At 37.6% G+C, this 144,179-nt stretch overlaps 1 protein-coding gene and 1 long non-coding RNA gene across 4 annotated transcripts; one reads left to right on the forward strand and one right to left on the reverse strand.

The window, feature by feature from the left end:
* Window positions 1-43,921: 43,921 nt before the first annotated feature.
* LOC143408211 (peroxisomal bifunctional enzyme-like) lies at window positions 43,922-75,083 on the reverse strand. Of its 3 annotated transcripts, none has more exons than XM_076867683.2 (7): window positions 75,000-75,083; window positions 70,031-70,134; window positions 66,081-66,253; window positions 63,502-63,613; window positions 58,600-58,704; window positions 47,920-48,261; window positions 43,922-47,155 (listed from the first exon to the last, which is right to left on the reverse strand). In XM_076867683.2, the coding sequence occupies exons 1-7, from the start codon at window positions 75,071-75,073 to the stop codon at window positions 45,894-45,896; spliced, it is 2,172 nt and encodes a 723-aa protein (XP_076723798.2). In that variant the 5' UTR covers window positions 75,074-75,083; the 3' UTR covers window positions 43,922-45,893. The 3 variants fall into 3 exon arrangements, with proteins under 3 accessions (XP_076723798.2, XP_076723801.2, XP_076723800.2); XM_076867686.2 differs by lacking the exon at window positions 75,000-75,083 and adding an exon at window positions 70,559-70,576; XM_076867685.2 differs by lacking the exon at window positions 70,031-70,134 and having other exon boundaries at window positions 75,000-75,080.
* Window positions 75,084-89,001: 13,918 nt separating this feature from the next.
* LOC143408572 (uncharacterized) lies at window positions 89,002-97,058 on the forward strand. The gene is made up of 3 exons (XR_013092500.2): window positions 89,002-89,083; window positions 90,777-90,904; window positions 95,935-97,058. It is a non-coding gene; the product is annotated as an uncharacterized LOC143408572 (long non-coding RNA).
* Window positions 97,059-144,179: the final 47,121 nt, after the last annotated feature.

Consider the following 144,179-nt stretch of genomic DNA (forward strand, 5'->3'; position numbering starts at 1 on the left):
AACTTCCTGGCCCAGAAGCGTTAGCTTTTCGGTCATGTTCTAGATTACTGGGGTCAGGCAAGCTGTTCGCATCCCTGTATTCATTGACCTTACGATCTTTAGGTACAGAAGCAAGTACCTGGCGCCTTGACAATTATGTGAAATGATACACGCCTGGAATAGAAGTACTACATATATCATTCATGCCACTCAAATGAGGATGGTACTAATGTCAACCAATTATTTACAAGAGTCATCTCTAACTTACAGAGCAACCCTGCAACTCTATGAGGTCCTCATCTGCCCAATCCTTCGTTTTCTGCTGCTCTTCGAAGGGCTGGGATTTCTAATACTTCATCTGTTCGTCTGGGAACTGAGCACCTCTCACTCATGTTCTGGACCTAGGCTTAAGACTAAAGATAACAATACCCAATCCCTTCCCTCCAAAAGTCCCAGGTGGAACAAGGTTCTTCTAAATGTGCTTTCCTCTCCTGATCACCGTAATCCATCAAGTAGTCAGGAGGCAGTCTGGAAGTTTCAAGGAAAAAAATATATGTGAAAATTTTCTTCACTGATGTTTTACAAATTTTAACAACGACTAAGGATTATTTTTATTCGTATTCTTTTATAGCTGAAAATAAAAGCAGTTTCCCACAACTAGAGAATTACTGACTTCCCTAAAGTCCTGGTCACAAATAGCAGTCACAACCCATTCAGCCCAGCAAGGACAACTATCTCCACCATCAAAGCCAACATACAAAATCACTAAAAGCACAGTGCATGTGCCTCTGAATGCAAACAACCAACCACAGCTTCTTGGGAAACAATCAGCTTTTACAGGTGATATCAATCTTGATCTAATGCCTCTGAAAATGACTAATCCCTAATTCTACCTTGCCAAAAACAAAACAAGATCAAAGGTCTGTTCTGCTTGCAAAAACACTGCATGACCAGCCTAGTTCTCCCTGAAGTATGAAGCAATAAATTGAGCTTTATCTTCATGGAGCTGCCAGTCTGTAGGGGAACAATTCTGCCATGGCATCCTACCAACTGAAACATCTCCACAAGGGCCAAATAGGTAAAGCTTAACAGCTCTGAATGGCCTGAAATTCCTCTGCAGCAGGAGGAGAGAATCAGCATGGTGTGGAGCCATCTTGAGGCAATTACTCATCTCTGCCTTGTAGGAGTCAATGATGGGCCGGCATTCCTCCTCTATCTCCCTTGGCTCATTTGAAGGCAGACCTTTTTGTCTTGCACCCCCACCTTAGCATACATCTGCAAACTTCCATGCAAATCCATAAAACTGCCCATGGTTGTTTTGAGTTGCCTCCTTAACAGGCAGGGGCTTGGGTGAGACCAAGGAGACCCCTGAGGGACAATGTGTAAAGGGGACACTTGCTCTCAGTTGTCCCAGTGCTGACCTTGTCCTGATCCTCAACAACAAAGCAACTCATCCACCACTCTATTTGCTGCCACACTGTGGAAATGGATATACAGGGAGCTGGGACCATGATGATGATAATATTTATCTGCCTGTGTGAGTAATGAAGTGTCTCTCTCTCTCTCTCTCTCTCTCTCTCTCTCTCTCTCTCTCTCTCTCTCTCGGTTCCTTACTTGCAGAGTCCAAGGAAGTGTGACAAGCTAATTCAGTAGGAGCCCCCATGCTATTGTTTTTTAGACTGCCTGACCATTCAAAGGTCTCTTGATTATTGGTATGAACTGTTATATTCTTAAAATTTCTTCTCATTTAATTTGTATCAATGAACACTTCTCAACGAGATGTCATTCCTTCTGACTAAGCATCTGCACACCATGTTATGTGGCTGCTTTTGCTTGTTAAGCATGTTGTTTTCACAGTTGTCATTCAGTGTTTCATGAAGTGGTTCATAAAAGCTTGAGACAAAGATAAAAGAATGTAAAACTATAACTAAGCACAAAGTCCAAAGGGTAAATTGTGAACTGGATTCCAATGCAAATACAGAACCTCTGCAAGTTAGAATGTGCAAATCTGTACTAGTAGTAAGAACAGAAATGTCTGTGTAAAGCTGCATTGGTGATCTGTTAGCCCTGGAACTCAGAGTGTTGTGTGTGAAACTTCATTCAATTGTGACCTGAAGTCCTTGAAGCTGACTTCTCTAGTAAGCCACTCAGGTTTTTGTTTTGTTTTATTTTTGTTTGTTTGTTTTTGAAACAAAGTAATGCTTTCTTGCTATGGTGATAAAATCTCTCACACACTGTCTCCCTTGATCTTTCCTATTTCACTATGGGATAGAGAGAGACACAAGGCTCAGAGGAGGGCAGCCACAGATAAAAGAATCCCAATTGGTTTGTGAAAGAGGGATATCCATTAATTGGAACTAGTATAGACTGTTACAGAAGCAAGACATAAATTTGCATCTGTGTGTAAAAGATGTTTACTCTGTACTAACTCCAACAATGAAGAAAAAGGCCATGCATACAGTTTTCCACAGTGAAGCTGGCTGACATTTGAACAGAAAAAGTGTTCAGAGAAGTGTTTGAAATGAGAGATGGGATTAAAAAAGAAATTCTTCTCTATACCAATAATATCAGAAATGCTTATTTATTATAATTTTCAGTGACTTGTTCAAATGTCAAGGGTTAACCCTTGTGGGAGAAGAGGGTGAGTTTGTGTGTTCAGTATTCAATGATAAAGATATGCTATCAAGATACCCAAAGACCAACTGTGGCAAAAATGACTCAATAACATGTTGATTACCTTCACCAGCTGAAATGCATCAACAATATTTTACTAAGCATGTTCAAGGATCATACCTATGTGCTACACATCAGAGCTAAACACAGCCAAAAATTGAGATGAGAATGCATTGAGATTTGCTATTGAGTGAGCTTTTCTTGTCACCTCAGGTTTGTAGGTAGTTTTCCTTGATGTTCTCTCTCTCAGATTCTGAACTAAAAATCATGCAAGAACAAGAAACTTCTTCACTGAACAAGCAACTTTCCTGGCATCTTGGCGTTCTCATGATTCCAATTTCATTTTGTTTAGAAAATGCCATTCAGTTGTTAGTCACAGTGACACATACCCATGTTCCTGTGACTTGGGAGGCAGGATTGCAAGTTGGAGTCCCTGTTTCAAAATCAAAGTAGCTCAATGGTATAACATCCCTGAGTTCAATCCCCAGTACTGGAAAGGAAGGAAGGAAGGAAGGGTGCCACATTAGGCTCTCTCTACCAATGTTCCACCATGTATTTTACTAGAAATAATATTTCATTCTAATGATAATCCCTTTCACCTTTTCCAAAAATTGACACTATTTGGAAAGACATTATAGATAGACATAAGTTTGAGAGATACCCAGGTAATTTATCCTAACATACATCCTTCCTTCCTTCCTTCCTTCCTGTCTTGTTTGTACCAGGGATTGAACCCAGAGTGTTTAACCACTGAGCCATATCCCAGTTCAGTTTTTATATTTTATTTAGTGACAGGGCCTCACTAAGTTGCTGAGTCTGGCTTTGAATTTGTAATCTTCCTGCCTCAGGCTGCCAAGCTGCTGGGATAATGGGCATTATGGGCACCAAACCCAATTAGCTGGTATGCCTTCTAAAATAAGAAGTCCTCAACAACATTCCTAGACCAAGATTGTTTGCCCACCCCTCTATGAGTGATTTTAGTGATGAAGACCCCAAAACTCTACATAGTAGTTATTTCTGCTCAATAAGATAAATGGTCTTGAGACTGGAAGTGTAGATCAACGCCTATTTAGCAAGTACAAGTCCCTGACTTCAATCCTCAGCAGAGGGGGGAAAAAGTTCTGTCCCCCAGAATGTTCCACTCACCAATTCTACTTATATGTCAGAAATTATATACTAACTCTTCTTTTATTAGAATGGTCTTTCGTCAAATATTTAAGGATGCTACCAAGTCCATCCTAAGCGGCCCTTTTAAGGCTCTTTCTCATGTACTAATATATCACATATGATTCTCTACAGCACAATGACTATAGTTAATAATAATATATTCTTGAAATCTGCTAAGAGTGTAGATTTACTATCCCATGCATACACATAAAAAAGTAACATCACATTGTACACCTTGAATATGTACAATTTTTATCAATTATACTCAAGAAACCTGAACAAAGTTAATGATCAAGAGACTGCCCATTTTTGTACATTACAACTTTGAAGTATCATAAAATGAAAACTCAAAGGGAAAGAGTGGGCGACAGAGGGTAGAGACCAAAAGCGGAACATGGATTTAGAGAGGCTGCTTTTCCTAAAAGCAGAAATTTTTTTTTTTAGGTCTGCCAATAGCTCCTGGGTAATCAAAAGCAGAATAAAGCCTGGCATCCCTGTCTTTATTTTATGTCTGTCTAATTTATTATTTTAAACTCTGACATGCTCAGCTCTTCAGGAGCCATGTTAACAATTTAAGGTATGTTTATCTGAAAATTAGCAATCTAAGGTTTATTAGCCCTAATTTTATCTAACTTTTCTCATCCCCTTTTAAGACTGATAAAAGATGTGCAGGGGCATTCTACTATCAGCTTTTACAGCATCAGATCCCTGGAGCAGTGCCTAGAAGTCTTCAGTCATTGTCTGACTCCTTCCAGGAACAGCAGAAGGCAGGCACAGCACCCCATGATGACAGCACCCCTAAATAGGAGCAATCATCTCATGGCAACTGATCCCCGTCTAGGATCACAGGTCTGATAGATAAAACATCCTGAGCAACAAGTGGAGATCACCCCTCAAGGGATAAAGATTTTTCTGGAGTTATCTTGAAGAACCAGAACTGAAATAATAGGCAAACAAGACCATCATTTTTAATTATTTATGCACATCTCTTGCCTCCTGTCCCAGTTCTTCCTCTACTTTAACCTAGGCTCATGTCAACAGTTTGAAGACAAGGCTGAGATGCTAGATCTCACTTTCCCTTCCCCAAAATGAATCTATTGATTAAAGTTTCCTTCTCTATTTTTCACCATTACCTTCTCTGCTTGGTTTTTGGAGCGATGGCTGGACTTCATTTGTTGGGACTCCCAGAGTCAGGCCTCCAGTAGTAAAAGATGAGTAATAACACATTGACCTTTGATCAAATCTAAATAGATAACTAATAGGCAGATCATTTGTTTTATTTTATAACAAAAACTGGATTATCCCCCCCCCCCCGCCCTAGAAGCCATCTATGAGCCGGGTGTGAACTGAGCCAGCCATTAGGCAGGGAAGACCAGTTTTGGGAACTCCCAGGCAGAACCCCTGATGTGAGAATGCCCATTTCACCTTGACACCCTGTTCTAGCTCCCACTCAAGTTCAAGCACAGCCTCCCAGAGATGGGTGTAGCCTGCCAAATGCCAATCAAGCTGTTTAGCACAAGACCACCACCACACCAAGAAGCAAGCACCCAAACAAGACTCCTTCTACTGAAACCTTATCCCTGCCTTTGATGTGCTCCTCCTTAAATAAAGAATTGGGCCTTTTTCAATTGTTCAGTTCCAGTTCCTACCAGGACTAGAAGACCCATCAGTTATTCTGCTTTTTAAATCTAATATTTGGCTTTGTCTTATTTCTTACTGATTTAATTTCAGACTTTTTCCCAGGCAGCTCATACCTCCTGAGCAGGAACTACTCTGTCAGGGTGCTGGTCACCCCATCATAATTTTTATCTAGCAATTCTTTTTCCTGCATATGATCTGATTCCTGAAGTGAAAGTACTCCAGAAACCTGCCTTTTTTCAGGATTTATGTCTGCTGCCATGATCTCAACTCTCAGCCCTGGTCAATAGTTCATCCAGTTCCTATCTCATGGATCCCCAGACTTTAACTTCCTATCTCTCATTTTCCTTTGGCACCCAGAGATTGGCCTTTTCTGCCTTCAAGAGTGCTACATGTGAGGGCTGGAGTTGTGGCTTAGTGGCAGAAGATTCACATAGCACATGTGAAGCACTGGGTTCAACTCTCAGCACCACATAAAAAAACAAATAAATAAAATGATATTGTGTCCATCTATAACTTAAAAAAAAAGTTCTACACATGAAAAGTAATTCTAGTTGAATTGAACCCAAGAGTGTTTTACCACTGTGCTACATCCACCACTCTTTTTATTTCTTATTCTGAGACAGTGTCTTGCTAAATTGCTGAGGCTAGCCTATAGCTTGAGAAGCTACTCCCTCAGCCTCTCAAATCACTGGGATTACAAGTGTGTGCCACTGTACCCAGCTAGTTGTTGCTATATTTCATGCAAAATTTACTTGGGTTTGCAGGAGGAGGAAGATATTACTTTATCTTATGGAAAATTCCTTATTCACTTGGAAATTCCTTATTCTCATAAATTACTCTTTAAAATGTTATTTTAACATACATTCTTCACAAATTTTCTTTGAAAATAAAAGTATTAATTACTTTCCAAATAGACTTATTCTTCCTACCATCAAAGTTTGTTGATCCTAATGATTAACTGAAGATAAACAGATTCTGAGTTCTCATTACTGATTTACTACCATTTTATAGAGCTTCACATTACTTGTCAAATGTCACATCTAAACACAGTATACCACATCTCATTACATATGCAAACATGAAAAGGAACTAAAAAGGCATTTGTAAGTGTTTATAAAGTTTTGAATTAGACTTTTAGCTGTACTAATTCTGAATTTGTCAGAAAAGCACACCATTAATCTATTTTCAGTGTAGGGTCTGCTGGGGTTATATGTGTATTGAGAATTTTGATTGCTTTTAGAAAAATGAAGATAAGCTTTATAAAATGTCTTACAAAGATCCTTTATTGGTTATATAATAATACTAACATGGATTATTTGGGTCATGTAAATGATTCCAAATGGCTACAGGATAATTTAGCAAATATAAATACATTTTTGCCTAATGGTCAATGCATATAAGTTTGTGAGGTTCTGTAACTCCTAGTAAGAAGCAAGTTTTGAAAATTATTGATTTATACACTAATAAATACATACTATATACCATACATTGTACTACTGAATATTATTATTCAAGGAAAACAAGATGGGTAAGCTCCTTTTACCTGTAAAACCTTGTCATTCTAGAAAGGTAGATATATAGTAAATATGCAGACATAAAAGCAGATAAACAATACCAGACTGTGGTTATGGTTAGGAGGAAAGATTCTATTACAAAGAATAGGTTGGACCTACTCCAGAGAGGGTGGGCAGGAAAGGCACCTGTGAACAGGTCATATTGTGGCTAAGTGCGGATTTGAAGGATAAAAAGGAGGTTTATTAGAAGCTTACAGCATGAGAACCCAGAAGGCGTTCAATGATAGGATGCTCTGGGGTATGAGAATGTCATGGCAGAAACACCAGCAAGAACAAGACTCTTTTACAAGAAAGAATTTTGCAAGTTCTACAAGCTGAATTAAGGCTATTATTAGGGTAGATTAGTGCAGAGGAGGGAGCGTGAAATAAGATTCTAGAGGTTGGGGGAGAAGGTCAGGTCATGCAGGACATTCAAAGAAAGCCATGTTAAATGTATTAAAAAGCAGGCACAATAGTATGCTATCTACAAGAAATCCACTTTAAACACAAAGATATAAATTGCTTAAAAATAAAAGTATAAAGGAGGTATACTTCAAAAGAAAACTGCAGTCATTATAATTGTATCAAAGTAGATTTCAGAATAAGAACTGTTCCCAAGGATAAGTAGGAATATTACCTAACAAGAAGAGGGTTTGTTGACCATAAAATAAACAATCTTAAATACTAAAAACATAAACACAGAGCTTCAAAATATACAAAAGAAAGTCAAATCTCCCTAAATTGATATACAGATTCAGTGCCAATCCAATTTAAATCCTGTATTTGTTTTGTCTTACAAATCCAAAAGCTGACTCTTAAATATACATGGAAAGGCAAAGAAACTATAATAGTTAAAACTTTGGAAAAGAATAGTAAAGTTTGAGGGCTCATACTGACTAATTTCAAGACTACTAATAAGGCTCTAAATTAAGTGTGGGACTGGTGAAAGGGTAAACATACAGATCAGTGCAGCATAATAAAGGACCTCTGCACATTTATAGTCAATAACTTTTAAATAAGAGCCAAGGGAGGGGCTGGGGTTGTGGCTCAGCGGTAGAGCCCCTGCCTAGCATGTGTGGGACACTGGGTTTGATCCTTAGCACCATATAAGGATAAATAAATAAAATAAAGATATTGTGTCCCAACTACAACTAAAAAAATATTTTAAAAAAAGAGCCAATGTAATTCCATAGAGCAAGTCTTTTAAACCAAGGGTGCTCCCACAATTGAATATCCATATGCAACAAAAGAAATTCCAACTAATATCTAACTGTATACAAAAGTAACAAAATCTATTTTGTATTTTGCAAAATATTATCTAAAAATGCAAGAGTCACATAATTAAATGTGAAACATAAAATTTCTAGAACACAAAGGAAGAAATCTTAGTGACTGTGGATCAAAGAATTCTTAAACAGAACATAGATAGCACAAATCAAAATAGGAAAAAAATGTTTAATTGGGCCTCATTGACATTGAAACTCATCTCTGGATATATTTAGAAAAAAAGAAAAGAATCCTGTCACTGAGGGAAAATATTTACAAACACATGTCTCTAAGAACTAATATCCAGAATTTACAAAGAACTCTCTCTACCATATAGTTTAAAAAACAAACAAATTAAGCCAGATGTGATGGTGCATGCCTGTAATCCCAGTAGCAAGGGAGGCTGAGGCAGTAGGATCACGAGTTCAAAGTCAGCCTCAGCAAGTTATTGAGGCACTAAGCAATTCAGTGAGAGCCCGTCTCTAATAAAATATGAAAAAGGGTCGAGGATGTGGCTCAATGGATAAGTGCCCCTGAATTCAGACCCCAGTACAAAAAAAAACAAATAAGCGAGTCTATAATTTGAACAGATATTCCACCAAAAATTATACAAACGACAAGTAAGCACATGAAATCAACATCATTAGTTATCAAAGAAATCACATTAAAACTACAATGAGATACCACTACACATACATATTTAAATAGATAATATGGGAGGGAACAAAACTGACACTAGGGGTCTGGAGTTGTGGCTCAGTGGCAAAGCACTTGCCTACCATGTGTAAGGCACTTGGTTCGATCCTCAGCACCACATAAAGATGAATAAATAAATAAAGATATTGTGTCCAGTTACAACCAAAAACTAAATATATATTTTTAAAAAACTGACGCTAGGAACTGACAAGAATGTGGAGCAACAGGCATTCATTCCTTTGCTGATAAGAATGCAAAATAGCACAGCTGCTTTGGAAAGCAGTTTGGCAGTCTCTTAAAAATAAAACACACATTAATATAAACCAGCAATCTCATTAGGAGGTATTTCCCCAAAAGAAATGAAGACATATGTCTCCACGAAAACATGCATGCAAATGTTTATAGCTGCTTTACTCTTAATTGGCAAAAACTAGAAACAACACAAACGTCCAACAACAGTGACTGGATAAATAAACTGCAATGCATTCACACATTGACATAGTAAACCACAAAAGAAAGGAATGACCAGTGATACACTCAACTGTAGGGATGAATCCAAGGGTACCCACAGTGAGTGGATGAAGCTACATCTGCCATGATTCCATTTATATAACATTCTGAAATACTACAAGAAGTACAAAAAAGGGTTGCATATTGCATGATTCTACTAGAAAACATTCTGGAAAAGACAAAACTAGAGAGCACAAAAACAGATCAGTAGTTGCCAAAGCTAATGAGGTTGTCCAGGGGACATCAATATAAGGCCCAATCCACCAATGTTCTATACCATTTTCCTGTCTTCTTAGGCAAATATTGCCAAAATCCTGTCAGATCTGATTAACCTTGAAGGATAGTAAGTCTAGAAAAAACAAAATGTTCTCTCTTTTATGAAACATTGATGATTTTTAAAAGTGTTTTGTTTCTTTTTTTAAAATTTTATTTTATTTATTTTTATGTGGTGCTGAGGATCAAACCCAGGGCCTCACACGTGCTAAGCGAGCACTCTACCACTGAGCCACAACCCCAGCCCAATATTGGTGATTCATCCAGTATTTCCATATATATAGGCACCTGGTAGAAGTATGAATTTCCAAGGCACTTCCATCAAGCTCTACCTTACGGCATAACCTGAAAAGCTCTGAAACACAGCTTTGATCTCTAGCTACTTTCTTTTCTAATGTCTAGACATCTTGGTGTGATTTCTATCACATACATTATTAGAATGTATGAGTCAGTTGCATTTGGTATTAAAAATATGGTAAGTTTAGATTTTTTAAAGTTTTACTCTAGGCAGAAATATTTTACTTATGTCATAAAACAGAATGCCATTATTCATACACTGTCTTTATTAAGGATGGCCACATTGAACAAGAAGAATCAAATGCTGGGACAGATCTGAATGTATGGTATTTAATCCAGTACTTAAAAGTAATGTCTGAGATTAATCATTTAACAAATAATCATTGTGTGCCCACCATATGGATCACAATTTTTAAATTCAATTATATACTTCTCATTAATAGAAAGTCTCCAAGTATATAAACATGACATTTGAGTTATTTTATTTTAAAGGGATGCAATGATTGAATAAGATTAGCAATAAAATATCACTTTTACACTCTCTTCAAGGTGAAGAGCTATCGAAATAACTGTGTATAAAAATGGAAAACTTTTCACATAAGCTCATCTGTGAATCTGTGATCCTATTTAAAGTGAATATCAAGTTAAATACATAAATTCAACAGGCTGACTGTAGCTCCTAAATAAAATACTTTTAAAAGCATCACAACTTTGGTCACATTTTAACAAGCTCGGCATAAAACGTATATCACTATAATGCATAGCTTCACAAACTGCTAAAAATTGTTAGCAATAATTCTTTGTTATTCAAATGACATATTACTAGATGAAGTTTATAAAACAGTAAAACCACTTTACTGATAGATTCATTTTAGTGAAAATAAAATTTTGCAAATTTGTAATAAAGGAAATAGCTCCTAAATTTAAATTTTATGCATAATATTTTTGAAAGCAAGTGGCAAGACTAAGACAAAACTACATTTATGCTAACAGTTCTAATACACTCATCAGTTTTTGAACAAAAAACAATATAAACAACATCAGGGAATTCCCCTGCTGGCTACTAGTGTCAGAGACAGAGAATCACTAACATCATTCATAATTTTTTTTTAAAGTTACTCTAACACTTTGAATAGAATAATAGTCTACAATTTGTGTTGTTCTCAGACTGAAAATTGAGAGATTATAATTCTATAATCACTTGAAACAATCTGCAAAATGTTTGACTTTCTCAAAAAGTAAGTTTACCAAATTGTATATTCCCTGAGTTTAATATCAGACAAGTCCAAATTGAGGAGCATCATATAAAATAACTGGTCAGTTCTCTTTTAAAGGATCAAGGTCACGAAATGAACAATCAAAAAAGGCTGAGGATTCTTCAGTCTTACAGATCACAGAAGATTACAGAAGACTGAAGAAACATAATAACTAATTGCAACATGACATCTGGATCTGATTCTGAACAACAAGAAACAAACACAGAGACAGATCTGTAATTAAAAATAATGGTATGCAAGTTTGACCATTTAACAAATATTCAGAAAGCACATAAGTGGAACAAATGGGGAAATTTCAGTAAAGTGTATGGGTTAGATCACTGATGTACAAACTTTTTTGTATAAAGTACATACCAGTAAATATTTAAGATTTATTGACCATATGAGATTTCTATAGTATGTTCTTCTATTCTATTTTTAAAGACCCTTAAAAAATGAAAAATTAAGTCAGCAAAATGGTGCACACTTGTAATCCCAGGTATTCAGGGGGCTGAAGCAGGAGGATTACAAGTTCAAGACCAGCCTGGGCAATTTAGAGAAACCCTAACTCAAAATGAAAACAAAATAGGGCTGAGGATGTAAGTCAATGATGCCTAAGATGAGTGAGACCCTAAATTCAATCCCCAGCATGGTACAGGAAAAAATAGTAAAACATCTATTTTTAACTCGAAGGTCTTACCAAAGATGCAATAGGCCTGATTTTGATATTGAACTGGAATAATAATAGGGAATTTGAATGAAGGGTGTATAAGAAGTTGTAAAAATACTGTACTATCTTATAATTTTTAAAGTATGTAATTATTTCAAAATGAAGAGCTGCGAGTTAAATAAATAAATAAAATGAAAATTATGATCAAACTACTCACATGTCCAACTAACTAGCTCATACATAACAAATACAACAATAAAAATACACACAATACTCTTTTTACTTCCTGGAACCACTGCCTAATACTCTTCCTCTGCATGGACTGCTCTCACCTCCTCACTCATCCCAGAGTCCTTCACAGGCAGATCCTCCCTACACTTCAATCCAAGGTCACTTCCTCAAACAAACCTTCCCCACTGTCACCTTCCCCACCTTATCCCACGCTCCAAGTTTCTATACCTCCTTTCTTAACAGAAATGGCAGTGGTAATCAAGTGCTTATTGGTGTAACCAGTTATTTCATGTCTGTCCAAGTTTCCAGGCGCGCCCACGCAGCCGCCGAACGCGGTGGGTGGGGGTGGATGGGGTGGGGGGGCTATACGGACTGTCCTGAGAAGTGGGTTGCAGTGATGTGGGAAAGAAGTGGGGGCCCAGAAGTTGGGACTCTTGGACTGGGAGGAATTGGTGCCTTGAACTTGGGAGGGGTGCTATGGTCTGGGCACCTGGCCAGATCTGATGCGGTGGTTCTAGCCATGAGAGGGGTCTTCAATTGAGGGAGCAGTGGAGCTTGGGGGGAACTCACGGGGTCTCAAGGCTCTTCCCGGTTTTATTCTGTCCTCATTGCTTCTCGGCTCGCAGGAAGCCCGACATCCCAGTGCCCTACCCCTACTTCGACATGGGGGCAGCCTTGCTGTGTGCTAGCTTCATGTCCTTCGGAGTGAAGCGGCGCTGGTTCGCGCTGGGGACAGCACTCCACCTGGCTATTAGCGCCTACGTCTGAGGCTACATCCAACGATGAGGGGGACTGGCTGAAGGTGAGCGTATTGGCCCCAGAAGGGGGAGCTTCAGACCGACTCCCAGGGCACTTAGTGGGCTTGCGTGGTGTGCTCGTCAGATGTGAATCCTGGGAGGACAGAGTCCTTAGACTTGTGTAAAAGGGCAGAAACGGAAGATCCTTAAGCGAGCACACAAACCTCCCCTTCAGTGTGTGGAAACTGAGGTCCAGAGATGAGAAAGACTTTTTACTGAGATCATATTACATCATTCTTTGGTAGGATCAGAACCCAGATCACGTATGCTAAGAATCCTCTAAACTATTAGTTTAGTAATCCCAGATTTATACATCAACAAGGACCTTGGTGAGTATCTGGTTCAACCATCTAATTTTATGAAATGTAATTAATCTTAGTACAGCATTTAAACCTGTAAATGTCCAAACCTATGCCGAGCACTACAGGTTTAAAGGTAAGGTTGGAAAAGGACTGATTTCGCAGAAGGGACTGTCAGTCCAATAGGGCAGGCAAATATGTGTACAGTTACAGGAGGGTGAGTTCAGCCCTTCTTCCCTCCCTCTCTCCCTCTCTTCCTTTTTCTAACTCTGTTCTATATACTGTATAGGGGAAAGAACACTGGCTGAGTCTCCAGACCTGCCTGATGGGGAAAGGGGCAATGTGTGGTGTCTGAGTTCTGTCACTTACTTACAGTAAGACTGTGGACAATTTTCTGAACCCCTTTGGGCCTCAGTTTTCACTTCTGTAAAAATGAAATATCTATCTCTGCTGTATCTGCCGACCACACTTAGAAATAAGAGGGATTATCAGTTGGAATCAGATGTGTAGAGATGGGCAGTTCTATACTCTGGGAAGCCAGGAAAAATGTGGTGGCTGCAGTTCCTGACTGGAGTCTCCTTGGCCTGGCCTTAGGTTCATATGTATTCAGGTACAGTTGCCATTATCGGTGGCTTTCTGGTGCTAGCCAGCGGTGCTGGGGATCTATACCGTCAGAAACCCTGCAGCCGCTCTCTTCAGTCTACCGGCCAGGTGTTCCTGGGCATCTACCTCATCTGCGCAGCAGGTTGGGTTTCTAATATTTGGAGGTGCCTGACTGGGAATGAAATGTGAGCCCAGGCCTGACAGAACCCAGGAAGATAGTCAGAACAAGGGCTTGCTGATGGCCTGGCTGGCAGTGGTTGCCCTGGACAGTTTCTGGGCCTCACCAGCCCTCCAGGCACCTTAGAACTAGCTGAGAGCCCTTCTTCCAACATTAAACCCACCAGGTAGAGAAGTTGGATTGACCATTCAGTTCCAACCCTGAAAGGCAGGAGAACAGATGGGGTGGTTTTCTCTTATGGGTTCAGCCTCTAGAGGACTGGGAAAGTGGAAAGAGGAGAGGTTTGATGGGATTGAGCTAGGACTCTGCCACCTAGAGCTGACGGGGAGTACCTTGGGTAGTCAGTCATGATTCTCCTTGGTGCTAGGGGAGGCCAGTGTGGAAGAGTACAGGAACAGGCCCCAGGTACTTGGCCTCATCTTAGTTGCCAGGTATCAAACCCTTGTGCAGGACTCCATGTGGGATTCCATGGTATATTCAGAGGTGGCCCCCCAGTGTGACTGTGGATATATATACTTCCTTCCTTCAGAAGACCCAGGGGGCCAGGCACAGTGCTGCACACTGGTAGTCACAGTTTCTCAGGAGACTAAGACAGGAGAATCACAAGTTTGAGGCCAGCCTTAGCAACTTAGGGAGGCACTGTCTCAAAAAATATAAAAGGGCTAGGGGTATAGCTCAGGGGCAGACTGTTTGCCTAGTAATTCCATTCCCAGCAGGGGCGGGGGGGAGCCCTTGGGGAAGGGCTCTGTGGTGCTTTTCAGACTGTGTTGACACATATGGCTCAGGCCCTGGAGGAGCAGAAGAGTTGGCAGTACAGAAGTCACACAGTTCTTAGGGCGTGCTGGGGACAGAAACAGTACCAGCTCTCTGTCATGTACCTTGAGAACTTCTGGGATATGCAGGGGTGGAGCAGGCAGCAGCCAGCTTCCCATCCCTGCTGTCTGTTTCCAGCTGTATGGTTGGCCTGGTGGGAGTAGAGTGCCCTCCCAAACACCAGACCACACAGTCCTCCAAAAGTAAACACTTTATATAGACGACAAAAAAAAAAAAAAAACTAAGAATCATTGGCATACATAAAGGAATGCACAACCTTTTCAACGAAATGATACTAGAAAAGCTTCCAAACCTTAGAAATAAGATGGAAATTCAAATATAGGATGGATTTAGAGCCCCCCACCAAAAAACAATATCAAAACAGCTTCTCTTCAAGGCACATTATAATTAAAATCCCTAATGTACAGAACAAGGACAGAATTCTAAAAGTCACAAAATAAAAACAAAAAGTCACATTTAGATGAAAGTCAGTTAGAACTTGTACTGATTTCTTAGCCCAACCCTAAAAGCCAGGAGAGCATGGAATAATACATACCAAGCCCTGAAAGATAACCGGTTTTAATCAAGACTGCCATATCCAGCAAAACTATCATTAAGAATTGAAGATGAGGGCTGGAGTTGTGGCTCAGTGGTAGAGCGCTCGTCTAATGTGTACAAGGCACTGTGTTTGGTTCTCAGTACCACATAAAAAAATAAAATACATATATTGTGTCTATCTACAGCTAAAAATACTTTTAAAAAATAATTAAAGGTGAAATAAAAACTTTGCATGATAAGTAGAAAATAAAAGAATTCATGACTACTAAGCCAGCACTTCAAAACATACCCCATAAGAGATTTCATGAAGAAAAAATGAAAAATAAATATCAGAGCTTGTAAATGAATAAATCTAACTAGAAAAAGGTCAGTTAAAGAAGAATCAAATCTGGCTTAAACATCAGAAATAAATCAAAATAGTAGAAAATAAAAATCATCTCTCTATAACAACCCTGAATGTTAATGTTCTAAATTCTCTAATCAAAAGACATTGATTGGCAGAATAAGGATAAGACATCCAGAGGCTAAAGGTAAAATTATGGGAAAAGATATACTAGGCAAATAGAGAACAAAAATAAGCAAGAGTATCTACTCTCATTAATTAGCATCCCTAAAAAGATGTTTATTTTGTAGTCTTTAACAGCAAAATACTTACCCCTCAAATAAGAACTTCACTGGGAATAGCAAATCTCGTAGCATAGGTATATCTTGATTTTTAAGGCAAAGTTTTCATGGGACTTTAATTTTCACTTGATTCCATTTGCCTATTTTGTTGTCAGTCTTCCATTTTGTTATGTTATTTCTTTCAGAAAATTTTGCTACTAGGGAGCCAGTATTAACTAATATGTTCTGGTAAGAAACAGATTTGTTACTCAGATAAGCTGATTGTAAATTAGATTCAGTTTTCAATCTCCACGTAGATATGTTAAAGGTCATTTACGTTATTTGTTTGTTTTGGGGTGATATCAGGACATCATTTCCTCTTCTCTTTGCTAGAACCATTTTTATAAAAATAAGTGCATGATATTTTATCCCTTATAATCTATAATTTGTGTGTCATCACTTAATGTTTATTCCAGAATAGATGATGTTTATTCCAGAATATCATGCTTTAGTTTTGTATAGTTCTCTAGTTATCTTATGCATAATTAAAACATTATTTTAAAAAATCATATTCTTTTTATTATTTTATTTTTGCATTACAATTCTTAATACACCTTTATACCACAGTTTGTCATATTTCTGATTGTATATAAGGTATGTTGACGCCAAATTCACATTTTCATACATGTATTTTGTATAATGATGAGGTCTCCTTCCACCATCCATGCTATTTCCCTTCTCCCTCCCTTTCCCTCCCACCCCTATTCCCTAACTGAGTGATCTCCCTTCCTTGCTCTCCCTCCCAACCCCTTTTTGAGTCATTTTGAGCCAGAGAAGACATTCAACAAGAAATCATATTCTTATTTCCTAATTGTAGTTTCTCATTAGTAATAAAAGTTGGTTGTTTTGACTAACTAGCCATAGTTTTTATAGCAATCATTTAATGCATAATACCACCAACACTTAAATAAGGCTATTTTCAAACAGTGATATTTGAAAGCTTACAATGCTTTCCTCTGAAAAATAGAATACTTGCTCTTCTGTCCTTTTTATTAACATTTTATTTTGAGGTAACTGTATATTCACATGCAATGATAAGAAATAATGCAGAGAAGATATCATTCAATCAGATTTTCCTAGTGGTAACTTATTGTGTAACTACAATGCAATAATAGTAGGAATTTGATATTGATACAATCTACCAATATTATTCGGTTTTCATCAGTTTTATATACATGTAAATGTGTGTTTGTGTTTCGTTCTGTGCAGTTTTATAATACCTATATGCTTTTTGACCATCACCACAATAAAAACAACACACAGTTACATCACAAGGATCTCCTGTGCTATCCTTCTACAGAAACATTCACTTCCCACCCTCCAATCTCCCTAAACCCTGGCATCCATTAAACTATTCCCCATTTCTATAGTTTTTGTCATTTTAATAATGTTGTATAAATGGAATAATATTGTATGGAAATTTTTGAAATTGGTCTTCTTCACTCAACATAAGTCTATTAAATTGCTTTTACATCTTTCTCAAATTTGGGATATGCATGTGGGTCTATTTCTGAGTTTTCTATTCTATTCCATTGATCTATGTACTTTCACCAATACCACATTGCCTTTATAAATATGGCTATATAAAAAGCCTTATCAAGTAGAATCATTCCTTTTACTCCATTCCTCACATTCAAAATTGTTTTCAAAATTGTATTTGTGCTTTTTCATGTAAAATTTAGAATAAACTTGCCTATGCCACCAAAAAAAAAAAAAAAGAAGAAGAAGAAGAAGAGTTGCTACTCTCATATCTGATAAAGAAGACTTCAAGCCAAAATTAATCAAAAAAGACAAAGAAGCTCACTTCATACTGGATAAGGGAATCATCCAACAACAAAATATAATGATTGTAAACATTTAAGCCACTATGTTGGTACACATATGTTCATAAAACAATTCTACTCAATATAGAGAATCTAATAGATCCCAGTACAATAATACTGAGTGATTTCAACATACCTTTCTCACTAATAGATCATCCAGAAATAAACTAAGACTATTCAGAACTAAAAAAAATATTATTAATCAAATGAACATAACAGGCATCTATAGAATATTTTATCCACCAAAAACTGAATTCTCTCTTTTCAACTGTCCATGAAATATTCTCTAAAATAGACCATATTTTAGGAAACAAAGCAAATCTTAGCAAATTAAAAAAAAATAGAGATAATTCCTTGAATCCTGCCAGATCATAATAGAATAAAATTAGAAATCAATCAACAAGACTAAAAAACAAATCATTTTAACACCTGGAGATTAAATAATACACTTTTGAATGAGGAATAGGTCATAAAAGAAATCATGGAGCCAGATGCAGGGGCACACACCTGAGAAAGGCTCTGCAATGAAAACTATAGAACACTGAAGAAAGAAATTGAATAAGACCTTCCATGTTCTTGGATAGGCAGAATTAATATTGTCAAAATGGCCAAACTACCAAAAGCAATATACATATTCAATGCAATCTCCATCAAAATACCAATGACATTCTTTACAAAACTAGGAAAAAACTGTCCTAAAATTTATTTAGAAGAATGAAAAACTCTGAATAGCTAAAGTAATCCTAAGCAAGAGTCATGCCAAAGACATCACAATATTTGATCTCAACTGACACTACAGAGCTATAGTAACAAAAACAGCATGGTATTAGCATCAAAACAGACATGAAGACAAATGGAAGAGATTTGAGATTTCATTTCATTAAGTTAAAATGACAATCATCAATAACAGGAATAATAAATGCTGGTGAGGATGTGGGGAAAAGGTACATGCGTTCATTGTCAGTGAGACTGTAAATGAATACAACCACTTTGGAAAAGCAGTAGGGAGATTCCTCAAAAGACTAGGAATGAAACCACCAAACAACCCAGTTATCCTACTCCTTGGTATTTATCTGAAAGAACTAAAATCAGCATACTATAATGACATAAGCACACCAATATTTGTAGCAGCACAATTCATAATATCCAAGATATGGAACCAGCCCAAACGCCCATCAACAGATGAATGGATAAAGAAAATAGAGTGTATATACACAGTGTACTTTAATTCAGCTATAAAGAAAACAAAATTATATCATTTGCAGGAATATGGATGGAGCTGGAGAACATTATGTTGAGTGAAACAAGCCAAACTCATATGTGGAAGCTAGAGAGAAGAAAGGAAAAAAGGTAGGGAGGGGAAATTTCATGAAAATTGAAGAGACATCAGTAGAGTAGAGAAAAAAGACCAGGCCAAGACAGACAGAAGAAGAGAAAAAAAAGGGGGGAAATACTGGGAAAAGATATTGGCCCAATTATATTGTTATATTATGTGCATGTATGAATATGTAACAACAAATCCCACGACTATGTATAACTGTAATGTACCAACAAAAAATAGGGGAAAAAAAGAAAAGAAAATATGGCTTTTGCCTGTAGATGGTTGGAACTGGAAAACATCATGCTAAGTGAAATAAGCCAGACTCAGAAAATCAAAGGTTGAATGTTTTCTTTCAAATGCAGAAACTAGAGCAAAATAAGGGGAGGAAAAGCACGAGAGACACCATGAAAATGGGGGGGGGTGATCAGTGGGTTGAGGAAGGGAGAGGAATGGGAAAGCGGAAGAACGGCAGAATGAGTTTGATCAGATTATGCTGTGTACATGTGCGAGTGTACCATGTTGAATTCCACTCATATGTATACCTATAAAGTACCAATTTATTTTTTAAAAAATTGGGGAATACCAGTGGAGTAGAGGAGAGGGAACAAGTTGGGGGAGAAAGGGAGTGAGAGAAGAGGTAATGGGGACACAAATGAAGCAAATTATATGTGATTATGTGGAAATTAGTAGATATGTGTAGCTACAATGTACTAATAAAAACATTAAAAACCCACAAAGTTCAAATCTCTAAATTCAATAAACTTAGAAGTCACTAGTAAAAATGGTACATATGGAAGTTTAACCAAAAAAAGACTTGTATCCGTTAGAAATTAGGTGAGGATAAGACATGTCTAAGGTTTCATGTCATACAAATACATTTTTGCTTTTTACAATCTTTTTTTTGAGCTGGGTAAAGTGGTGCACACCTGAAATTCCAGCTATTTGGGCAGTGAGGTAGGAGGGGTACATGTCCCAGGTCAGCCTGGGTATCCTAGCAAGTTTCTGTCTCTGAATAGAATCTTTTTTAAAAGGGCTGAGAATGTAGTTCAGAGGCAGAATGTTCCTGAATTCAATTCCCAGTACCAAGGAAAAAAAAGGAAGAAGGGGAGAAGGAAGGAAGGAAACCAGCCAGCCAGCCAGGAAGGACTGGTGGCGCATGCCTGTATATTTGGGAGGCTGAGGCAAGAGGATCACAAAGTTTAAGTCCAGCCTGGGCTTCTTAGTAAGACCCTATCTCAATTTAAAAAAAAAAAAAAAATTGTGTTTTTCTTTTAAGGGCTGAGGGTATAGCTCAGTGGCTTGCCTAGCACCCATGAGGCCCTGGATTTAATCCCCAGCACTGAAAAAATAAAATAAATGTGTTATTAAAACAATTATTTTTATTAAAACCAGTTTTATATAGCTCAAAACTACTCTGAAAATGTTCACATTACATATAATTGCTCTTCTCTTAAAACCAGAAGCCATTCTCATTTATATATTAATTTCTGCTTGTTCCAAAAAAATTTAAAACAGCTGAACTCACCCTCACAGTACCTTCAGTAGAACCAAGAAACCAGCTGCCCTGTTGCCAGTTGATCTGTCACATTCTGATGTGCAGCCACACACACTGCCACACATATTTATATATGACCTTGGGCAAGTTTCTTAATTGAAAAATAAGGATAGTAGGAGCATCTACCTCATAAGACTGTGAGGATTAAATGAATTAATTCATGGGGGAAAAAATCTGTGCCAGCACATAAGCACCACGTGCAGTTATTGCTGAAGCAGATGCATCAATGACGAAGCAGCAGTCAGATGGAAAGATGCTTTCAACTTATCTATCCCTGGAAGAAACTCACCCAGAATCTGATTCCACACCTGAAAAAAAATGGGTTAACTCAAATAGGATTTAAAATAGGGGAAAATGCCTAAGGGATCTATCACCTGTATCCAAAAATATACCTATAACTTTAAGATGACAAGCTGAAGTTTAATTATCACATTTTTTTTTAAACATGCTAGGTGCAGTGGCCCACATCTGTAATCCCAGTGACTTGGAAGGCTGAGGCAGGAGGATCACAAGTTCAAGGCCCACCTGGGCAATTTAGTGAGACCTTGTCTCAAAAAAACAGAAAGGGCTGATGATATAGCTCCAGGGATAGAGGATGGCTGGGTTCATTCCCTAGTACCACAAAGCAATCATAATCATTATAGTAAATAAGTAAAACAAATAGAAATTTAAAAATACAAAAGCCATTTAGTGGCTTAAGTGGTATCTTGTCCATAGTGTAATTGTGCCAGGTGAGTGGGATAGGTTGCAGACAAGTCAAAGAAAGTACCCAGAGACAGCATCGGAGGCATGATTTATCAGGAAAAGTTTACAAGAGATCAGTGACTGCTCCAAGAACAGTTCAGTAGTAAAAGGCTGATGGCCCTCTGTCCCTCACAGTGATTTGTCAAGCAGTGCCTCCTCTCTCTTTGTCCAGTGACATTCAGCTGGACGGATGACAGGTATCATGTCCACAGCGCTCTCAGTTCCGCCTGTCTCCCCTCGGAGAGGGATTTCATATCTTGTACTGCAGAAACAGTGACATCATCAGCATTAGCTTGCTAAGTTTGTTTGTATGACCAGCATTCCAAGCAGCAACTGTCTAAGTGTACTTGCCGGAAAGTAACTTTCTACAGATAACGCTAACTTGTTCCGCTTCCTGGTGTACCTGAGAGACAGCCAGTGTCCTTCAGGATAATATGTATCTGGACTTTCTGGCCCATGCTTGCTCTTTGTTTCCTTAACTTGGCTAGGTTTGGGGTACAAGGACTTGACATTCTGTCTCCCCTTTCCTTTAGGGAGTATACAAGTGGGTAGCAAGCTTATTCAATATGACAATAGTAGGCTCAGAATGATGACATGTGGATATCAGGAGATTAATGTGACTCTAGATACAGCAATAGAAGTATCTCAGAGATGGGAGGTAACAGCCTTGCTCAACTGTGAACAGATCAGTCCACAACTGGGATACTGCCTACAATTCTGGGGGTCATGGTCTTCATGGGATTATAACTACATTAACATATATTCAGAACAGAACCACCAGGATGTTTAAGAACCTGGATACTGCTCTAAAAAAAGGACAGGCAGAGGGAAAAGGAAAATGCTAACTTCATTTAGTCACTTAATGAACATGAATTCCATACCACATCCAGGAAAGACTGAGAAACCCTAGTTCATTCTGAGAATGACCCAGACATACAAAGACAAGATAGGCTGTCACCGCAAGAAATTCCTATTATATATTCAGATATATTTATTGGAAGGGTCAAACAGCCATGATCAGAAAAAGAATTAGATGGTTCTCCATCATTTCATGTGATACAAATAGGACCAGTGGAAAGAAGTTCGAAAGTAACTAAGTTCAGCTCACTATAATGAAGAGTATTTTGAAAAATCAAGACTAATAAAGGAAGAGCCTGTCTATTAGATTGTAATGGTTCACTGGTTACTGGCAACCAAGCCAGGGTACACACTGAGATCCCAGCTGGCTGGATTCTGTTGCCTGCCTGCAGAAGAAATAAAAAATGTAAAAAAGAAAAGAAAAAAAAAAAGACTTTAGGCAGTTTGGCCAAAACTTGGAGAAGCAGCAAATTTGCTTTTCCCCTAGTCCTATAGAAGTGATTACAATTTATAGGAAATTTTCAGGAAATAAATATATGTAGATTTAGATAGGCTGTGCCAGCCAGAGAATGTGTTACAATTCCTTTCCTTGGTGCTAGGGCATGCCAACCTCTCAGTTTCCATTGTCAGGTAGAAACTCCAGAAGCAGAAAAGCAGTTTTCTGTAAGTTGCTTTTAATTTTGAAGAAGCTGCTTCATATTTACCAAGGATACTGCTGAGATGAAGCAGGTACTGACTTTGACTATATTTAACCATCCTCACATTCCACACTGATCTGTACTCTCCCAGGAAATGCACTCATCTACTTGTGTACTTCAGCATTCCAGGCTTCCCATAGTTTCTACTTCCAATTCTGTAACCTCCCCTCTGAAGCTTTTTAATTTGGAACATTTCTGAGCACAAATAACTATAATGAGAGAAAGGAAGAAAGGACCCATCAAGCAGATGGGACACAAAAATAGCAATACTGTTCCATGTGGCTTAAATTTGTAAAAAAGGGAAAAAAATTCAAGGATTCTCCATCCTTTACTTCATGAATCCAATTAGCAGTATTCAACCATGTTCAATTAATGTAAATAAGAATTTGTTACACACTGCACCTCCAGTTGGGAGCTATTTTCTTCTAACCAACAAGAAAAAAAAAAATTTTTTTTTTCACTTAAGTTAACTTGGAAAAATTTGTGTCCTAAATAAAAGCACATGAAAGAGAATACAAAAGGAAAAAGAAACTGGGGGAAGACCTCAGCACCGAGGGGTACATCTTACGGGTAGGGGGAATGGCAGTGGGCCATCATGAGGGACTAGGTTTTATAGGGCCTTAGCAGAGCCAGGTAATGGGAGCAGTTATTTTTGCTGGCCCTTAGGGCCAGGTCAGGGGAGGAGTTTTGACGGTGGATTCATTTAGAGAGGGGCTGGGCAGGTGGGGGAACTGTACCTGAAGTTCCCGCCCTGGGGCTTATTGTCCATATCCTTCACTAAATAAGCATACCAAAACCCTCTATTCTAAGATGATGTGAAAACTGACCTTGGAATATATTTAAAAAGAAATGAGAGACAGCTCCAGCCATCCCGCTCTTGCTCTGCAAACAGCCACCCCGCCCGCCTGGTTCTTAGCCACGAGGCTGCAGCCGCCCGGCTTTACGAGCGCCCCCGGCGGCCCTGCTCGTCGAGAAGGGTCCCTGCCTGGCCGACAGACAGTTTCCGCCATCCCGGCTACCCTGGCGGCCCCGCTCTTGCCCTGCAAACAGCCACCCCGCCCGCCTGGGTCTTAGCCACGTGGCTGCAGCCACCCGGCTTTACAAGCGCCCCGGCGGCCCTGCTCAGCGAGAAGGGTCCCCGCCCAGCCGGCAGACAGCTCCCGCCATTCCGCTCTTGCTCTGCAAACAGCCACCCCGCCCGCCTGGTTCTTAGCCACGAGGCTGCAGCCGCCCGGCTTTACAAGCGCCCCCGGCGGCCCTGTTCAGTGAGAAGGGTCCTTGCCCGGCCGACAGACAGTTTCCGCCATCCCGGCTACCCTGGCGGCCCCGCTCTTGCCCTGCAAACAGCCACCCCGCCCGCCTGGGTCTTAGCCACGCGGCTGCAGCCACCCGGCTTTACAAGCGCCCCCGGCGGCCCTGCTCGGCGAGAAGGGTCCCCGCCAGGACGGCAGACAGCTCCAGCCATCCCGCTCTTGCTCTGCAAACAGCCACCCCGCCCGCCTGGTTCTTAGCCACGAGGCTGCAGCCGCCCGGCTTTACAAGCGCCCCCGGCGGCCCTGCTTGTCGAGAAGGGTCCCTGCCCGGCCGGCAGACAGCTCCCACCATCCCGGCACTCCTGGCGGCCCGCCCGCTCTGCGAAGGGTCACCCCGCCCGGCTCTTAGCCACGCAGGCGCCGTCTGCCTGGCTCTGTGGGCGCCCCCGGCGGCCCAGCGCAGCCTGAAGGGTCCCCGCCTGGCCCGACAGAAGGCCCGTGCCCTTCCGGCTCTGCTAACGGCCCTGCCCACCCGGGAAAGGGCTCCCCCCCTTGAGAGGACGGGAAGGAAATCTAACCAAGCTTCTATGAATTAGCGAACTGGGATCTAAAACCAGAGATTGTGTCAGACAAGAGACAAGCCAGTTCCACCTCTCCCTTCGGTCACTCCTGCATGGAGCCAGGGGCCCGCCATAGCAGAGAGGGGAAGTCACCAAAGATCGGCCAAAGAGATTCCTTCGCAGCGGATTCTAAATTAGCAGGAGCGGCGCGGGAGCCGGCCGGAGCTGGCGGGAACCGCGGCAGCGGCACGGGAACCGGCGGGAGCCGAGGCGGTGCTGACGCAGGAGCCGGCCGGAGCCGCGCGGCGCGGGTCTCCCAGCTACCGCTCCCACCAGTGCTGACAACTGAGGTCTCTTGCACCAGATACGGGGGCGTGGCTACCAGAAGGTAAGCAAATTTGCTGGGGGTTCTCAGCCCCAAGCTCTACAAACTTAGGGCCTGAGGGAGGCAAACAAGGAGAGTGTGCCCAGGCACTAATGAAACAGCTGCTCCACGCGTGTGCAAGGTAGGCGGAACTGTGACCACCGACAAAACAGGCCCAGTGGACCGCCAGACACATCGCTCCAGTTGGGGGAGGGGCAGAGCCGCCGGGCGCCTGCAAGGTAGGCGGACCCACTACCCACCAGCAGAACAGGCACAGCAATACACAGAGCGGCAGAGCCACCCCCCCGAGCCTACAAGGTAGGCAGACCTGCGACCCACCGGCAGGTCAGGCCCAAAAACCTGCGGAGGGGCACAGCTGCCCCACATGCCTGCTAGGTAGGCTGAACTGTGACCACCAACAGAACAGGCCCAGCGGCCGGCCAGACACATCGCCCCGCCCCGGTTGGGGGAGGGGCAGAGCCACCGGGCGCCTGCAAGGTAGGCAGACCTGCGAGTCACCAGCAGATCAGGCCCAGTGACCCGCGGAACGGCAGAGCCACCCCCGCGCCTGCAAGGTAGGCGCACTTGCCACCCACCGGCAGGTCAGACCCAGCAACTCTCAGAGGGACACAGCTGCTCCACGCGCGTGCAAGGCAGGCGGAACCGTGACCACCGACAAAACAGGCCCAGTGGCCCGCCAGATACATCGCCCCGGTCGGGGGAGGGGCAGAGCCGCCACCAGTGCCTTTTAGGTAGACAGACCTGCAACCGACAGACAGAACAGGCCTAGTGGCCAGCGGAGGGGCAAAGCCGCTGCTCACGCCTGCAAGATAGGCGGACCTGTGACCACCGAAAGAACAGGCCCATCGAAAGTACAGGTACAGCGGCCTCCTGGCGTGGTAGGCACATTGCCTCAATTGGAGGAGGGGCAGAGCCACCGCCAAAGCCTGCGAGGGAGACTTTGCAGCTATACAAGAGCAATATAAATATATAGGGGGAAAAATCAATAACACAACAGTTTCACCAAGCAGAAAGAAACGCGATCAGTATGAAAAGACAAGGAAAGAAAGGACCACAAGCAATGCAGGTCAACTCAACTTTAGAAGAGGTAATATCTGCAGCAGATGGAATGTCAGATAAAGAATTCAGGATATACATGCTTCAGATGATCTGGAGTCTCAAGGAAGACATTAGACAGCAAAATCAGACAATGAAAGACCACTTCGACCACTTTGACAATCAATTACATAAACAAATCCAAGAAGCTAAAGATCAATTATACAGGGAGATAGAGGTTATAAAAAACAAACAAACAGAAATCCTGGAAATGCAGGAAACAATAAACCAACTTAAAAACTCAATTGAGAATACTACCAGCAGAGTAGAACACTTAGAAGATAGAACATCAGACAATGAAGACAAAGTATTTCAACTGGAGAAGAACATAGACAGCTCAGCAAAGCTGTTAAGAAACCATGAGCAGAACATTCAAGAAATATGGGATAACATAAAGAGACCCAACTTAAGAGTCATGGGGATACAGGAAGGTATTGAGGTCCAAACCAAAGGAATGAGCAATCTATTCAACGAAATAATACGAGAAAACTTCCCAGACTTGAAGAATGAGACAGAATCCCAAATCCTAGAAGCCTACAGGACGCCGAATGTGCAAAATCATAAGAGATCCACACCTAGACACATTATAATGAAGATGCCCAACATACAGAATAAGGAGAGAATTTTAAAAGCTACAAGAGAAAGGAAGCAGATTACATTTAGGGGTAAACCAATCAGGATAACAGCTGATCTTTCAACACAGACTCTGAAAGCTAGAAGATCCTGGAATAACATATTTCAAACACTGAAAGAAAATGGGTTTCAACCAAGAATTGTGTATCCCGCGAAATTAAGCTTCAGGATGGAAGATGAAATTAAAACCTTCCATGATAAACAAAAGTTAAAAGAATTTGCAGCTAGAAAACCATCTCTTCAAAACATCCTCGGCAAAATATTACAGGAAGAGGAAATGGAAAATATCAATGAAAACCAACAGCGGGAGGTAGTACAGTAAAGGTGGGGGGGAATAATCAAAGAGGAAAACAAACCATGTTTAGTAACATAAATAAACAAATATGGCTGGAAGAACAACCCATATCTCAATAATAACTCTGAATGTTAATGGCTTAAACTCACCAATTAAGAGACACAGGCTAGCAGAATGGATCACTAAACAAGACCCAACAATATGCTGCCTTCAGGAGACGCATTTGATAGGAAAAGACATACATAGACTGAAGGTGAAAGGTTGGGAAAAATCATATCACTCATATGGACTTCGGAAACAAGCAGGAGTGTCCATACTCATATCAAATAAAATAGATTTCAAGCCAAAGTTAATCAAAAGGGATGAAGAGGGACACTACATACTTCTCAAGGGAACCATACACCAACAAGACATAACAATCATAAATATATATGCCCCAAACAATGGTGCAGCTATGTTCATCAAACAAACTCTTCTCAAGTTCAAGAGTCTAATAGACCACCATACAATAATCATGGGAGACTTCAACACACCTCTCTCACCACTGGACAGATCTTCCAAACAAAAGTTGAATAAGGAAACTATAGAGCTCAATAACACAATTAATAACCTAGACTTAATTGACATATATAGAATATACCACCCAACATCAAGCAGTTACACTTTTTTCTCAGCAGCACATGGATCCTTCTCAAAAACAGATCATATATTATGTCACAGGGCAACTCTTAGACAATATAAAGGAGTAGAGATAATACCATGCATCTTATCTGATCATAATGGAATGAAATTGAAAATTAATGATAAAAGAAGTAAAAAAGCATCACTTGGAGAATGAACAATAGGTTACTGAATGATCAATGGGTTATAGAAGACATCAAGGAGGAAATTAAAAAATTCTTAGAGATAAATGAAAACACAGACACAACATATCGGAATCTATGGGACACATTGAAAGCAGTTCTAAGAGGAAAATTTATTGCTTGGAGTTCATTCCTTAAAAAAAGAAAAAACCAACAAATAAATGATCTAATACTTCAACTCAAAATCCTAGAAAAAGAGAGCAAAACAACAGCAAAAGAAGTAGAAGACAAGAAATAATTAAAATCAGAGCTGAAATTAATGAAATCGAAACGAAAGAAACAATTGAAAAAATTGACAAAACTAAAAGTTGGTTCTTTGAAAAAATAAATAAAATCGACAGACCCTTAGCCACGCTAACAAAGAGAAGAAGAGAGAGAACTCAAATTACCAGCATACGGGATGAAAAAGGCAATATCACAACAGACACTTCAGAAATACAGAAGATTATCAGAAATTATTTTGAATCCTTATACTCCAATAAAATAGAAGATAGTGAAGGCATCGATAAATTTCTTAAGTCATATGATTGGCCCAGATTGAGTCAGGAAGATATTGACAACCTAAACAGACCAATATCAATTGAGGAAATAGAAGATACCATCAAAAGACTACCAACTAAGAAAAGCCCAGGACCGGATGGGTATACAGCAGAGTTTTTCAAAACCTTTAAAGAGGAACTAATACCAATACTTTTCAAGCTATTTCAGGAAATAGAAAAAGAGGGAGAACTTCCAAATTCATTCTATGAGGCCAACATCACCCTGATTCCTAAACCAGACAAAGACACTTCAAAGAAAGAAAACTACAGACCAATATCTCTAATGAACCTAGATGCAAAAATCCTCAATAAACTTCTGGCGAACCGGATACAAAAACATATCAAAAAAATTGTGCACCATGATCAGGTAGGATTTATCCCTGGGATGCAAGGTTGGTTCAATATACAGAAATCAATAAATGTTATTCACCACATCAACAGGCTTAAAAATAAGAACCATATGGTCATCTCGATAGATGCGGAAAAAGCATTCGACAAAGTACAGCATCCCTTTATGTTCAAAACTCTAGAAAAACTAGGGATAACAGGAACATACCTCAACATTGTAAAAGCAATCTATGCTAAGCCTCAGGCTAGCATCATTCTGAAGGGAGAAAAACTGAAGGCATTCCCTCTAAAATCTGGAACAAGACAGGGATGCCCTCTCTCACCACTTCTGTTCAACATAGTTCTCGAATCACTGGCCAGAGCAATTAGACAGACGAAAGAAATTCAAGGCATAAAAATAGGAAAAGAAGAACTCAAATTATCACTATTTGCAGATGACACGATTCTATACCTAGCAGACCCAAAAGGGTCTACAAAGAAACTATTAGAGCTAATAAATGAATTCAGCAAAGTGGCAGGCTATAAAATCAACACGCATAAATCAAAGGCATTCCTGTATATCAGCGACAAATTCTCTGAAATGGAAATGAGGACAACCACCCCATTCACAATATCCTCAAAGAAAATAAAATACTTGGGAATCAACCTAACAAAAGAGGTGAAAGACTTATACAATGAAAACTACAGAACCCTAAAGAGAGAAATAGAAGAAGATCTTAGAAGATGGAAAAATATACCCTATTCATGGATAGGTAGAAGTAACATCATCAAAATGGCGATATTACCAAAAGTTCTCTATAGGTTTAATGCAATGCCAATCAAAATCCCAACGGCATTTCTTGTAGAAATAGAGAAAGCAATCATGAAATTCATATGGAAAAATAAAAGACCCAGAATAGCAAAAACAATTCTAAGCAGGAAATGTGAATCAGGCGGTATAGCTATACCAGACTTCAAACTATACTACAGAGCAATAGTAACAAAAACAGCATGGTACTGGTACCAAAACAGGCAGGTGGACCAATGGTACAGAATAGAGGACACAGAAACCAATCCACAAAACTACAACTATCTTATATTTGATAAAGGGGCTAAAAGCATGCAATGGAAGAAGGATAGCATCTTCAACAAATGGTGTTGGGAAAACTGGAAATCCATATGCAACAAAATGAAACTGAATCCCTTTCTCTCGCCATGCACAAAAGTTAACTCAAAGTGGATCAAGGAACTTGATATCAAATCAGAGACATGGCGTCTGATAGAAGAAAAAGTTGGCTATGATCTACATACTGTGGGGTCGGGCTCCAAATTCCTCAATAGGACACCCATAGCACAACAGTTAATAACTAGAATCAACAAATGGGACTTACTCAAACTAAAAAGTTTTTTCTCAGCAAAAGAAACAATAAGAGAGGTAAATAGGGAGCCTACGTCCTGGGAACAAATCTTTACTCCTCACACTTCAGACAGAGCCCTAATATCCAGAATATACAAAGAACTAAAAAAATTAGACAATGAGATAACGAATAACCCAATCAACAAATGGGCCAAGGACCTGAACAGAAATTTCTCAGAGGAGGACATACAATCAATCAACAAGTTTATGAAAAAATGCTCACCATCTCTAGCAGTCAGAGAAATGCAAATCAAAACCACCCTAAGATACCATCTCACTCCAGTAAGATTGGCAGCCATTAGGAAGTCAAACAGCAACAAGTGCTGGCGAGGATGTGGGGAAAAGGGTACTCTTGTACATTGCTGGTGGGACTGCAAATTGGTGCGGCCAATTTGGAAAGCAGTATGGAGATTTCTTGGAAAGCTCGGAATGGAACCACCATTTGATCCAGCTATTCCACTACTCGGTCTATTCCCCAAAGACCTAAAAAGAGCACACTATAGGGACACTGCTACATCCATGTTCATAGCAGCACAATTCACAATAGCAAGACTGTGGAACCAACCTAGATGCCCTTCAATAGACGAATGGATAAAAAAAATGTGGCATTTATACACAATGGAGTATTACTCTGCATTAAGAAATGACAAAATCATAGAATTTGGAGGGAAATGGATGGCATTAGAGCAGATTATGCTAAGTGAAGCTAGCCAATCCCTTAAAAACAAATGCCAAATGTCTTCTTTGATATAAGGAGAGTAACTAAGAACAGAGTAGGGACGAAGAGCATGAGAAGAAGATTAACATTAAACAGGGATGAGGGGTGGGAGGGAAAGGGAGAGAGAAGGGAAATTGCATGTAAATGGAAGGAGACCCTCAGGGGTATACAAAATTACATACAAGAGGAAGTGAGGGGAAAGGAGGGAAATTATAAGGGGGAGAAATGAATTACAGTAGAGGGGGTAGAGAGAGAAGAGGGGAGGGGAGGGGGGAGGGGGGATAGTAGAGGATAGGAAAGGCACAGAATACAACAGACTCCAGAATGGCAATATGTAAATCAATGGTTGTGCAACTGAAGTGATTCTGCAATCTGTATATGGGGTAAAAATGGGAGCTCATATCCCACTTGAATCAAAGTGTGAAATATGATATATCAAGAACTATGTAATGTTTTGAACAACCTACAATAAAAATTAATTAAAAAAAAAAGAAAAGAACAAAAAAAAAATAAAAAAATAAAATGAAAGTCAAAAGAATTTTCCCAGCAAACTAGGTTAAAATCTATGCTATAAATTAACTCCATATGGGAAATCCTACAAAGTGCAAAGTCTATTTGTCTGCTTTGCTTCAATAAACACAGAATTTGAAATCTAAAATAAATAAATAAATAAATAAATAAATAAAAAGAAATGATTCACCAGATATAGCAGGCCAAATATCGTGGACTAATCAAATTGTGGAATTCTGATTAAATGGCTACTTAAGTTTAATCTTCTTAAAAACGAAAAGCAAGAAAAATACAGAGAAAGAGCCTAGGTCATTTACTTCTGGCTTTCATACTTTGGTTTAAGATCCTTTAAGTGTATCTTAATTTGCTTTATTTTGTAATTCTTAGACACTATATTGGCTCTAAATGCTGTAAGTAGGTATCTAAAGAGTGTGCCCTCCAAAATGGTTCCTTTAAACTTCCCGGAAGCAATTCCTCACCCTTCAGCTGAAAAACTTGTCAATGGGACAAGTTCAATTTCCAAGACTCTTAAACAGCAGAAGCCAAGTGAGGAAGAAAGTGAGGCGCTTCTTGTTTTTTTAACAGAGGAACTGAATTTTATTTATTTATTTATTTATTTATTTTAAATTTTTTTATTGGTTATTCAAAACATTACAAAGATTGCAGAATCACATCGGTTACACATCCACATTTTTACATAATACCATAATAGTAACTGTTGTATTCTGCTACCTTTCCTATCCTCTACTATCCCCCCTCCCCTCCCCTCCCATCTTCTCTCTCTACCCCATCTACTGTAATTCATTTCTCTCCTTATTTTTTTCCCATTCCCCTCACAACCTCTTATATATAATTTTGTATAACAGTGAGGCGCTTCTTGCACCACTGACCCCGCAATGGAGGCTTCCCCTCCGCTGGCCATCAACTCCGCCGTCGCTCTGCCACTTCTCAGCACCCGGCCTGGGCGTTTCCAGTACCAAAGAAAAAGGGAGTCCGATCTTGCCGGGACCAGGGCATCCCCTTTCCCGCCAGTGTCCAGAGGTAGCTTCCACCCCCGGGAATCCTCTAGATGCCAAGGCAGCGCCAACCCAGGCGTCGCGCTCCAGGGCAGTTCTAAAGACCCCGAACCCAGCGCTGCCCCAGCCGGCGGGGCGGCACCGCCCGGAGAGAGCGGAACCACCGGCGCAGCGCGCGGGCAGCAATCTGAACAGCCCCGCGGGAGACCCCAGGACCGTGGCTCCACTTACAGTGACACCATCCTAGGTGACATCAGCACTGCAACTTGAAGCACTGGAGAGCCCGTCGCATGGTTGGAGGACAGGTGTGCAGGCGGCTCCGGCTCCAGGGCGCATCTCTTCTCTCTCCACCCCACCCTGCCCCAGCCTCACCGTCTCTGGACAGGTCTCATATAGCCCTCCTAACACCCCTTCCAGAATCAAGTAGAGTCCCTGGAGGGCGCACACCCTCCACGACCAGCTTCCCTTGCGTTCCAAAGCTACCGCTCTGGTGGGCACATCTCAGGGACCAGCGACTCCCTTGGCCCCCAAGTTCACTAGATCCTTCCCGAGCCCACCCAGATCAAACTTGTCTAGTTCTGCAATGAGCTAGCTGAGTGCGAGAGCAATGAGCTGCGTGCAGACTCTGTGTGTGTGTGTGTGTGTGTGTGTGTGTGTGTGTGTGTGGTGCGTGGGTGGGGGTGGGGACGGCGTGTTCTTCTCCTTCCAGGAAATGGGAAAGGGTAAAAAAGTCCAGGGCCCAGTCGCCACCTCCTCCCTTCAGGACCCATTGTGGTTGGGAAAGGATGAATGGGGGAGATGCTGGGGATGAGCTCCTGAAGGGGTGAATGTTTGCTTTTTCCTTTGGGGCCCATTGTTACTGGAAAAGGATTTACTGGGAAAAGATTAATAGTTGGCTAATTTCCCTCCTTCCTCCTGAGCCACACCATCTTTCTATTTTTCCCTGTGGCTATCTTGTAGAATTATCATTTTCCATAACCCTTCATCTCCAACCCTCCCAGGGGTGCTTGGTCTCTTGCAGAGACAACATAGCTCTAGCGCTTCCAGTGATGTTAACTGGATTGAGGCCTTTATTAGTACTACATTGCAGCTAAAATTCTCCCTCTTCTATTTTTATTTTAGGCTGGGAACTCAACACAGGGCATCCGGCATGCTAAGTATTTTCTTCTGCCTGCACTTCTATGCATCATCTTTTACACCTCCTTGGGTTGGGATCCCATTTTAGAGATCTGTGATTTAGTTGGTTCCCCCAAATTTGGTATGTCCCCTTTGGTCCTTGCTGAGAGGTACTGCTTTTCCAATTGCTCTTCTTTCCCATTGTGACATTGTTGACCATCTCTCTGATAATGCACTTTCACTGTGAGTGCTTTTCTCTCTCAGTAGGTAGTGGGCAAGTTGAGGTTCAAGTATGCCTCTGAGACTTTCCTACTAAATCTACTAAATGTTGATGTAGAGTTTTACTCTCAGGTTCATAGTGGACAGCTCCACAAACTGCTTACAACAATTATATGCTGAGTATGATATAAAAATGTGCATTCAACATAAAATTGAAAAACAGGTTGGCAAAAAAAAATTAAAGGAAGAAATTGTTTTCTCAGAATAGATTCTCAAAATTGCCAGTGCATCAGAATTACCTATGGCGCCAAGAAAAAAAAAAAAAAAAAGCAAAATGAAAACAAACAAAAAAAACCCTACTTCTCAAACCCACCTGCATTAGTTTAGATTCGACTTAACTGTGAGTAAAGACTTACAGTAATACTGACCCACCCATGATAGGAGCTAGATTTCTCTCTCATTAATGACTGTGAGGGAAGGTATTTGTAGTGGCAACTATGCTCCCTGAGGTCTTTGGTGATTCATTCTTGCTGCCCTCCATTCTATGGAGTGGCCTTTGTCTTCACATTCAGTACAGTGGATAGAGCTTCAACCATCACATTTATGTTCCAGGCATCAAAGGAACAAAAAAGAAAAAGAATGCACATCTTCATTAGAGCAGATTATGCTAAGTGAAGCTAGCCAATCCCTTAAAAACAAATGCCAAATGTCTTCTTTGATATAAGGAGAGTAACTAAGAACAGAGTAGGGACGAAGAGCATGAGAAGAAGATTAACATTAAACAGGGATGAGAGGTGGGAGGGAAAGGGAGAGAGAAGGGAAATTGCATGTAAATGGAAGGAGACCCTCAGGGGTATACAAAATTACATACAAGAGGAAGTGAGGGGAAAGGAGGGAAATTATAAGGGGGAGAAATGAATTACAGTAGAGGGGGTAGAGAGAGAAGAGGGGAGGGGAGGGAGGAGGGGGTATAGTAGAGGATAGGAAAGGCAGCAGAATACAACAGACACCAGAATGGCAATATGTAAATCAATGGTTGTGCAACTGATGTGATTCTGCAATCTGTATATGGGGTAAAAATGGGAGCTCATATCCCACTTGAATCAAAGTGTGAAATATGATATATCAAGAACTATGTAATGTTTTGAACAACCAACAATAAAAATTAATTTTAAAAAATAAATAAATAAACAAAATTTTTAAAAAATGAATATACCACAGTGAATCTCACCATCATGTACATCCACAAGAAATGGATTTTAAAAAAGGTAACTACGGGTAAATGGCAGGAAGATCAATAGAGGGAAGAGGGAGCACAGGGAGGTGAAAAAGATGGGGAAGAAGAGGTATTGGGGTCTGAATTAGAATAAGATATAACCCATGCTTTTATAATTATGTCAAAATGGATTCTACTGTTACATATAACTAAAAAGAAACAATAAAAATATTTTAAAAATTGGAAAAAAAAAGAATGCACATCTTTTTTTTTTTTTTTTTTTTTTTTTTTTTTTGCTAAGAGAGAGTCCTGAAGCTGCCACAGGAGACCCCCCCATTCTAACAGGTTATCTTACACTGGGTAAAAGACAGCAGATAAATACTGCAATGGAGAAAACTTAAGAATTCTAGGGAGAAGAATGAAAAGCCCTGAATGCCAGGTTTTGTTCATGACTAAAGCACTCAGGGGTCACTCCAGGGGAACTGGGCTAACTGGGCTATGCGAAATAACTACACAAGAAACAGAAATACCTTTTTCTTTGGGGGTGCTGTGATGGCTCCTCTGACCTTAAGGAAGAAAGAGAGAGAGCACGTGCTGACCCCTTTTATTGAGGAGAAGCTACTCAAATGAGACAAAGGGTCAGGTTTCAAGGGGCTGAGTCTAGCTTCATGATGTCTGATGTCAGCAGGTTGACTGACATCTAAGAAGGCCACACCCAAAGGCACAGTAAGAGAAAGGGACACACAAAGAGTGTTTCCATGGAATATTCTATCCCAAACAGGGCAAGGGGTAATATTATAAAGGAACAGGTGAGCATAGCTCCACCCATGGGATGTAGGAAGGCACACCCATGCATGAAGACACAGTTGCTCGCACCCTAAAGATTGGGGCTATCATCTGGGTTGACCCACGATGTCACACCAATCAGAAGGGGAGACAGATTCACGTGCTAGTCTGACTCCCACACCTAATCATCTCTCTCACATTCTTTCTTAGGGTGCTTTGGTTGGGGAAGCTATTAAAAAGAACAAACAAGATGTAAGTTCTTCCCAAATATTTGGTACCATTGGAAACCCACTTCAAATGGAGATTTTCCCACCACATTGTCAATGAACATTCTTTTAGAATGATATTTACAGTAATCAACAGAAGACTTTTGGTCATGAAGAGAGAGCCCTGGACAACACTGGGTATTCCACAATGCTGAGTGGCGTCTTCACATTTTTCTATCTGAATGACAACCCATTGGTATACTATATGAATGGTGTCCCTCAGAGTGGTGTGATGTGTAACTTATCTGTTAAACTCAAAATATACATAAACTGGCAAGAAGAGCCGATGGTACCAATTTTCCCAAGAACAATCTGTTGTCTTGTGTGTTTTTTCTTTTTATTAAGAATCAGTTTTTTAAAAATATTTCAAACGTTGAAAGATAATGGGTTTCAACCAAGAATCTTGTATCCAGCAAAATTAAGCTCAGGTTTGAAGATGAAATAAAAACCTTCCACGATAAACAAAAGTTAAAAGAATTTGCAGCTAAGAAACTGACACTTCAAAACATCCTTGGCAAAACATTACATGAAGAGGAAATGAAAAATAACAATGAAAACCAACAGTGGGAGGTAATACAGTAAAGGAAAAACTAATCAAAGAGGAAAAACAAATCAAGTTAAATAACAAAAATAAACAAGTATGGCTGAAAATACAAACCATATCTCAATAGTAACCCTAAGTGTGAATGGCTTAAACTCATCAATCAAAAGACATAGGCTGATAGAGTGGATTAATTTAAAAAAAAAAAAAGATCCAACAATATGCTGCCTACAGGAGACTCATCTGATAAGAAAAGACATACACAGAATGAAGGTGAAAGGTTGGGAAAAATCATACCACTAACATGGACCTCAGAAGCAAAGGGGTGTCCATACTCATATCAAATAAAATAGACTTCAAGCCAAAGTTAATCAAAAGAGATAAAGAAGAACACTACATACTGCTCAAGGGAACCATACACCAACAAGACATAACAATCATTAATATATATGCCCCAAACAATGGTGCAGCTACGTTCATCAATCAAACTCTTCTCAAGTTCAAGAGTCAAATAGACCACAACACAATAATAATGGGTGATTTTAACACACCTCTCTCACCACTGGACAGATCTTCCAAACAAAAGTTGAATAAAGAAACTATAGAACTCAATAACACAATTAATAACTTAGACTTAATTGACATATATAGAATATATCAACCAACATCAAGCGGATACACGTTTTTCTCAGCAGCACACGGATCCTTCTCAAAAATAGACTATATTATGCCATTGGACAACTCTTAGCAAATACAAAGGAGTAGAGATACTACCATGCATTTTATCCGATTAAAATGAAATGAAATTTGGAAATCAATGATAAAATAAGGAAGAAAAATTCCTACATCACATGGAGATTGAACAATATGCTACTGAATGAACAATGGGTTATTGAAGACATCAAAGAGGAATTTTAAAAATTCTTAGAGGTAAATGAAAACTCAGACACAACATATCGAAATCTCTGGGACACTATGAAAGCAGTACTAAGAGGAAAATTCATTGCATGGAGTTCATTCCCCCTTAAAAGAAGAAAAGGCTAACAAATAAATGACCTCACACTACATCTCAAAACCCTAGAAAAAGAAGAACAAATCAACAGCAAATGCAGTATAAGGCAAAAAATAATTAAAATCAGAGCTGAAATCAATGAAATTGAAACAAAAGAAACAATTGAAAAAATTGATAAAACTAAAAGTTGGTTCTCTGAAAAAATAAATAAGATTGATAGACCCTTAGCCATGCTAATGAAGAGAAGAAGAGAGAGAACCCAAATTACTAGCATACGGCATGAAAAAGGCAATATCACAACAGACACTACAGAAATACAGAAGATAATTAGAAATTATTTTAAAACCTTATACTCCAATAAAATAGAAGATAGTGAAGGCATCGATAAATTCTTTAAGTCATATGATCTGCCCAGATTGAGTCAGGAGGATATACACAACTTAAACAGGCCAATATCAAGTGAGGAAATAGAAGAAGCCATCAAAAGACTACCAATCAAGAAAAGCCCAGGACCGGACGGATATACAGCCGAGTTTTACAAGACCTTTAAAGAAGAACTAATTCCAATACTCTACAACCTATTTCAGGAAATAGAAAAAGAGGGAGTGCTTCCAAGTTCATTCTATGAGGCCAATATCACCCTGATTCCAAAACCAGACAAAGACATATCAAAGAAAGAAAACTTCAGACCAATATATCTAATGAATATGGATGCAAAAATTCTCAATAAAATTCTGGCAAGTAGGATACAAAAACATATAAAAAAAGATCGTACACCATGATCAAGTGGAATTCATCCCCAGGATGCCAGGTTGGTTCAATATATGGAAATCAATAAATGTAATTCATCACATCAATAGACTTAAAGATAAGAACTATATGATCATCTCAACAGATGCAGAAAAAAGCATTTGACAAAAACATAGCACCCCTTTATGTTCAAAACACTAGAAAAACTAGGGATAACAGGAACTTACCTCAACATTGTAAAAGCTCTATGCTAAGCCTCAGGCCAGCATCATTCTAAATGGAGAAAAACTGAAGGCATTCCCTGTAAAATTTGGAACAAGACAGGGATCCCTCTCTCACCACTTCTATTCAACATAATTCTTGAAACACTGGCCACAGCAATTAGACAGACAAAAGAAATTAAAGGAATAACTATAGGAAAAGAAGAAGTTAAACTAGCACTATTTGCTGACAATATGATTCTATACCTAGAAGACCCAAAAAATTCTACCAAGAAACTTCTAGAACTAGTAAATGAATTTATCAAAGTGGCAGGATATAAAATCAACACCCATAAATCAAAGGCATTCCTGTATATTAGTGACAAATCCTCTGAAAAGGAAATGAGGAAGACTACCCCATTCACAATATCCTCAAAAAAATAAAATACTTGGGAATCAACCTAACAAAAGAGGTGAAAGATCTTTACAATGAAAACTATAGAACCCTAAAGAAAGAAATAGAAGAAGACCTTAGAAGATGGAAAGATCTACCTTGCTCATGGATAGGCAGAATTAATATTATTAAAATGACCATACTACCAAAAGCACTATATAGGTTCAATGCAATTCCGATCAAAATCCCAATGGCATTCCTCCTAGAAATAGAAAAAGAAATCATGAAATTCACCTGGAAAAATAAGAGACCCAGAATATCTAAAACAATTCTAAGCAGGAAGAGTGAAACAGGTGGTATCGCTATACCAGAACTTAAACCATACTACAGAGCAATAGTAACAAAAACAATATGGTACTGGCACCAAAAAAGGCTAGTAGACCAATGGTACAGAATATAGAACACAGAGATTAACCCACAAAATTACAACTACTTTATATTAGACAAAGGTGCCAAAACCATGCACTGGAGAAAGGATAGCATCTTCAACAAATGGTGCTGGGAAAACTGGAAATCCATATGCAACAAAATGAAATTTAATCCCTATCTCTTACCATGCACAAAAGTTAACTCAAAATGGATCAAGGATCTAGGGATTAAACCAGAGATTCTGTGTCTAACAGAAGAAAAAGTAGGCCCTAATCTCCATCACGTGGGACTAGGCCCCAAATTCCTTAATAAGATGCCTATAGCACAAGAATTAAAACCAAGAATTAACAAATAGGATGGATTCAAACTAAAAAGTTTTTCTCACAAGAGAAATAATATGTGAGGTGAATAGGGAGCCTACATTCTGGGAAAAAATTTTTACCCCTCACACATCAGATAGAGCCCTAATCTCTAGGTTATACAAAGAACTCAAAAAGCTAAACACCAAAAAAACAAATAACCCAATCAACAAATGGGCCAAGGACTTGAACAGATACTTCTCAGAAGAGGATATACAATCAATCAACAAATATATGAAAAAATTCTCATCATCTCTAGCAGTCAGAGAAATGCAAATTAAAACTACTCTATGATACCATCTAACTCCAGTAAGAATGGCAGCCATGATGAAGACAAACAACAAGTGCTGGTGAGGATGTGGGGGAAAAGGTACACTCATACACTGCTGGTGGGACTGCAAATTGATGCAGCCAATTTGGAAAGCAGTATGGAGATTCCTTGGAAAGCTGGGAATGGAACCATCATTTGACCCAGCTATCCCTCTTCTCGGACTATAACCAAAGGACTTAAAAACAGCATACTACAGGGACACAGCCACATCAATGTTTATAGCAGCACAATTCACAATAGCTAGAATGTGGAGCCAACCAAATGCCCTTCAATGGATGAATGGTAAAAAAAAATATGTGGCATATATACACAATGCAATATAACTCAGCACTAAAGAATAATAAGATCATGGCATTTGCAGGGAAATGGATGGCATTAGAGCAGATTATACTAAGTGAAGTTAGCCAATCCCAAAAAAACAAATGCAGAATGTCTTCTCTGATATAAGTGGGGTGACTCAAAATGGGGTAGGGAGGAAAAGCAGGGGAAGAAGATTACCTCTACATAGGGAAGAGGGGTGGGAAAGAAAGGGAGAGAGAAGGGGAATTGCATGGATGGTGGAAGGAGACCCTCATCATTATACAAAACACATATATGAAGATGTGAGAAAAAAAGAAAAAAAAAGAATAGCGTTATCTTAGATTAGGTAGAGAGAAGTGATGGGAGGGGAGGGGAGGGGCTGGGAGGATAGGAAGGATAGTAGAATGAAATTATTATTCTGTGTATATATATGTGACTGCATGACCAATATGATTCTGCAATCTGTACACTCAGAAAAATGAGAAATTATATCCCATCTGATTCAATGTATGATATGTCAAGGTCATTGTACTGTCATGTGTAACCAATTTAAAAAAATTAATATTAAAACAAATTGGAGAAAAAAAGAATCATTTTTTTAAAAAACACTTATTAGTTATCAATGGACCTTTATTATATATATTTATATGCGGTGCTGAGAATCGAACCCAATGCCTCACACATGCTAGGCAAGCACTCTACCACTGATCTACCACCCCAGCCCAATGTGTTTTCTTCTTGCAGAAAATTCTAGACATAGTCCAGAGAGCTTGACTTCTATTAATCTCATTGATGGCCTCCAAAAGGGTTCAGATTATCTAGTGAGACTGCAACATTTCTGATTTCTAACTGCCTATTTTAAAGACAAGTGTAAGACCTACAAATTTCAGATTTATATCCTAAAAATTGTAGATTCTTCTTTATACTTTCATGGACATCTGTTCCCACTGGAAATGAATGACTACTAGCAACTATAGCAGCCAATTAGCTTTATTGATTTGAGATGTATCATTAGTCTCATCTTTAACGCTAGAGTTATACAAAAAACGTACAAGGATGTTACCAATATATAGTCCTCTGCAGAATCAATTACCATTAAAACACATTTAAAAAATGGGATTTGGAAGGTTTTCCCCCATAAAGATGGGTAGCTTAAAAATTAACAACAGCAAAATCATCTTTTTAAGCAAGTGCACTTTCAATGACAGGACAGAATATCCTTAAAAGCTTCATCTTATTAATACAATTATAGGTAACACCAGACAAATTAGAATTAGTTTTGCTTCCTTTGATTATAAAATAAGAATACCTGAGCCCATCCTTGTTTTCCCCATTGTTGATATAAAGTATTGATCCTTAAGTTTTAGAGGGTCGTAGGCCCTTTTGAGATATGAAATAAAATATGGGACCTCTTCCAAGTATTGCACATATACAAACTTCATCATAAAATCTACTCATAGTCCCTCTAGTTTCAAAACTTCAAACTAGAAGCAAGTGCAGGGAAGAAGTTTTAAGAACTCAAAACAAAATTCATTCAGGGTTGTAGGAGAAAAGTTAAAGTGCCTGTCTTCTGTTCTCCTTCTTGGTAGAAGTCACAGGCTCTTTGTAGTTTCACACTTCCAGATGCTCAGACACAGCACACTTCAGAAGCAGCATGGAAGCAGTGTGGGAGCCGAAGTCATATTTCTTGTGGCCCTTGAGCCAACCAGGACCCTGAGCTGAGAGTTGCTCCCTGGCCAGCACCAGTAGCTCAGCCACTAGCAACCACCCCCATGACTTGCGGTTGGCTCAGCAGATGCTGTATCCTGGCAGCCAGGTCTGATGGCCTGAGGGCAATCACTGCAGCTGGTGTGGCAGTGGGCTCTGCTCTGGGCACACACTGGGCATGCCATCACTGGGGCTTCAGTGGTGGAAGTAATGCTAGGCCCTCAAAGACTGAAACGACCAGGAGTCTCAGGGAACCCAGCCCACACAGTAGCAGTTGCTTGGTGGCCCTTGCTTTTATGAGGTAAAACATTTTTTTGATGTTTGCCCAGAACCAGGGTGATGTTAAGCTCTGTGAGGGTTTCAGTGAGGTGCTAAAACAGTGCAGAATTTCAAATGGTTCGTCTAATCAAGAAGTTCAAATTGCCAGGCCTGCTGGCACATGCCTGTAATCCCAGTTATTTGGAAGGCTGAGGCAAGGGGCTCCAAGTTCAAGGCCAGCCTCAGCAACTTAGTGAGACCTCATTTCAAAATAAAAAATAAAAAGGACTGAGATGGAAGTGACTAAGTGGTTAAGCTTCCCTGTGTTCAATCCCTGGTATGGTGGTGGGGGCCGGGGGGGGGGGGAGTTCAAATTGAAGAAGTAGAAAATAGGTTTTGATAACCAAGTTACTTTAGCATAAAAATGTAATTGATAGCGAAAGTATAAAATGTAAAACCATAAGTTGAATCTCTCTTAGTAGCTTCATGTTTCCCAATGGCAATGGAAGGATGTTTTAACTGAGTTCACTGAGTTGATACTGAATTTGGGGCTGGGTGATTGTGCGGCCTCCTTAAACAGCTGTTTTGATGTTATTCTTAGTGAGTTAATTAGAATAAGGTGATTTTTCTTCCAAAAAAAATATTAATGTGATTCTTTTTCTACATTAATTTGAAAACAAATCACCTTGGAGATAGTTACTATTTTCAAGAACTTTTCCCATGATATCTTTAATTTCAAAAAGTGAACTATATAAAATCTAGTAGTATATGACTCAAAAATTAGTTTCCAATTAAACCACAATTAAAGAAAAGCTCTTGGATTTTTTAAAAAATATTTTTTAGTTTTACATGGACACAATATCTTTATCTTGTTTATTTTTATGTGGTGCTGAGGATTGAACCCAGTGCCTCACATGTGCAAGGCAAGTGCTCTGTCACTGAGCCACAACCCAAGCCCTGGATTTTTTTTTTTTTTTTTTTTTTTTTTTTTTTTTAACGGAAAACTTGTTCTCAGTTCATTCAAGATTTCTCTATCAGGACTTTTTTGTTTGAGCCAAGAGTCTTGCTAAATTGTCTAGGCTTCTCCTGGGATCAAGTGATTCTCCACCTCAGCCTCCTGGATAGAGGGTGATACAGGCTCACTCTACCACATGTGGCTCCATTAGGATTTTTGATGATTTTATTCAGGGTCACAGGTGAAACTGTGGTAAAAACATTTCATTTATACCACACTGAAGGACACCTTTCCCACCATTTATCAATAATTTTATTGAGATATAATTCACATATCCAATAATTCATCCCTATAAATTACACAACTCAACAATTTTTTAGTTTACTCAGAGTTATACCACCGCCATCACAATTCAATCACTTTAGAACATTTTCATAAAACCCAAAGGAAATTCTGTACCCATTAGCAGTCAATCCCCATTGTCTATTAAACAAAAATTCCAGTCTTGGGAAACCTCTATTTCTGTCTCTATCTGTTTACCCTGGACATTCCCTTTAATGTCTATATAACATATGGTCTTTTGTGACTGCCTTCTTTCACTCAGCCTGGTATATTCAAGGTTCCTCATGCTGTAGCAGATATATGGACTTCATTTCTTTCTTTTTTAAAAAACATTTATTTTTTAGTTGTAAGTGGACACGATATCTTTATTTTATTTTAATGTGGTTCTGAGGATCAAACCCAGTGCCTCACACATGCTAGGCGAATGTTCTACCTCTGAGCCACAACCCCAGCCCAGGACTTCATTTATTTTTGTGAGTAATAGCTGACTGTATGAATAGACCACATTTGTTAGTTGACATTTGGTTAGTGGACATTTGGGCTGTTTCTAATTTTTGTCTGTGTAATTCTGACAAGTTTTTCTGTTGCATAGTGCTTAACTTTGAACAACACAAGTCAAAAAGTCAAAAAGAGAAGGATATTAATAGCAATAACAAAACTATACATGATCTACTTTGCCATAATTTTAGATTTTTCAAATTCAACCATTTCCAAATGCATATTCATAGGGCCTTATCTTCACAGGGAAACTGGCATTGTTACACTGCTTAAGAACTAAGAAATCCTTGGAGCTGGGGCTGTAGCTCAGTGGCAGAGTGCTGGCCTAGCATGTGTGAGGCACTGGGTTTGATCCTTAGTACCACATTAAAAAAATATACAAATAAAGGCATTCTGTCCATCTACAACTACAATTTTTTTTTTAATTAAGAAATCCTTGAACGTTAGATGTTCACTAAGATCCCTTCTTAAACTAATGGAATAACTTAGTCTTTCTATTACTTCTCCTTGAATAGAAAAGACCATAAAGACCACGTTGCAGATGTTCTGTGTCCTGGGGAATAAACAACAAATATCACTGAACCGCTTGCAAGCAGCAAGCACAGGAGACTGAGCCTTGGACAGAACTGATCTCATGAGCATGATTGGCCAAGCTGCCCTGGAGTGCCCTGTTTAGGTTTCAAATACTTGGAGCCCTCACCAATTTCCAACTCTGATGGGCCTTCTTTCTTGCTACTAATCTGCTTGTCCTTAGGCAGTGTTCCATGCCCCCCGCCCATAGAGACCCTCACTGCAGACTCTACCCTGCCAATGATCTCCATCTCTGAAAGTATGGACCCAACAGCAATGCAGATTTCTATACTAGTTTAATACCCTCTGGGCTCTAGGTCTGACATGTGCTCTCAAGTGGAGCAAGAAACTCAGGGGGTGCTCAGTGACTGTGTGGGCATGTATGACCTATAGGATTTGCAATCAAGAATACATATGTGAGGTTAAAAAGACAAAAGAAAATTTTTTGTGTGTATGTATGATGCTGGCTATTGAACCCAGGGCCTTGTGCATGTGAGGCAAACACTCTACCAACTGAGCTATATCCCCAGCCCAAGACAAAAGAAGTTTATGACTTAGCTACATTTATATTTTATTAAATGTTGAACATTGCTCCAACAATCAAAGCACTTGGGAACCTCAACGTACTCCTAAGGCTCTCTCATCAGCTATTGTAGAAATATATTTACACAACTTCATTCACTAAATTTATCTGAAAGGAACACATTCAGAGGCATAGAAAGCACTTTCATAAAGATTTCCTTCATTAGAATCAAGAAGAAAAAACACCAAAAGGAAGGTTTAAGTAACCAATTTCTTCCTTTGCTTTGCATTTCAGAGTACTCTCACTCTGGATTCTTGGAATTAACTTTATTGAAATCCAGTGAGTTTTACCCGATGCCAGCATGGGAGGCACAGGCTGGAAGGCTGAATCACAATTTACTGCTGGGGGGCCCTGCCAAGCTTTGCCATTCTTTCAGAGGAGGGTTTCCCTGGGAAGCCAGCTTTTTTAGGTAGTCACTGGGCTCCAGGTGGGGAATATCAGGATTCTGCCTGTAGTACTTTTGCAACTTCTCCAGAACTGTGGGCAACCCAATTGTGGAAGCATAGAACATGGGCCCACCCTTGTGCCTTGGCCAGCTACACCCATTCAAGTAGATGGCATCAATGTGCTCTGGGCCAGCAGCCATCCCTTCTCCCAAGATACGGAACCCTTCATTGATGAGTGCATACAAGCAGCGCTCAAGGATCTCATCCTTGCTAATGACACGGGGTTTAATATGATGGGTTTCTCTGTACTGTGACAGAAATTTGGAAAGCCAGGGATCAGGTTTGTGAATCCTTCCCAATGGCTTGTCATATTGATACCACCCCCGCCCTGTCTTCTGCCCATAGCGTCCTGATTCACAGAGCATATCAGGAATTGGGCAGTATCTTCTAGTACCCCGCTTTCGGACAGGAGTACCAGGAGGCAATGTGGGTCCAGTAAGACCTTGATCCTGGCGAACTTTCCAACTTACATCCAACCCAGCAAGGTCAGACCCTCGAAAGGGTCCCATTTTAAAACCAAACTCCTCCAGCACCTGATCTATCTCCTCTGGCTTGCTACCTTCTTCTAACAGGAAATACGTCTGGTCAAAATAAGGGACTAGCATTCGATTACCAACAAAGCCATGGCAGTTGCCTACGACTACACCAATCTTCTTAATCTTTTTGGCTAAGTTCATAACAGTGGCAATGGTGGTGGGGGAAGAGTGTCGGCTAGGAATAATCTCTAACAACTTCTTTACATGAGCTGGTGTGAAGAAGTGCATGCCAATGACCAAATGCGGCCGATCTGTGGAAGAAGCAAATTCATCCACGTCAAGGGCTGAAGTATTGGTGCACAAAAATGCGTCTGGCTTGCACACAGCTGACAGTTCAGCAAAGACTCGTTTCTTCAGCTTCATATCCTCAAATACTGCTTCAACAACTAAGTCTACACTAGCAAGCTCCTTCATAGATGAACTGAACCTGAGTTTTGGTCCTGACCAAGGCTGGTCATTCTGTGGCATTTCGGATGCTGCCTTTTCCAAGCTGGAAGTTATTATCTTCTTTGCAGTTTTGAGCTGCTTTTGGTCTACTTCTACAGCAACCACAGGAATTTTCGCCCTTAGAAAAGTAATAACAATGCTTCGGCCCATGGTTCCCAAGCCTGCAGAGACAGTGAAGCAGAAAATGAATGATTCAATGGATGGGGGATTCGAAACTAGCTTATTGGACCACAGTTTCTATGGCAATGTGCCATATTGATACCAGCCCTACCCTGCCTTGTTGCCCATATTGTTCTGATTCATAGAACATATCAGGAATCGGGTAGTATCTTGTATTATCCCACTTTTGGGCAGAAGTGCCCAGAGGCAATGTGGGTCCAGTAAGACCTTACCCCTGGCAAACCTTCCAAACCACATCCAACCCAGATAGATGTCAGAGCTTTCTCATGGGCACAAGAGAGCAGTGGAAGACTACATCACAAAGTGATGGTGTTTTTGAGGTAGGAGGTGTGATGCATCCAGGGACCACAAAGACAAGAAAATTGATCCCAAATACTTAGCTGCAAGAGTGAAAGGCCATGCTTGAAATATGCTACAAATATCAATCGCTGTTTGGAAATCCTGGAGTGAGAGATTCATACAGAATCTCTCTTAGAGAGGAGGAGTAAATAGTGCCCACAGTCTGGAGACAGACAGCCAAGGTCAGGCCCTCACACCACTAGAATTTAGCTCACTCTGGAAAAGGTTAGCATCTCTAGGCCTCACACATAAGATGAAGGCAGTTGGAGGACTTGGGAGAGAATCACTGGAGCTAACAGGAGTAGTGATTTCAGCATAGAACCTGGGATCTGGTGTCCTGAAGTAAATGTTAGCTCTTGGCATGCACACATTTGGAGAAGCCCATGAACTGCCCCCACGTGCTTACCAAGGACACCAACGGAGGAGATGGGTTGTGCTGATGCTGTTTTCCATGAGGCTCCAGAAGGAGTGGACCATTTACTTGCATTCTTTTCAGCAAAGAAAGCATATTGCAGGGCTCTAGCCTGCCCTGATCCCTGAAGGTACATAAACAGCTCCGCTTCCTCCTTGATGCCCACTTCATAGGGATACTTCACAGAGGCCTGGACTGCACGGACACAAGTCTCTGGAGCCAGGCACCCAGGGTACTTCTTCTGCATCTTTGCAAAGGCTTCCCTGAAAATGGTGTCCATGTTGGGCAAGCTTGGCACTGGCTTGTTCAAGATTCTGCGGGATTCTAGAGATTGATCTGAAAAGAATAAGCATGATCAGAGATTTGAGAATGTTACTTAAACAAAGGAAATTGATTATATAATAGCAGCAGCAACAACAACAACACCTGGTTCAGATTCAAAGTACAGAAGTACATACTGTTCATCAAGATATTATGGAACACCAATACCATATTTCTGACATTTTTGTAACTTAGTCCTATAAGAGAATCTAAGAGAATCAAAGGATTTTAAGTTACCAAATGAATGCATAAAAGTTATATTTTCTTTTAACCCCTATTATTTTTAGTTATAGAAAACAGTTCAGAATTACTATTTGAGATCTGAAATAATCTGAACACTATTCTTAAAAATATGAAACCTTTCAATTACCCATGATAGAAGACATTGTAATATGGTTGGAAGGGTAGGTATACATATCAATGGAAGAGAACTGAAAGTTCATTATAAATCTCGAAAGATTGGCTATTTGATTTTCAACACATAGAAAAAAATTAATCAAATAGTGCTGAGAGAACTGAATACCCAATTACAAGATTGATTAATTAATTAATGAGGTATGCATAGATCCTTACCTAGCACAATCTATCAATGAATCATAAATCCATTGAAGAATAAAAACTGAGCTTTGGGGGCTGAGGCAGGAGGATTGTGAGTTCAAAGCTTGCCTTAACAGCTTAGCAATGCTCTGAGCAATTTAGCGAGACCCTCTCTTAGTAAAAGATAAAAACCGGTAGGGATGTGGCTCAGTGGTTACCCTGGGTTCAATTCCTGGTATTAAAAAAAAAAGGTCAGGGGGCGGGTACTGTAAGAATTTCTAGAAGAAAACAGGAACATTTTTGTGTTCTTAGGCTAAGTGATATCTTATATAACACCAAAAGCATAATCCATAAAGGAAAAGTAATTAATAAATTGAACAAATTAAAATGAAAGACCCTTATACTACAAAGGACATCATTAATAAAATGACATGAAGATTCATAGGAGAAAATATTAGAGTGGTGGGCAGAAAGTGTCATCCTCTAGATGTTCATGTCCCAATCCCCAAAATCTATGAACAAATCAACTAATCGGCAAATGGATTTATACATGTAATTAAGATTAAAGACTGAGATGGGAGGTAACCTATTATTTGCGTGGCCCAATATAATCACCTGGGAGAAATTCAATAACCAGAAAGGATCAGAGATATACCATGTGATAGTCTGGACCTGCTGGCAATGCTGTGGATTTCATATGGGAGAAGGATTCTAATTACTCCATATTATTACCAAATATTAATACTAAATAACACTTGTATTGATGTCATTTTTACTACACTCATTCCAGTGATTCTGTATCAGCTATCTATAGCACATATTTCATACAAAGCTGTGATCCAGATTTGGCTTCTAGCTATTGTCATGTCAGGGATAACTGGGGGAGGACCTGCTTCCAGACTAACTCAAGGGGTCGTTAGTTGGATTCCATTCCTTTTGTGCTTTTGGACCAAGAGCCTCAGTTCCTCCCTCACTATGGGCTGAGGTCACTCTCAGTTCTTTGCCACATGGCTTCTCCATAGGGCCGCTCATATCCTGTCACTGGCTTCTGTCAGTGCGGGCAAGTGAGTGAGCAAGAGATGGGCAAGACTACAGCCAGAGCCTGTTGGTAACCCAGCCTCAGAAATGACGCCCTATTATTTGAGGCAGTCTACACATTCACTGTAGTTTTAATGTGCATTTTCCTTCATGGTGATGTTGAGCCTTTATCACATGCTTATTAGCTATTTGTATATCAGACTCTCATGGGTATGTATGTGCTCAAGTTTTGCTAACATTTGTATAAAAAGAGTAAACGTGTGACAAATTGTAGATGCCAAATGTCCAGCTATTACAGACACTATTTTCTATCAGTGCTGCTACTTCAAGAGTAAATCATTGTATGGAAAATGTATGTCTTAGTTATGTACACAGGATTCAGACCAAGCTTGTAAAGCAGCTCCATTACAGAAAGACCTCTGACTCTGGCACTAGGGTGGAGCCTGTGTCCCAGGGAACGGATCACAGTCTGGATGTCATCATGTGTACATGGGCATTATGAAATCTCATCCCCTTGCTGTAAGCTACAAAGCAAGCCTATTCCAAATACTTGATTACTTGCAGAGTTGAGAAGAGTGCTTTTCTAAATGAACGATGTCCCACCTGGTTAGAGCAGCTCTCAGGAGAGGAGCAAAGACAGTGGTTATTAGCCCTGCTGACCCTACTGCTGTGGAGAAATGTGAACTGTACTCAAGAGACCCACAGACTACTTGCTCAACTATTCAGTCCTCAATGTGAGGAGAGGCAAGCTCAGCAGAGAAGGATGGGACAACCTACAGTCCACTGCTGGCTCCATTCACTGGTGGCCTAGAAGGGAGGCAAGAGTGGACAGTGGGGAAAGCAGGAGTGGGAGGACATGTATGTAGAGGGCAAGTGGATGAGGAAAGAGGCCCAGCTGTCTGCATTGTGACCTGAACCTACTGCTGGGGTAACCCACACCATGGAACAGGGCAGATGGGTCTGGATGTCCCAGAGCTGGAGCTGCTCCCACCATACCTGGGGCTGCCTCTCAACAGCACAGTCATATCAGATTCCTTTCAAGAGTTTAAGATGCCCACCCAGGGCCCACCACAGATTTAGTTAAGAATCCTTAAGGGTGGGGCCTGAGCCAGGCAATTTTTAAAAAGAAACAATTAATGACTTTTTAAAATAACTTTATTTATTTATATTTTTATGTGGTGCTGAGGATTGAACCCAGTGCCTCACACAAGCACTCCACCATGGAGCCACAACCCCAGCCTGAGCAGGATGATTTTTAAAAGAGTTTTTAACAGTTGTTTTGAGCTATACCTCTAAAAGGTCCAAGAGCAGGGGGTGTGTCAGCCACTGTCTCTGTGACAGCCGCAGGGTCTGGCAAGTTTGTCTGAGGCCAGTAATTGGAAAGAATAAAAGGGAGAAAATGAGCAAACCAACCAGAAAAGAAAAGCCTGCTTAATGGAATGAAGCAATTATTTCTGACTCACGTAATCCTGTTATCCTGGGATCCTCAGAACCTCTCAGGCTGTGCGTGGGCATCCTGGGAGCTCTCCCAGGACCTGTCCAGGACAGCCTAGAGCCAAATGAAACACATCCATGGGACAGGTTTGGTTAGGATGCAGTCAGCCAGTTTTTCCCTGCCTCGTCTCCTGTCTCTCTCTTTCTGTGGCTGTAGTTGAAGGATGCTGTTTTCTTCCACTGTTGGGTTATTAGCAAAGAACACAGGCAGAACTTCCCCTTTACATCTATAGGGACAGTTGTTTGGAAAGTATTTCTTCTACACTTGGTAATCTTAATGTCACTCAGAGCAGTGTTGAGTGGAATACTTTTTCTTTAGCCACTGTGTATGGTTTAATTTTGTTCTCCACGTACCATGGTGAGAACTATCAATTTTGATCTTACAAGTTGTTAAATAAAGTTATGACACAGTTGTAAATGAGTCACTCAGCAGTACCTACAGAATAAGAGAGCCGAGTGTAGGCAGGTCAGCAGTAGCTGCCCAGGGAAAGCTGAAGAGAGGCACTATGTAGTGATTGAAGTGTACTCATAACTGAACTCTTCATTGGCCCATTCACTTGAATTTTGACTTCATTCTATTCAGGATCATAAAGGTGAAGATGAAGCATATTCAAATTTTGATAAAACAATGTGCAAAATTGTACTTATGAAAGAATAAAAGAAGTTGATTATTTCTCCTTCACCCTTCTGCTAACCTGACAGGAACAGATTCTCTCTGCCTAAGCTAAAGAGCAACTCAGCATGCAGTTCACAGAATTCCCTTCCTCAGACACACAGGACCGTCTGTCTCCTTCCTAGCGGTGATAAGCAGTAGCCTCTGTGCACCCTTGAGGCTCTGCAAAGGAAGAAACAACTGCACAGTCACCTGCTTCAGGGAGATCACCCACAGAAAGTGGTCAAGAGGAGGCTCAATGTGGACGTGTGCTCACGCCTCCAATGTGAGACAGGGTCACTCTGTATTTTGAAAGTTGTTTATATAAATGTTCACAGAGAGTAAAAAGAAATTACAAACAGCAAAAGGTAAAATGAGGGAGAAGGCCCAGGAAATCACTAAGGTTTTTTGTTGTTGTTGTTTTGTTTTTGTTTTTGTTTTTTAAAGAGAGAGAGAGAGAATTATTTAATATTTATTTATTTTTTTTTTTTAGTTTTTGGTGGACACAACATCTTTATTTTTATTATCATGTGGTGCTGAGGATTGAACCCAGCGCCCCACGCATGCCAGGCGAGTGTGCTACTGCTTGAGCCACATCCCGAGCCCCAAGGTTTTTTAAAAGCTACAAATCCAAATAAACAAATACACCAAGTTCTTTGGGCAGAATTTAAATTATTCAAATGGCCAATAGCTCAGCACAGCCATAGCCAAATAGACAAAGAGAAAGCACCAACTTGAGGCTCCCAGGTGGATGTGCCCTGGACCCATCCCTGCTGGATAGAGGGACACAGAGCCACAGGGTGTTGGTCTTTGCTCTCACTTGCAGCTTCATGCCAGAAATGCACACATGGGGACTAGGAATTTTCACTCAGTTCTGGAACAAGCAAGCTGCTGGCCACATGCAAGTGCAAACAGATGGCCTCTCACACGACCCTCTCCTTTCCAGGTGAGCCAAAGCAAGCAGGTCTGACCCAGGAATCCTGCATTTCTCCACTAAGTCTATTGTACTGCCGTAGTCTAAGGGGCTTCATATAACATGAAAATTAAGCTGTGTAAAGTTAATTAGCTAAAACAGCCAACTCTCCAGAATATGTTGTAAAGTTTGTAGAGAAATCTGCAGCGACTTCCCAAATCATATCTGTAAATATGTAACCTTCTATAGTCCTGTCTTACTCATAACTGTTTCCAAAAGTATTGACTAGAATATTGACCACTGGGAATCCCCTTCCCTCTCTCCTTTCCTATAGGATGTGGAAATTAAATAAGTCTTCCTAATCTTTTCCTTTTGTGTCTTTTAATTTGTTTATTTATTTATTTATTAACTGAACATTTGAGCAATGAGTAGGGGAACAGGCTGAATTAATACAATTTTTTTTCAAATGAAAAATGGGAATTTAAAACATTTACATCCATTATTTAAATTGTGATATCATTCACATACCTCAAAAGTCACATGGCTTTTTAACCACACTTTTCATAACTGACTTACTGATGTCTTTAAGACCTTAAGCAGTATTTACAAGCCATGTAGAAAAAGTAAATCCCAGAAAATGTTGTCTCCATTTTTACCCTCCCTTCCTCAATGAGTGGTCCCTTTCTCAAAAAGTGGTCCCCAGGAGGTAGTATTATCATCACATAGGCACTTGATAGAGATGTAAACTTTTGGTCCTTATATGTAGTGAATCAGAAAATAATGAGTGGATCTCTGCAATCTATGTTTTAAGCCAATCAAGAGATTCTGATACACAGTAAAATTAGAGAACCATTTCTCCATGTGAAGACAATTGCACTAGCTTTATTGAAAAACAGATTGACACACATGCATGTATTCATTTATAATAAATTTATATGTATTTAATATTAATTAGTGCATTAGTATTTTGTGGATCCTCCCTATCAAGTTTATACCAATTTTGTTTTGTCAAATATAACCACATTCCTATAGCTACCTTTAAAAGCAAACAAAGGGAAATTAAACAACAAAAAAAGAGGAAAGCATTGAGAGAGAGTGCACAAAGACAAATAAAAGGGAAAAAATCAATAAGTACAGCTAAACATTTTGTGAACTAACAAGCAGCAAGTGTAGATAAGTTTCCCTGAGTCAGTCCTTTGTTGATCAGCCCCATTTCTCTTCCTTCTGTCCCTAGCATTTATGTATGACAAAGCAGCATCAAGATATCACAGAATTTCAAACATTGGTACTCTAAAAAATAAAAGTAATCAGTAAGCATACTAGAGTTTCCCAAGGGTTTTAATTACTAAACCCCAAAAGAGATGCAGGACAGCCGCTTAAGTTGTAGTTAAGAACCAAACACTCACCATCCTGCCCACCCAAAAGAATGGGGTCTTATTTAGAATGAAATTTATCCTGTGCTTGTACAATTTTATCAAAATGGATTCTACTGTCATGTATAACTAAGAAGAGCCAATAAAATAAAATTTAAAAAAAAAGAACCAACACTGAGAGCTCGCTTGTAGCCTTTGCATTCTTGCAATATAGTTTGAAACCAATTAATTTTGAGGAGCACTTTCCTTTTATGAATAATGAAAATAAGACCCCAAAGAAGAGATCTGTTGTGGTCCACATGACTCAGGCTGAGATCTGAATCCAGGTCTTCTATCATCCAGTACTGAGTCTTCTCTATGAGACTGTACCCCTTCCACATTGGTGGGACCTCCATTTTTTCTTTCAGTAAATTTAATGACTCAGATACTAGGAAAAGATACATACATACACACACATACACATATATAGATAGATACATAGATTTTTTTTTAATCAAGAATCTCAGTTACCTACCACTCCAGTAAAACTTCTGTTTAAAAAACTATTATATCTTCTGATAAGAGTTTTCCTTATGTAAATAAGTATATGAACCAGTGATATTTGTGAAATTTCCTTTCTGGGCTTTTTTCTTAACATTATATGTAGCAGGGCTCTGTGGTGCATGCCTGTGATCCTAGAGGCTTGGGAGCCTGAGGCAGAAGGATCACAAGTTAAAAGCCAGCTTCAACAACTTAAGAGGCCCTAAGCAACTTAGTGAAACCCTGTCTCAAAATAAAAAAAAATAAAAAGGGCTGGGAATCTGGCTCAGTGGTTGAGCACCCTTGGGTTCAATCCCTGGTACCAAAAAAGGGGAAATATATATATATGTATATATATTATATACACATATTTATATGTATATATATTATATACACATATTTATATGTATATATATACACACACACACATATATATATAATATGTATCTGTATTTGCAAGTTTTTCATTTTTCTTCAAAAATGGAATTTTTGCAAGTTTTGTATTTGCAAGTTTTTCATTTTTCTTCAAAAATGGAAGTTCCAATGGTTAAATGGAGTTGCTTCTTTGATTTCTATCATTAATTAGGTAACTAATTCTATAAAATTAAGATAAAAGTTGTTTCCAATATTTTATATTGACAAAGCTTCAGTGATCAATACTATGCTCAAATCTTTGTACTTGTGTTATAATTTCTCTATCGTAAATTACCAAGAATAGAGATACTAAGTCAAAGATATGAGTAATTTCTTTTTATTTTTTGGTATTGGGGATTGAACCCAGAGGCGCTTAACCACTGAGCCACATCCCAAGTCCTCTTCTATTTTTTATTTAGAGACAGTCTCACTAAGTTGCTTTAGGGACTTGCTACGTTGCAGAGCCTGGTTTTGAACTTTCTATCCTCCTGCCTTGGTCACTCAAGCCTCTGGGATTACAGGATAGCAATGGCATGGCTGGCAAAGATATGAATACTTTAAAACCTCAATACCTGAGTGCCTAATTGCCCTCTTCTTTAATATTTATTTTTTAGTTGTAGTTGGACACAACACCTTTATTTCACTTGTTTATTTTTGTATGAGGTGCTGAGGATCGAACCCAGGGTCTCGCACATGCGAGGCAAGCGCTCTACCGCTGAGCCACAACCCCAGCCACCTAACTGCCCTCTTGATAGGATGTATCACAATCAGTACAATGAGCACTTATTTAAACTTAATCTCACCCCATTAATTTTCTATCTTTTCTTATTTGCTTTGCAAAATTTAGTGACTTTTAATGATTCTTTCATTAATCAAGTTTAGAAAGCATTTCACAGTTCAGCATGCACTTACTTTACAACCTGGTAATCCCACTCTTAATAATTTATCCATGAGACATGATAATATACACTTACATAGACCTGTGAAGTTCTGGAGTGGAAACAACTTAAATGTTCATCAGCTGATGAACAGATAAAAAAAATTGGAGTTCACCCACATTATGGAAATTTTTCAGTAATTCAGCGTAACTTAACTCAAGATGCAAAAACATATTAACTCAAAAGCAATGTACTTCATGAAAAAATCCAGACATAAAGACACCTACTGTATGCAGAATTCCATCTACATGAAATTCTAAAAAACATAATGCTACAGTGACAGGAGGCAGGTCACTGGTGGCCTGTGGCCAAGTGAAAGACAAGGGGACCTACCAGAAAGTGTCTTGAGAATACTTTCTTTGGTGACAGAGCTGCACCTTGGTATGGCACTGGGCATATGATTATGCACTGTCACCACTACTCACCACTCTATACTTGGCTTGGATGAATTTATTGTGTGAAAATTATACCTCAGTGAAGCTAATGGGGCATTCTGAGCTGTGGGTGGTCTAAAAATACTACTTGATTCTAGAGTCACAAAAGAAGCCAAATTAGATCTGCAAAATAAATAAATGAATATGTGAAGCTGAAAAAAACAGAAACAGAACCAAAAATAATTTTGTAATGCTTGAGAAAATTAGCATACTGCAGGCTAGAAAAAAATCAAAACAAGCAAAGACTGTTTAAGAAATTGTGGGACAAAATATCTTTACTTCGTACCTATTTCCTTTCAGTTCTTGTGTGTATTCATAATATTCTATGTAAGTATAATTATAAAATATATATAAATTTAGATAGATAGATAAAGATAGTTTTTACTTTGCTTTGTTTTTTGTGTGGCTAAACCTTGAACCCGGGGTAGGCCTTGCTCTACCACTGAGCAATTATGCAGCCATGTACATTAATATCTTAAAACATTTCTGGATCACAAGCACTTGACTTTATGTGTATATTGTCCTCATGGTTATAATTTAAAATAGTTACATGTAATTGTTCAAAGCCAGAACTATTGGTGAAATGACCAAGTTTTAAAGCACAGGAACCTCAATATTAGGATGCCACCAAGTGGACAAGTGATGTAAGGTTCAATTCAAGTGGCTAAAACAGAAATGTCACATGTCATTTGAATTTATAAATTTAACACTTAAAATTAACTTTAAAACAGAGTAAGAATGGAAAATCATGCAATTTTACAAGTACACTATACCATGATTTTCATTTATTTCTTGAAATAATTTAATTCTCAAATCACAATCTAGGGAAATTCAGTAAAACAGCTGAGGTGTTTATTAACTAAAACCCTAGGAGTGAATGTCGACCTGGGTATACCTTGAGCCACAATGCAAATAATATAAGGACCCCCAATTGTACACAGCCTTTGCTCTGAGTCAACCAAATGACTTCTAACAAAACAAGCAGCCCCCTCAGGAAGCTCTGTGGGGCAGACCCGGTGAAGACAGCCTGGAGGCAGAGGACAGCAGGGAGTCCACCTCCATTTGGGTGGGAACTTGCCAACTCTGTAGGAGCTGCCAGTATTCTCTCCCCACAGTCCCTGGCCTCCCCAGTGCATTGGAACAGTAACTGGCTGGAGCCACACTCACAGGAAAACAAGACTTCAAGAGAGTGTTGGCCTGGGTCAGCAAAACAATAACCGTTTCCCAGGAAAGCTCTGGAATTACCCTGAACCTCTGCTGCCACCAAGCGGGAGACCAGCACACACTCCATCCTGCCTGTGGCCCAACACTCCTCCCAATTATTTATTTGGGGATTTTTTTCCCCACCCTGCTCCTTGCTCATTTAGAGCTCACAACCTCCACAGACTGAAAAGGAACCGTTAAAAATCAAGCAAATGAGCAAGCAAAGGAGTTTGCCATGAAAGGAGCTCTTAGAGTTCCCTTCCACACTCCTGAGTGTGTAAGGCAAGAAGGCCTGAGGGATGGAACTTGCCTTGCTGAGACAGGAGTTTCAAAGGCCAGGGCTTTATCTTGGGGAGTTAAGGAGCATGTCTTCTACTGGCTGAAGTGTGTGTGCTCCTCTGTTTGTTTCGGCTTTAAATCTATTCCTTCACTGAAAAACCACTTCTGATTTTAAAAATTCCAATGGCACAAAAGGGCGAACTGTAAAAAGTCTCCTTTAAACTGCTTCTGCTGGCTGACAAGAACCTTTCCCAGAGGTACTCATTTCTTGTGAGAAAAGCATAAATATTTTGTGCATAGGCCAAAAGTGACATCTGTCCATTCTCCCCATATATACATTCTATACCATCACCCCTGACCATTGGCAAACTACCACAACTGATGTTATCTCATTAATAATGCAATATTTTATGGAATTTATGCCATGTTAGTACATTCATTCTTAAGTTTTATCATCCTCTATCACATGGGTGACCCCTAAGGTATTTAAGGAGTGTCTTATTAAAATAGACATTAGCTTGTTTCCAATCTTGTGCAGTTATCATCTTTATCTTCTTACCTAAAATTCTCAGGGCAAATTTGATTGCTGCTTCTACTGGATCTGAATCCACAACTTCATCCAAAATGCCCAGCTTAAGTGCTTCATCCGCCAAAATATGTCTTCCTAAAACAAAACAAAATAAAGCAAATCAAAGAGTGATGTGAGATTAAAGTGAGAGCCCTGTTGTCTTCCCCAGATATAAACATCTGCTATTAAGAGAAAAGAACAAGGACCCTTGATGGCTGGAGTTGAAACATCATGCAGATATAGCCAGAGACCTTGGATTCAGGGTGTAGCTCCACATTTCCTGTTTTTGTGACCAGGAGAATGTGCACAAGAAACAAAATTTCCTCACCGATCAATAGGAATAATTATGCTTATCTCAGTAATTCTGAGTATTAGGGTGAAAATCATATATTCTATTCTCTTAATAGTCTCTAAATAACTATAGAAGCACTTTACAACCTACAAATCTCTATAGAAATATAGAAGATGGTGACTGTTGGATAAAATTAATAGAAGTGGCAGCAGCCCTACTATCTATCTTGTACCTACCACACACCAAGACTGAAGTTGATTTACAAAATGGTCACCAAACACACATGTAGTTGAGTAGATAGGGAAAAAAAGTACTATATCAATTAAATTGATGTTATATAGGTCTAATGAAAGTTACACAGGACAAATGGTATAGTATTCCAATAGTTATTGGCTACCAAGACTCTCCACCCTTCCTTGGTTTGTAGAATATATTTTATGTGGTTGGGAGCCCTGGCTCCTACTATGTAAGCTGAAAAGAAAGCAGAGCTGAGAGGTAATTGCTCTTCTAGTCCCAAGAAGCAATGGTGAAACAAGTGCTCTGTTGAGGGTCTGAATCAGTCTGGTGTCAATGACACTAAGCAATAGCGACAGTTTAAATCTCACCTCACAGGTGGCAACACTGGGTGTCAGGAGTGGCAGTGCTAGCAACCTGCTGTGTTCAGGGTCATCTTGGCAGCCTCAGTATGGAAGGTCAAGGGCGTTACAGAAGTTTATCTGGGTTTGCATCACTAAAGATCTGTCCGGCAGTTCTTTACCAGTTGTCAGATGTCATCTGATGTGCATATTCTGAAGTAGGGGTTGTGACCTTAAGCACAGGGCCAGTAAGAAGGAGACAATGACAAAGCATTTGCATACTTGCAACTTTGGAAAAGGGCTCATCAAATCAGTCTTGGTGGCAATAATTCCCGGGTCTTCCCTGCCCTTACAATATTGGCAGATGCCACCTCTGCAACAAAAACCTCCATTCCTGGGTCCTGTGAGTTCTTCAGAGAGCTACAAATGGGTTTTCTTGACCAGGTGAACAGTTCAGTGATTTTCCAGGGGTCCTGCTGGAAAGCAGTATTGGGGCACTTTTCTGGAAGTGCCTTGAAAGCAGGCTTCCATATCCTCTCCTGCAGTGCGGAGGGGGTGTGGAGTAGGTGAGTGGTGTCCCCTGTACACAGTTACTTGGGTAAAGGTTAAGTAAATCAACCTAACCAGGTTAAGGACTCTGAGGGGACATAAATGGAAGATGGAAACCTGGGTGCTAAAAGGATCTCTAGGACAGCAAAGCAGGGGAATGTGAGCCACCCACAAATAGAATGAAAAGCTCTTCATCTGTACTGATTTCTTCTGGCTTTAATTTCATGAAAAAGAGATTACCACTGCTGTTCTTCCAGTGTCAATCACGTTCCAAGCATGCTTATTCTGTTTCAAAGAACAAATGTAACAGTGGTCCACTTTATGCTTTGAATATAGCCCTTGCTGCTCTGCCACTGCAGTTTATTTTTATTTTATTACTTTTTTTAGTTGATGATAGACATTTATTTTATTTATTTATATGTGGTGCTGAGAATCAAACCCAGTGCCTCCCACATGCTAGGCAAGTGCACCAGCACTGTGCCCCAGCCCCAGCCCTACAGTTTATTTTTATAATGGACTGTTTCTTTTTCTTCCTCTCTCCCTGCTCCTCCTTAATCTCTCCCTATCCCTAATCTCAGGAGGGACAGGATTACCTTTCTTCCCCATTTTAAGCAGATTTATCTTCTCTGGATAGGAAAAACCAATGCAGACTTTGGGGATGGTACCAGAAGATATCAGAAATAACTGATATCTCCCAAATTAACAAGTGGAATTACAGCTCCAACAGAGAACATGTGGAATGTAGCCTTTGAGTCACCTCTTTAAAAGTCCCCTGTTCCTGCCGATGGGCAGAATCACAGCCTTTCAGACAGGAGTCCCCTGTGTTTCTCCTTTGCTAGCAAAGCAATAAACATTTTTTCTTTTTCTCAAAACTGTGTCCTCATTATTGGATTGGCATTAGGGACAAGGACCAAGCTTTCAGCAACACTAAGGACTTAAGATGTGCAAATCAAATCCTCAGACTGTGCTTTAAACTTGTTTTTCCTTGGGCAGCCCTCAGTGTAGATTGAAAGGACACCCACAGAGTCCATGCAAAGTCCAGAGATCACACCACACACTAGAATCTCGTGCAACAGATTTATTGTCAGTAGCATGAAGCAAACTGACAAGGCTGTCCTTTGAGGAGAGCAGCAGTATGTCAGCCCTCACAGAGAAGCTTTATAGCCCACAGAGGAATTTCATAAGCTGCTTAGGAGTTGTGTTGTAAACCGGGGTGGGGCTGATCATTTAGCAAGCACATGTTCTTATGGGAAGTTAAGCAGCATTGCCTTGGAATCAAAACTTTGGAGCCTCTAGATAAAATGGCTCCCAACCTAAAATGGCAAATCTGATGCCAATATAGTTAACAACCTTTGTCCAACAGGCTCCAAGAAGAGCTCTGTATAGGTCAATGTCAGGAGATCCCAAGGCAACTGAGTTAGAAAACATTCTCTTCAAGCCAGAGAATCTCAAATTTTTCCTGTTTTCTTCATCACTTCTTTTCCAAACTTTACATTTTTTTTTTTCTTCATGGAAACTTCCCAGATGTCATTCATAAGTTTCCCTGAAATTATACAGTCTACTCAAAAAGACAGGTGTATGATTCTAATGGTAGCTTTCTTTTAATTCACTGTGACCTTTTCTATGCAAATAAAAAAAATCTGTCACCTTCTTGCTGTTTTTACTTGTTCTTCATCATGTTAAATATGGTGGCATTTCTTGAAGCAGTGCTTTAAGAATAGAACAATTCTAGTTTGCTTCATTTCTTCTTATCAAAGAAGCCAGTTTTTTTCCTGATTTTCCCTAAGATACTATCATCTTTCAGACCAATTACTGAAAACAGGGTCACAAAATTCTTCAACGTTCCCCTATATGCTTAATTCAGTAAACTTTAGGATTTACAGACTCATTTCGCACCATTGCAACTCTTGATATATTTCATGCTGCTTTGTTTCCTTTCTGTTTTGTCTTTTGCACAATAAACTCTGTCATGGGCTGTGAATTTCTCTAGTATGTTGGATTTGAGCATTCTCTAAAGAATTCTAAATCAGACACTTAAAAATGACTCACATTATTTAAAATGTACTTATCATTGTAAATTAAAACAATTTTCATTAGATTTTTAAAATAAATTTAATACTTCAGTTTTTCTAAGTCTCCTCTCATAGTCTATAGGACTTATAACACCACCTCATCTAAAACAACAAAGCTATTTTAATGCATATAGAATCACATTATTGTTGATATTGTCTCATATGCAGCTTTTATATCACAGTCTCTTTGTCAACACATACAGATATCTATCAGCAATTCTCAAACACTGCAGTCTTAGAACCCCTATGCATTCTTATATATTATAAAGAATTCCAAAATCCTATTGTTTATATAGGTTATACCTATCAATATTTACTGTATTAGGAATTAAAATTGAGAATTTAAAAAAATGTTTCTATATTAAATAATTTTAAAATAATGGTGATAAATTCATTATACTTTAACATATCTTTAGGCAAAATAAATAATTTTTAAAAAATTTAATAATTTGCTCTTTTTTCTCATACATTCTTCAGGGTCAGTCTACTACTAAGATTTTCATCTTAATTTTACTCAGAAAAAAGACATATATGAACAACAGTAAATAGCTAAGTTCTGTCATATCTAGGAGGGTTCTAAGTACACTGTATGTATTAACCTACCTAGTGTTCACCTCCATATCACCCCTACTATTAAATGCATGTTTGAGAAATCTAAAGAAAAGAAAGATAAATTACCTAACATAGGATCTCATAATTAATTATACTTGTTTAGAGCAAATTCAGGTTTGTCTTACAAACCTGAATATTTGGTAAATCTAGAAGGGGATGGACAGTTACTGCTAAAGGATACCAAGTTTCTTTTTTGTGCTGATTTAGTGTTATATTATTCATAATCCCTATTTAAAAAGAAAAATTTCCATTTGTAGCTAATATCTTAATACTTAAGAAATGAAAATTTGTTATTTGTAAAGTAAAACTTCAAACCTTGCCTTGAAAATTTTTATTTTCAATCTTTTAAAAAAAACTTATCGTGAATTTTTTTACTTTTATTTTATTTACTTATTTTTATGTGATGCCTCATGCATGCTGGGCAAGTGCTCTACCACTGAGCCACAACCCCAGCCCTTTGAATCTTATTATTATTAAAATTTCTAAACCAGATCTGAATATAATGTTCCCTATGTGAACAGCAATAATTCAACAAACTATAATACAACTCTAAATTTGATTAGTGCTTTGCATACACTTTCCTTCCATGATTTGCACATGGGATCATTATAGTAACATTTGAGAAGCTGTCAAGAGAAATACTGTTTCCATTTTATAGATGAGAAAATTTGGAGACAAAGTTAAACTGTCCCCTTTAAGGTTATAGTAGCTAGTGGCCAGGCCAGGATTTTCCTAAATGCTGGTCCAGTTCCTCAAGTTGATCTAGACAGTCACGAGCAAGGTTTACACTGACCTGATGTAATTAAGTCAAGTGCAGCAGGAATTCCAATGAGTCTGGGGAGAAGCTGGGTTCCTCTCGCACCAGGAAGAATTCCTAGTGTAACTTCTGGGAAGCCAACATGAGCCTATCAGATTGAAGGTATAAAGACCGGCAATGAGGTAATACATTCATATCTAAGATGAACAACCCCTGGATTTCCTATACCCTCAAAAACATTTTTCATTGGATTCAGCAAGAATTTCCACTGAGAACTGGGGATGTGGCTCAAGTGGTAGCGCGCTAGCCTGGCATGCGTGCGACCCGGGTTCGATTCTCAGCACCACATACAAACAAAGATGTTGTGTCCGCCAAAAACTGAAAAATAAATATTGAAATTCTCTCTCTCCTCTCTCACTCTCTCTTAAAAAAAAAAAGAAAGAATTTCCACTGAGCAAACTAGTATATAAACTCTCCTTTAATTAACAGCATAACCAGAGCTGTACTAAGTCTTCATGCTTAAACATACTTCTAGCTCTGGCACATTTTTTGAGTCAATTATGATCTGTCTCAGAGAACAAAATTGTAATATCCTTCAGGAAAAGCTTTCTGGGAACTTGCAAGAGCCAGGAAACATAGGTAAAGGAAAAGGAAACTCACAGAATGGGAGAGAGTATTGGCAGATTATAGATCTGATATAGGACTTGTATCCAGAATACACAAAGAAATTTCATAACTCCAAATAAAAAGACAACCAATTAAAACCGGACAAAGGATCTCTCTAAAGAAGGGATAAAATGCCTAATCAACACATGAAAAGATGCTCAATATCATAACTATCAGGGAAAGGCAAACCTAAAGCACAACGAGATACAACTTCACACCCACTAGAATGAATACAAGAAAAAAGACAATGTGGAGAAGACAGAACACTCATACATGGATGACAAAAGGTAAAATGTGCAGAAATTTTGGAAAACAATTTGGCAATTTCTCAAAAGTTAAACGTGGATTTATCATGTGACCCAGCAAGGTCACGTACTATAACCCCAAGGGCAATGAACACATAAGCCCACAAAAATCTCTTATGCTTGTTTTCAAAGCATCATTGTTCATAAAAAAAAAAAAAAATAGAAGCAACTGAAACATCCATCAACTGATGAATGGATAAATAAAATGTGGTATAGCCATACAACAGAATACTTTTCAATACTAGAGAGGAACAATGAACTGATTCATGCCACCATATGGATGAACCATAAAAGCTTTATGCTAAATGAAAGAAACCAGTCATGAAAGACCACATATTGTATGAAGTCATTTATATCAACTACCCAGAATAGGCAGAAAGGCAAAATTAACACCTTCCCAGGTAAATAAAAACTGAATTCATTGCTAGCAGTCCAGTCCTACAACAAATTCTTTCAGCTGGTATGAAAGGATACTAGATAGTAACTAAAATTTACATGAAGAAACAAAGGACTCTGGTAAAGCACAGCTATGTAGATAAACATAAAGACAGTGCTAACACTTCTTTGTTTGCAATCCATTTTTATCCTCACATTTAAAAGACCAGTACAAAAAAGAATACACATAAACATACTGATGAGCATCCAATTATAAATTTATAATTTGGGATAGTAACTGCATAAAGTGGTGGGTAATAGCAATAGTGGAGAAAATGTTTACATACTATTGAAAACAAGTTAATATAAATCTGAGCTAGACTGTTATAAATTAGGATATTAGTTACAATGACGAAGGCCATCACCACTAAGAATATAACTCAAAAGAATACATTAAAAGATATCAGAGGACAATTAACAGGGCATACTAGAAAAATACCTGTTAATCACAAGTGAAAGTATCAATCAAGGAACTAAGGAACAAAGACATAAAATGCAGAAAACAAAGAGAAAAATGTCAGAAGTTAATTTTTCCATATCAGTAAATATACTAAATGTAAGCATATATTAAAGTCTTTAATTTAAAGGTAGAGAGGAGCAAGGGATATGACTCAGTGGTAGAGCACTTTCCTAGGAATGCTTAGGACCTGGGTTCATCCCCTGTAATGTGTGTGCATGCACACACACACATACATACACACGCACACACACACCCAACCTCTCAATAAAAAAAAAAAAAAGAAAGAAAAAGAAAAACAGAAAACAAGGAAGGATAAAGAATGTTTAATAATGAAATAAATATGATATCAATATATCTGTAATAGAGTATAAACCACATATAATAAAATCCCAATGTTATTTTTTTTGTGTGTCAAGGGAGGGTATAAAAAAATTACATAGGGAAAAAACTTGTAGAAAGTACAAAAGAATGGAGTTTCCCTTTAGTTAGTGGATCCCAGAGAGGTTAAGGGAAGCAGAGACAGAAGGCTCAGAGCAGCAGCTATTTACCAACCAGAATGCAAGTATTTCAGCCCCAAACAATAGCTGGACCCCTACAGGACAGATCAGCATCAGTGCTGGAGATACCCAGGACTTGTAACCAGAGAGCTAACCATTCAAAATGCCCACCTCTGATGCTCATGGCTACAGTTAGAACTTTCCCTAGAGAAAAGCCCCACACCAACCTCCACAAGGAGACTCAGCTGTTACCTCTGCATGAGCAATCCTATAGTGACAGCCCAAGGCCAGCTCCAGTCCCCCTCCTAAGGCCACGCCTTGGATAGCGGCTACCATGGGCTTCTGGTATCTCTGTATTTCATCTACTAAACTTCCCAAATCAACGCCAGAGAATCCAGGAGTGCTGAAGCTGCGGATATCCACACCTACAGGACACAAAGACAAGGAGAAAAGATGGCTGAGAAGGATACATGTTTCGTTATTGATATGTAGGGACCTTATCACCTTGAGATCTCTTTGGGCCCAGGAGACACTTTGTCCTCTGACTGGACACACATGAAACAAGTAGTTTGAGAGATGTAGAACAAAATGAGATCTTTAAATATCTTCCATGAACCCTGTAACATTCTAAGATCTGTCTTTACATATACTACCTAGCAATTCTAGCTCTAGGCAAATTTAAAATATCAGAGAAGGAACACAGGGGTCTCCACCCAAGACCATCATTGTGAGACTGAGTTGACCTCTGGTTTTTTGCATTATCTGTTTATCAACCTTATTCACGGAAATTTAGTCTCCTATCTTTGTTAATATCATGAGCCATTATACAAAATGTCAGGGAAAAACGTATACATATTTGTGAGCTGTGTTAATCAACTGGCTTAGAATTATACCTTGATTGATTTTTTATGATGGGTGAAAATAACAATATTTCTTGCTTTTCCTGATTATAAAAATAACACATGCATTTTGGGAAGTTGAAAAATGTACAAAATTATAAAGAACATATGGATCACCCTAAATATCACCACACAGAAATAATAATTTAAGACTTGGCAAATTCTTAGTCTTTTCCCTATGCATATGTGTAATTGGTTTTATGACATTAAGTAAGTTATTGAATCTTTTGTCTCATGACCTATCTTAAATGACTGATGTGAGAATTAAGTAAAGTTTGAGAAATATATTTATTATTGAAAGAATACTGTAAAATCTTAAAAATTATCATAAACTCTTTTTATATAATTTTTTAAATTTATATATGACAGCAGAAAGCATTATAATTCATATTACATATATAGAGCATAATTTTTCATATCTCTGGTTGTATACATAGTATATTCACACCAATTCGTGTCTTCATACCTGTACTTTGGATAGTAATGATCATCACATTCCACCATCATTTCTAATCCCATACCTCCTCCCTTCCCCTCCAACCCCTCTGCCCTATCTAGAGTTTGTCTATTCCTCCCATGCTCCCACTCCCTACCCCACTATGAATCAGCTTCCTTATATCAGATAAACATTCGAAATTTGGTTTTGGGGGATTGGCTAATTTCACTTAGCATTATCTGCTCCAACTTCATCTATTTACCTGCAAATGCCATGATTTTATTCTCTTTTATTGCTGAGTAATATTCCATTGGGTATAAATGCCACATTTTTTAATTCATTCATCTACTGAAGGGCATCTAGGTTGGTTCCACAATTTAGCTACTGTGAATTGTGCTGCTATAAACATTGATGTGGCTGTGTCCCTGTACTATGCTGTTTTTAAGTCCTTTGGGTATAGACCGAGGAGAGGGATAGCTGGGTCAAATGGTGGTTCCATTCCCAATTTTCCAAGAAATCTCCATATTGCTTTCTATCTTGGCTGCACAATTTGCAATCCCACCAGCAGTGTATGAGTGTACATTTTTCCCTACATCCTTGCCAGCACTTATTGTTGTTTGTCTTCATAATAGCTGCCATTCTGATTGGAGTGAGATGAAATCTTAAGAGTAGTTTTGATTTGCATTTCTCTAATTGCTAGAGATGTTGAACTTTTTTATATATTTGTTAATTGATTGCATATCATCTTCTGAGAAGTGTCTGTTCAGATCTTTGGCCCATTTATTGATTGGGTTATTATTTTTTTTTTTTTGGTGTTTAGTTTTTTAGTTCTTTATATACCTTAGAGATTAATGCTCTATCTGATGTGTGAGAGGTAAAAATTGGCTCCCAAGATGTATGCTCTCTAATTACCTCACAGATCGTTTCTTTTGCTGAGAAGAAATTTTTTGTTTGAATCCATCCCATTTATTGATTCTTGATTTAATTCTTGCACTGTAAGAGTCTTATTAAGGAAGTTGGGGCCTAATCCCTCATGATGGAGATTAGGGTCTACTTTTTCTTTTATTAGACGCAGGGTTCCCTGGTTTTATTCCTAGGTTCTTGATCCATTTTGAATTGAGTTTTGTGCATGGTGAGAGAGAGGGGTTTAGTTTCATTTTGTTGCATATGGATTTCTTTTTTCTTTTTGGTGCTGGAGTGTAAACCCAAGGCCTGGAGAACATGAAACTCAAGCTCTATCACTGGCTATACCTAAGCCTAAGACAAACTTTGATGATCCAGGCCTTCCTTGCTCAGTATTTTTTTTTTTTTTTCAGTATTGGAGATGGAACCCAAGGATACTTCACCATTGAGTTAAACCCCTACTCCTTTTTATCTTTTACCTTGAGGCAGCGTCTCACTAATTTGCTAAGACTGATAACAAACCTGCCATCCTCCTGCCTTAGCGTCCCAAGTACTTAGGACCTGCTTAATTTTTGTACATGTATCTAAGAAAAACACATATTTTCCAATGTTTGGGTACACTATACTAGACCTGTCCATTATGTTAACTTTGAGAATTTCTAATGTTCTTCTAGAAGAATAATTTTTTTCTGCTCACAAATTCTAATTACTTTCTGTATTTTCCACCTCTTTTTCTTTTTTAATATTTATTTTTTAGTTGTAGTTGGACACAATACCTTTATTTTATTGATTTATATGTGCTGCTGAGGATCGAACCCAGGGCCCCGCACATTAGGCAAATGCTCTATCACTGAGCCACAAATGCTCTATCACCCAGCCCCTTCCACCTCTTTCTTACAATAAAATATAAAGTTCTCATAATTCTGATCTCACTTTTTGTGCCCCAAAGTCATCATGTTAGCTGCCCATCAGGTATAAGTGTCCAGGGCTGGAGGCATAGCTCAGTGGTAGAGTGCTTCACCTAGCACGTGTGAGGCACTGGGTTCAACCCTCAGCACCATCAAAATAAATAAATACATAAATAAATAAAAAGAAGATTAAAAAAAAGTTTAAGTATACAGTGAGTAAGCCATTTCATAGCTAGTCAATGCTCACCTCACCCTCCTCATCTGTAAATGGGGAGTGTAGGATTTACTCAGCTTAAAATATAACATGTAAACACTACTACTATCTTCATTATAATTAATAAATAACTTACATAGCCCTAGTAGGAAAAATTCACGAAACCTTAATATCCATGTGCCTTTTGTCAAAGAATTCCATATATACATTGGGGAAAAAAGGAAGAGGTGCTATATCATTGAATAAATCACCACTTCAGATATTATTGCCACATCTGAATATCTTCAGACAATGACGCAATAAAGCAGTGCCACAGGCACTAAGGTGGGTGCCCACCAGAAGGAAAAAGAACTTCATTTTAAGACTATGTATGAACAGTAACCCTTGCTGATCACCTTCTGTGTGTAGATGCTGCATGAAGAGAGTTCAGAGAAGGCATCTCACTGGACCTTTCAAACACCCCTAACATAGACATTACTGTCCCTACTTCATAGATAAAGAAGTTGATGTTCAGGAGATTATGGAGATAGGGTGGAGATGTGCAAAACCAGTATATGCATCAGCATGTGTATAGCAGCAGGTGTCACGGCCATCAAGCCTGAACTAAATGTTCACCAAAGTCTCAACTCAATAAAAAAGAGACAAAGCCAGAGTCTTCTCTGGGTCTCACTTGGGACCTGTCCCTTTCTCCACAGTGTTTCTCAGTCCCACTAGTCTCCTATATCTACAACCCACATTACTTTATTACTCATATTATTACCTAGAGGGACAGCTAATGTAGTGTGGATCTCAGTCTGTGACTAGATTCTATAGATAATGGGAGAGTGTCAGACAAGTGTTACCTGCACTGAATATTCCATTTTCTCCAGATATCACAATGGCTTTTACTGTATGGTCAGATATGGCTTTCTTTAGTCCCTCTTTTATTCCATTGAGTACAGCCAAACTAAAAGAAAAAAATTTACATGATGCAAATTATTCATAACTCTGCCATCTCAGAGTTTTTCCTTTCTTAATCCTAAAAAATTAATCACATGCACGTTGTATAAAAGACATAGAAACTTACCATTAAGGCTTTCACTAATTTTTTCATCATACAGTATGTCTACTGTGAATTAAGCAGTGAGCGAATTAAATGAGTTCCCTTGAAAAGTAATATTATTTTCTTCCACTCTGCTCTAATGTTAACCACTTAGAATCAGCACTAACCAATTTTAATATATTCTTACACTTAATATAGAAAAGTGCAAGGGATTACCTGATAAACCTATACAACTATCATGTAAAGTGCAGTAAGGTAAGTGCTACACTAAAAGTACAAAGAAAGTGATGGGGGTGCTGTGATTGTGGCTCAGTGGTAGAGCACTTACCTAGCATGAGTGAGGCACTGGGCTCAATTCTCAGCACTGTATATAAATAAATAAAATAAAGTCCATTGACAATAAACAAATATTTTTTTAAAAAAAAGTGGTGGGGAAGTTCAAAGGCAAGCACGTTACTTTTAATTTGCCATGCTGACAGAAACAGAAGGAAAATAGCAGAGAAATGGCCCAGGAGATGTGGCAGAAGCTGCTAGTTACCTCAGCTACCCATTCCTCCAGATTATGAAAATGTCTACATTTTAAGAGAACACATGACATCCCCCCAAAAGACTGCATTTTCCACCCTGCTTTAAGTAAGTTCTGCTCAAGGCTTTAAGTTCTGGTCAATTAGATGGAATCATATTTATGCGATTTTGGGTATGCTTTCCTCTTTTTTTCTTTCCTCCCTTTTCTTGACAGGCAGGCAGATGTAATAGCTAGATGAGAAGCAGCCTTATTGGACCAACAGGTAGAAGTCAAGTATTGAGGATAACAGAGCAAAAGAGAGAATTGGGGGGATACTGCTGTGAGAGAAAACTTTTGCTTGTTTAATTCATTATTACCATCAGTTTTCTACCGCTAAAATTTGATCTAATCCTAGATAATTTAAGGTATAAAGGCAATGTGAGGGCATGTATAGCAAAATTTGCCAAATTTCGGTATATGAGGAAGTCATCCAGAGAAGACAGATAAAGCCAAGATTGGATGAGTCCACTAAATGAAAAGCAATGTAAACTGAGGGCAAATTCTCTGGATATGTCTTCATTTAAGACACAGGGGGTCCTAGCACAGTGATCCAGCACCAATGAAACCTAAGTCATAAAGATCAAGGAGAGGAAATTTTCCATAAATCACATGATTAATAGGACCAAGGGATCTAGCAAGGGAGAACTACAAAACATAGTAAAAAACTGCCTAAAAAAATGATAGAAGCAGACCATAATCAGTTTTGCCTTGAAATTCTCAGTATTTTGGGTAATCTCTGTATACAGGGTGAAAACAATCTTAAACAACAAACCTCTATAAACCCCTTATTGTTAAAGCCAGCAACTATGAGTTAAAACCTCAGAGCATAAAAGAGATACTTGCTCTCTTGTATGATAATTATCTTCTACTTCCTTAATTTCCACCTCTTAACATAGATGAAGTCAAACAATACCACTTGCTTTCCACCAGTTAAATAAAAGTCAAATCTGACCATGAAAACAGATACTGCACCATTATGTAATATTGAAAAATCCATAAGACATATGCAGTTCTCTTGGTATCTATGGAAAACTGATACCAAGAATTACCCACCCCAACTAGAATACCAAATTTCTCATATGCTTAGTCCCTTATATAAAATAATGGTAGGATTTGTGCATAACCTATTCATCTCTAGACTACTTAGTATACCCAACAAAATGTAAATGCTATGTAAATACATATTACACTACATTGTTCAGGAAATAATGACAAGAAGAAAAAGACTACATATTTATTAGAGACTCAACCATCATGTACCAAAGGACATTTTCTATCCACAGTTGAATGGCAGGGGATATAGAGAGCTGACTGTATTTTCTTCTGGGGTAAAGGATGACCACAAAATGAGCCAAAATTATCTTCATCATGGTCACTGAGGAAAGAAGACTAGCTTTTCTCATTCCAATCAAGCCTTCCTGTCTTATTTATGTTCTTGTTAATTTTGAAAAACTCAAAAAACAGGGGGAGGGGCTAGGACTATGGCTCAGTGGTAGTACACTTGCCTGGCATATGTGAAGCACTGGGTTCTATTCTCAGCACCATATATAAATAAATTAAATAAAGATCTATCAACAACTAAAAAATATATTTTAAAAAGCGGGGGGGGGGGGTGATAAAAAAGGAAAATGGCTGTAATAGACAGTTTTACTAGATTCTGCTGACTGACAGGGACCACAGCTTCCCGGTAAGGTAAAGGTCACATGGGCTAAGAAAGTATTTTCCCCATCTTAACACAGCCAGGTGTGGAGCATGGAGTGTGGGGGAAGATGACATTCCTGAGTGCTTACCACAAGGCTTCAAGTTCTTTGTCAGAGCAGGTCTTGGCCTTTTCTCATACCTCTCCCTCCCTCTCTCTGTCTCTTTTTGTTTTTGTTTTTTGTTTTCCAAAGTTCATCAAATCAATTAGTGGCTTGTTACCAGCTTTTTTTCTTTTCTTTTCTTTCTTCCTTTCTTTTTTTTAAATATTTCTTTTTTAGGTGTAGATGGACACAACACAATGCCTTTATTTTTATGTGGTGCTGAGGATCGAACCTGGGTCCTGCCCATGCTAGGAGAGCGCTCTACCGCTGAGCCACAATCCCAGCCCCCCTTTCTTTCTTTTTAAGAAAGAAAATAGAATTTCCCCAATTATATACTATGAAAGGAAACTTCATAGTTTCAGGAAACTTTCTTTTCTGTTTTGCATGTGCAGGCAGGTATGCATATCTTGAGTCCTGTACAACATGAGATTTCTTACAGCCATTGTTCTGGGTAAATTTTGGGTCATCTCTGTTCTCTGTAATGAATAGGCCTAGTATTTAGGCACATCCTACACTCAATGAATGGGGCTGACACCAAAATAAGGAAACATGGCTGGCTAAATTAGAAATTATAGATTTAAATTGAGCAAAAAAAAAAAAAAAATTATTATTCAAATAAGAATCTCTCAGTGAGCCTGGAAGAAAAAACTTCCAAAAAGAAAAAAAAAAAAAAAAGGACCTGTTAAACTTGTTGAACACCAGCATGTGTACTCTAACTAAAATAAAAGGTCAGAGAAAGACAAATGAGTAAGGACAGGAAAGGATTTGTTCCCAAGTGGAGTAATTCTTGATAAAGCAGAAGTGGATCCTGGGCATCAGGTCTGCTGATAAGGGCTTGTAACAAGCCTTCTCACTAACAGGAAGTTTAAAACCTTCATATCATTTAATCCTCACGACTATATATATATATTTTTTTATTTTTTGTGATTGAATCCAGGGGTGCTCTACCAGTGAGCTGCAACCTCACTCATTTTTTTAAATTTTGTTTTGAGACAAGGTCTCACTAAGTTGTTGAGGTTAGCCTCAAACTTGCAAGCCTCCTACATTAGCCTCCCAAGTAACTGAAACCACAGGCATGAATACTGTGCCTGCCTCCACACAACAACTTTGTGAAGTAAGTATATACATTTTTCCTGGGTAGGTAGAGGGGCTATCAGGTTAAATGCCAGAAATATATCAAGCAGTTATCACAAAACATTGCTAGTTATGAGTATCAGGCTATGAAACCTTTTTTTTCCCCTAAGTTCTTGATGGGAATAGCTGCCCATTATGAGCAGAAACTCCAGTAGCAGCAGAATCCTAATATTTAATAATCCAATCTGTGCACAGTCCAAAGGGCTATGGAATCATATTACTTACATGTTTGTCAAAACCAACATAATAGATATTTTACATTTTAATGGGAATGACAATTAGAGATTTGTGATTTAATTTCTTCTCTTTTTGTATAATTAACCTACCTTCACATTATAAGAAGGGTAATATTAAAACTAAGACGGAAAGTCCAATACAACGACAATAGGATAAAAGCTCAGTTACAATTAGCACGTCTCTTTTCATCTCTATTTGCTCCCACAACATGTAATGAGAATTTCATCAAAGACCTTTCTATCTATTCATTATATTCTTTGTAAATTATAATTTTCACTAATCTGACTCTCAGAGGATGGGTGGCTTTATTCAGAGATCTAGAAGAACCACACCAAATGAAATTCATCAATTTTCAAATCGGGAGTTTTGGTCTTACTTTTAAAGTAACGCTCTACATGCACTGCAGAATTAAATTAAATTAAATTAAAGAAGTTAAAATGTAATCTTTCAGAAAATGCTACATAGTGGTTACTCGGGATGGATTCTCTAAGGAAGCTCTCTGGCCCTGAGGTTTAGAACAGATCAGGAGAAATAACTTAGTGTTTCCTACCCAGGGACAAATCTCCTTTACTCACTGTGTTGGCATTCACTGGGACTTACTTTACTTTATGTGTCTTTCTATTTTCTGTTGGGCCAGGGATGAACCAGGGCCTCATGCATAGTTAGGCAAGTCTCTACCCCAGAGCAAGTCCCCCATCCCTTTTCCTTTATCTAGCCCCTTTACTGTAGGAACCTGGAGCTTGGATCATTGTCCTGCGCTAACCCAAGAACTTTGGAACTGAAAGTTTGAGAAGTAGATGTTGCAAGCGAGCAGAAAGGTTTAGCACGCCCCTCTCCACCGCTCAGTTCCATCACTCGCAGTCTCCTCCACCCCGCTTACCTGGTCAAGCATAACCCAGCCAACTTAGGTTACAAGGCTGTGAGCCATGGCCCCTACGGTTAGTGTCTTCAGTTTCAACCAGCAGGGAGAGTCAAAGGTTGCAGACCCACAGACCAGCGACGCTGCGCGCCTAGGGGACGCAGCCCGTTACCTGATCGCGTTGACCGGCGGGTTTCGGAGGCGGATCAGCGCCAGGGAGTGGGGCAGCCGCAAGTACTCAGCCATTTCCCTCTGTTGCCTACGTTGCTAGTGCCTCCCGCCCCGAAGCACGGCCAGTTGTGTAGACGTGCCCGGGCTCCGCCTCCCGCAGCCCCACGGCCTCCTCCAGTCAGCAGTCCAGCTCGCACCCGCTACTCCTTCCCGGGACACCCACCCATCACCACGCCCCAGCTCTGGCAACGCTCCTGGCCTTGTTTTCCTCGCTGGCTCCTGTCCTGTGGAAGGCGGGATTACCATTCGCTTCGCAAATCCCCAGCGCAGAAGCGAGGGCTCCCCCGCCCAAGTTCTAGCACTTGGATTTGACCAAGCAATCCTCATCCCAGTATCCATCCTCACCATCCTGATGTGTTGGGACAGGTACCAGGTAGCTGGCGCCCTGACAATTATGTGAAACAGTGCACACTGGAACTGAGGTAACACACACATCGTGCATGAAACCCACATGAAGAATGGTACTAATATCTGCTAAGTATTTACAAAAATCATCTTCCCTGTCTTACCGAGCAAACTAGCAACGCATTATGAGCTCTTTGTTTGCCTTCTGTTTTTCTTCTGCGGCTCTTCCCAAGGGCTGGGATTTCTAATACATTCATCCAGGAATCGAGTACCTATCATGTGCAGGACCTAGGCTGGAGACTAAACAAAGCCCAACCCCTTCCCTCCAAAAGTTCCAGGTGGGGAACTGACAGAGCGCTTGCATGTGAGACACTAGGTTCGATCCTTAGCACCACATAAAAATAAATAAACAAAATAAAGATATTGTGTCCATGTATAACTAAAAAAAGTTAAAAAGAAAAAAAAAAAGTTCCAGGTAGGACATTGCTGTTCTAAATTGTCAAGTAGTTAGAAAGTTTTCTGGAAGTTTGGGGGGGGGGGAGTGTGTGTATACAGGTATATATGAAAATTTGCTTCACTGATGTTTTACTAATTTTAAAAGGTTTAAGGACTAAAATACATAGGTATTCTTTTACCTATAAAAATAGAAACAGGTTCCCATAACTAGAGAAGTAATGATGGTCCTGAAGCCGCAGTAACAAGTAGCAGTAAGGACCTCATTCAATCCAGCAAGGCCAATAGCCTCAATGATCAAAGCCAGCCTGTCAAGGACAGCCAATCTCCAAGAGCTGAGTGTGGTACCTCTGAGAGTCAATAGCCTCATGGAAATAACCAACTCCTTGGTTGTTTGTACCAATCTCTACCTAATGCCTCTGAAAATGACTACTATCTAAACACCTCTTTGCCAAAAAAAAAAAAAAAAAGGTCTAAGATCAATAGTTTGATCTGATTGGAGAGAATGTGCATGATCAGTCCAATTCTACTTTCCTACAGAAAGCAATAAATTGAGATTTATCATTCTTCAGATACTAATCTCTAGGGAAACAACTCTGTGGTGGCATCCCAGCAACCTGAGCATCTCCACTAAGTCCACATAGGCAAAGCCAAATAACTCCCAATGGCCTGATTCCTTCTGCAGTCAGGGAGAGAATCAGCCTGGTGTGGAGCCATCTTGGGGCAGTGACTCATCTCTGTCTTTAGGAGTCTGTCACAGGTCATTTCTCATCTATCTCCCTAGTTTCAATTGAAGGCAGAACTCTTTGCCTTGTGCTCCCACCCTAGGGTATAGTTAAATCTACGAAGTAAATCTACAAAACCGTGTGGCAGTTGTTTAAAGTTGCTCCTCAACTGGGCAATGACCAAGATGAGACAAATGAGGTACCTAGGGGACAAAATTTAAGAGGACACTCACCCTCAGGTTTGTGTAACACTGGCCTTGGCCTGTTCCTCCACATAGAGCAATTCACCATCCCTGATATGTTAGTCTCTCTCTCTCTCTCTTTTTTTTTTTTTTTTTTTTTTGGTGTCATGCTGTGGGATTGGGGATATAGGGAGCTAATAGCATGCTGTTTTTCTTTTGCTGTTTATGTTAATAATAAACCGTCTATATTCCTGTGGGCTCCTTACATGTTGAGTCTATTGGAAGTATAAAAATCTAACAGCAGGTGCCACTATGTTGCTGCTTAATGCTTGCTTGGTCATTGGTATGAGTTGTTGTATTCTTAAATTATCTTCTCATTTAATGTCACGGTACCATGATATTTAATGGGATGTCATTCCTTTTGGCTGATGCACTTCCATATCATTTGAATGATACTGCTTTTCCTTGTTTCATTGCCTTTATGTTACATTATATCCCCATTTCACAAAAATAGGCAAAGTGTTCAGAAGTGATTTATTAAAGCTTAAAAAAATAAGAAAAGAATGTAAACACTACAACTTAGTATAATACCCAAAGGGTAAGCAGAGAACTGGATTCCAATGCAAATACAGAACCTCTGGATGCTGGATCATGCAAATCTTATTCATAGTAAGAACAGAAATGGCTATGAAACCTACTTTCACCTGCATTGATGATCCATTAGCTCTGGAACCCAGAGTGTTATGTGTGAAACTTCATTTGATAATGACATAAAGGCTTCAAAGCTGACTTCTCTGGTAAACCAATCAGGTTTTCCTGAATCACCTGACTCGGTGATAAAATCTCTCTCACACTGTTTACCGTGCCCTTTACTTCACTGTGAGATACAGATGCACTCAAGGCCCAGCAGAGGACACAGCCACAGATAAAAGAAGCCTGACTTCCCAAATAGTTTGAGGAGGAAGGCTGTTCCCTGACAGCACCAGCATGGTCTGTTACAGAACAATACCTAAATTTGGGTTTACTTGTGAAAGAAGTTTAAGCTGTCCTGAGACAACAAACAAAGAGCTGGGAGTTTGCACTTCCAGAACAAAGCTGGCTGACAATTGAGAAAAAAAAGTTGCTTACAGAAGTGTTTGAAAGAGAGATGGAATTGAAAAAAGAACTTCACTATACCAATAATATTCATAATGACAACGTGCATCATTTCATTTGTCTCATTCAAGCCTCAACTGTTGAAACTTGGGAGGAGAGAGAGAGAGAGAGAGAGAGAGAGAGAACATGATGTGTGGTGTGTTCAGTATTCAGTGATGAAGATAAGCCACCAGGACACCTAAAAAAGACCCACCTGTTGATTATCTTCAATGGGTGAAATAAGGTACAGCTCCATGATGCATTATTGAGCACATTTAAAGATCACACCCATATGCTGCATGTAGTCAGATTTCTGTTACTCTAACAAATACCTAAGTTACTTAATGCTAAAAGAGGACAGGTCTAGTTTGACTCTCAGTATTGGAGGGTTCTGTATATGGTTGGTTGTCCCATGGCTGTTGGGTCTGTGGTGATGCAAAATGTCATGATGCAGAGCATGTGCTAATGCAAGTTGCTCACCTCATGTGGCTGGAAAGCATATACAGAGAGAATCAAAGACCAAATCAAATCCCCTTGGGGGGCTACTGATATGGCTCAAGCGGTAGGGAGCTCGCCAAATCAAATCCCCTTTGGGGCCATGCCCTCAGTGACCTAAGACCTCCCACTAGGCCCCACCTCTTAAAGGTACAAATACCATAGCTGAGGTTATAGCTCAGTGGTAGAGCATTTGAGAAGCATGTACAAGGTCTTGGCTTCCATCCACCCCACTGCAAAAAATAATTAAAATAATAATTTTTTAAAAGGTACCACTACCTCTGAATAGCACCAGACTGGGACTGAGCCTTTAACACACGGATTTCAAACTGAAATGCATTTCAAAGAATGTATTCACTTCTGTCTTCCATGTTTCCACTACTGAACTATTCAGTGAGCTTCACTTACCACCTCAGGTTTGCAGGTAGTTTTCCATGAGGTCATCTCTGATCTCTGTCAGCTTCTAAACTGAAAATCCTGTAGAAAATGTCTCTTTGCACAGCATGAGCAACTTTTTTTTTTTTTTAACCTGGGGGCACATAATCACTGAGCCACATATACGTCTCTTTTTACATTTAGAGACAAGGTCTTGCTGAATTGCTGAGGGTCTTGTAAGTTGCTGAGGCTGGCTTTGAACTTGTGATCCTCCTGCCCCATCCTCCAGAGCCATTGGGATTACGGGCAGACACCACTGCTCCAGGCAGCATGAGCAACTTCAATGGCATCTCTGACATTTTCCTGCGTCCATTTTCATTTTGTGTCAGAAGAACCATTAAGCTAGAGTGCACAGATCTTTGTCACAGTTTCCCACTATGTTATTTTACTGGAAAGAGAATATTTCATTTACTAGTGGTGATCCCTTTCACTTTTTCTGACAACTGACACTATTTAGAAAGAGGCTACAGAGACATCAGTTTGAGAGATGCTCCAGTTACTTAGCCTGACACTCCTTCTAAAAAGGAATGCTCCAACAATATTCCTAGTACAAGATTACTGGCCCACCTCTGTGTGATTCCTTCCAGTGATTTTGTGATAGACAGTTCTACTTGAATAATGTTTCTGTTCCCTGGGAAATTCCACTCCCTGATTCTTCTTTGGCTTTTAGGAATTATACATTAAATCTCCCTTTAATAGTTGTCTTTCATCAACTATTTCAAGATGCTAACAAGTCTATCCTAAGCTGTTCTTCTTAGGCTCTTTCTTTCATGCTAAAATTTCTTGTATAATAAGGTATTTCCAGTTGGTTCAGGACACTAGCCCAATTTGTCAATGACCCTTTTTACTAGCATCCATTCTCTGTGCACCTGTCACCATTCAGGTAGTATTCATAGTCCCTGTTCCTTAAGTCTTGTTTTCTCTTTCCTTAACCATAATAACATTTTTCCTTTTAAATTTAAAGCAATGTGAGTTATTTTTTGTACTAGAGACTGAACCTCAGGGGCACTTAACCACTCAGCCACATTCCCAGCCCTTTTTAATATTTTATTTAGAGACAGGGTCTGGCAAAGTTGCTTAAGGTCTCACTTGGTTGCTGAGGCTGGCTTTGAACTCATGATCCTCCTGCCTCAGGTATTACAGGCATGTGCCACTATGCCCAGCTGTGCTTTGTTTAAATAAAAAGACAATTACATTTTTATTGATATAAAATTCACATATCATGAAATTTTCCCTTTTAATTGTACAATTGAGTGGTTTTTAGTATGTGAAGTAATGATCATCACTATCTAATTATAAAATGTTTTGATAACTCTAAAAAGAAATCCTAAACCCACAAATCAGTGGGTCTTTCTCCCTAACCCCAGGCAACCACAAATCTTCTCTAATAAAGGAATTGGTTTCTATGGATTTGCCTACTCTAGATATTTCATATAATTAGGATCACACTGTATGGGCTTTTGTGCCTGGCTATGTTCTTTTATTTTATTTTAATTTTGAGACAGGGTCTTGCTAAGTTGCTGAGGCTGGCCCTGAACTTGCAATCCTCCTGTCTCAGCCTCCAAGCTGCTTACAAGCTTGTGCCACTAAGCCCATCCAGCCTGGCTATTTTCATTTAGCATAATGTTTTCAAGTACCATCCATGTTGTAGTATGTATCAGTACTTCATTTCTTTTTATGACTAAATTTTTTAAAAAATATTTTTATTAGTTATTGATGGACCTTTATTTATTTGCTTATATGTGGTGCTGAGAGTCGAACCCAGGGTCTCACACATGCTAGGCAAGCGCTCTACCCCTGAGCCATAGCCCCAGCCCAAAGGAAGAGCATAAACTTTTTTTTTTTTTGGTATCCTTATTTATTTATTTGTACATGGTGCTGAGCATCGAACACAGTGCCTCAACATGGTAGGCAAGCGCTCTACCACTGAGCCACAACTCCAGCCCCTGACTAAATATTTTATTGCACAAATAAACCACATTATTTTTATCCATTTACCAGTTGAAATATATTTGAGTGGTTGCTATGAATGATCTTGCTTCAAACATTTCATGTGTGAACCATATTTATAATTCTTTTAGGTCTATGTATAGGAGTAGAATTGGTGGGTCATATAGTAACTATGTTTAACTTTTTGAGGAATTGCCAAATTGTTTTCTAAAGTGGCTATCCCATTTCACATTGCCTCTAGCAATGTAGGAGGTCTTCATTTTTTCCATGTCCTCACCAATATTTCTTATCAATCTCTTTTATTATTAGGTTAGATATTCCTAGTTATGAGTTATATCATGTCTTTCTCTATCATCAAGAGTGGTCTTCTTCCTTTCTGGCTGAATACATATTTAAAATCTGCCTGGTTTATGGAAAACATTCAATAAAAAACAGTCATATTGGGGCTGGGAATGTGGCTCAAGCAGTAGCGCGCTCGCCCGGCATGCGTGCGGCCTGGGTTCGATCCTCAGCACCACATACAAACAAAGATGTTGTGTCCACCGAGAACTAAAATAAATAAATATTAAAAAATTCTCTCTCTCTCTCTCTCTCTCTCTCTCTCTCTCTCATCTCTCTCTTTAAAAAAAACAGTCATATTATTAGCTATTATTAGAATTATGTTCATTGGAGAAGAATCAAATTAGATTGTCTTTCTTCCATGATTGAATTTCCATTTTCTTTGAATAACAAACAGTACACAAACATATATATGTGTGTGTGTGTGTGTGTCTACAACACACACACGCACACACACACACACACACATATACCCTTAATTGTAAAGGTCAAAGAAAAACAGTTTGACGTAAATCATATGTTCTAACAACTTTCCAGGGTTTTTCCCCAGATTTCTTTCCACATTTTCCCATAAAGTAATTTGTTTTTAAGCATGAAGATTGTGCTGATACGATATGGCTTTAAGAAATTCCAGTGGAAATGGGAGGGGCAGAGACTAAAAATGGGGAAATGGTTGATTTTTGTAATGGGCAAAAAGATGATAAAAGATGCTGTAGACTGGTAGGTTTTATATAGATACCTTATGAAATATTGGAATAATTAAGGAACTTGTGATTATCAGAACATATATAGTGTTCACTAAGAACAAGTTATACCAAATTAGTTTTATATCCATTTTTGAGAGGATTAACACATCAGATCAATGTTGCACTGAGACTTCTAAAGGAATTTCACATATTTAAATAAAGGAACTCTGTGGATATTTGTGTGTTATTTGATGACCACATTTTAGGAATAAATATTTGACCAATCCCTTTTTTATTTTTATTTTTTTTAGTCATACATGACAGCATAATGTATTTTGACATATAATACATACATGGAATGTACATACATCAATCATATTGTCTATTCTATTCTGCTTCCCTTCCTATCCCCCCTACTCCTCCCCTCCTCTCCAATCCTTTCTCTTATCCAATCTAATGTGACACACTTTTTTTTCGTTTTCTCATTACAACATCAAATATGTATTCTGTATAACAATGAGGTTCTCCTTCCATCTTCCATGCAACTCCTCTTCTCCCTCTTTTTCCCTCCCACCTCTCTTTCTTATTTAGTGGTAGTCTTCTTCTCATGCTCTTCCTCCCTATCCCATTTTGAGTCACCCCCCTTATATCAGAGAAGACATTCGGCATTTGTTTTTTAGGGATTGGCTAACTTCACTTAGCATAATCTGCTCTAATGCCTTCCATTTGCTGCAAATGCCATGATCTTGTTATTTTTTAGTGCTGAGTAATATTCCATTGTGTGTAAATGCCACATTTTTTAAATTCATTCATCTATTGAAGGGCATTTAGATTGGTTCCACATTCTAGCTATTGTGAATTGTGCTGCTATAAACATTGACCAATCACATTTTTATTGAGCAATTATTTATGTTAGGCACTGCTGATGCAATATGGAAAAAAACAGACATGGTACCTGCCTTTGTGTTTCTTACAAAATATAATTTAGAGGACTGTTTGTTTGCCTGTTTGCTTTGTGATGCTGGGGATTGAAGCCAAGGTCTACTCCCATGCTAGACAAGTACTCCACCACTGAGATAAATCCCATCCCTTTTTATATTTTAAATTTTGAGATAGGCTTGCTAAGTTGCCCAGGCTGGTCTTAAACTCCTGGGCTCAAGTGATGTCCCATCCCAGCTTCTGGAGTAGCAGGGACCACAAGTGCCCACCACCATTTCTAGCAATGGGACAGGTTCTTAACTGATGGAATGATAAAGAGAAGCATGTTTTGAATACATAGTTACATCTGGCACTCACTCTGGGAAATTCTGATTCTGGGTGGACTCAGCAGTTTTTAAAAATTCCCCAAGGGTTGGGGGTGTTCTTTAAGCAACGTGGGTGTGTTTAGTTCATTTCACTTTAGTGATAAAGTGCTTACCTATCATGTGTGAGGCCTTGGATTCAATCCCTAGCACCACAAAAAATAAAATAAATAGCTCCCAGGGAATGCTAAAGTATATTTTTGGTTAAGAAATTCTCAGAGGGAGGTTTTTGTACTCGACTACACTGTTCTTGATACCATCCTGCCTTGAACTATATATTTTCCAAGCTAAGCAACCAACAATGTGAGAACAACTTTGTGTATAACTGCTCACATTAGAACATAATTAAATGAGGGAAACTGTCAAGGAAATTTCCTGCTGCTTCATGCTTTATTCAAATGGGTTCAGTTGGATTCTAGGGTTTGTGTCACTGAGACCCACATTTAGAGAGCTGGATTTGTAATAGTATTAATGCTGTTCACAAATGTTCTAGTTTTCTGCCCTTCTCATCCTTGGTAGAATTGTACTTTCCTGCCTTGTTGAAGTAGGTAGCTCATGTGGCATTGCTGTGGCCAATGATTGTTTTAACCTCTGGCCTGGCTACTGACAATGTTTAAAATAATGGTTATACGTCAGCCCAGGTTCTTGAGTGACCACAATTGAGCAGTTACTCTGCAGTCCCAAGTAGTTCTGTAGCATGAGTAAGAAACACACCTGCGTTGCTTAAATAAACTGAAATGAGTTTGTTTAGTTACTGCAGTACTAGTCTGCCTATCTCAAGGGATACAGGATTCTGGCATGAGTTTATGACAGTATGAAATTTAATGGTGACTAATGTAAACCCATTTACTACAGTTGAAAAGTTAAAATTGTACAGAGTAGCAGATCTGGTTCAGATATTATTGTGCATATTTTTCTTTTCTAGTCTGAGAGTCTCCTTGGAATTACAGACTGTGTTCATTGTTTCTGAGGGTGGACACAGTGTGTAGATGTTAAAGCAAGCAGCCACAGTCATTTCACCACCTTGAGGAAAGCTGGTCTTCATAAGTGGAAGCAGGTGATTCTGAAGGCAGAGCAAAGAGGGAAAAAATATGGATCATGGATGATACCACTGAGTTGTTGGAGCAACCAACCCTGATTCCTATCATAACATTCCAGTGACAGAGGTCAATACATCACCTATTGTTTAGGACAATTTGTGATGCATTTTGTGGAAGATACAAAGATGTACTTCACAGATTCTCTTTCAAGGAAGCAGAATAATAGGCTGGCCCTTTTTTGCCTGACAAGGAGGTTACACTCCCATGGGCAATACTTACACTAGGGCTCCCTCCCAAGATGCCTGCAGATTCTTTGGACCTGAATAACATCTAGAATAATGTTTGATTAAATATTTGGGTACTGTGGCCTAGGTAAATTCACATAAAATAACTTCTTCCTATGAATAATTCTACTTCCTCCCCATTTCCATATCATGATCTGCTGGAAAATCCAATCTGTGACAAGTTTTCTGTACATCAGGCAAAAGAATTCTGAGATTCTATGAGATACTTTGAACCCAGTTTTATCTAGAGGAAAGAAAATGCACTCACAATCTTTCTAATTTTAACTCTGTATTACGGAAATTTTCAAGCATAGGCAATAAATAGATTATAATTAAACAATGATATAATAAATAACAAATATTTATCATTTGTTACCCTCCCACATTATTTTAAAATAATCCCTAGACAATACATAATTCTTTTCATAAATACTATAGTGCATCAATGTTTTCTTTGAAATGGAATGAAATGCCACTATTTTTCTCCATTCACCTCCCAATCTAACTCTTATTTATTGTCTCATCATTTCTTCCTTTCCCCACTACTACAGTTTTTTTTTATTTTTTTTTATTTACTTATTTATTTATTTTTTAGTTCTTGGCGGACACAACATCTTTGTTTGTATGTGGTGCTGAGGATCGAACCCGGGCCGCACGCATGCCAGGTGAGCGCGCTACCGCTTAAGCCAAATCCCCAGCCCTACAGTTTTTTTTTTAAATGAAGTGTTTCAATAGGAAAAGGGTCAGGGGCAGTAATAGTAAGGAATGGAAGAGCCTGGAACTAATCGTGGAATCCATTCATTCTTTGATTCACTAAGCAAACATTTTAGACTTACTGTTACTGGGGACCAGGCCAGAGGCCTGAATCTGGGGTCCTGACTAACTGTACTTAAGTCACCAACCCACATCAGAAATAAGTGAAAGGTGATATAAAAATGAAAAACAAATTTCATGACCATTTGACCTAAACTGGGAAGGCAGCTAATCTGCCTTTGCCCATACTACAGGACTACAATCCATAGGAACCAACACCCAGGAAATACACATAGGTAGATTCAGCCAGGCTGTATGATCACGAAATATAATTCTGGATCTTTGACTTTTGTTGCATACTTCTGGCACCAGGCTGGGGTTTTGGGGGGGCACTTTCAGCTCTCATTCTCAGCCTGAAATGATCACCCATAGGAAGCTAGGATAGAGAAAATAGCTTAACTAACAGGTTAACAGGAAATGGTAGGGACTGAGGAAAAAAATAGGGGATTCTTTGAAAATTTTTTAATTTTAAATGAGCCCCATTACATTATCATCTCCCAAAGTCTTAGGGAAACTCAAGTTTTGTCAATATAGGTGGCTGTTCAGATAGGTGCCACAGTGCTGTCTTTCATCAGATCAACCAGAGGGAGTGGGGGTGGGGGGAGAAGAAGAATAAGGAAAGAAAAGTAAAAAGGAAGGAAAAGAAACAAGAAATAAAGTTTAAAAGAGAGAATCCCTCACCACCTGCCATTAGAAGTGGTATCATGCATTTTTTTTTCTACTGGACAGAACATTACAAGATTTGTCCAAGTAATTCCTTGAAAAGAATATTGAGGCCAAAATAGGTAAACTGACTTGCTTAAGGTCATAGGCTAGTTAATATTTATTTATTTTAAGGAACTGGGTCACAAAATTGTGGAGGCTAGCAGTCCAAAATCTGAAGAGTAGGCAAACAGAGTGGACTCATAAGAGATGATCTTGCAACTTGAGTTCAAAGGCTGTTTGGAGGCAGAATTCCAATGTCCTCGGGGAACCTATCTCTTTTTTTTTTTTTTTTAAGACCTTTAACTGATTGAATGAGGCCCACTCAAATTATGGAGGATTATCTGCTTTATTTAAAGTCTACTGACTGAAATGCTAGTCCCATCTAAAAAATAACTTTACAGAAACATCTAGAATAATGTTTGATTAAATATTTGGGTACTGTGGCCTAGGTAAATTCACATAAAATCAACTATCACAGAAGACAGAGAATAAGACCTTCAGTATATGCAGATGAGGAGAAAAATAACTCAGTTCTTAATATGCTATTGCTTCCTTGCTATCTGGAAAAGGTGTGTTACCATGAATGAAGTTTGAATGCCATTGAAAGAATGGACTTTAGGAAGTGTGACATTTTCAAGTCCTAATTTCCTCATTTAAAGACTGGATAATTAGCCGGTTGTGGTGGTGCACACCTGTAATCCCAGTGGCTTCAGAGGCTGAGGCAGGAGGACTGCAGGTTCAAAGCCAGCATCAGCAAAAGCAAGGCACTAAGCAACTCAGTAAAACTATGTCTCTAAATAAAATACAAAATAGGGCTGGGGATGTGGCTCAGCGGTCGAGTGTCCCTGAGTTCAATCGCCAGTACCCGCCCTCAAAAAAAGACTGGATAATAAGAAACACAAGCTCACCCAGTTTAGTCTCCAAGTCTTTTATACTCAAATAAACTTTTAGACCTATGCAAATTGTGCCTGCTTCAAACTCTTAAAAGTGTGATGTGAATGATTTAAAATTTGATTAAAACATCATATTTTCATTTAAAATTAGTTACGTTGATAGCAAAAGATGGGGAAACATCATTGGTTGAATGAAGAAACTAGGTGAGCTTGTAACATGGAATTGAATTATTTTTCCATTAAGAGGTCTGTCTCCCTTATCAGACAGGAAGATCCTTGAAGGCAAGGGATTAATTTATTCATTTTTGTATCCATATGCCTGGCTGAATGTCTTATTTGAATAAATACATAAATGGAATTAGGAGGCTGAGATTCTAGAACTGACTACCACTGGCTAACTTTATGACTTTGGGCAAATTACTGAATTTGTATCATTCATAAATTTACTAAAAATATCACTGATGCATTTAATGATAGAATTGGAAGAAACTTCAAATTTTATCTGTTCCAAATATATTCTATGGGTCTATGGGATTACTGGTTTATTTGGACCACAGACCCATTACCAATATTTTAATGATAATAGTAATAATAGCTATGGAGTTTTGTAATATCCCCTAAAGCAAAGGTTGAACAGTTAAATTTTTTTTCCAATTAAAAGAAGTTTAAATGAAAATTTTCCATGTATTTGGCAAGGCATTTGCAGTTTATGTTTACTTTCTAGACTGCTGGGATCAGTTACTTATTCCTGTGCAGTCAGTTAAAATTGCAGATAGAGATCACACATTACCAAACACTTCTTTGTCAATATGAGAAGTTTGCCAGGGGAGGGATGTTTTAGAAATGAACCCAGTAGTGCCCACACCAGAGCATTCTAAGGATCATCAGAATTGTGAGGCATCTGCTAGGTTACACTGGCCATCTCTCTCCTAGACTGGGGTTGTTTCTAGTCCTTTGCACTAAGAGCAATGACCTCAAAAACTAATCTGCTTTTACCATACTAACACTTCGAGGCACATTTTGGAAAGGGGGAGAGGTGGTGAGCATTATAAAGCTCTACTTCTGATCCTAGCATTGTCACTAATAGTGTGACTTTTAGTTGCTTTTCTGGATCCAATTCTCCTTACCTGAAAAGGCGAGAGGTTGACTAAAAGAACCTCTAAAGTTCCTTTTTTCCCCCCATAAATTTTTGTCCTAAGGATAAACTCTCAGTTCAACTGGTCTCGTGTGTGTGTGTGTGTGTGTGTGTGTGTGTGTGTGTGTGTTTTCTGGGTTTTCCTTCCTTCTATAACCATTCATTGAGTGCCTCCACTCCTCGAGAGCAGGGCCTGGGTTTCATTCATCTCTCCCTCAGTACCTATCACAGTGCTTTCAAGTAGGGTTAAAGTTGGTTACTATACACGAATTTATCTATAAAGATGTTCACAGTTCCAATGGGAAGGTACTAGGCAACATCAATTAATCACGGAATTAAAAACTGGTTTTCAACTTCCTGCCACTTATGTAATACAATAGCACAGAACCGAACTAACGTTACCAGTTCAGTTCATAGCTACGAGTGCTTTTAATATACTAGTGCTTTCATGTATCACCTCAAGTAATACACACAACAGTCCTAGGTTGCAGGCACGGGTTCTACGTTTCGCACAGGTGTTAAGTAACTTGCCCAGGTAACTAACACCGTTAGAAGTGAATCAGGTAGCACTTAATCGCAGACAGTGCAACCGAAGATCCCGGCTCCCCGGGTAGGAAAATAAGAAAGCACACACACAAGAATAATCTTCGAATTTCTCGCAGAGGTCTGGCTACTCTGTGGAAGACTGATGAATTCACGCAGGGGAAAGTGTCTAAGTCGCTGCAGAAGGCAGGCCATATAAGCTGCCAAACAAGTGCGGGTCGCGGGAGGCAGGGGAGAAAGAAGAAAAAAAGGAAGACGGAAAAAAAGAAAAGATGAAAAAGTACTTCTCCGGGTTGGATCACACAGGCAGAGGTTAGGCAAGCAGGAAAACAGAAATCTATAAGTAAGATCTGGCAAGCGCCGGGATCGCGCAAGAACCGGGGAACAGGTCGGAAGTGACGCTTTCTAGCGGAATTGGGTGCCTAGCTAGACAGCGGGCCGGGGCGGAAGTTCTGCCGGACGTGACGTATCGGAAGTTACTCCTGGAGGAGGCACCTGGTTGCAGAAGGCGACGTAATGGGTGGGGCGGGGCGTCTATGGTGTATGGGAGCTTTGGATCCCCTGCAGGTAACCTTCGGGCGGGAACTGAACCCGGGCGGAGGTGGGAGTTGGGGTCGATTCTTGGGTCGCTCCTGACCCTGGGCTTGGGCAGAGAGTTCTCACATTAGGTAGTGATTGCAGGAAGGCTCCTTGAAGAGACTCCCTGAATGGATAGGAATACAGAAAACTCTTTGGAACAGGATCGTGGAGTCGAGGTCTTTGACGGTCTTCTACTCTTCTAGGAATCGGTGGGTCCTGACCTAAGGTCGTGGTGGAGAGATGGAGTCTGGGCACTGAGATGAGCTAACGTAGGGCTCACTTATCACCTACCCCGACCCGTTATGGAAGTAGGGGATAAGGACTTCTTTTCGTCTCTGAATTCGTAGGACAGTGCCTTGCCAGTTGTAGGTGTCTATAGACGCTATCAGAGAAATAAATTAATTACTGGACTAAAGAACCCGATTCTGGTTTAGCGGGACAACTTCTACCATACCTCAGTATCCCTACCTCTGAATGTAGACATGATTCCAGTTTTCTTACTAACCGGGAATTTGTGAGTATGCTGGTGTAAGGGACATACAGGACATTGTTATTTTGTTTTGTTAGAATTAGGGAAATTTACACATGTGCATTAATACTTTTCTCCGAGTGGAGAGGATAAGGCAACTGTTTAGCTTCCTTCGGGTTTCTTTACTTTTCTGGGAAGGACTTTTCAGAAATTGATCCCAGGGAGGTCATAAAATGATAAGCTACAGTTGGATCACTGAACTGCTAATGGGTATCTTAAGTGCTTTCTTTTCATCGATATAAGCTAATTTCCTTTTTGTTAATATTTTCTGAAGTTGGGGTACTAGATGTAAATGAGAATGATTTTTATAACTAAAATGGAAATAGGAACTTATAAAAATCCAAAGGTTTCACCAGGTGTATACACATAAGAAACAGTTGTAGGAGGCCCCAGAAGAATGAATCCCTGAAGATTATTTTCCTTGTAAAAAGTGCCTTCAGTGTCATGAAGAGAAGCATGTACCTGAAAATCAAGTACTGTAACCAGATTTTTGTTGTTGTTAAATAGAATAAAATGCAGATGACACACAGGCTAGATGATGAGATCTGGGCATGAATCACTATCTAGCTGCAGTCCCAGTGAGGTGTTTGTGTGTATGGGATAGCTAGTGAAATGTAGCTCTTGAGAAGTTCCAGAATCCTATAATTAGATTGGTGAGAATTGTGTAGAAACCCAGAATTTATGCCATATTGTTGATTGTTTGTGTTGTATGTGTATGTAGTTTGCTTTTTTACTTTTTACAAAAAAAGAATTAGTTAGCATTTTTAGATTTGAAACCTAAGATGTTCTTAAAATAGGTTAAAAACCCCCAAAGTAGACATGTAACTACATAATTACTATAATTAAATTTTACAAGTTTTTCTATCTTTAAATCTTTTTCTGATTTCTCAAAGGGTTGGTATGGAAATCATCCCCATCTTTGAAGGCTGTTACTGTGGTGCCTTGTTTACAATACATATAAATGTGATGCATAGCAGTGTTTTGAGATCCTCTAGGTTAAGTTAATATTGTCTTAGTCTAATTTTGCCACCTCAATTTGCTGTTCAATGTTATGTCCACTAAACTTTCCACATCTGGGTGTTTATTATTCATGATGGATTGGCATCCAAGTAGTAACTTAGGTATGTGCATTGACATTCTTGAGGTTTTCAGTTTTTACAGAGCACTGATATCTATGGACTCTAACATGGACTTCATTTAAAGAAACCCACGGACTATTAATGGACAAAAACATGAATCAATTTGTATTGTGGCATTCAAATCCTAGCACTTTGGGAGAGGTAAGTTATTGACTGTGATATATGTTAGGTGAGATAGTAGAGTAGCCCTGGATGGGCCAAGGAAATTTCAGGATTGTAATTAAAATATATAGACCTGAATACCTATGTTTTTTAGTCAGCACCTTCCCAAGAGAGGTTTGTTTTGTATGTATGAGGCAATTACTACATCTTTGTCAAGGTGATCAGAAATTAAAGAGATTGACCAACTATGTTGTATCTGGAAGATTATTTTTCTGCTTTCTTTTATGGGGGAAGTGGGATCTCCTTTCAACACTTTAGAGCCTGGTAGAAATAAATAAATTTGCAGGCACCCTGTATAAATTAAGCCTCAGTCATTTAAATCATGTTGCTTCCAAGTTCAGCTATCTAGCAGTATATGTCTCAAATCTGCTGATCAGTTGTGTCTTAAGTTTAAGTAACAGGTCCAAAAAATGTCTTTTTTTTTTGTTGTTGTTGTTTATCTTGCTTTATTTATGCTATTTTCTTTTCATTTGTTTCTCCTTTGTCTTTTTCTCTTTCATGATTCATTCTCCCAGCCTTTAAAGCTTCACCTTTTTCTACTTTATGTCCTATAATTCATTAATTTGTTTATTTTCAAAACCTTAAATTCTAACTTTGTGTGATAATAATTGGCACCTTAATCAGTAAGCATTTAACTTGTAGTTTTTCTGGCCTCCTTTGTAGGTATTCTGGCTTCTTGTTTAGAATTTGTCATTCTAATAGCAGGTATTACTTCTCTTAGGGATTCATGTTCATGTGTATTTGTACTTGGACATAAAAATTCCAAAGATATTAATCACCATATTGTTTGAAATTAAAAAGCAAAATAAAACTAGAAATAATATAGACATGCTTCAACAGATGTTTTGTTAAATAAATGCTTTCACATAGTATTGTAATTTACAGCTATTAGGAAGAATGAAGTGGATCCAGATATGCAGATATGGAAAATTCTAAGACACATTGTTAAGTGAGAAAAAAAAAATATATATATATATAGGCTGGGTGGGGCTGAGGCAGGAGGATTACAAATTTGAGACCATCCTCAGCAATTTAGTGAGACCCTCAGCAACTTAGCAAGATCTTGTCTGAAAATATAAAGGAATGAGGATGTAGCTAAGTAGCAAAGAGGCCTGGGCTCAATCCCTAGTACCATAAATAAATAAATAAATAAATAAATAAATAAATAAATTATAAATAAAAGGAAGCTGTATGTTTAGTATGTTTCTATTTGTGTTTTATTTTTATTTTGAGACAGGGTAATGGTAAGGCTGAGGATGGCCTCAAACTTTTGATCCTCCTGCCTTAACCTCTCCAGTCACTAGGATTACATGCATGTTCTGCCACCCCACTTGACTTTCATTTGTGTTTTAAAGAAGCATTTATTTTAAGCCAGGCATGTAATTCTAACTTCTTGGGAGGCTGAGGCAGGAAGATCCTAAGTTTGATGCAGCCTGGGCAACTTAGCAAGACTCTGTCAAACGAAAAAAAAAAGCATATAGAAAATCTCTTGAAATATATATAAGGAGTTATAAATAGAATTCCTGGAGAAATGAGATGAGTAGTCTAGAATAGGAAGAAGACTAACATTTTTTTAATGTATGCTTTTTTTCTGGTGGATTAAATTCTTTACTCTGAGCATGTTCTTATTTTAATGAGATTCAGAAACAAGCAGCAAGGCCTTGGGATAATTTAATAAATGTGAGAGCCTATTACTATTCTTTATGACTTTCTGTTCTTATAATTATTTGCACTATTTAAAAGGAAAAGGATTATATGGTACATTAAGGTTTTTTAGAGCTGCAAGGAAGATTTGGTGATATTATAATAGGTTTTAAACCTTGACATTAGAGTTTACTATTAATGAAAACTTACAGAATACTGAGTACTTAGTTGCTGCTGAATTCAATATTCCTGTACAGTATATAGCATGTCGCTAACCTGATCAAGTGATGTGGTAGTTGTTTGCAAGCTACCTTTGTATTGCTTTGGCATGGTTCTTCTGAGCTTCTCGGTTTTGGAGTGGACTTTGTTTTATTTGAATTGCTCTTTACATACTCTCTCTCTATTTTTTTTTTTTAAACTGGGGAAGAGGCTAGGGATTAAACACAGGGCCTTGCACATGCTAGGTGGGTGCTCTACTACTAAGCTATATCCCCAGCCCCTGGATTCCCAATTGTTTAAACAAGTCTTACAGTTATTAGTTCACTTTGTTCTTGATGCTTAGAAATGGTAAGGGATTCCAAAAAAATGGATTGTTCTCAGTTAGTAAAACCAGAAAGACAATTTGGATATACATGCATAATCTCATTTGATTTTACTTTGATTTGGCTGATTATTTGCCCTGGACTCAGCAGAAATGTCTGGTGACTTTTATTCCTCTAGCCACCTTTCTTACACATCTTTATTGTGAGACATTTTGTAATAAGAGTAATGGGTGATAAAATGAACTATATAAAAATAAAAAATCTTCATTTCATTAGTAAAGGGATTTTATTCAAAAGTCAGTTGAAATGGGTTACATACCTACATGATACCACTGATTTTTTTAAATCTTGTTCAAATCATAATGAAGGTCACTAATCTAGGGACTGAGCCATGATGAACAGAATAGAACAGGTTATGATATGTCAGGTATTTATTTATATTTGTGGATCTGGAGATAAAACCCAGAGCCTTGTTTATGTTAAGCAATTACTCTGCCACTGAGCTATATCTCCATCCCTGGCTATTATATTATTTGTTTTTTAAAATACCTTCATTTTATTTATTTATTTTTATGTGGTACTGAGGATCAAACCCAGTGCTCTACCACTGAACTACAACCCAGACCATATATATATATATATATATATATATATATATTTTTTTTTTTTTTTAAATGGGGTTTTACTTTATTCCCCAGGCTGGTCTTAAAGACCTGGGCTCAAGCAATTCTCCTGTCTTAGCCTACTGAGGAGATGGGACTACAGGTGTGCATATTTCATACCATACTTTCAAGAAATGTGGGTATAGTCATCTCTGTTAAATGATGCTTTGTTTCTGAAAATCCTTGGAACTAATCACTGTGGTCACAAAGGAAAAAAAATCACTGATGATAGATTGTGGTGAAGGTGACATAGAAAAGAAAGAGATGAACACATAACTTACATGTGGAGAACATAAAATTGAGGAAGATGCCTGTATGTGTGTATATGCATACACTTTGATATATGATAATTATATTACATGTTTAATATATATAAAACTTTATGGAAAACCAGAAATTCTAGATTGAAAGTTAATGCAACAAGAAAAAAAGTCAGTATTTTGAGGCCTCAGATCTGGGCCTGTGGTGAGCTAATTCATAATCTTGAGAGTAGTTTAAAGTATTTTGAAAGTTTTAAGGTCATGCACCAGGTCCAAGTAATAGGAAGGCAGACAAAAGCCTGAGGGTAAGAAAATGAAAATATAAGATAAGGTATAAGGTAACTTTAAGATTCTGTTTCGTGGTAACTGTTTTGAGAGGGAAAAAAATTCAAAAATTATTGCCTTTCAATTTGATTTAAACTACGTCTATAAGCCTTTCCTAGCATTCAGTTGTGTAGAGCCAAGATTAAACACCTTGAACCACAGAACATTAATATACACAAACTGATTTCATTACTAAAATTGCCCTGATGAATAAAAGAACTTTTAAAATTAATTTTGTGATTATATAAAGGGACAGTTGTGATAATCTACATCAAGGGGACTGGAACTGTTTTTTCAGAAAATAGAAGACTTTGGAAAAGTGGGGAAACTTCATAGGAAGTATATTTGTTCTGTTATTTGAGTCCAAAATTAGTCCTGGAGAAGATATAGAAGTGGTCAGGAGTGGAACAGATTGTGTGGAGAGAGAGGGAACTCTAGGTCCTTAGAGTTGCTTAAACAGAGTTTGACCATCAGGAATGTTATAAGGGGTGAGGATTCTCATTGTATGGGACAATGTACTAGATTATTTTGATGGTCCCTTTCAAATCCTGAAGTTTCTTTTATAGTGCAATAAACTGATTTATTATAGATAAGTTTATATTCTGTTACCCTATTATTACTTAAGTAACTACCTGAATTTCTTAATTTTTCTGTGCCTTGGTTTCTTCATTTATTATCCCCATATTCACAACTGTCTAATTCTTGCAATTGTGAAGATTAAATGAATTAATCTCTACAAAGTATATATAGCCGATTATAGACTCAGCAAATATTAGCTGCTATTATTTTTATTAACATTTTTTAAAAGCTTAAATGTTTCTTGGGGAAAAGGCAAGTTTATAGGAGCATATTTTTAAAAAAGGTTACAGTGAACAAAAAGTTAAGATAATGAAATTAAAAATCCTCTCTAAAAAGAGTAAAGTGGGGGTGTGGATTGAACAGATGCTGGCATTCCTCTCAGGGCATAGGCTGTGTAATTATTTCCTGAGCTAGAATTTCAGATCGCTATAACTGTTCTTTGATTACATTGTACTCATGTTTACAATATTTTTGCTGTTTTTCATTTGAACCTTGCAAAGTGGTCAGAATTTTTCCATTTGAAGATTTGTTACTTTTATTCATCATTCAAAAAAAAAATTTTCCAACCATAATATTCCTACTTCAACTTCTTTCTCTATTCCACAAAATCAACTTCATTTTATACTGTCTCTTCCAACAAGCATTTTGGCTGTGCTTTCAGAGATCAAAAGCTCTAAGACAGTCTGATACTTTGGATAATGATCAAAGAGATTCAAGAAATTATTAAATCATTTTTATCTGACTACTGCCTCTACATGAGTCTGTAAGAATTTCAAATTCTGTTGCAATTTGTAGTGAAGAACATTAATCAAAGAGATAAGTCAATGAATATATTTTGTATACTATGGCTTTTTAAAATAGTTTTTTTTCATTCTTTCAGCATTGTATCTAGTGATCTGATTAATTATTGACCAAAGAACTTTTTAATTTCCCTTTTTAAAAATAATCATTAGACTTGCTAGTAGAATTTGTGTGTGTGTGTATGTTTTGTTTTCAAGCATCAAGTACCAAGTTTTTGAAGACCATGACCCACCATACCATCATTATGCATTCAAGAGTTGAGTATGAATAACCACATCAAGATTTAGATCCTCTTCAAAAGCTTCAAGTGTCACCTGCATTAAAGCTCTCCATTGAACCCTCTCACAAAAATAAAAGCTGAAAGAGACCCAACTCCATTAATATACTTTAAAAAATATCCCTTTCTCTGACTTCAGTTTCCTTGACCATTAGGGTCAACATATTGCTTATGTTCCTTTAGACAAGAGCCAACAAAATGGTGCATTCCAAAAAATATGTTCTATGGCCGTAAGTTTTTCTTGATAGGACAGAATAAACTTGGCATAATAAGTTTGGAATTAGGTCTTTTATTGTAGCCTACAAAAAGTTGGATCAAGAATGTGAAAATGAGAATTAAATGTTAAAAATATTTGAGGTTAGTAGAGCATATGCTTTGAATGAGTAAGGCCTGGATTCAATCCCCAGCATCAAAAACGAAAACAAAAAACCTCCCATATATTTATGAGGTTAGATTACACTCTATGTGTTCTAGAGAAAAGAGCCCCCAACCTGAAATTTGATGGTTTTTATTCTGTCTCTGCCTTCACCTCTTACTCTAGCTATATGATAATTGGGAAAGTCATTTAACTGACATTATCTTCATTATCTGTAAAGGAACCTGGTATTTTCCCTGCCTACCTCACAGGGTTGTTGTGAGGTTCAAATGAAATAATATACATAAAAAAGACAATAAAATGTGCAATACAGATGTAGGGACATGTGTTACATGATTGCAAATCATTCTTTCTGCTCTTTGGCCTGGGAAGGTAGGTGATTTAAACACAAATTGAAAGCATGTATTATGTCCAAGCTGGATATGTGGAAATAAGGCTACATTAAAGTTTTTTCTCCCTCTGAATACTTAGAATACTCTTATGGGCTAATTCTAAAAAGAAGAAGACTACAAATTTCCCTCAAATTATAAATTGGCATTGATAATGTTCTAAGTAATTAAGGGTTGTAATATATTAGCAATTTACAATGTCCATTTACTAAATTGTGACCAGCATTTTTTTAAAATGAAGAACATAGAGTATAATATTTCACAATGCCTCCCACATAGGAAGAGTAAATATTGTTTTAGTTATATGTATGTTTGAATGTGTGTATAGTTGGTTATTAAATAAAATGATATTTTTTCTTGTGAGTTGCAATTGCAGTTCTTCAGTTCTCAAAGAATAATTGTAGTACTAATGCCTTTCTTCCTGTTTGAATTCTCAGAATATTCAGCATCTCTTTTTAAATTTCTTTTTAATATTTATTTTTTTAAGTGTAGATGGACACAACACAATGCCTTTATTTTTATGTGGTGCTGAGGATCGAATCCTGGTCCCGCCTGTGCTAGGCGAGCACTCTACTGCTGAGCCACAATCCCAGCCCCAGCATCTCTTTTCACAACATACTGCTATTTGTGATGAATGAATTGATAGTATCAATTTAACATTTAGTTTAACTGAAATACTTTTTAACTTCATAGTAAAGATAAATCTCACAGGCTTTGATACTATTTATACTGATACCCAGACTGTTAGAGCATTTATGTGGTTAGTTCAACCTCTACTAGTGGAAAGATTGTGTTAAATTTGTTTAAAAAACTTTCATCTTTCTGGTCTCATGGTAAATAAACTCCCAGTTTTGTTTAGCATTGTTTGAGGACTAACTGTAGAGAGACTATAGAGGATTCAGTTAGCATGACTGGGAATTTGATGGTCTTTAAAAGAGAAAATGCAGGTTTTTTCTTTCTCTGAGTTACTGAGTTTATCTTTAGATTAATTATTTAAGATCAGTAAATCTCTGGTGTTAACTTATTCAGTCATTTCCTTTAAGTTTTTAATATGTTTTTAGATATGTTTATATCTATCTTCCTTAGTGATTCCTATCACCTTAGGAATAGGTGACTTTTGCAGTACTACTCAACAATAGGAAATGGCTTCTTCCTCTAAGGGTTGTACTTTCCAATTCATTGATGAGGCAGAATTCTTTATTTCTTTACTGAAGTGCTATATTTGGTACCCTGAGGTTGCTTAAACTTGGATAAAAGGTTGTACAAAGTACTGATTTTCTCTGCTTAAGAATATTATAAAGGTACAGAGTACTGATTTTCTCAAGTTTAAAAATTATGTAAATGTATAGTGTTAGCAATGTGGATCAGGAGATTTAATGTAGAATCTAATTGCTTCATTTTTCCAGAACAGTAATGACCAAGCTTCTTTCATTGGTGGAGACAGAACAAATTGCACATATTTTACAAATTAAGTATTATGTGTACGATAATTTGCAGTTGTGATATAAAGACTTATAACCATACATAATTGACTTTTTTTTGTTCTTCCTCCTACCTCCCCACTTACACTCACATCAAAAATCACATTGATGTTTGCTACCTCTCCATATAGAAAATATTAGTACCTATGCCAAAGTTTAAGAAATGTAATTAGGCAACTTCAGCCTTCTGTGACCTTCTTCCTCAACCCTCATGAATTTAATCTGTCATCAAATTCTCTTTTTAAAAATATTTTTTAGTTGTAGATGGACACAATACCTTTATTTTATTTATTTATGTTTATGTGTTGCTGAGAATTGAACCCAGTGCTTCACACACTATAGGCAAATGCTGTGCCACTAAGCTACATCTGTAACCCCTCAAATTCTCTTTTCTACCTCCTAAATATCTTTCAGACTATCTTTTTGTTCTCTTTCTGTTCTCACTTCTACACCCATATTCTATTGTCAATTTTGCCTGCACTTCCACAATATCTTTTGACTGGTCTTCTATATTCACTTTTCCCTACTCCAATATAATTGCTTTTAGAGTAATCTTTTAAAAGTACAACTCTAATCTTTTTTGTCCCCTAATATAATTATAATTATAATTATTATTATTATTTGTGTGTGTGTGCTAGGAATTGAACCCAGGGTTGCTCCACCACTGAGCTATATCCATTTACCTTTTTATTTTTTATTTTGAGATAGGCTCTCAGCTTTGTATTTGATATACCTTATACCTGGAATGCTCTTATCCTAGATATCTATGTATCCTTCATCTTTTCTAGGTCCTTTAGGAGATATATCTATATCTATATCTATCTATCTATATATCTATTATATCTGATATATGTATGAGTGCCACCTTCTCAATAAGACCTTCTCTGAGTATCTTAATGATATGGTATCCCTGTTTTCCTTCTCTGCTGTATTTTTCTCCATGGTAGTTAGTATCTGGCTCTTCATCATTATTTCCCCCAGACCAAAAACAGGTGCTGACACAGTAGGCACTTAGAACATATTTATTCAATATAGGAATTTAACCTGTATTTATAGAGGTGCATATTTGAGACAGTGGGACCTATAACCCAAATTATGAGAGTTAAATGTTTCAAAATGTTTTTGTAAAGGCTAATTAACTAAATTTATATACTGCCTTGGTCTAAAGAATAGTTGAAATGTCTTCCAAAAATATTTATAGTGCAATGGAAGGAATACATAAAGAGAAAGAACAGACTGTAATAGTAATATTAAAGTGGGTAGAGTTAATGTGCAGAAGGTCCTGCATAATGGTAAAAGGCAGGTTGTGGGGCTGGGGTTGTGGCTCATCGGTAGAGTGCGCACCTAGCACCTGGGAGGCCCTGGGTTCAGTTCTTAGCACCACATAAAAATAAATAAATAAAATAAAGGTATTGTGTTCAACTACAACTAAGAAATAAATATTTAAAAAAAGGGCAGGTTGTAAGTTTGCCTCATTATAGAGCTTGCTCAGAAGTAATTATTGCTCAGAAATGATGACTGGTCTGGAATCATGAACTTTGTCCTGTGGCATGGGTCACAAATACTTGAGTCACAAACTCTAAAAACCTATTTAACTATAAGAGATTGTGAAATTCCTTTCCTAGAAAAAACTTGCTTTCTGTATTTGGAAATTACCTATTGGCATAAAATATACACAGTGGGTCCATTGTAACAAATCTGCAATATCTGAGAGGTGGCAGTTGTGATTATCAGCCTCTGCTTATGTCATGTGGAGGACGTTTCCAAGGTTGATTCAAATTTAGTAACTGGATGTTTTTGAAAGTCAGCTGTCAAAGATACCAACCATCACATAACTGTTCTAGTTTCTCCTACTCTGATCATAAAGTAGTATGAAAGTCCAATAGTTGTGCCTGCCTTTTTTTTTTTTTTTTTTTGATACTGGGAATTGAACCCAGGGACATTTTTACCACTGAGCTACACCCCAGCCCTTCTTATTTTTTTAATTTTGAGACAGGGTTTCATTACTGAGGTTCTCAAAAAGTTGCTGAGGCTGGCCTCAAACTTTCAATCCTACCTCAGCCTCCTGAGTAGCTGTGATTATAGGCAATTACAGGTGTTCACCACCACACACAGTTCCTGCCTTTTTGAGGTAGATAATTAGCAACTTAGAAATAGGTTCTTATATAGTCAACAGCTGAATTGGGGAGGACAAATGAAAGGGGGTGAATTAGGCTTTTAGAAATCTCTCACCAATTTAATAACCTAAGTCAGAGCTATCTGATATGTGTGTATAAAGTTAAATGGGACATTATGCATATAGTACATGTCTTTCTGTTCATGGTATGGATATTTTGTCTTTTTTATCATTTAAAATAAAATATGAAAATTGTGTTGATACCTGCAGGCCAGAGATAAATAAGCAGGGCATGCTGAGATGATTTGCAGGATTGTAGGTAAACTCTGTTGAACTTTCTAAACAAAACTGGTATTTTGAATAAAGATGAGAATATTTAGCTATAACATTTATAACACATGTTAGCTTTTTCCATAGAAAATATGCTAGCTCTTACATAATTTTTTTTCTTTGATGTGGACATAAACAGTACTTTTTGAAGTGAATTGTCTGCCTTGCCCCATTCTTTAGCTTTGAAAGAGAAGAACTAAACCAACAATAGACTTTTAGGAAAATACTGTAGTGTGTGTGTGTGTGTGTGTGTGTGTGTATAAATTTATGTTTCACATATTTCAAGGAGAAGAAATGAGGACATGCTGGGTGTGGTGGTATACGCCTCTAATCCCAGTGGCTTGGGAAGAGCCTGAGACAGGAGGATCACAAATTCGAAGCCAACCTCAACAAGTCAGTGAGGCCCTGTCTCTAAATAAAATACAAAATAAGGCTGGGTATGTGGCTTAGTGGTCAAGTGTCTTTGAGTTCAATCCCTGGTACCCCCGCAAAAAAAGAAATGAGAACATATTATAAGAACACACAGAACCATTAAAATGAACAGTGCACATAGGAAAAGTAATTTTGCCAAAAGCATTATGTTGCCTTATGTAACACGTTGCTGACTAAATTATCATATTCTATTTAATCTATAGCTATACATTATTTTTTATCCTTTGAAATGTTTTAATCAAATTTTCCCTACATGTTTGTATGATGCAATTTTATGTTCATTTTTTTAGAAATAAGCATCTCTTCTTTTTGTCATTTGATAAGTAACAGGAGAAAACCTAAGAGCAGTCAGAATCACTGGGGTAAAAATAATGCAGAGGTCACCATATCTTCTAGCATAAATGATGTAGAAGCAGAACGATCTTATTTTCAGTAAAAGTGTTGAAGTGGCAGAAAGAAAATATCTCCAAGCTTATTTGCTGACACAGATTTTGCCATATAGTGAGGATGAAAATATATCTGTACTTTAAACTTAGCATTTCCCAATCTGTGTTAACTCAGAATGCCTTACACAACTAAAAGAGACAATACAATCCAAAACTGTCCTGTATTGACATAAGTTTAGAAAATATTACATTTCTTTTTAGAAATTTATAACACATGTTAAATTTTTCCAATTTATGTATAGCCATAACTTTTTTCTGTTTATGAAAATCTGTTAACAACCTTTGGGATAGTCTTTTAGGAAATGCTGTTTAGATTAAAATCTAAAATAATATATACATTATATATTTGTGTGTATGCATAGACATACACATAAAATACAAAAATATATTCTATTGATTTAGAAGTACTAAATAGATGTTTATTAAGTGAATTAATGAGTTAATCTTGTGTGGAATTGCTTAATTAGATATACATTTTTTATTTTTATTATTTCACAGTACTGGAGATTGATCCCAAAGGCACTTTACCATTGACTACATCCCCAGTCCTGTTATATTTTTTATTTTGAGACAGGGTCTCACTAAGTTGCTGAGGGTCCTGCTAAATTGCTGAGGCTGACCTCAAACTTTCAATCCTCCTGCCTCAGCCTCAGCCTCCTAAATCACTGGGATTACAGGTTTGTACCACATATTTCTGAATTGTCTTAATGTAGCTGCATATAAAATAAAGTTGTAATTTATACAAAAATCAAAGTAGTTTTGAGATCATGGGGAAAAGTTTAAGAATTTTTCAAAATGTTAATATATATTATACTCTTTCAAATAATTTTTATTGAATACTTGCTATTTGCAGATATGGTGTTAACATGTAATTAAGTATTCATACTTTTGACAAGTTTGAATTCAGTAGCTTGTTCTTCAGTGGAGCTGTGGTTTGAATTTGATTTGAGTGTGTCCCCAAAAGTTTACCTGTTAGAAAGTTGGTCCCCAGTGTGGCTATGTTGAGAGATAGTAAAACTTCTAAGATATGGAGCCTTGTGGGACGTAATCAGGTCACTGTTAGGTCACTGGGGGCATTACTGTTGGACTAATTTGTTCTCACAGGGCCAGATGAGTTGCTACAAGAATGGGTTATTATAAGGGAGCTTGGATTCTCCCCTGAATTTGTTGTCCCCACATGCAAGACCTGCCATTCTCACATGTGCTCCTGCCACAGTGGTGTCATCTACCATGAGGCCTTCACCAGAGCTGAGCAGGACTAGGCTCTTGGGTCTCTAAAACTGTAAACTAAGTAAACCTTTCTTTTCTTTCTACATTGTTTAACTTTAGATATTCATTATAGCAACAGAAAATAGACTAAGATAAATGGAAAAGATATAAATGGTCAAAATATTGGTAGTATCTTCTTCTGAAGCCTCCAAAACATTTAAAAATAAGTATGTATAAAATGGTAGCTAATTTAATTGGAGAAAGTTAGAGAACAGATATAAATAAATAGAAAAATTACATAGAAAACACAACAAGAGACAAGGATGACTTCCAAATATTTATGTCTTATATTAATCATAACCATGTGGTTTTACTAATATAGAAGTATATTAAAACGTAAGTGGCAAAACTGAAAATCAGAAGCACATTCATCAGTATTAAGAAGAATATTTTGAAAAATAAAAAGCTAACCCATGAATGTGAAGTGGCATAGATCCAATCCAAAGGGAAATGATCATAGCAGCACAATTAACAATAGCTAGACTGTGGAACCAACCTAGATGCCCTTCAATAGATGAATGGATAAAAAAAAAATGTGGCATTTATACACAATGGAGTATTACTCTGCACTAAAAAATGACAAAATCATGGAATTTGCAGGGAAATGGATGGCATTAGAGCAGATTATGCTAAGCGAAGCTAGCCAATCCTTAAAAAACAAATGCCAAATGTCTTCTTTGATATAAAGAGAGCAACTAAGAACAGAACAGGGAGGAAGAGCATGAGGAAACGATTAACATTAAACAGAGACGAGTGGGGGGAGAGAAAGGGAGAGAGAAGGGAAATCATATGGAAATGGTAGGAGGCCCTCAATGTTACACAAAATTACATATAAGAGGTTGTGAGGGGAAACAAGGGAGAGAATTGAACAACAGCAGATGAGGTAGAAAGGGAAGATAGGAGTGGAGGGGAGGGGGGATAGTAGGGGATAGGAAAGGTAGCAGAATACAACAGTCACTAATATGCCATTATTTAAAAATGTGAGTGTGTAACCGATGTGATTCTGCAATTTGTATTTGGGGTAAAAATGGGAGTTCATAACCCACTTGTGTCAAATGTATGAAAGATGATATGTCATGAGCTTTGTAATGTTTTGAACAACCAATAAAAAAAGAAAAATAGAAATCTATCAAATCTAAGAAATATTTTATTGAATTATGAGAAGACATTTCTGTTGGGAAATGTCTCAAGTGAATGTGAGACTAACAATGATAAAAATCTTAATACTCCACAAAGTCATAAATTTACTTGAGCCCATTAGAGATTTAAGGTCTCAAGGCAATCAAATGAACTGAAATTCCAGAGAGACAAGCTCTTCTGAGTAGATATGGGACACAGGAACTTTGCTATCTTTGACAGAGCACAGAAAAGACAGCCACCAAAAGAGTGAATAAAAAGAAAGCAGCTAAGATTTTAATGAGTTTTTAAATACTCACTATGGACTAGAATAACACTTTTGAATCATTCCTCAGACAAAAGGAGAGTGTCTTAGTCCATTTTCTGATACTATAAGAGATTACTTGAAACTGAGTAATTTATAAAAGAAAGAGGTTTATTTAGCTCACAGTTCTGGAGACTGGAAGTCCAAGATTGGGCAACCCTATCTGAGGAGGGTCTTGTGCTGTGTCAATGCAGTGGAAAAGCAAAAGACAAGCAGACATGTACAGAATAGACAAAACACAAGGGACTGCCTAACTTTGTAAAAACCCACTGTTGAGGTTACTAAGCCATTCTGGCAAGAGTTAACCACCCACGTCCTTGAGAAAGGCTTTAATTCCTTTAATCCCTTGCCCCCCTCCCACATCCTCCAGGGACTTAACCCAGGGGGTGCTCTACCATTGAGCTGCATCCCCACCTCTTTTAACATTTTTTTTTTTCTTTTGAGACAGGATCTTGCTGTGTTGCTGAGGCTAGCCTCAAATTTGCAGTTCTCCTGCCTCAGCCTCCAGAGTACTGAGATTACAAGCATGTGCCACTATACCCAGCTCATTAGTCCCTCTTAATGACCTATTTATATTTACCTCTTACCACCACCTCTTAACACAGTTAAGAGAATCGTGTCAACATGATTTGGGGGCAGAGAGCAAACTGTATTCAAACCATAAAAGGAAGTCTCTATTCACTGCATTAGTTTCCTAAGGCTGTCAAAACAAAGTACCATAAACTGTAACAGCACAACACAACAGAACTTTATTATTACAGTTCTGGAGGCTAGAATGGTAAACCAAGGAGTTGGCAGGGCCATGTTCTCCCTGAGGATCTAGGGGAAAATATGACCCATGCTTTTCTCTAAACTTCTGGTGCTTGCTGCTGGTCCTTGGCAGCCTTTGGTTTGTGGCAGCATAAATCTAATGTCCCCCTCCATCTTCACATTGCTATGTTCCCTATTGTCTGTGTCTCTATTCTCTTCCTGCCTGATTCCCCCCTACCACACACCCCGACCTCATATGACCATCTTAACCATTTTTAAGTATTCAGTACACTGGTGTTAACTCTATGCACATTGTAGAGAAACAGATCTCAAACTTTTTCAACTTGCAAAACTGAAATTCCCTACCTTTTGAACAACTCCCTTTTACTCCTCCCCCAAAGCCTTGGCAAAGACCATTCTGTTTTCTATTTCTAAGAGTTTAACTGCTTTCGATACCTCATGTAAGTGGAGTTGTGCAGTATTTGCTTTTTTGTATAATCTAGACCTTTTCTCCAATTTTTTAGGTTACCTTTTCACCCTGTTGATCATTTCCTTTGCTGCACAGAAATTTATAAGTTTGATATAATCCCATTTGTCTATTCTTGGTTTTATTACCTGTACAAATTACTACCAAGAAATTATTGTCAAATACAACATTATGAAGCTTTCCCCTCGAGGTTTTTTCTAGGATTTTTTTTTATGGTTTCAGATCTTACAGTTAAGTCTTTAATCCATTTTGAATTATTTTTTTGTATGTTGTAGATGGTAAGGGCCCAATTTTATTCTTGTGCATGTGTATATCTAGTTTTCTCAACACCATTTATTGAAGACTCTCCTTTCCCTATTGTACAGCCTCAGCACCCTTATTAAAGACCATTTGTCCATATATTATTAGGCTTTATTTCTAGGATCTCTGTGCTGTGCTATTGGATGATGTATATTTATTCCAATCCTATATTGTTCTGATTACTGGAGTTCTAGTAATATGTCTTGAAGTCTGGCTATATGAGGTCTCTGGCTTTGTTTTTATATCAAGATTTCTTGGGCTCTTTTGGGTTCCTTTTAGCTTCCATTTGAATTTTAGAATGTCTCCCCCATTTCTGCCAAAAAATGCCACTGGATATGGATAGGGATTACATTGAATCTGTAGATCATTTTGAGTGGTATTGACTTTTTTATAATATAAAGTCTTCTGTTACCTGAAGATCAGATATCTTCCCATTATTTGTGTCATCTTCGGTTTATTTCAGAAATGTTTTGTAGTTTTCATCATACAGGTCTTTTGCATCCTTTGTTAAATTTATTCCTAATTATTTTATTCTTTCTGATATCACTGTAAATAGGATAATTCTCTGAGTTTCTTTGTTTGGGTTGTTCATTGTTAGTGTGTAGGAACACAATTGATTTTTGTTTATTAACTTCATACTCTGCTACTTTGCTTGCTGAATTAATTTGTAAGTTCTAATAGTTCTTTTGTGAAATCTTTAGGGGTTTTTACATATGAGATCATGTCAACTGTGGACAAAAATAATTTTACTTCTTCCTTTCCAATTTGAATGGCTTCTATTTCTTTTTCTTGCCTAATTGCTCTGGCTTGAACTTCTGATACTATGATGAATAGAAGTGGTGAGAGTGGGTGTCCTTGTCTTACTCCTGATATTAGAGGGAAAGCTTATAGTTTTTCACTTTGGTCTATATTGTTACCAGTAGGCTTTCCATATATGACCTTTACCATATTGAGGTAATGTGTTACTATTACTAGTTTGTTGAGTGTTTTTTTCCCCCTAATCATAAAAATGTGCTGAAGTTTGTCAAATGCTGTTTTTGCATCAATTGAGATTATTGTGTGGTTTTGGCCTTCTTTGTGCTAATGTGTTGTATTCCATTGATTTTTTAAATGTTGAATCATCCTTGTATTCCAGAAATAAATCCTACTTGATTATGGTGTATAATTATTTTAATGTGCTATTGAATTCAGGTTGCCAGTACTTTTTTGAGGATTTTTACATTAATATTTATCAGAGATATTGGCTTCTAGTTTTCTTGTAGTGTGTGTCTCTGATTTCAGTATCAGGGTGATTCTAGTCTTATAAAATGTGTTTGAAAGTGTTTCTTTTTTCTTAATTTTGGAAGAGTTTGAGAAGAATTGATTTAAGTATTTTGTAGACTCTCTAATTAAGCCACTTGGTTCTGTACTTTATTTTTTTGTGAGATTTTTGATTACTGATCTCATCTCCTTACTAGTAATACATCTTTTCATTTTTTTTAGTTTTTCATATTTGAGTCATGGCAGTTTGTATTCTAAAAATATATCCATTTTTTCTAAGTTATCTAATGTGTTGATGAATAATTTTTTCTGCTTGTTCTATGGTCTTTTAAATTTCTGTAGCATCAGATATACTATCTTCTCTTTTGTTTCTAATTTTTGTTATTAGGATCTTCTCTATATTTTCCCCGTAAACTAGGTAAGGCTTTGTCAATTTTGTTCATCTTAAGAAAAATCAGTGCTTAGTTTCATTGATTTTTTTTTCATATTCTTTTTCTATTTATTCCTGCTCTAGTTTTTATTATTTTCTTCATACTACCAGCTTTGGGTTTAATTTGTCATTCTTTTTCTAATTTCTTGATATAAAAGGTCAGATTGTTGATTTGAGACTTTTCTTTTTTGTTAAGGTAGATACATATCCCTAAAACCTTTACGCTGTGCTGATTTTGTTGCATATTATAAGTTTTTGTATGTTGTGTTTTGTTTTCATTTTTTTCTCAAAATGTCTTCTAATTTCCCTCGTGATTTCTTCTTTTGCCTGCCAGTCTTTAAGCATTGTTTATTTTCCACATTATGTAAGTTTTCTTTTTGTTGTTGATTTCTAGTTTCATTCCATTGTTGTTGGAAATGATACTTGGCATAATTTCAGTCTTATGAAATTTCTTAAGACATGTTTTATGGCCTAACATATGATCTAGCCAAGAAAATATTCCATATGTACCTGAGAAGAATGTATTCTTCATGTTGTTGGGTCTAATATTCCGAATTTGTCTATTAGTTTCAATTATCTTATAGTGTCAAGTCCTCTGTTTTCTTATTAATCTTCTGTCATGTGGTTCTTTATCCATTGTCAATAGTGGGGTGTTGAAATCTCATAGTATATCATTATGTGACTATTTCTCCTTTTGTGTCTTTCAATGTTTGTTTAATATTTGTTTAATGTTTGTTTAATATGCTATATTTAGGTACATACATGTTTATAATTGTTATATCTTCCAGATGGATTCAACTTCTAAATATTATATATGTCTTTCTTTGTCTCATGACAGTTTTTTACTTAAAGTCTATTTTGTCTGATATTAGTGTGGCCATCCCTGGTCCCTTTTGGTTATATTTGCATGGAATATATTTTTCCCTTTTGTAGAATTCTATCCTATATGTATCTTTAAATTTAAAATGAATCTCTTATAGACAGCATATAGTTTGATTTTTAAAAAAAATCCAGTCATCCACTCTATTTCTTTTATTGAAATTTTAATCTATTTAAAGTAATTGCTGATAGGGAAGAACTTAATACCGATTTGTTAATTGTGTTCCAAATGTCTTCACTAACTTTTTGTGAAGACGTCCTTTGATTGCTTTCCATTCTCTTTGATGTCTTTATAGGTATTTTCTTTGTGTTTACAATGGAGATTACATAAAACATCTGTTGTTTTAACAATTGGTTTTAAACTGAGAAAACAATTTCAATAACATATAGAAACTCTTCTCCTTGGCATAACTCCCTACTTCATGTTATTGATATCACAATTATATATTTTGTTTCTATGAACATATCTTAGTTATATATTTATGCTTTCATCTTTTAAAATCAATACCATAATTAAAAGTGATTTATATACTGCCATTACAGGAATATAGTATTCCTTATTTGTCTATATAATTTACCTTCAACTAAGAACTTTATGTTTTCATATGCTTTTGTGTTGCTGTCTAGTGTCCTTTCATTTCAATTTGAGGCATTTCTTTTTATATTTCTTATAAAATGGGTTGAATGATCATGAACTCCCTCAGTTTTTACTTCTCTGGAAAGGGTTTTTTTTTTCCTTTCATTTTTGAAGGACTCTTTTGCTTCATGTAATATTCCGGATGGCAGGGATTTTTGTTTATGATTTAGAATTTTGAATATATCATCCCATTCCCTCGTGGCCTCAAATGTTTCTACTGAGAAATCCACTAATAATCCTATAGGAGCTCTCTTGTGTGTGACAAGTTGTTTTCCTCTTGCTGCTTTCAAGGTTGTGTGTGTGTGTGTGTGTTGCTGGGGATTGAACCCATGTCCTTGTGCATGTGAGACAAGCACTCTATCAACTGAACTGTAGCTCTAGCCCACCCCTAAGTTCTTTAAATGTTTGTCACCTTTCTTCATTCTATTTTTTTTTATTCCTCTTGCTTAATAACCTTAAATGATCTGTTATTAAGTTTGATGACTTTTTATTCTGTTTGATCAGATCGCTATTGAAACTCTCTAGTGAATTTTTCAATTCAGTTATATTCTTCAGTTAAATAATTTCTGTTTGATTTTTTGAAATAATTTTTATCTCTTGTGTTGAAATCTTAATTTGGCTCATGAATCAGTTACCTGATTTTATTTAGCTGTCTGTGTCTTCTTGTAGCACATTGCGTTTAAGACAATATTTTGAATTGTTTGTTAATTCATAAACCTCCATTTATTTACGATTGGTTTCTTGAGATTCATTTTTTTTCCTTTGATTGAGCCATTTTCCCCTCTTGTTTTGTATGCCTTGGGTTTTTATTTTTTTAGTTGTAAACGCACAAAATATTTTACTTATTATTTTTTAATTAAACCCAGTGCCTCACATGTGTGAGGCAAGCGCTCTGCCACTGAGATACAACACCAGCCCTGCCTTGGGTTTTTTTGTTTGGTTGGTTTCATTTTGATTTGTGTGTGTGTGTGTGTGTGTGTGTTTCCTGGTTTGTTTGTTTTAGCGGGGGCTAATATTTACACATTTGAAAAAAAGCCAGACACCTTTTCCAGTCTTGTGGGCTGGCTTCATACAGAGAAGATCTTAACTAATCAGCCCAGCTAGAGAGTTTTAGAACCCCTCAAACCTTTTATGGGGATGCATCTTCTCTAATTTTTCAATTAGAGAGCTTTGTGGGTTTCTGTTCATTAACTTGTAGTGATATTTTGCTCCCTCTGGTGTGTTTCTATGGTATTGCATGTTCTCTGGTGCTCCAACAAGCTCCTTAAAGCTTTCTTTTTTTCTCACCATCTCCTAGGCATCCAAAGTTCCCATTTCTGTTGGCACTCCAAGTCAGGCTTGATAAAAACCAGTCCTACAGGCATTCCCCTGAAAATCTGGGAAATCGGACAACTTTCTTCTCTTTCCTTTCCCTTTAGAGGGAGAAGTCTCCTAATTGCTCTAAGGTCTGCCAACTTCTATCTGTTTGTACTATAGGTTTTTAGGGGCTATATCTAAATTTAGCTGCTAAGCTCTCCCCTGTTTTCAGTGGCCTCCAAGCATCCAGAGTATGCTGACTCCATCAGTGCTCCAGCTCAGGCAAGATGGAAGCTATTCCCTTGGACAATCCCTTCAAAAACTAAAACTTTGGATGTATGTTCAACTCCTTGAGTTGTGTGTTTACTTCCATTTTTAAAAAGTTAGGCTGTCTTGTGGGGAGGGCCGTTGCAGAAATGACTTTCATACCTCTTTCGGTGTGGCTGCTCTTGGCTTTGAGCTTGCATGGGATTCCTGTGACTTCTTTTTTTTTTAATATTTATTTTTTAGTTGGACACAATATATTTATTTATTTATTTTTATGTGGTGCTGAGGATTAAACCCAGGGCCTCGCAAGTGCTAAGCAAGAGCTCTACCGCTGAGCCACAACCCCAGTCCCTCTGTGACTTCTTAACTGGGGAGTTCTTCTGCGGCTTTTTCAACCATATATTACTAAGTTGGTGTCTCTGTGGGACATGAGGTCTGGGGCTTCTTATACTACCATGGTCTTTCTTTTTGTAAGGACACCAGTCATAATGGATTAGAGCCTACTATAATTTTAACATGACTTTATTTTAATATGCAAAGAGCCTATGTTCAAATGATGGTCCATTTACAGGTACTAGGAGTTAAGACTGCAACTTATCTTCTGAGGGGACACAACTGAACCCATAACAGTGCTCATAAAAATTTCGAGGGAAATACAGAAAATTGGGCAGAGTTACAATTACAAAACCCTACCCACTTTACCTACCATTCTCTCATATGAAGCAAACAGTGTAAGCCACCAAGGGAAGGAAAGAAACTGCTTCGATCCACAGACTCCAGGCCCAGATCCGTTGCTAACACTAGGACGAGGGCACTCCCGGTAGTGGTACCCTTTGTTTCCTCCCTTCTTTGTTAATCTAACAATTCCATTTGTCTATGCTCAGCCATAGACCCATCTTTATTTATTTTTATGTCAGCCCAGGGAGGCCCTCAGACATCTGGGTTCCCTGATGTCTCAAAGAGTTCTCAATCCCCCAGATTAGAGTCTGGCTCACTAGTTTTGAACTAGAGTTTAGACTCTCTTTTCTTTTTCATTCAACCATTATGGAAGAATTTCTGTACTTTTGGTTGCAAGTAAAAGGGAGTGGGTATTGGGGTAGTCTTTCATATTTACTGAGTAATCTATTAAAAATGTCCACTTCATTGTTTTAAACGAAAAAAAAATAGGGAACAGCTTAAATTTCTATCAAGAGGAGAATAAGGGAGCTTTGCTGGATTATTTATTTATTTGAATAAAATTCAATAGTGAATTAATTGTAGAGCTTCTTGTATCAAATGGGTCAATCTCAAAAACTAATGTTGAGTCAGGCCTGGTGGTACATGCCTGTAATCTTGGCTATTCAGGAGGCTGAGGTGGGAGGATTGCAAGCTTGAGGCTAGCTTCAGCAATTTAGCAATACCCTGTCCTCCCCCCCAAAAAAAATAAAAGTAAAAAGGGATGGAAATGTAGCTCAGTAGCAGAGTGTCCTTGGGTTCAATCCTCAGTACTGCAAATAAATCAATAAATAGACAAATAAATCATATTGAGTACAAGATATAAAACTTATCACTCTTTTAAGAGCCTGAATTATTTAGAAAGGCAATGGTAAGTAACCACTATTCCTTGGTGTCACAAATAGTTTCAGGAGACTGGGGAAACCTTGGGATTTTTGAATTCCATTTTTTTCTTTTTGAATTCCATTTTTTCACACGAATTTATTTCTCTCCTGGATACTCGGAAGATTGACAGTTGGCCATAGGCTGTAGGCCAAGGAGAAAGGCATTTACTTGTAAGCTGTCTCCTCCAATTGAGCCACATGACCCTCCAGAACCACTGCTTCTTTTCAGTCTCCAAGATGCCAATGGAAAATGAAGGCTCAGGTCTCAGTGCTAATTTTATCTCTTTGGCTGTTTTGCTGTGAGTCTGTCTCTGCAAGTGTGTGTGTTTCAAGGGTTATTCAGAGATGCCTGAATAAAGAATGGGAATCACCCTTCTGGCTCTGTCCCTAGCAGGATTCTATAGGAGACTGTAGTGCCCCCTTCTAAGAGGTACAATAATATTAACAAAAATGTCTAATTATACCTTGATATATGAAATATATGGCCAACTGTAACTTTTTGGTACATTACAAATTAGGAAAATGGTTCTTAAACTTTAGTGTGTGTCAGAATCACCCTGGAGAAGAAAGCACAGCCTGTGTGCATGCAAGTTTTAATGAACCATATTCCTGGGTCCTGCCCCAGAATGTCTGATTCATTGGGTTTAGTTAGGGGCCTGAGAACTTTCTAACAAGTTCCCTAGTGATGTTGGTGCTGGCTGGTCATAGATCATAGTTGAGAATCACTAGATTAGGAATATCCTGTAGAAAATATGGAAATATGTAATGAAAATAATAAAATCACATATAGCTTTCTTCCTTTGGGAAGGCCTCCTAAAGAAATTTTAGGAAGGAAGGAAGGAGGGAAGGGAAAAGAAATCCCCAAATCAAATTATTTAATCTTGACACAAATGCTTTTTATTGCAAATGCAATATTAATTATCTTTGCTTCCAGGTCCTGATCTATAAAATGAGGACAATAGTGTATCTTCAAACTGGAGAGTTTTCATAGGGTTTTATGAGAATTAAGTTAAGTGTTCAGAACAGTGTTTAGCTTACTATATTGCTATTATTACATATTTGGCTAAGATATTTCAAAAATATTTAAAGAAGAGAGAGATCTGAACAGAAGACATCAATTTGGGAGTCATTAGGATCTAGGAGGTAAATAAGAGAAAGTTCTTAACAGAAGGAACTGAGTGTATTTTTGAGAAAATGCAGTTGGGTTTTAGAAGTCAAAATGCTACTTGATTTTGCATTTGAGAGTTTACTCTTTAATAAAGCCACATAAAAGTCTTTGTATCGAAAATGACTTTTTGTTGGATTTTTTTTGTTATAAATATATTTGGCTATATTTGAGCCAAAATATATTTATAACCAAAAGAAAAGATGTTCTTGAAATTCCACCCCTTTCTCTTTCAGATGCCAACATTTTTATTAATACCCTTTAAGATATCTATAGAGTGAATAGCTTTTATAAAAAGTGAGTAGAATAAACAAACTCAAACTCATTTTCTTTTATTTTTTATTTTATTGTATTTTAATTTTTTATTCTAATTTGTTATGTGACAGCAGAATGCATTACAATTCATATTACACATATAGAGCACAGTTTTTCATATCTCTGGTTGTATACAAAGTGCTCCAGCAGATACTAGGCTGGCTATCCTTCACTTCAATTCAGTTCTGACTGTACCTGGAGATAGTAGGGATTGTTCCCCAACTTCAGATGCCAATTGCAAGCCCAAGCTGTTTTACCTGTGTTTCTGACTGGCTGTAAGTCAGGGTTCCTACAACTCCCTCTTCAGGGTGCTAGAATGGCCTACAGAACTCAGAGTTACAATTACTTTGGTGTTTATTGGTTTATTATAAAGGATATCACAAAGAATACAGATAAAGAGATGCATAGGGCATGGTGCATAGGAAGGGGTAAGGTACTTCATGTTCTTACTGGGGTATCACACTCAGGAAACCTCCATGTGTTCACTTATTGAGGAAACTCTAAAAACTGCCTCCTTGGGGTCTCATGGAGACTTTATCACGTGGGCATGACTGATTACATCACTGGCCTATTTATTCTTCTGCTCTTCCCTCCCTGAAAGTTGCCTTTCTACTGACAAGCTCTGTTATCTCCTGAAGCTCCCTAAGAGCTGCCAGCCATAGGTCAGCTCATTAGCATACAAAGAGATACTTAGTAGAGGTTAACAATTAATTATAGTGGAGTGTAGGAGTCCCTAAGAATACTTAGTAGAGCTTAGGAATTAATTATAACCTCTTTATGTTAAGTATTTTATTAATATTTCCAAAAATCAGTTTTTTTCTTTTTGCTAATTACATTGGAATAGGAAGGTAGAAATGGAAGAAGTTCTTGCAAGAAAGCAATATTTTTTCACCCTCGCTGCTCCTAATTATTACATTTTTAGTCCAGCTTTATTTGAAAAATCAGGATTGCATTTATATATGGAATTAGTATCCGTTCACTGCTTTTTCCTGAATTGGAGGCAGTAGAAAAGAAACCATTCTCAGCTTGGGCAAGGAAGGACAATGACTAGACCTTTAATTTAGTTCTGTAATTACTGTGATGTCATGCTTGTCAAAGAATAAAATTACAACAATTTAAAGATCTTAATTGGCTTTATTTTCTATTCTAGAATTTGGTGACACTTCATCCTATAAAATAGAATCGATGTTCTGATGAGCTGAGCAGAAGAGGTTAGTTTTATAGACAGGCTTGAAGAAAGCAAAACTAAGAAACAAAAGTAAAATAATCATTTCAAAGTTACTTTCTTCGTAGGGTGGAACAGAGCAAAAGAAAAATAAATGATTGATTAACATCAGGTTACTTCAGGTTACTTTCTTTTTTTTTTTTTTTTTTTGGTAAGGATTATTGTGGAGGAAACTTCATTATCCTGCCAATTGAAACTGGTCTGTTAGGGAGATTTGGCTGTTATCTTTCTAATCCTGATTTCGCAGAAACTCAGAGGAACATTTTAATGGAACTATAGTCTAGGTGACTCTATTCTGATTTTTAGCTTGATCTGTTAGGGCCTCATACAAGAATTTAACCCACAATAGGGGCTTTGTGTAATTTTTATTTATCATGCTAAGAGTTTAAATTTTTTTCCTCCAAAATCCTGTATTCTTAAGAAGATTACAGCCACTGTTACAAAATAGACATTGAAATATTCTAGGAAAAAATATTTTTAAAACAGCATTTTCTGATACAAACTTTCTCTGATACTCTACTCCTTTCTCCACTCAGTGTACTCTCCACCTCAACTTCTCAAACACTAAAATAGTCTGTAGAAACTCCAGTTGTGAAATGTTACATTCTTTTTCTGTTCTGAAAGCACCTTTTGAGAGTAGGATAAATAGACAGGGCTACAATTCCTGGGCAACACTTGCTTTGCTTTCACCTGAAAATGAGGGAGAAAAGTGTCACCAGTGAAACCAGAGTTGTGGCTAAATGGGGTATATGTTCTGTTTCTCTAAATTGTCCACACTGTTACTTATGACTCTTTATTGATTTTCAGTGGTACAGGGTTGGCTTCATAAACTAGCTTATACTGGAAAGGACAGGTTTCTCATTAGCCCTTTCACCGTCAATCTGAAATAATATCTCTCTGTGAAAATAGATATTTTTAGAAATTCTGAAATAAAGCAAAAACAATAAAGGCTTTCTAATATCTAGATTTTTGGCAGTTACATTAAGTTAACAGGAATCAAATATCAATTTAGATTCTCACCTGAGCATGCTATATTCATTGTTTGAAAGAATTGAAAATGAGCCTGCCTTTGATGGCTTGAAGCTCTATGAAGGGAGAATTTCTTGAATTTGGTAAATATATAAAGTCTTTCTGTGTACAGTTAACCTATAAATATATAATGTCACATTTATTTTAAATCATCTTAAATGTCCTAAGAGTTCAAATATAAAGCCTTTCATTTGTGTAAAGTTTATTGATTCACCTGCCATCTAATATCCAAGTTCCAAGGTGCAAGAGACAGATACCACTTGGCATGCCATTCTCATGTATCATGTGAAAGTAGTTTCTATTTGAAAGTTCCAAATAGATACTCCAGAGCTGACAGGGGAATTCCAGCAAGGTCATTCAACCATTAAAACTTTAAAGGAAAAAAAACACACACACACACACACACAGGGAAAAAATTGCCTTCGTGTAAACATTAACCCATCTGTTTTTAAGTAACTCTTAATTTTATTTGTTTTAATACTAAAGGAAAAGCTCACACTGGATTTATTTTATATTTCAAATAAAAACAATAATAACTAACTCTGGAGTCTGAAGCAGGAGGATTGTGAGTTCAAAGCCAGCCTTAGAGACGGCGAGGCACTAAGTAACTCAGTGAGACCCTGTTTCTAAATAAAATACAAAATAGGGCTGAAGATGTGGCTCAGTGGTTGAGTGCCCTGAGTTCAATTCCTGTTACTGCCCCCCGCAAAAAAGTAATATATTTAATTAATTTGGAAATTTATACCTTTGTGTTTTATTGTATCTTTTTTGGATTGACAAAATATCCAGTGCTTAGAAAACTGGCTTCCTCATGGGAAGATTAGATGAACTCTAGATAGGGCAAAGAGGAGTGAGGGGAAGTGAGGGGGCAAAGGGTATAAAAAAGATGGTGGAATTGAGATGGACATCATTACCTTACGTACATGTATGAAGACATGAATGGTGTAAATATACTTTGTATGCAACCAGAGATATGAAAAATATGCTCTGTATGTGTAATATAAATTGTAATACATTCTGCTGTCATATATAACAAATTAGAATAAAAAAAGAAAAATGGTTTCCTACTGTCTACCCTATAAAAATACAGGACAGAGTACAGGCAGGAATTCTTAAAACATTTTCAGTGTTTTCCTTGGTAGATATATACCCAGTTCTTGCTCTTGAAGCTTTATAAACCTGCCCTTAAATGACATTAACAAACAGATAGACATTTGACTAAGGAAACATTGTTGAATATACATGATGAATTAAAGTATTGTCATTCTGTCAATGTCTTTTGTGTGGTCTAAATACACAATGAAATGTTAACTGTTTAGAAAAATAGCAAGAACAGTTACTCTATTGCTAGGCTGGCAGTTTATTCAGTCCTGAATATTTAAATCCATATTTCATTTAATGTTAAAATTTACGCATATGGTGCCTCATAAAATGACAGAATATTGGATTTAGTTTTAAGTATAATTATTTCGGGAGCTTTCATATTGTTGGAGATGTATAAGAATCTGCAAGTACTTTGTGAAAGGTTCTGGATAATGTGTTTTTGTTTTGTTTTGTGTCTCTTGTATTGCAGAGACCTTGTTCTGCCTTAGAGATGGTGGATTCATTCACTATCTACCTTTAGACAAAGTAAAGCTGTTTAAAAAGATGTTTAATAGGGACTAGAGGTGTAGCTCAGTGCTGGTGATCCCCAGCACCCCCCACATACCATGATATTTATTGAAATATTTATGGAATAACTACATGAACAACATGTGTTTATCTACAGCCCAGTTTAAGAAAGCAATATGACCGTTCCTGCTAATATATCCTATGTACTCCTCTCTGGTCTCCTGCAGAGGTAACCAAAGTTCTGAATTTTGCAATAATAATTAGTAATTTTTTTCTCAGTAGTTTTATCACATATGTATTTATCCCTGACCTATGTATTACTTAGTTTTTATGTGTTTGGGGACTTTATAAAATGAAATAATATTTTGTCTTTTTTAAAATTGCTCAACATTTTAGCCTTAGATTTATCCATGTCAATGTATTTAACTACTGCTTGTTAGTTTTCACTGCTATGTAGTATTACATTGTATGAGCATTCCAGAATTTTTTAGCAGATGAATTGACTGACGAACTTTCGGGATGTTCCTGGTTTTATATATTACAAATGTTGCTCCTATATACACATATATTTTTGTATATGTGTTTGCCATACATATGCAAGGACTTATCTATCAATGTTTCTTAATGTTTTCCATATCATAATACACATAGAAAATGATAAATAATATTTATACAACACACTGGATTAAAGAAAGAAGCTGTGTAACTGACATGGGAGCTTTTGCGTGACTGGAGGGCTGAGTTCCATATCTGGCCTTGTTCATTACATACTAGGTAAGGCACCTCAGCACACTGGATGGGAAGCTTTGCTAGAATGTGTGTCTGGAAGTTGAATTGCTGGTTGTTGGTACATGTTTCCTTTACCCTTCTAGGTAATACAAATTATATAGTGATATTAGTTATTCTGTTTAACTGACAATCTAGAGTGCTTTTATCAATACATGTTCTCTGAATTTTTACTTAAAATAAGAGAATCATTGAAAATTTTACCAATCTCAGGAGTATGAATGTCAAGTTGGAAAAGAAAATTATTTATTATTCCCTAGGATATCAGTTCAGACTTGCTTTCTCCAAACATGATAATGTCAGAATTTCTCACATATGTGACAGCAGTAGGCAGCAGGAGATGTCAAGAAGTGACAACATGTCCCCATAGTAATTAATTGTGAAAGCCACAGCCTGGGCTAAATGAATTACTTATGAGAGCTGCAATTCAGTCTTCCAGGTTTGGTATTGCGTTAGCTTTTTGTTTCTTAGTGTCAAGAGGTAATTTCACGTAATACATAGAAGATGGAGTAATGAAAGCTATTTGCTATGTAAGTAACTTTTAGTTTAGAAATTCAAAGATTTAGAAAAGAAGCTAGTTTATTTTGATCCTTCTTAAAATTGTTTTTCTTTTAAAGAGTAAATGTTTCTAATTATCAGAATTATATTAAGGCAATGAATAACTATATTGATTTCTCTATTCAGATGACATCAAATTAAGCAATTAATTTTAGGAAAAAACCCCCACTAACCTGGCATCATTTTTTTCATGAAGTTTTCAATGCACTTTTATATATTACTTCTACTGTTACTGATTTAATGGATTTCTTACAGAAAGGATTTAAAAGTGATCATTACTTGCTTGAGAGGCTGTTTAAAATGAGATGGAAAATATCAGAGCAAAGTTTTCAAGCTCATTCTTAGCCTGATTTATGAAAATCTAATGCCAAAGTATTTTAATTTACTTGGCAGAAAATTATAGATGAAAACTACATTTCCATTTTACTGTCATACTATGCACTATACATAAGTCATGTTTTCACATTTTTAATATAAATTAGAATTTGAAACATAGTCACCACTTTATTTTATTGATATCTATAGTATGTAACAGTATATGTATTTGCATATGTATTTGTATATATACATGTGCACACAGATATGTACATATCATAATACATATCTACATTGGTTGAGGCTCAGTATAAATTTATCATTATCATATAGTATTGATTAAACCTCTTGATATAGTCAACACTGACATTCCTCTAAATGTGTTACTAAGCTTTAGCTATAGGCATACAGGATAAATGGTTATATTAGTTGGGCTCATTAACAAATAGTGGACTTTTCTTCATTTTTCTCCTTTGAATGTGAAATATTTATTGTAATTTTCATTGTGAGGCCACAATTCACGAAGTTATTTTTTTTAAACTACAGATATCCTGAGTTTTAGTAACAAATACACATTTTGACATAAATGGTCATTATATGAGTGCTTCTCAAGATTGTATTCAGGTACCTCCTTATAAAGTGGAAAGTGAATTTGTAGCCCTAGAAATAGGAAAGTGACATCATATAAAGACATTCTACACTTGAATCTTGGGATCTGTCTTTAAAGCTCATGTGAATTCTGTATCTTTCTCTGTTTCACTGTATTTTCTTCCAAATAAAGCTGATACTACATAAAGATCTATCTGTTGCTTCAGCTGTTTGAGAAGCATGATTGTAAATGGAATCCCAAAAACCTTTAACTCAGAAGTTCTATCTTGTGTGAAAATTTTGACTTATGTTATCCAATTCCATTTAGTCTTTTTTTTTTATTTTGATGGATGCAGTAGCTTTATTTTATTCATTTATTTTATGTGGTGCTGAGGTTTGAACCCAGGGCCTCACACATGCTAGGCAAGCATTGTACCACTGAGTCACAATCCTAGCCCCTCCATTTAGTCTTTAATGGAAAAGAAAGAGGCCTCTCGAGTGATGTTCTTTGCCATATTTTTTATTCCTTTATTCCATTTTATACCTATACTATAATTTATCAGTTTCTTCCTGATTGATATCTTTTCCTTTGGCAACAACGTGGCAGTGAATATCCATGTGTATATGTATACATTTTATATGTGTAGATATGTTTTTATTGCTGCATGAAAAAGCATATATATTAATAATTTGCCCATTTACTCTTGAAGGTTTATCAATTTATCCTTTATTATTTCCCCATAATCTCACCAACATTATGTTTTATGAAACTTTGAACTTTGCCAATTTAATGTTTTTTTTTTTAAAGAAAGAATGAGAGAGAGTGAGAAAGAGGGAGAGAGAGAGAATTTTCTAAATATTTATTTATTTTTTTTTTAGTATTTGGTGGACACAACATCTTTGTCTGTATGTGGTGCTGAGGATCGAACCCGGGCCGCAGGCATGCCAGGCGAGTGCGCTACCGCTTGAGCCACATCCCCAGCCCCGCCAATTTAATGTTAAAATATAGGTTTAATGATGTCACTCTACTTTTAATTTCCATTTCTCCCATACTGAGTAATATGGAGTATATTTATATGTTTAGGCAACATTCAGATTTCTTCTGTCACCTATAGATGATTGAACCAAGATTTGCAGTCAGGAAACTTGTTGGTGTTGGATCCCAACACAGGAAAGAAAAAAAGGACTGCAATCTTTGTAATGTTTTGAATAACCAATAAAATAAAAAATAAAAAAAATTTAAAAAAAAAAAAGGAGGAATGAGTCAGGTACTTGACTTGATATAGATCATGTGACAAAGACCCAAGAGTCTGCTAAGTTAAGAGTATAATACATTAAGCCTGGCATGATGGTGCATGCTATAATCCCAGTTACTGAGAAGGCTGAGGCAGGAGGATCACAAATTCAAGTCCAGCCTTGGCACTTTAGCAAGACCTTGTCTCAAAATAAAAATTAAAAAGGGGTGGGGGTGGAGCTCAGTGGTAGGGCACCCTGGATTCAAGCCCCAGTACTGCAAACAAAATAAAACAAAAAGTATAATGCATTAAAAATCTAAAACAATAAACTTAACAGCATCCAGATTAAGGAACTTGATAGTTCACATTTTTTTCTTCATCATAATTTATTTCGAGTATTCTATTAGTATTATATTTTAAAATTGCATTTTAAATAATGTGGTTATTTTTCTATTGCTGCTATAGTATTATTATAGACCTTGTGTCTTAAAAGTATACAAGTTTATTATCTTTCAGTTCTCTAGGACAGAAATCCAACATGGGTCTCACTGGGTTGAAATCAAAGTCTTATCAGGCTGTGTTCCTTTCTGGAGGTTCTAGAGGAAAATCTGTTTCCTTGCCTTTTTAGCTTTCAGAGGTCACCTGTATTCCTCAGATTGTGGTTCTCCTCCTCCATCTTCAAAGCCAGCAAGAGGAAGAGCTAGTGAATCCTTTACCTCCCTGACCACAGCTGGAAAGGGTTTACTGCCTTTACAGGATTCATGTGATTAGGTTGGACCCATCTGGATAATTGCCCCCTCTCAAAGTTCTTAACCTTAACCACATCTACAAAGTCCCTTTTGCTATGTAACATAGTATATTCATAGACTCCAATGATTAGAACATGGACATCTTTGCAGGAAAGTCATGGCAGAGGATCACCAGGATACTGAAGGAGTCCAATATATATTTTTGTATACAGAGTATTAGACTAAAAATTGAAGATGATCCCAGAATGTATTGCCTGTGAGAGAATAAGAATGTTTATAAAGTGATTAGTGCAGTGAGTACATTATGAATTATTCCTACTTCAAAGGGTAATGGTACAAATTACAGACACATAGTAGCTCAGAAGAGAAAGAAGCTTAGAGAAGTGAAAGGGGATGAAGCAGCATGACATTTTTATCTTGCAAAGAACAGAATTTGGGATCCAAGTTTCTCACTTTACATTATATCAGCAGGTGGTTTGAATGTCAGAAAGTGCTTAACTTTGCCAAGAATTTTTCATTGTTTCTCTCACTAGCAAAAGAATTGGAGAATGGAGATGGAGGAGGGAAATGGAATACAAGCAATTTTCTGGCCCCTTTTTGTCAGACTGCACAATATATAGAGCCTGAGGAAGAAGAGGGGGACCTTTTGTAAAAGGAAGACAGCCAAGTAACTATAGCTTACAAGACCATCCTTTCTTTCTTTCTTGTTTTTTTTTTTTTTTTTTTTTAAAGCCCCAGGAACATATGGAAAAGAAATCCACTCTGAAAGCAAAGCTCAGTCATCAGAAATGATAAGATTTTTCAGGCTTTCCCTGTAATCTTCCTTAAGTTTGTCTCTTTAAACACATTTAACTTGACCTTTGAGAAGTTGCTGATAAGCAGTTATGGAGCAGGAGTTGACTTAACAAACCCTCCCACCTTGCTTGTTGGGTGGTAGCTTCCAAGGCCACTGTCAATGCGTATCAGTGTGAACCTGATCCAGAAACTGCCAGGAAGAGGACAAAGTTTAGTCCGTGAGGAAATAGTTGGCTGCTGGTTATTTCATGCTGTTTGTCCAGACTTCAGCTTGGTGTAAGTAGTTTTAAAAATTTATTATAACATTATAATATAAAAAGAAATGTAAGAATAATTTCTGTGAGAGTAAATAGAGTTCCTGCTTGGCTCTGAATCTTGTGTACTAGACCTGCTGAAAGTTTCAGCATTGCACAAGTAGTTTTATTTTTAAAATGAAAAGGAAAGCCATGGAGTGTTTCAGCAAGTATTCTGCTAAGGCAGGTCCTGCTAGCAGAAAATGATTTTTAATGTCTTGTCTTATGTTGAGTGAAGGTGTTTACAGTTAGAAAATAGAAAGGAGTGAATATATGTCTCTTGTCCAGAGATTGATTTCTTTGTAAATGCCGTTTGGCTTTCTCTCCACATCCCTTCCAGTTGCTTTTCCTTTAGGTTCATGCTATGAATTTGTGTTAGCAAATGTTACTCAGGGGTAATTAAACTGGAGGGTTTATGATCAAAGAAAGTAAATGAATGAGAACAAAGTAGAACTAAAAATGTTGTGACAAAATGTTAGGATCCTAGATTTCAGAGTAGCAGAATGTATTTTCAAAGAGGAAGAACTTTGTGAAATGGATGGAAGTGGGAACAGCCTAAGAAATTTCATGCAACTTTGGAAAAAACAGTTGTTTTTTTTTTTTTTTGGTAAGATTTTGATATTTGTATTGATTTCCCAGATGAAATTCCCAGTATTTTAGTATGTAAAATAAGTTTCATGTGATAGAGTTTCTGTGTTTCAGCTGCTCTCATTCTAATTTGCGATTAGGAGTCCAGGAACTGCACATTGTTTCACAAACATATTGACTTTATTGAGTGCAAATATGAGAATGTTAAGGTCATATTTGGTGTTGCAAAGATTAATGCTTTGTTTCCCTCTTACCATAAAATATTAAAAAGAAAAAAAAACTCCTGGTGCATGACAAATGACTTTGGATATGGAAATAAAGTTTGATGTAGTTAATATATAAAAGTTGTAAAAACTGGCTGTTAGCCAGTAACCTTTCAATTCAGTGGGAGAGTTCTAAAGAGAGAAACTGTTTATGTAGAAGTTCACTGATTTTCCCCTTTCCTCTAATGTCATTTCAGATCTTAGGGACATGGAGTCTATTTCTCTAACCTGTTTCTCATTCCTGATGTATCATGTGGGTATAGATACCATAGTATTGGGCTTTAGGAAGCCCAGGACACACTGTTCTAAGCAGGTATTAGGTCTGTAATGGAAATGAAAACCTTTGCACACTGTTTAGGTTGCTGAATCTCAAATCTTGGTGATTCTAGGTTCCTGGGCTGATTAACTTCGCCAAGTCAATAACCTCTTCTGGGCCTGGTTACTTATTTAGTTGTTGGTTCACGAGGCAAGAATAGGGAGTGGGTAGAGGTGTCTTGCGAAAAGATGCATGAGCCACTTTTTACCAAGGAAGCAGCTTTTTCCTGACTGGGTTTGAAATATTTTAGTCATTTACCTGGAAGACCATAGGTATATATTGGCTGAATCTTAACCATGCCCCTTTGGGAATTTTTTTAAGCTTCCAATGGCTGCCTATAACATCTAAACCATTGCCCATGCCCTACAAAGCCTATGAAAACTGGCTTCTGAGCATATGTTTTACATCATTGTTTACCATTGTTTTTTTTACTCAGTTTGCTGTTTCTTGAACACATCTTGCCTTAGGGCTTTTGCTGTCTAGAAAGCTTTCCCCCTCAGCCACCCTATTGTTTCAGAAATTCAGATATCTATTCACATACCTCCTCCCAGACTACCCTAGACAAACTAGCACCACTACACCTCTTCCACCACATCACTCCTTTTTTCCGTTTTTTTAAAAATAGCTACTGGGTATTATTTAATTTATCTTATAAATATTATAAAGTGTTTGGGTATATGATATATGTATCATATATTTATATATATGTATCATTTATTTATATAAATGTGTGTATAGATACATATATTTTGGGGGTCTTCTAAAATATTAAGTTCCAAAGGGGCAAGAACTTTGTCTTGTTCAGTGCTATATTACCAGTGCCTAGAATAGTGTCTAGTTAATATATAGTAAGCACTTGATAAATAGTTGAACAAATAGATTAGTGTCAATTGTTGTAATTAAAATATATTTCTAAGTATAGGAATTTTTTAATAAATGATATAGTCCTATGGGTCCAAGACTAAAACATAGGTATACACTTAAAAATCTTCCCACCCCAGCCAGTCTCCTGTGCATTTAATTTCCATTCAGGGCCCCTAAACCATGCTATTATTTTTCCATGTATCCTTGTAAAACTTCTTAACATATATGCAAGAATTTATAAAAGTATAAATAGGTTCTTAACCCCCCCTTTTTTTTACACATTATATTTTACATACTGTTCCAAATTTTTTTCACTTGTAACATATGTTTACTATCTTCCCCTATCAGTACATAGTGAGCTTTCTCATTTTTAAGTAGCTGTATATATTCCACTGTAAGGATACACCATAATTTATATACCCCATTACATAGCAGTGGGCATTTGGTATATACAGTGTCTTCCTATTATAAATAATGTTGAAGTTCATAGCCTTGTGTATATATCATTTCACACATGTGTACAGTGTATCTGTATGATTGAATTCCCCATGTAGAATTGCTATCAAAGATATTGCCTAATTGCTTTTCATAGGGATTATACCAATTTGTACTTTTCTAGTAACATAAAAGGGTACTGTTTCCCATATTTTGACCAATTGAGAGTGTTATCAGACTTGGAGTTTTGTCAATCTGATAGGTTAAAAACAGTTTCAGCATAGCTCTTGGTTTTTTAGAATTTATAATGAAATTTGTGTTAAAGTTTTTAAAAAAATTATTTTTCATTAAGATTTGAAAACATGAAATTTACCATCTAAAACCATTTTTTAAAATATTTATTTTTTAGCTAAATTTGGACATAATACCTTTATTTTATTTATTTACATGTGGTGCTAAGGATTAAACCCAGGGCCTTGTACATGCTAGGGAGCACTTTATCACTAAGCCACAACCTCAAGCCCTGAAAACCATTTTTTAAGTTTACAGTTCAGTAGTGTTAAGTGGATTCAAACTGTTATGCAAAAGAACTCCAGAACTTTTCCATAATGCAAAACTGAAACATTCAGTTCCACTAAATAAAACTTCCTATTTCCTCTGCCTCCCAGTCCCTGATGACTACCATTACTTTAGTACCCATTGAACCTTTCTGAGCCTCATATTCTCACTCTTGTGATAGTTGTCTTTCTGTTACTATTACAGAGTACCTTTATAACCAATACAAAGTGAAAATGTTTTGTTTTGACTTACAATTTTGAAAGTGTTAGTTCATGCATAGGCAAATCTATTACCTGGGGGAGTAGGGATAGCACATCATGGTGGGAGCGCATGGCATAGCAGTTGTCTTCCCCTCATGGATGCCTGTGAAATACAGAGGAAGAAACCAGGGTCCCCCAGTTCCCTCTGTGGCATGCCCTCAGTGCCCAGAAGACTTTCTACTAGGCCCCACCTCTTCCCAGTTACACCAAGATAACTTAAATCTTTAGCTCTTGGCCCCCCCAGGGACATTTAAGATCCAAATTGTAGCATCTATTAATTAGAAATAACACTGGTTTGTTATAAAGATTAAATGAGGTCATGTATATTAAATGCTTAGTACGGGGCTAGTACAACAAGGCAAAAATAAATAAATAAAAGGCCTAAATTTCAGAAATGAAGTAAAATTGTCATTATTCATACATGATGTGGCTGTGTACATAGGAAAACCCTGTAGAATCTATTTTTTTAAATTAATTAATTAATGAATTTAGCAAGGCCACAGGTTATAGTCAATATTATCCTTAGAAATATTTTGAACAGTTGAAGTTAGAAAATAAGTGAAAATATCACCATTAAAAATATCAAGCACATAGAAATTAGACCTTAAAAAAGAGCACAAAACATCTACACTGAAGACTACAAAATATTCTAAGAAAAATTTGAGAAGCCCAAAATAAAAAGTGTAATATATATATATATACCATGATTATGGATTATAAAATTCAAAATTGGCTGGGCATGTTGGCATATACCTGTAATCCCAGCAATTTAGGAGGATGAGGCAGGAGGATTGCCTTAGCAAGTTTGAAGATAGTATCAGCAACTTAGTGAGGCCTTGTCTCAAAATAAAAAAGGACTGGCAATGTAATTCGGTAGTAAAGCAACCCTGAGCTCAATCCCTAGTACCAAAACAAACAAACAAAAAAGCAAAAAACAAACAAAACCTCAAAAACCCCAGACCTCGATGTTATTAAGATGCCAGTTCTCTCTAAATTCATCTATATGTAGATACAGTGCAATCCCTATTAAAATTCTAGTAGACGTTGAAGTCAACAAGCTGATTCTAAAATAATCTTGAAAAGGAACAACAAGGTGGAATACCTGATTTCAGAACTTAAATATAAAGCTTCAGTAAGCTCATGTATTTCTATATATGGTCATATGTATCAGTGGAATAGAATAGTGTAACCAGAGATAGACATACACATATAAGGGTAATTGATTTTTTTGGTGGGGAGGGTTCCAGGAATTGAACACAGAGGTACTTGACCACTGAGCCACATTTCCAGCCCTTTTTTGTATTTTATTTAGAGACAGGGTTTCACTGTGTTGCTTAGCATCTTGCTTTTGCTGAGGCTGGCTTTGAACTCGTGATCCTCCTGCCTCAGCCTCCTGAGCCACTGGGATTACAGACATACACCACCACACCAAGCTAGGTTAATTGATTTTTGACAAGGTGGTAAGTCCATTTAATGTGAAAAGGGTAGTCTTTTTAACATGTTGCTAAAATATGAATTTTCTTATGAAGGAGAAAAGGACTCCTTACACAAAAATAAATAGACATAGATCATAGAGCCAACCATAGAACTCAGAATCAGAAAGCTAGGGGAAAGAAATAAAGAAAATATTTCTGCAATTTTGAGTTATGCAAAAATTTCTTAAGCAGGACATTAAAAGCACTAACTATAAAAGTAAATAGAATTTAATGAGCTTATGCACATATTGCAAGACTTCCCAGAACCTTTAACATGTTAATGTTTCTAATGAGGTCATGTCACTTCCCAAAATATTTGGTCACAGAATCCTTTAAAAAAAAAAATCGGGAGTATTGAGCTAAACTGCAGAAGTGAACAGAATATACTTGGAGAAGTATTGCTTTGGCTCTTTCCTGAAAGCATACTATTTGGGGGAGCTGTATTAAGTAATTATCAGTTTCTTCCTTTTGGGGGCAAATTAATGTAATTGGGTTCATTTCCTTTCAACAAGTAAAGAAAACCCTTTAGCCCAAAAAACTGTGATTATTCTCCATTCCATATTCACTGGTCAGCCAGTCAACTGTTGCAGGTGTGATTATTGGTAGGATTCTTGGCCATTGTAGCATTAGACTAGAATTTTCATAATAAGAGAAGGGGAAAAGTGACTGAGAGTACAAAGCATCTGTATTTCCCCTGCTATTTCTTCCATATACTTGTTAAGCCAACTTTGCCCTGCTCTCTTTTTGCCTATTGGTCTTCAGGTTGTTAACCCTTTGCTTTTCTGATTGCTCAACTCCTATAGCTCCAGTTCCTAATTGCTTGAAGGCCTTTAGACTGACAGTCTTTATTCCTTCTTGGTTTCGGTGGCATGCCTGGTCTCTGACTCATACTTCACTGACCTAATCATTACCCTCTACTTGCTGTTGTTGCCCATGAACTAAACTTTTATGGAATCTGAGTTGTTACAAAAGAAGTAAGAAAGGAACCAAAGAAAAAGTAGAAGGACCAACTTTTTCTTCTATTAGACACAGAGTCTCTGGTCCACCATTTGACCCAGCTATTCCTTTTCTCAGTCTATACCCAAAGGACCTAAAAACAGCATACTACAGGGACACAGCCACATCAATGTTTATAGCAGCACAATTCACAATAGCTAGACTGTGGAGCCAACCTAGATGCCCGTCAATGGATGAATGGATAAAAAAAAAAAATGTGGCATTTATACACAATGGAATATTACTCAGCACTAAAAAATAACAAGATCATGACATTTGCAGGGAAATGGATAGCATTAGAGCAGATTATGCTAAGTGAAGTTATCCAATCCCCAAAAAACAAATACTGAATGTCTTCTCTGATATAAGGGGAGTGACTCAAAATGGGGTAAGGAGGAAGAGCATGGGAAGAAGATTACCTCTAGATAGGGAAGAGAGGTAGGAGGGAAAGGGAGGGAGAAGGGGAATTCCATGGATGGTGGAAGGAGACCCTCATCGTTATACAAAATACATGTATGAAGATGTGAGAGAATAAAAAAAGAATAGCGTTACCTTAGATTAGGTAGAGAGAAGTGATGGAAGGGGAGGGGAGGGGATAGGGGAATAGGAAAGATAGTAGAATGAAACAGACATTATTATTACTATGTGTATATATGTGACTGTATGACCAATATGATTCTTCAACCTGTACACTCAGAAAAATGAGAAATTATATCCCATCTGATTCAAATGTATGATATGTCAAGGTCATTGTACTGTCATGTGTAACTAATTAAAACAAATAAAAAATTTTAAAAAAAAGAAAAAGTAGAAGGAAACCTGAAGGCTCATCCTGTTCAGAAAAAGAGATGTTTGAAAGAAATTAAAATGGAATGTAATGCAAGAAGGAATGTAAAAAGAAGGTTTAAGGAAGTGTCCTAATAATATCTGAGTTGTATTTAAAACTTGAACTATTCTACTAGATACTAGTTTCTCCTAAATGTGGAAAGCTAATAACTAATGTCATCTATGCCATTTGAATAGAGCTTACTAGAGAGTATACATGACTAGAAAATAAGACTTTAATTTTAGATCTGCCACTAATTTGCTTTTTATAGTAAAATATAGTCTTTAAAAGAAAAAAAATATTGTTTTCCCCCTTACTGCAAAAAATAGGTGTGTTTATGTATATGTGTATGTGTACACACACACCAGGCTCTGTTCTAGATACTTTCTCATATGTTGTCTTATTTAATCATCTGTGTCCCAGATTCCTCCAAAACCTTATACTGCCTTCACAGAACAACCAATGTGACTATAACCAGATAACGTACTACTTTGATCATTGCTCTATAATTTAAAGAATAAATCTTGAATGCCGTGTTATGAAATGTGTATCAGTGGTTTCTTTAGCAAAATGATGAGATCAATCCTATTAAAATTCATTTCAAAAACATTTGCAATACAAACTGAGCAGAACAACTTACACAGGATGTTTCACAGACATCAAAGACAATTATGGAACACCTGGAAAGTATAGACCAACCTTTTTTTCTACTTCTCAGTAAATGCAACACAAAGTAAATACACCCTGGATAGTACTTTATGACATACTTCATCAAAGAAAAATGGGCAGGAAAAATACTTAGGCAAATAAGTAGAGGCAAGATGGCCACAAAGGTGATAAGAATTTCACATTAGAACTTGAAAACCAAATTTTGACCTATATTAGGATAAACGTTAGAAGAATGAGAAATACTATAGGAGGGCATATAGAGGTTCTCAGGGGTCAAATGGTAAGATTCTTGTATAACTAGAATACTTATTAACGTGGATCTGAGAGCTGAGAGAAAAGTTGGTCTCTTTTTTTAGCAATCCATATCTTTATTAAATCCAATTGGAAAATTTAAGAACCACTGGAACCCACCTCTAGGCCCTCTTCCCCTTGTCCTCTCAGCTTTTAGAACTTAATAATATGGTGGGAATGGGGAAGCACAATAGCGTCTAGGTATGTAGGAAGCTTTCCTCACTCAAGTTCCCTAAAATAACCAAGGAATCACAACTAGGGAACAAATTCATCAAGGAAAGACCATAAACAGTTACTAATTGAAAAATTGGAAAAAGGCTGTCTGTATAATCCATTATCCAAAATATGATTAGATAATAAGGGAACAGACATGTGAAACATGTAGCTTATATGGCTCCTTTGAGAAGCTGCAAAATAGTAATAATAATTTTTCTAGAACTTTTTCCAGCGGAAAGGTTCAAGAATAAAGTATCAAATAGCATGCTTAAGAAATATTAAAAATGTGGGACTGGGGGTATAGCTCAATGGTAGAATTCACACATAGCATTTGTGAAGACTCAGGTTCAATTTCTAGTACCAAAAACACAAAATATAAAGAAATATAAAAGAATGCATTAGAAGAAATAAGTAGCAAATTGGAAATCACCAACATGTAGTTGGGTATTAATATCATTGGACAAAGAAAAAGATCAGAAAACATGATGAAAACCTTACAACTCATTACAGATGTTACTCTCATTCAGTAGCATTCCCCTTATTCCTATGAAGTGAATTTTTCACTTTTGATATTTATTATTAATAACATTTTTTCTTGATTCTTTTTTACACTTTAAATCTCTGTAGTCAAATTTCCCACTTCTTCATGCTTCCCTTTTCTACTAGATGCTTAACAGAGGGAGTTATTATGGTGGTAATTATAAGAATACAAATATAATTTAAAACTGTACACCAAAAACTGTCAGTTTTATTGTGTTAATTTACAAAAAAATCTTTCAAAACATTCTGTTTCAAAAAATAACAAGGTATAAAAGGGTTATAAGCATATAATAAGTAAACTATATGTAACAACAGCACAAAAGGCAGAAACGAAATGGTATAATATATATGAGATAGATATAAATTTATACTGTTATCTTTGGAACAGTGGTTCTCAACATGTGTTCTGCAGACTAGCAGCATCAATATTGTCTGAGATCTTGTTAGAGATGAAATTCTTGGGCTGCACCCCAGACCTGCCTGAATCAGAAACTCTGGGGTTATAGCATAGTAACCTGTTTTGTGATCTTGATGCTTAGTAAAATTTAAGAATCACTGCTTTAGAGCAGGAGTTGGAAGCTTTTTGTACAGATAGCCACTATTAGTAAATATTAGTAAATATGGTCTTTGTACCAACTGCTTAACTCTGCTATAGTGGTACAGAAGCAGCCATGGACAATCTGTAAATGTGTAAGAGGGGCTATATTCTAATAAAGTGTCATTTAGAAAAACAAGTGACCCATGAGCTATATAGTTTGCCTACTTTTGCTTCAGAGCAAACACACACACACACACACAAAACTGAAATGATAAAAAGAAAATGAAATATTAAAAATACAGATAATTCTCACTTTGCAATTGCATGGGACAGCAGAGATGATCATGTAAGCAGAAACTGTGAAAAACACTTTTAATAATCAATCAAAATATTTTTGGTGAAGGATGTGGGAAGGTATTTTATTGACTGGAGAGATACTCCAGGGAAATTTCTAGTGGCAATAGAAATGTTCTATCGTTTTAGATGGTGGTTACATGACATAGCTAGGTCATGTACCTTTGTAGGTTGGGAGAAGGAACATTTCACTTTGATTAGAGCCTAGAGTAACTATTAGGGGAATGAGTATTAGATAAGGACAGACAAGTTGGTGGGGTCACATCAGGAATGGTTTTATGTGCCAAGTTAAGGAGTTTGTAATTTATCCTGTGGATAATGTTTTAGGGCTTAAATTTATGTCCTTATTTTAAAGGATACCACTCATTGGATTTAGAACTCACCCTATGCATTATGACCTTTAATTAGCTGAACTAATAACATTTACAAAGACCCTATTGGCAAATAAGTTCCTCAGCTTTTTCTCACTGTGATACAATACCTTAGATAATCAACTTAATAAGATAAAAAGTTTATTTGGTCTCATGATATCAGAAGTTTCAATATATGGGTTGCTGCATTGCTTTGAGCCTGTGGTAGCACAACACATCATGGCAGAAGCATGATAGAGCTGGCCTGTTCACCTTGCAGCCAGGACGTGAACGAGAGAGAAGATGGGCCAAAGTCCCAAGATCTCCTTCAAAAGCATACCCCTTCTACCAAAGATTCCACCACCTCCCACTTTATACTATAGGCTGGGAACCATGCCTGCCACCAGGGGCCTTTGCCTTGGGGACATTTAGGATGCAAATTACAGCAGTCACATTCTGAAGTTCTAAGAAGTTCTGAGTAGATATGATTTATTCAGCTCACAACAATATTCAATAGTGTCCCCCCTGAAACTAATGTCCATCAGAACCTCAGAATGTGACTTTATCTGGAAATAGGGTCTTTGCAGATGTAATTAATTAATATAATGTCAGACTGAGTAGGATGGACCCTAAATCCAATAAGAAGTATACTTATCAGAAGAGGAGAGGACAGAGATACACACAGGGAAGAAGGCCATGTGAAGACAAAGGTAGAGATTGAAGTGAAACAGCCATAAGCCAGGACCACCAGCAATTTCTAGGATCATCAGAAGCTATAATGAGCTGGGCAAGGCCTTCAGGAAGAGCCTGGGCCTACTAGCTCCTTGATTTTGGACTTATAGCCTTAGGAACTGCGAAAGAAAAAAAAAAAAAGAGTTCTGTTGTTTTAAGCCAACTGGTTTGCAGTAACTTATTATACCATCCTTAGGGGGGGAATGTATTGTTTAATACATATTCTACTTACTGTATTAAGCCCATAGTGTGGTGATTTTAATATATATAGTCTTTTATTTCTCCCTTCAGAAGGTAGAGCCTAATTTCTCTTCTTTTGAGTATAGGCTGGACCTAATGACTAGTTTCTAATGAATAGAATAATGAAGAAGTGAGTTCATACAGCTTTGCACACCAAGTCGGGATTGGCTAACTATGATCCACAGGCTGGCTACCAGTTTTATAATAGTTTTATTGGAACCTGTCATGCCTATTCGTTTCAGTATTGTATGTGACTATTTTACAGTACAACAACCTAGGTGAGTAGCTATGCTACAGTCTATATGGAATGTGAGCCTGAAATAATTACTATCTGTCCCTTTAAGAAAAAGTTTGTCAGCCCTGAACTAGGTTATAAAAGCATTTCTGGTTTTTGCCTGCTATTGATAACTTACTCTCAGGAAGTTCACTGCCTTGTCATGAGGATATTGTGGAAAGACTCATGTGACAAGGAACCAAGGCCTCCTGCAAACAACCACGTGAATGGACAGTCTTGGAAGTCTTCCTCTAGCCCCAGTCAAGTCTTCACTTGGCTGCATCCCTGGTCAATAAGTTTGATGTAACATCTGAGAAACCCTGAGCCGGAACCACCCACCCAGATTCCTGACCCTCAGAAACTGTGAAATAAGAAATGTCTGTGGTTTTAAGCTGCTGAGTGTTGGGGCAGTTGGTTATGCTCAACATACAACAAATATACTCATTCTCCCCTTCTACAGTTTTCCATGCGGTCTGTGAGCTTCTGTATGTGTCTTACCCATACCATAAACTTTTGCTATTTTAAAAACATACTGGGAAATGGAGTCTTTATAAAAAGAAATTCCAGGGTAACATAGACAAGATTTTTAGGAAACAGTGTTTGGAAGGTAGGGGCAATGTCTATATTTTTTTTTTTTAAGTAATTCCCCTTACTATCTAATACAACATTATATATGTTTATTGCTACTGATTTTAGGTTTATAACCCAGGCTTATTTGAGTCATCAGGCAGGATGTTTACTCTGTTACTCACTATTATTTATATAAAAAGGAGTAGTAGAGTATGCTATTATAATCTTTATTAGGTGTGCCTCAAGAGATTTAGATGCTTTCTGTAAATGTAAACCAAGTTGTCTCTAGTTGGGATGGTATCAAGTTCTGTGGGTATATCAGTTTTCTATTATTGCATAACAGTATTATCACAAAGTTAGTGGCTTAAAACAACACACATTTATTACTTTGGTTATTGGGCATGGCCTATCTGTATCTTCTGCTTAGGATCTAATATAAAGGCATTGACTCAACTAGGGAACTCATAGTTGGTAACAATGTTCAGTGCCAGTGGTTATGGATTGTGGTTGTTAGACTGAGAGCTTTGTTTTCACTTTTTTGTTCTTATTGTCTGGAGTCTTCCCTGAGCTCAGAGTCCAGTTTTACTTCCCTGGACTGGCCACGTGCTTCTTCATAGATAACATGCGAGAGAGAACCTCCAGACAGGTGCTGCAGATGTATATAACATTGTGACATAATGATGTGCATGTAATCATGTACATACCAGCACCATTACTGTGTTCTGTTGATTACAAGAGCAAGTCCTTCTCACCCTCAAGGGGAAAGGATCACACCAGCATGTGAACAGGGGGAATTAAGAATATGCCTGCCATGTGGACTTGGAGATCATATAAATCCTACTTGCAAGATGAATTTAATACCTTACTGAAGATGGTTTCTGTACCTAAAAAGTCAGTGTGTACATTCTCTTTATTCAACCTCCTCTGTGCTACAAATGGATGACTCCCAGCAGGATGTTTTTTAATGAGTAGGAATGGGATAATAAAAAACTAGGGGTTAAATGATATACCTAACCCCCAAACACAGCTTTAAACTGAAATGTACTGCAGCTAGAAACAGCTTGGCATGCAGCTGGTTAGACCCTCCTAAGCAAAGACTTCCTGCATGTAAGGATCCCAAGGTGCTGTTGCCAGTAGCATACAGGGAGCACTTTTTTTTTTTCAAGGTCAAAGATACAGTGTAAAAACTCTGTTTTTTTTTTTTTCCTTTTTTTTGAGTAAATGGGATAGATCCCACATTTACCCTAATGTGTGCTTTTGTTCACTTGTTTGATAATTGCTACTGAATGCACCCCACATGCAAGGCCTTTGCTAGGTGCCACTGTCTTTTGTGTGTGGGAAAGAGTGCCACCATCCACTGCTATCCCTGCTGTGGGTGTGGGAAAGAGAGCAAAGGCACATTTGTCTAGTATTTAGTGTTTTTAACATATAGTGTTTTTCAAAAAGTTTGGTGGAAAAAGGACCAGAGCATGAGTAGACAAGTTAGAAAGAAATTTTGAAAAGGAGAGACATAGCCAGGCACCACGGTACACACATACAATCCTGGAGAGGTTTGAGACCAGCCTGGCCAACTTAGTGAAATCCTTCTCAAAAGAAAAAGGGCTGGGAATGTAATGCACCCCTGAACTCCATCCCAGAATCCACCGCCCACACAGACATACATGTGCCTCTAGGCAAAGGAGAAGCCCAAACAATAAGTGACTAAAAATATGACATACTGATATGTGCCAGAATAATCTGTTATGTACTAGGTGCTCAGTTATACTAGTTGTCTTTCTGCTCTCTTTGTACAATCTGTCCTCTCCCTACCCACCATTGTCTAGGCTGACCTTGAACTCATGGACTCAAGTAATCTTCCCACCTCACTCTTTTTTCTTAAACATGTATTTTACTGTTCTACTATGTGCCATACATAGCAATGCCATAGTACCATAGTAACCAAACTGAATACATCCTTCACCTGTTTCTCCTATGCCCCATCCAACTTGGAAACATGGTCATCCATTCAATTTCTTCCTCCAGACTCACATTCTCCACCCCTATCAACCTTTGGATCCTCCTTTAACTGTGCCCAACACACCTCCCTAATCCTGATTTTGGCTACCAAGTTGATCGCTTTGTATCCACTGTAGGGTCCTCAATGCTGAATGGTGACCTTGAATTCATATTTATTGCTTTTTCCACAGTGGTTATTCAAAGCCCTGCTGCTTCCCATAATCCCAACTCTATCCTTTCCTTTTGCCAGGTAGCCATGCCTCCTCTAATATTATTGAAAATGGGATTTCTCAGCTTCCTTCCAACTTATTTCATAATCTCTTATTTTTTCTTTCCAAAAAACAAAACTCTCTCTCTCTCTCTCTCTCTCTCTCTCTCTCTCTCTCTCTCTCTCTCTCACACACACACACACACACACACTCAACACACACACACATAGACCTTCTGTCAAGGTTTTTTGTCCCAAACTCTTCCCCTCTCTTCAAATCTTATCCTAACAATGACCGCCACACTCTCTACTATAACTTAGGATATTATAGAATAATTTCCAGGCTATCTTCCTTAAGTTTGTTTTTGTTTTACCTTATATACTTATCATTCATTTATGGGAAGAACACTCAAAATTCTATTCTTCGGAATTTTCAAGTATACATTATATTGTATTTTGACACCATGTTATACAACAACTCTCCTGAATTTATTCCGACTAACTTATTAAATTTTGTGTCTTTTGACCAACATCTTCCCAGTTTTCTCCTAGAAAAGTTTTTTAAAAGTTATAATAGCAGTGGATATTTATTACCTTAGCAACATTCCACACTTTTACCAAAAGTAAATACATTTGTGCATTATGGATAATTTAGAAATTTAGATTAAAAGGGTAGAAAATAAAATCACATTGTCCCTACATTTAAAGATAACCAAAAAGAATATATATATGTTCCTCTAAATATATATATGTATGTGTGTCTGTCAGATCACATGATACATCTTACTATGTTATCTTTCCTTTTTTAACACTTCATCATGAATATTTTTGCCTGTATTTGTATATGTAATATAGATAAACACACACACCATATATATACAGGTACTGGGGATTGAATCCAGGTCCACACTCATGCTAGGGAAGTACTCTACCACTGAGCTGCATCCCTAGCCTTTTAGTATTTCATGTATAGAGGTTTAAAATATTTTGTCATACAGTTTACCATAATTTATTTAACAAATTCTCAATTGTGAGTGCATAATATTATTTCCAGGTATTTTTGTTTTAAACAATTATATGATGAAATCTTTAAAGCTAGATTCTCTCCTCTTTTATTTTCCAAATTCCTGATTATTCATTTAAAATAAATTCCTTAAAGTTGAATTTTGGGTCAAAAGGTATTTTCACTCATAAAATGTTTTAAATTTTCATTTTAAAAGATAGTTATATTTTAAGCCTGTTGATAGCTATTGCCAAATTGTACTTCAAAAAGTCTTAATTATTTTACCATCATCAGTGTATAAGTTCCTGTTTTGCTACACCATTTCCAAAGCATTTGAACAAAACGAACAGAAGATCTTAGTCACTTTGCAGAGATTTTGGTATCTTATTTTATTTTCAATTTAATGCTTATATTGTGTTTTTTGTATTAGTCATTGATTGCATCATTTTGTGTATGAACTGCCTCATGAATATTTTCCTGTTCCTCCTTATTAGTATGTTTGTCTACCTTTATAATTCTTGAACTCACAGTTGTTAAATTATTAAGTAAATGTATTATCATATATATAAATTATTAAGTGTATATATATATTTGATGTTCTGGAGATTGAACCCAGGGCCTCACACACACTAGGCAAGTGCTTTTCCACTGAGCTACATCCCCAGCCCCTGTGTTTTCCTTTCTAATAACTTTGAATAGAATTTTTCTCAGTGCAAAGGAAGCTTGTTTTGCGTATAAAATAGACTAGAGATTATTTATGTGTGTGTGTATGTGTGTATCTGTAGCCTGAAAAAGCCACTTAATGCTATTCTGTGTAGCTTACTCTATTTCCTTATACATTGCTTTATTAATTATTCAGGATTGTGGAATAATTAGTAGTTGAATTAAAGAGAAAATATGACAATTAGCTCAGTCTGCATGCTTCACTAATATTCTTTAATTATCAGTGTGTTGCATTTTATTTTTTTAACTTTTATGTTTTATTTTTTTCAGTTTATTATAATAATACATAATAGTGGAATTCAGTATTCCATATTTGCACATGCACATAACATAACTTGATCAATTTCACTTCCTAATACCTTCTCTTTCCCTCTCCTCTTCCCTCCTCCTCATCTGCTTGCTCTACTGATCTCCCTTCCATTATTATTATTAGTTATTATTATTATTTATTATTAATCAATGCATTATAATTTTATATGTAAGTAGGATTCATGTATATTTATACATGGACATAGCATAATTTGGTAGATATCATTCCCCAGTACTTTCCCATATTCTCCCTTCCTCCTTCTCTCTTGATTTTCTTCTTCTATTCTATTGGTCTCCATTCTATTTTTATGAGGTCCTTCTCTACCTTTCACATATGAGGGGTAACATTTGACCTTTGACTTTCTGAGTCTTATTTTACCCAGCATAATAGTCTTCAGTTACATTCATTTACTTGCAAATGACATAATTTCATTCTTTTTTATGTCTGAGTAAAACTCCATTGTGTGTATGTGTGTGTGTGTGACATTTTTTTTACTCATTTTTTGGTTTTGTTTTTGATACTGGGTATTGAACCCAGAGGTGCTTTATCACTGAGCCACATCCCCAGCACATCCCCTTTTTCTAAATTTTGAAACAGGATCTCATAAATTGCTTAGGGCCTTGCTAAGTTGCTGAGGCTGACCTCTAACTTGGAATTCTCCTGCCTCAGCCTATCAAGTTGCCAGAATTAAGGTGTCCACCCCCACACCTGGGTTTACCACATTTTCTTTAACTATTCATTGGTTGAATGGCACCTGGGCTGGTTCTATGACTTAGTTATTGTGAATTGCACTACTATGAATTGCATGTGTCACTATAGTATGCAGATTTTAGATCTTTTCGATGAATATCAGGGAGTGGGAGAGCTGGGTCATTTGGTAGTTCCATCTCTAATTTTTTGAGAAATCTCCAGTTTGCTTTCCAAAGTGGTTTACTCATGTGTAGCCTACCTATGGCAAATAATTGTACCTTCCCCCCAACATCCTTGCCAGTAATTATTGCTATTTATATTCTTGATGATTGCAATTCTAACTTATTTTAAAGCATTTTTCTCCTATTTTCAGTGGATGGCAGCAGTAGAAGCATTCTTTTCATTTAATTAAAAATGTAATGAGACACTTATAGGGGAAAAATATAGAGGAACTTGTCCTAAATGTGAAGAGCTTGTGATGGAAGCTACTCTAGAAATGTAAATTTATCATGAAATTTGTGACTATTTCATAGCCCAGCTAATAGTAAGCACCAACAAATACTATCCTGGGAAAAATGCATTTTATTTTTTAAATGTTGTAATGTTTAGTAATTATATTTTACTGGGTTTTTTTTTTGTGTGTGTGTGTGTGTTACTTTTCACTCCTGCCTCCTTTTATGTTTATTTATAGTGAAAACCACTTCAAGACACCAGTCTACCAGTCTCATTTCTGGAGGAGTGTCCTTTTGAAGATGACAATTTAATATAGAGCTTAGAGTAATTTAACAGACTAAAAATACTTGCTAAGAAAATATGACCCATTTAGGTTACTACTTCCAATTTGAATAATTTTCAGTGGGGCTTCATTTTGCTAATTTAAAATTCAGGCCCAGTATATCTCACAGAGTATTGTAGATGTCTTGTTTCTTGTAGATGTCTCTAGATTCTAGTGTTCCCCCTGAAGTTAGATAGATAGTGTCTTTAATTTATTCAGGACAGGAGTAAGCAACACCACCACAAGAGGCCTGGGAACATCCCTACTTTTATTTCCAAACTATACTGCCAGATGGATATTGTGTTCCATAGGCCCGTGTTGGTGGCTGTAAGGATGGTTATGGTTTTTTTTTTTTTTTAAATGTTTGTGTGTATTTTATTTATTTATTTGTTTTGGGTAATTTATATATTACAAAATCTAAAAATTTGCATCTTAATATAGACATATTGACATCAATGCATACTAGATATTCAGTCCTGCCTTTGCCTCTGCTAAGTTTCATTCACATCTTTCCCATCAAAACACTCTCTGTATGCATATATTTATCATTATATGGTTACGGGTTTTGAGGGTGAAAAAAATGAATACTTACAACTTGGGCCAGTTAAAAGCTAAGGGTGATTATGATTGCTAAGAGACCAGATTGTTCTTAACCAGCGGCAACAAGGGGCCTTATAAGAAAAATATGCAAGCAGTAACTTTTACTTATACCCTTTATTAAGACTACCTCAGAATGAAAGAATAGAATAGAATTTAACAAAATAAAGATGGTCTAGAGTAGTTTAGTTTTTCCTATTCCAAAGGTGCAGTGTTTGGGGGTAAAGGATTCTTTCACACATAATTCCATCCACCCTGAATTCTATATGTGAAGATATGTTTAGAAAGGGAAGTTTCCAGTTCTAGACTGATGTATCTTCACGTCAGGCACCATTATTTATTTATCACCTGATCTCAGCTCAGTGCCTACACATACTGAGTACTCAGAAAAGTTTTTATTGACAGAATAAATGAAGTTAACTTCCTCATACTGATTCCTTTTAAAAAAAAATTGTTCTAATTATACCTGACAGTAGAATGCATTTTGACACATTCTACACAAATGGAGCACAACTTCTCCTTCCTTTGTCTGTACATGGTACAGAGTGACACTGGTAGTGTAATCATACATGTATATAGGGTAATAATGTCTATCTCATTCCACCACCCTTCCCATCCCCATACCCCCTCCTCTCCTCTCACTCCCCTCTGCGTAATCCAAAGTTGCTTCATTCTTCCCTACCCCCGCCCATCCCATTATGTATCGGCTCCACTTATCTGAGAAAACATTCAGCCTTTGGTTTTTTGGGTTTGGCTTATTTCACTTAGCACGATAGTCTCCAGCTCCATCCATTTACCTGAAAATGCCATAAATTCAAGGCTGAGTACTATTCCATTGTATATATGTACCACATTTTCTTTATCAATTTATCTGTTGAGGGGCATCTAAGTTGGTTCTATATTTAGCTATTGTGAATTAAGCTGTTATAAACACATCATTATAGTATGCTAAATTTTAAATTTTTGGAGTATAAACCAAAGAGTGAGATAGCTGGGTCAGTTGGTGGTTCCATTCTAAGTTTTCTGAGGAATCTCCATACTGCTTTCCACAGTGGTTGCACCAATTTGCAGTCCCACCAGCAATGTCATACTGATTCCTTATTCTTGTTCTATCCTTTCATGTCTCCCTAAAACTGCCCCTTTCTTCACATGCTTTAGCAGATTGTGTTCATACAATGAAGTATTCATGATTCTTCCTCCTTAGCAAAAACCTAGCTTAAAAGAGAGATCTGGTGAAGAATGGTTGTTGCTGACTAGACAACACAGAAGGGATCCCTAGGCTGTGGTTTGGGGGAGGGGGCTGGCATGTTTGTTTAAATTTCAATTTATGAGTTGATTCAAGTATTCTTGAGTCATATTTTCTGTATTTCTAAAACATTTTAAGTTACAGGAGACTAACTGCTTCCATAAAACTTTTGTGACCATTTCCATTTATACCTTGTTGGATCTCTTACTCTAATGGCTTGGTCTATATTTCTTGTTTGTTTATTCTTGTTTTGGTAGTACCATACATTTATATTACTATTTTCTCTCATGTTAAATTGAACATACCTTTGAGGCAGCACAAGTTATTTTTAAGATTCTTGTTGGCTGTCCTTTAGAATTAAAGATGGTACCAGGAATGTACTGAGTGAATCTTAACTAATTGTGCTATGAAAAAAAGAGCCAGCATTAGTGGTTGCTGTTGTTGCACAGATAGAAGTTGTAATGAAAGAAACATTCAGGAGACCTGAATGAAAAAACATTCAGTCACTTCCTGACTGTCACAAATTCCACAACTAGGGACAAATTTCTCAGCCTCAGTTTCTTCATGTGTGAAAAAGAAGAGTAGATTGTTTTAAATTTTTCTCCCAGCTCTTTGATTCTCTGAGTCATTAATTCTCTGAATGTCTAGAACAATCATTGTTTATTTATCTCATTTAGGAAATAACTAGTAGCAGATAACCACCAGTAGTGGGATATTGTAGTTGGAATACACATTAAGCAGCAGTAACAGAGTCTCAAAAATTTTGGTGGCTCAAAAAAGGAATTTTGTTATTTTGCTCTTAAAGTAGACAGGAGTTCTACAAGAGATAGTTAACTCTGATTTGTTAGACTATTTGAAACCAAGGTTACATCTGTTTTGTTGCTATGCCATTGCCTGGGATATTGTCATTGTCTACATGGCAGAAGCTGATTCAGCATGAGAATATGAGGTAGGAGAAGAGTCCAGGACAGGCAGCTTTTTCTTCAAAGGAGGACCTGGGAGTTGCAGACACACTGTCACCCACATCCCATTGGCTAGAACTTATTTGTTCATGTGATCACATCTACAGCCACAAGAACAGAAGAGTCTTTAGCAGAGTAAACGCGTACCCACCTAATCCTCCCAACTGTGTGTGTGTGTCGGTGAGGGGTATTGGGGATTGAATCCAGGGTTGCTCTGCTACTGAGCTACATCTCTAGTTCTTTTATTTTTTTTGAAACAGGGTCTCCCTAAGTTGCTGAATCTGGGCTTGAACTCGCAGTCCCAAGTTGCTGAAATTACAGGCACGCACCACCATGCCTGGTTCCCATGTAAACCTTTAAAACGGGGTGAGGAGATCAAGGCTTCTCGAAAAGGAAAGAGAGAAAATTCGATATTGGGAGCCAATATGTACCACTATGATTTTTGTTATGATTTTAAGTCTCCACAGCAATTTTAAATTTTCTACTTATTGTGTTTTTTTATCCAGTAAATAGACTGAAATCAGGGTTTGTGATTTATTTCTATTTGTATACCCAACAACACATGTTAAGGTATCTTAAACACCTCTTTTTTTATTTAGGTATTATGTTTTCCGGGTATCTAAGTATGCACTATGCTCAGCCTGTTTCCCTACCACTTTGTTCTGCTCTGTCTGCTTATTACTCATCTAGAGAATGTTACATGTAAAGCTTTTAATGCTCAGCCTAGTTGAGAAGCCAGGATTGGAACCTATAGAATAGTAAAATTTAAAAATATATTATAGATTGATTAATTTGAGATGGGTATTAGTGGTGGAAATCCGTCTTTTGCTTCTGTAGGCAGTAATAAAGATAGGACTACCCTATATGGGGTACTATTATTACATGTAATGGAAAACCAAGAGCTTTTCAGTATGGCTTCATTATTTGATTTTAAGTGTATCACTTGGGCATAACATATAGGAATGAGTAAATGTTAAAAATGGATTTTTTTTCTTGAAAGATTTTTTATTTCTTATTTGCTCCCTCCTTTAATGTTAATGATGAAGATATGACTGAAATCTGAGCGTGAATCTACACATTATAAGCTTGTTTAATCATCGTTGTATAAGGCTCATTTTTAAAACCAAGGCTACTGTCTACAGATTCAGTTCACATCTTATCCTCTCTAACTTCCAGTTCTTTTGCTGCTGTACTTATATTATGCACTATAATCTTACATTGGAATGAAAAAGTATGAGCATGAGCCTTCCAGTTTTGTAGTTGATATGGACTACCTTGGCAGAATTGTCCCTGCTTTGTCCTAGCTAGTTTCCCTAACTCCCTCCTCAGCAAGGTACAGTTCCAGTCTACCTCCTTATTGTAACTGACTTTAATCATCCAGCCCCAAATGATCATTCCATCAGAAATGAAAGAAAGACTTAATTCAGACCTTGGGTTAAAGGGCAGTAGTGCA

This window comes from Callospermophilus lateralis, chromosome 10 (assembly GCF_048772815.1).
Source record: "Callospermophilus lateralis isolate mCalLat2 chromosome 10, mCalLat2.hap1, whole genome shotgun sequence".
Lineage (NCBI taxonomy): Eukaryota > Metazoa > Chordata > Mammalia > Rodentia > Sciuridae > Callospermophilus > Callospermophilus lateralis.

Excerpts from the sequence above, each read along its gene's own strand:
- LOC143408211 (XM_076867683.2), bottom strand. The coding sequence starts at position 75,073 with ATGGCTGAGTACTTGCGGCTGCCCCACTCCCTGGCGCTGATCCGCCTC. Across the intron at positions 70,135-74,999 it reads CCGCCGGTCAACGCGATCAG|TTTGGCTGTACTCAATGGAA; the intron begins GTAACGGGCTGC and ends TTTTTCTTTTAG. Across the intron at positions 66,254-70,030 it reads AAATGGAATATTCAGTGCAG|GTGTGGATATCCGCAGCTTC; the intron begins GTAACACTTGTC and ends TGTGTCCTGTAG.